Here is a 131,224-nt window from a genome sequence, read left to right as displayed (position 1 = left end):
TCCAGCCCATCACCTTGTTCTTTACAGCAGAAATGCAGTAACCACTCCTACATTCAGCTACTCCAGTACTGACAGCAAAATCCAAACATTTTAAAACTTATTTTATCTGCTATAACTGTATTTCTTTGAACTCAAAGGTATATTTGGAAGAGGTAGTCCAGGAGAAAAGGGTTTCAAGTACCAAAATCTGTATGTCCCGTACCAAGCTGACAGACCTATCAGCACACCGAGGAGCTTTTGACTGAAGTCATGGAAATAGACGGCAGTGCAGAGAAACATGAACACCCAGATCATGGTGAGGAAACACAAGGAAACAAAGAGGCCGTTGATCACAACACGCAGCTTAGAGTTCTGGTCTATGGACAAGCCTTCCAGCACAGCCACCTCCTCCATAATCATCAGAGCGCAGTACGAGAGCAGAAAACAGTGCCCTGAGATGTCAAAACCGTTCCAGATGCCGTGGTTCTGGTGGCACTCCTGCTTGGTGGCATACAGCTGGCGAGGCTCGCTGAGTTTACCCGAGGTAGAGCACGTGCCAGTGAGGTTCTCAATGTACATGAAGAGTCCAGTGCAGACATACCAGATGGCAGTGCCCACTGCAAGTGCACTGAGACGCCGCAGCACCATCAAAATGCTCTTCGTGGCACCGTAGAGGAACTTGCTCTTGGCAAACTGGTAGGTGGTGACTGCCATGAAGGGCAGCAGAAGCCAGAATGTCCATGCCCAAGCCACCTTGACAAAGTATCTGCCAGAGAAAAGCCAAAAGAGAAACATCCACGTGTGAAACTTCGCAGGAGCTGAGGTAAGTGGTGGTGTTTGAAGAAGTAGGTTTTCAAGGTCAGTGCTTAGCGCTGCCTAAATCACACTTGTGCCCTCCCTTCAGAGTAAAGCAAAGCTAAAATCTTACCCCTCTCCCCACTGTTTCTCTCAGGCCCAACACCCGAATACTCCCTCAACCAAGTACTTCCACCGTTTCCCAGGCAGTGTTCCCTCAGACCCAGAGCCCTTGTTCAGACCTGCAGCTCAGTTTTGCAATCGCTTTTACCCTACAAACCCGCTCAACTCTGCCCTACATACAACACAGCTGCAAAGAACGTATTTTTAGCTTGCCACCCTGAGCACAGTAACCCTTTCCCTGACTCTTCTCCTCCATCTCAATTATTTGTGCTTCACGACCTCAACCTCTTAATACTGAACAAGACAGCCAGGAGAAGGGCTGACTCCCCTAATCAGCCTGCAGAACTTTTCCTCCATTATCACCTTATCCATTATGTCCCTTATGTTGAAAAGAGCCTTCCTTTGGCAAAGACAAATCCTCCCACCTCTAAATTCACTCTCTGCCTTGAAAATCTTTGCTCTGATGCTTACAAAATCTTGAGAACCACCTGATGACGTGCTGATATCCTGTTTAGCAGGAGATGGCTAGGAGGAGTGTAACTGGTCCTCTTTTCAGATCTTAATGTGGAGCAGGTACAAGTGAATTTGCTAAGGAGGCTGTAGTCTGTGATCTTCTTTCTCCCCTTACTACCTTGCAAAGCAGCTCGCACCACCTATCCGCTGGTGGGAGAGGGGAACTGTGCAGCCCCCTTGTCACCCACATCCCAGTTTGAAAAAAAGACTCCTCAGCACCTAAGACAAACCCAAGTAGGAAGAGAGTTCAGTGTCTTAAGACCCTAACAAAAACTGTCACAGCTTTGCCCAGGATTTAGAGGAGAACCTCCTTTACTCTCCATTTTACAGTAGAAGGGGCATATGTGTGGCAACTACAGCTGCTACCATGGAATAGCAATTGAAAATTAAATCCTCATTTTATTGAGCCAGTAAAAAAAAAAAAAAAAAGCTGCTAACATCATTGCTGTTGGCAAAGCAGCAGGCAAGTCATTTGTGGGGAGAAAAACTGCTTCAGGAACAGTCACCACAGATAACCTTCCTCTATCTAAAAAGGGAGAATTGAACTGCAGTATGTTTTTACTGTAAGATCTATTTTATGCTCTAAGTGCTCCTGACAATCCTTTTCAACCACAATAAAAGCAGCTCCTCCCCCACATGTCACCAAATGACAAATTTGAATCAATAAAGTAGAAAACTCCCCAAGTCACAAGGGAAAACAGCAATCTTAGCTTTACTTTCTGGTCTGTAGCAGGTAAAGCACACATACACCAGCCCATGTCATCACCTTCCTCGTTGCCATTCAAAAATCATGCTCAAGTTCAGCTTTGAAGAACGATTAAAGAAGTTAAATCACTGCCTAAGTACCAGGAAAGGGCTGCGGTAACTCTGCTTTTAGAAAAGCTGCTAAAACACTTTATTTTCTTCAGCTTGCTTTTAGACGAGTTCAGTAACTATCAGTTTACTCAACCCTGAGGAATAACCTCGGAGGTAAAGAAGGGGGCGGGGGGAGAATCCCTTCTTTTCCTCTCCCCATAAAAACTAAGCAAGAAATTCCAGTTGTTCTGAAATCTTATGGTCCTGCAGGCTATTGCAGGCGCTAGGACCAGGAGATCTAACAGAAACCACCACGCGCCCGCGCGGCCGCCGTATCGCGTCACACGCACGGCCCCGCCCTCCCACGCACGGCCACGCCCTCCCACGCACGGCCCGCGCGCCCCCTGGCGGCGCCCGCCAGCCCGGGAATTGCGGCGCACACGGGGGGGCTGCGCATGCGTACTGACGGGAGGGAGGGCGCCCCCTGCAGGGCGGTGTGGGGTAAGGGCGGGCGCCCAATGCAGTATGGGATCCATAGGGGAGCCCCGTTAGGGTTATGGGGGTCATAGGGGAACTCCCTTACGGAATGGGATCCACACGGGAGCCCCGTTATGGTGTGGGACCTGAAGGGCTGGCCCCTTATGGTATGGGATCCATGCAGGAGCCGCATTACGGTATGGGATCCATGCGGGAGCTCCGTTACAGTATGGGATCCATAGGGGAGCCCCATTACAGTATGGGATCCATGCAGGAGCTCTGTTACAGTATGAGAACCAAAGGGGAGCCCTGTTATGGTATGGGATCCATAGGGGAGCCCCATTACAGTATGGGATCCATAGGGGAGCCCTGTTACAGTATGGGGTCCATGCAGAAATCCCAGTATAATATGGGATCCATAGGGGAGCCCCGTTACAGTATGGGAGCCATGCAGGAACCCCAGTATAGTATGGGATCCATAGGGGAGTCCCATTACAGTATGGGATCCAAAGGGGAGCCCTGTTATGGTATGGGGTCCATAGGGGAGCCCATTGGCAGGATGGGATCCATAAGAGAGCCCCATTGCAGTATGGGATCCATGCAAGAGCTCCATTACAGTATGGGATCTAAAGGGGAGCCCTGTTATGGTATGGGATCCATAGGGGAGCCCATTGGCAGGATGGGATCCATAACAGAGCCCCATTGCGCTATGGGATCCATAGGGGAGCCCCTTTTGTGGTATGGGATCCACATGGGAGCCCCTTTACAGTAGGGGATCCATAGGGGAGATGCATTATGGTATGGGATCCATAGGACAACCCCATGTCCCACAGTGGGAAGGCCCCCCCCGTCTCGTGTCGGTGCCAGCAGGGTAAGACGTGTGCTCAGAAGGTTCCCTTTCCCTCTGTCACGACAGGAATGGCGGCTGCAGTTTGTGTCCCTCACCCGGCGGGCAGGCCGGGACAGAGCAGGGACCCCTGAGGAGCTCATGGGTTTTGGTGTTTACATCACGGAATCTGGGTTGGAGAAGACCTTTGAGATGATGGAGCCCAGCCGTTAACCCAGCACTGCCAGGTCACCATGATGCCACGTCCCTCAGCGCCACATCCACATGGCTGTTCAATCCCTCCAGGGATGGCGACCCCCCCACTGCCCCGGGCTGCCCGGTCCAGTGCTGGACAACCCTTTTGGTGAAGAAATATTCCCCAATGTCCATCCTAAACCTCCCCTGGTGCAACTTGAGGCCATTTCCTCTCCTCCTATAAATGAGCATCCATGACTGCTAGAGGAAGGTGCCAGCTCCCCTGAAAGTGTCTTATCATAGAAGTGAAGAGAAAATTTAAGAATTTCCTCACTCAGTAGAAATTTTTACTGTTTTTCCTGCTGCTCAAGAGAGAGGGAGAAAGTGTTTCTGGGGCTTTTAATGTTCCTGCTGCTTTTCACTGTCCGTGTTTGATCCCTGAGGTCCCTTCCAACCTGGTGTTCCATGATTCTGTGACTTATAGCTGAAAGCGGGGTCCAAGCACTGGCCGTCACTGAGGTATTTCAGACCTATTTCATCTGTTGAACTGCTGCCACTGTCATTTCGGCTTAGTTTTTAAAAAATAATAATAATAAAAAGAAGCCCCAGCGAGCAGAGAATGAACAAAGAGCCTTTATTCATCCTCCATAAGAGAAATGTGAGAGGAGGGGAGGGGGAAAAAAGCAGACCCTATCTGAGATGGGATGGGAAAGTGTTTCTTGCCAGAGTGCCCTTCAAAGCTGGTTTGTAGACAGGGCCAGGGAAGCTGGGACAGCGTCTGGGCTCAGAGAGAAGGACACATCAAAGTGGCCGCAGGAGATAGGGAGAGTGTCAGCGATGGAGGTTATCCTGGGCGAATGGCATCTGGTGATTTATTAGATGTTGGTTTCAATAAGACTGCCACGGCCACGTCTAGCACTCCCAGCCACGGCGTTGTCCCCCCCGAATTAGAAAAGACGGGCAGCTGTGTTCACTCAGACGGGTGGGGATGAGAGGGGCTGGGAGAAGGTTTCACAGAGCCCGGCATTGTCTCCCTAAATCCATCACCCCCCTTCTGCTCCCCCCCCAGGCCTTTGAAACCTGGCCTCCTCCGCTTCCCAGGTGTGGGGCTGGGAGCCCCAGACTGTTTGCAGTGGCCAGCGGCTGGGCTGGTGGCTAATGGAGCGTGAGGTGGTGTCTACCACACGGCGGGAGGATTTCATGAGCTTGGCACCTGCTCGGGATGAATGGAGTTGATGGCACGGGCTGGAAAATGTGTCTATCTTCAGCCCAGCTTGAAATGTCTGAGGATTATCTCTGTGAATTGTGGATTCTCGCAACGGCAGTGAGCACAGCTCAGCTGGGTCCAGGTGTCCTGCAGATTTAGAGTAAATCTCTGCTTTGGGGCCATGTATTTGCTGCCATGTGCACTGGCCAAGGCCAACAGACCTTCTGAGGAGCCGACTGCCATTCCTCTGTAAAGAATCACAGAAGCAGAATTTAGGTCTTTTAAAACTGCAGAAAAAGCTTTTGTTCATAAACGGGGAATAAGATTTCTTCTGGGGGGTTGCAGAAGGTTCTCAAAGAGCTCCCACAGACACCTGGTCAAGCTGCAACAGGTATAAAATTTGTCTGGTATAGCAGATGTGGTGGTCCTTCCCTTTCTTCGTATCTTTTTCCTTAACCTCACCAAGTCACTACCTGATTCCAGCTGAAGCTTGAAATGAGCTGTAGAAAATTCAGACCTTCTTGCAAGATGGCAGCATTTCGCTCAGGCTCCTGGTGCTGCACCGTGACCTGCTGTTGCTGAGATGCTGAGAAGATGATGTTGTATCCGAATATGCTGCAGTGGTGTCACAGTCTCACGTGTGTCATGAGACCCTATGCACAGGTCCTTCCTGCTGAACACGCTCAAAAACATTGCGTGTTAGAAGACGACAAGATCGCTACTGGAAAGTTGATCATGGTTTAAAACCATTTGCAGAATGAGTTAGTGGCATTTAATTCTTCAGCCCCTTGCTAAAGCCCCAGCAAGGGAACCTCCTGACACTGAAGAATAAGCTGGCAAAGCTTTGGAGGTTTGCTGTGGAGCAGGACCAAGAAGTTTGAACAGAATCCTCAACTCAAACAGTCAAACCGAGTCTCTTGACTGTGCTAAACAGGAATCTTTCTTTTTTGGTGAGATTTCTGGGTCCGCTGCTCTCTGTTGCAGCCGAGGGAGGATGTCTGGAGGAGAAGGAGAGAAAAGCTACCCACGTTTTTTAACAAAACATAAGTAATGGTTCTTTTCTGACCTGGGTTTGGGCTAGGGTGGGTTCTCACACGCTCCAGGAGGAGATGGTGGGTGCCCCCCAGCACACTGCCCGGCAGGACCGGCAGGGCCACCAGCCTGAGGCCACACACTTGTGGGGCCGAGTCACCCCACCATCAGTGGCCCATTTGAGATGTCCTCTCTTCCCAGCTTGTCCCCCTGCCTCACAGCCGTTCCCACACCCGCTGGCATCTGCTCACCCACCGTTCCCTGCCCAGGGGGGCCCTCGCCAGCCCCCGTTCCTTCCCTTTGGATGCCAGGTGCTGGTGGTGGCCGCGCTCTCTGTTTTCCTTAGCAAACGCTGCTCACATCTCCATGATTGATTGTGTTTGAGTTTGATCGTGGAGCGTCCTGGGATGTTTGCATGAGAGGTGCTACATAAGCATAATTTGTGCTGTATTTTCTTTGCCTGATAGAAGCTTAAGCTTGAAGTTTAAGACAGTTTTGGCCCTTTGCTGAGACACTGTCCATCAGCCCCAGTGCTTTCAGCTCTGCGGCCTTCTCTATTCACTGTCAGCTTAAAAGAAAATAAATAAAGAAATAATACTGTGCTTTGTTCCTTTGTGTCAGACATGCCTTTGGAACACAGCCTTCCCTTCAGACTGGGCTAGACCTTTCCTGCCTGTCTCTGATGGGGAGGGATGCTCTTCTGATGAGCCCTGGTCATGGGTCTGGGCAGAACCAAGGGTAAGTCTCGCTCCCATGGGTGGATGCTGCCTTATTTACAGCAGAGATGCTGAGTCGAGAGATGATGGTAACTCACTACCACCTGTGTGGCTGCCCAAACCAGCGGGAAACCCCAAGAACTTTAGAAAAAGATGCGGAAATTAACCCCAGAGGAATTTGTACAGACTGCACCATCGCAGAGCCCGGCCTGAAAAACCTCTGCAGGTCACACATTTCCCCTCCAGCTCCCCTCAAATGAATAGGAAGGGTATGATCTGAGCTGCAGGGAATTTTCGGCATATTTGGTGGTTATATCCAAGATCAAAATATTTTGGGATACTGGGCGAAGCGTAATAAAGAACCAATTCAGTTTTCAGCAGCACAAACTTTATTAATGCTACAAATTAATACCTACTGCTACAAAATATTTACATTTCTTGTTCCACAGGGCCAGGTTGCAGCAGAGCAGACTAATGACGGGTTTTAATTTACAGGACAGGATGGTCTTGTGATGAGCATAGGCTCTGAGGAGCTGGGTTTGATGTCTGGCTCTGACAAATTCCCCCTCCAGCCATAGGCAACTGCCTCCACCCCTGCATCCCCGTACCCTGAGCGGGATACAGGAGAGCTTCTGTTCTCCTCCTTCCTTAATTTCTTTCAGAGATAATTGCGAAGTTGCAGGGGGATACGATAATGGTCTGAAGAGCTTAAAAATAACCAGAATTCACAAAGATGTAAAATAGTTACTCTCCCTACAATACAAATTAAACAGCCCATTAGCAGATGAAGTGGGGATGAGATTACACACGAGAAAGTATAATTCATGTGATTAAGCGTACATGCGCTTGGGCATAAAATGGTCTTAATTAGTCATGTTTATCTATAATTGCCTGACTTCCTCGAGCAGCTGTGGTGGCTGCGTCTGCAGCTCCTTGCTGAAATATTCCCCTTTTTGTGCACAGCATATAATGCGCACCTTCTGTGTTTGCCAAAGAAAACCCTCACCCCCCAACACCTGCGTATTTGAATTAATTCTGTTCTTGCTGTGTTGCTTTTCAGGGGTAGCTGCTGGGTAGGTTTTCCGCTGCAGGCTGAGTGGGCAGTGGTCTGTGGGCAGCAGTCCGATTAACCTTTCTGCTAGCCATGTGCTAAAAGTGGTATTTGTTGTTTCTATTTATTCCCTTTCTACAATGATTATCAATCACAGATTAAACATCATGCAAATCTCACAACAACAATTTCCACTGAAAACTTTGCTGGGTGGCCCTTGAGCTACCGTACAAAAATATTGTGTATTTTTTAGAGGAAGAAACTGCTGTTTATTGGAACTGATTAAATACGGGAAGGAAATGGTCATGCGTATTCATTCACATTCAGAAATATGAACTTTTCAAACTGTACCGGTGCATTTTTAGCTTGTATGTTTGCAGGAAAGAAGCAGAGTCATATATTCAGGTGTAAAATTTGGAAGTGACTTTGTGCTGATTAGCTACAGGGACCACAGTTAATAGTTCTGGTTTCTTGACTGTGTAACAGGTACAACCAGCCACATAACATGAGCTGCGGCTATTTCAGTCAAATACAGAATTGCAAATATTAAATATAAAATGAAAAAACATACATACATACATAATATTTAATCTGTGCTTTACTGGCTTGCTTAATTATAAGTATTGACTGGAAATGTGATAGGAATTTGTCTTGACCATAATAAGCATTGAAGTGCCCTGTAGATGAAAAATAATAATTTCAGAAGATGTTCAAAGGGTATGTGGAATAGCCAGTGCACTCAAGACAGTCAGTGTCTTAATTTGGAAGCTTAAATTAATAGAATAATTATTTTTCTTTTGCGATTGATTTGGTCAGTTTTTTACCTATGTGTTTGCTGTGTTCAGTGAGCTGAACACCTCCCAATCTTTTGCTGTGGGGCTGCCCCACATCTCAGCCTCCCTCAGAAGAAACAAGGATGCCCGAGGCCATGGAGTTTATCGGTGGGGTCATTGACCACTGGTGGCATCTGAAAGACAAGATGGGCAGAGAGACATGGAGGTGAGGGGACGTGTCAGTGTGAAGAGCTCTGAGCAGTGCCCAGCTCAGCCACCCCTGGGGTCAGGGCAGTGAAGAAATGAGTTTGCCTCAAGGAGAAGCCCAGAGCTGCATTGGTGCCAGAGCTTTGGGCTCTGGTTCATCACCATTTTTCCCACCCAGGACTCTTCCCTTCAGCTTCTGCAGGAGTTTGGGAGCGCTTGCTTTGCTGTCTGTACCTGTGTGGTCCCACCAGGTGGAGGAGGAGATCTGACATTAGGATTAAATGCTCCCAAACGGCAAATTAAGCCTGAAGTGTTTGTTAGGGAGCTTCTAAGGCAGCTAACCAGAGTTCACTGTCAAGCACAAGAGGTTGGCAGGGTTATTACTGGCCCATTATGGTCTGGCCCAGTTTCCCAACACAAAGTGGGCCAGACTGGCTGCTCTCAGCTCTTGACGAGGAAGCACATGCCCATCTGCCAGGAATGGAGCATCTCCTAAAATATAGCAGCCTGGTTTGTTCCTTACCATGGTGGGAGGAAGGTATGGAGGGTGGTCAACAGTGCATGGGAGGGGTCACCAACAGCCTGAGGAGGAGGTGGGTGATGAAGGTTGTGCTCCTGCTGCCCGGACTCTACCTGTTCTGAGAATAAACAGCAAATTTTTATTTTTCCTTTCTCCTAGCTATAAGTTTGGTGAAAAATAAAATTAAAGCCAAATCCTAGTGCTTTAACTAAATCAGAGCATTTACCAGCTTCACTTAAAGAAACAGGATTCTTTTCACAAGTGTTTATTTGTACAGTTCAAACAAGCTATTTATTTAAATATGAGCCCACCACAGATGTGCAACTCAGCCCAATCTCTGTTGACACCATTCAGAGGTTAGGGGGAAAAAAAACCAACATAAGACGCATATTCTGCCACTTTGCTGGGAAAAGGCCTTTCTTTGGGCTGTTTATTTAATGTAGGTTTCAAACAATTGGCAAAACAGATCTTACCCTGGTGTGGGGTGATGAGCAGGACCCTGTGAGATGGTGGAAGATGCCATTGCTGTGTTGGGTGCCCTCCAAGGAGGATGGGGGATGTGGGACCTCTCCTTGCAGAGGACTGTTTTTGCACGCTGGGGGGAGTTCCCTCTCCCCGAGACATCGGTGTTCCTGGAGCTTTGAACTCCACATCAAAGCTGGGGCTGGAGTGAGGTTTCTGTAAACCCAGAGAAATAGGTAAATATTTATCAGAGTCAATTAACCTTCTTCATCACCTCAATGGCCATCTATATGAGACGGCTGGAGGGGTTTTGGCAGACACAGAGGGGAGCCTTGTTGATTTACTGACCCACTTTGTGAGGTGGGTAGACACAAAACACTGCGGCGAGGAGACCTGGAGGTTTTCCTCTTAGCATGGTCCATGAACTCACAGAGATGTCTCATCCTTTCCGTCACTGGAGCAGACAGAAGAGGAAGGTCCTGTTCTTGCCTGGGGGAAAAGGGAGAAGGCCAGTCCTGCTCCCAACACTGCTACTCTAGCTTTATAACCACTGCATTCATCCCAGTTACTCCAGATGGGCATCAGCTGTTCACAGGGCTGAGAGCTCATTGTATCTCTGACCTGCTCTTGCAGGTTCAATGGCTGACATGGTGAGCCACCCATGCCAGAAGACGTATCATATAACACCTCTATGAATTTATCAAGTTCTAGTTTCCAACATCACCCCAACCCACTTACAGGGGTCCAAGGTGTTGATTTTGAAAACGTGGCTTTGCTGGGCCACTCTGTCTCGGGTGTCTGTGCTGCAGCAGCCAGAGGAGGGGACAAGGAGGACACCCATCAGCTTGCCCCAGCCACCAAACCACCCAGCAACTCTCCCAGGTTTCCCCTCTCTTATCAGCACAGCATGAAAATACCAGCTTAAATAAGAAAAAGGGAAAGGAAAAACTAAAACCAGCTGAGCACCAGATGAGAAGGATGCAGAAGGAAGGGGCTAGGCTTGTTCCTCAGCCCCAACCTGACCCAGCACCTCCCTGCTTGGACATGGCCCCGGGGGCAATGCCACCCTCCCTTGCTCTCAGCCAGGAACCCACACCTGGATGTTGAGAAGCCCAAAACAAAGCTGTAACAGGGTCCATCTGGGAACTTTGTGCAGCCCCTGAGGGTGTCTCTCCCCTTGGCTCTGGGATGCACCCTGGGAAGATGCTGGGGGAGGCTCCGGGGGTGCCCCCATCCCATCTCCCGGGGTGAGTGCTCCTGCACGGCTCTCACCTCCCCTGGTTTCAACGCAGAGAAAGCTGAGTGTGGGGGGACCCGGCCACCCTGGGGGGGCTGGGCTCGACAGCAACACATGGGCAGCAGACGGGACGCCGGGGTGAAACCGCGCTCCGTGTCTGCCGGGGAAGCGGAGCGGGGAGAGGGACGTGCCAAAGGCAACAGCTGTCTGGGTGAGCTCAGTGTTTGCTGTCCTGCGAGACGCCGGCCGCGGGGCAGATGGGCTCCCTCCTTCCCTCCACCGAGCACCGACCCGCCAGGTGCCTCTGCGGGAGCTGGCACGGACACACCATTAGCAGGATGAAGGATGGATTGTGCCAGGCTTGCCCGTGTGGGATAGTTAAATCTCACCAGCGGCAGTGGGGAGGATGAGGCAGCATGAACATTATCAGCTGTGGTCCTTATCAGCCACCACAAGCCCAGGTGCCCATGGGGCACGTGTCCCAGGTGTGTGCCCAGCTCCACTGGTGTTTCCTCCCCATCGCTCCTGGCACATGGGCATCATCAGGCGAGCACGGATATGTCAGCACAAGCCACCGTCAGAGCTCTGTGTCCCTGAGTGATGGGCAGAGCTGCTGATGAGCAGCAGGAATCCCCCTTCCAGCTCCCTCTGTACATCAAAGGGCAGGCACTGGGGAGTGTGGGCTCAGCAAAGCTGCCAGAACTCAGAGCATCCTCAGAGCAGATAGTTACCTTCAGTTGAGGTGTCCCAGTTCCAGGGTTTTCAGGAACTCACATGTCAGCACATCCCCTGGTTAGAGGAGAAAAGACCCTGGGGAGTGCATCTCCGTGCTGAGAGAGATGTGGAGACAATCGCTCCCATTTTGGGTGTGTTGAGTTAAACTGCAGATCACGGATTTGAACCTTCCAAGGCTTTGATTGGAATCTGATTCCCTTCTATATCTTCCTAGATATGTGTGGGTTTTTTTCCCAGTATATTTTAAACACTCTCATTTATCCCTGGCAGATCAAAGCACATGCACCTCAGGGAGTCATGTCCTGCTGGGAGGGTCACCCCTGTGTCCACCCACCACAGGCAGGCTTCTTGTTGACATTAAGCTTGCACAGGGCAGGATCTGCAAGTAACCCTTGTTGTGGCCACTGACCCAGCCTGTCAGGAGGCAAGGAACTACATCTCAGCATAAAACAATACAAACTCTGCCTTCACGCCCAGAGCAGAGGGGTAACGATCCCCCAAGCACATGCACCAACGAGGACCGACGCTTGCACCAGGTCATGGGCAAGGTGTGTCATGGGCAGGGGGCTGATGGCAGAGGACAGTCCCTTTCACTTGAACAATGGAAGATTTGTTACGGGCTCTGCACTGCAAGCACAGCTTCTTCTCTTTTTCTGCGGGCACAGATTATCTATAATGATGGTGTGCTGTTTGCTGCTTCTTTTCCACTTCAAAACCCTGGAGGATGGGCCAGCATGGGAAGGAGGAATCAGTGTGCTCCTCACCACCTTCGGCTCTTCTGCATCCCCAAACCACAGCCGTGCCCATCTCCCAGCCCAACCCTCTCCCAGTTTCTGCAGCACAGCACGGCTCCACTGAGATGCCATGTCACCGACGTGACATGTCTCGCCAGGACCTCCAGCTGCACAGTTCCTCACAGGCTTTTACGTTCTTGGAACAACAAAATTTATCACTTGTGGCAGACAGGGTGTCTAAGTGAGTTTGAGGACTGCAGCTGCTTCTCACATCATCTGGCACAGGCTGAACCCAGGGAGCTCCTCTTTAAATCGCCCAACAAACACTTGTGGAGTCAGAGCTCTTGATTTCTGTTCCTTCGTACCTCACATACGTGCTTGGCTCAGCCTCAGGAGGTTGCTTTTTGGACAGTTGAGTGGATGCAGGCCCCCAGCATGCACACTTTGCTGTAATAAATGTGGAATCCAAGAGAGAGGAGGAGCAGATGATGCCTCGGTAAGTCTGGCACAAGGCAGCAGTGATGGTATGTCTATGGGCTCTGCAATCCCTGCCTGGGGTGTGACAGCAGGGGCTGCACAATCTGGATTTACAGGGCAACATGGTTGTCCTTGGATGAAGGCGAAGGAAATAAAGCAGAAAAGAGCATCCCAAGATTCTCATTTTCTGCATTTCCAGACTCTGTCCAGCTTTGAGCAAAATGCTCTTGCAAACATCTGAGCTTCCATGGTTGAACCTGAGAAATTTCATGTTTAGGCAGACAGAAGTCTGGCGGCTTAGATCCAGCCACCTGAATGTGGGAAAGATTGGAAGTCCCACAAGAAAAGGGAGATTTCTTGGCAAAGATTCACAATAAATCTTTACAGGAGGGTGGAGGGGTGAAAATACAAAGTATCCATCAAGATGCTCCCGTTCTGTGGGCAGAGGCCAGGAAGCCCAGAGATGGGAAGGTACAGTGAGAGTTTTAAAAGTGACCAAAAATGTCTGAGGCTCATTTCAGCTTCAGTGTCAGAAATAGGCAGATGTTGAACGTAATCCTGCGTAGTCTTGCCCTGCTCACCTGAAGGGACAGGACCAGCTCTGAGGTGCTGCTGGTCATCGGCAGCCCTCAAAGCCCTCTGGTAGATGTGATCAGCTTGTCTTTCCTCCTGCACCACCTTCCTGTGCTCCCCAGCATCTGCTTTTAAAGCTGGCCAGGCTTTGGGTGATTGCCACCCACCTGAGCCATGTCCTCCTCCTGCCGGACATCCTCCAGGCAGACCCTGGGGTGAAGCAACACCTTCAGGAGACCCTGTCACAACATCCCAAGGGATGATAAACCACTGTAAGCATCCCTCTCTTCCTTCAGAGCTGGGGAGGAAAAGCAGCAGCAACGTTATTTAATCTGAGCAAAACAAACAAACAAAGAACAGCAACACTTTTCTGTGAAAAAAAAAAAACATTTTGCAGCTGGAGAGAGTGAACCATGCACTGGTGGGGATGGTTGGGGGGTGTTTGCTGGTGCCACAGTGGGGGCCTGGGCACGTGAGCACCAGGGCCACCCCCGAGAAGAGGAGCACTGGGAACAAGACCTCCCTGTGCAGCCATGACAAACCCGCCTGTGAACCCGTGCCAAGGTGCTCAGTTTCTATCTTAATTTTGGTCTTGGAAAAAAAAGGGGAATGGACTGAACACACAGGGGCTGCAGTCAAGCTGCGGCACACACCCGTCCAAGCAAGAAAATTACACAGTGAGGCTGCCAGGGTGTCCTGACTTCACTTTGCCTGGTCTGGGCATTCGGGGCTGGGATCTGCTAGCCCCCGACCAGCAGCTGGTCCAGCCCTTTGCCAGGGCTGCAGCATTTCCCAGCCATTACACAGGTAGCACTTACTGTGTCAGATGCTGAGGAAAGAAACGATCTCAGCTCGCCCCAGATGATGTTTTTTGTGCAGGCTGGTTTTGCTCCATGGGATGGGGAAATCCTACCGGGACCCCTGGGGTGGGACTGATGGGTTTCCCCACCACTGAGCCTGAAAGCCAGCCGTGAGGAGAGCGGGTGACAAGCACAGCAAAAAAGCCACCAACCATCGTCATATTTGCAGGGCTGTTGACTCTGGCACGTGTCTGTGGGCAGAGCTGGGGTTGGTGGGGTGGTGGGCACAGCGCTGCCGTAGGGTGGGGGGTCCCAGTACCCAGCCTGGGCTGGTGAGGAGGTCACGGCTCCCAGGTTTGGGTCTATCTCATGAGTCTTGGCTCACTCATGGTGTGATGGGCCCCTCTTTCCATTGACCTGTTAGATTCTTCCCTCCTTGGCAGAGTGCAGCGAGATCACCACCGCCCCCCCCAGTGCTGGGCTAAAAACCAAATCGTTAGCAAACAGCAAATTAAGTATCTTCTGGATTGTGCTGAGGGGAGCTTCCGTGCTATTTGTTAAGTTGATTTCTAAACTTAGCCCAGTTACTGTAAAAAATACCTTTGCGAGAAACTACCGTCCGCAGCACTCAACTTCAGAGACATTTATTTCTAGAGCCGGCGGAAAAATTTCTCGCCTTTCAAAGGCTCCAATTATATCTTGGTGCTGGCTGGAACCAGTGGCCTTTGCAGTTTCCTCACAGGCAGTCGCGGGCTGCTGGGGGGGGACCACAGCTCCGACGGTGCCGTGGGGACGGGGAGAGGGGTAGGGGGGCTGGTACCCACCTATTGACCGAGGACATCACGTAGGATGCCGTTAACCTTGAGGGACACCTTAGTTAATACCCCAAAGCAAGTGGTTTTTACTTTGCACCACAAAAGCATCAGCGCTGCTGTGTTTTCAGCACAGTTGCTGCTGGTGCTAAAGACTCCCAGGGTCAGGCTCCTATCAGGACCTGGCCAGTTGCACCAGTAAAAGGAGCAAATCACAACTCATAGATCTGGAGCAATGCCCAGGTGGCCTTTGGCCAGTGGGTCGGGGTAGCCAGGCTGTGGGCAAGGCTGCTCTGTGCCTCCCCGTAAAGCCCAGCCTGGGTGGTGGGACCCACACGTGAAGCCTCCTGCCTGTGCTCCCGATTGCTGTCTCCCCACAGCATCACTAGGTATAAAATGGGAAAGGGTTTTTTTTTTCAGCTTTATTTTTAGTTTTTCTCATGTCCTAGCAAAAATGCAAGCAGAAACGGTGTGTTATGAGAGGATATCACACCTAATGCAGAGGCAGGTGCTGGGCATTGCATGAAGATCTCCAGGACTGTGGGCTTAGCCGCAGAGATTGCAACTGCCTGTCCCTGCTGATGGAGGAGCCTGTCCCTGGCACAGCAACGATCCCATGGATGGATTTTACAATCCATGCAATCCATGGATTGCAAACAGTCCTGCAAATCAGAGAGGTGTTCAATGTCTTTGTGATCAGAAAGAGCAGGAGGGAGTAGTGAAGCATCTCATGTTTATTAGCAGAGAGGCTCCAAACCCCAGAATTTGGGGAAGGCTTTAAAAAGCAGGTGCTGCCACTGTGTTAGCCTGCTGCTGGAGGCAGCCCATGACGCCTTGAATAGTTGAGATAAAGGCTGGAGAAGACTTGGCCCTCTCCAACCTGTCCTGCGGATGCCTCCACTGTGGTCCCTGCTGCTGTGGCTGCACATTCAAGGTGACATATGTGGTACCCCCGACGTGAAAATGTTCCCCATGGCCAGCTCAGGTTCTCCTCCCTCCTGCCATCCCTCCCCTCCCACCTGCAATCACAGCCCTGGCAGGGGTGAAATGTTCTGCAAGGGGCTGGTAGCATGCAGTCTGGGCTGCACTGCTGCTTCCAGCTGGCCATGAACCACAGAAATGCTGCCCAGGAGACAGGATTGCTGCCCAAGTGGGTTAGGAGGCAGTCTCCAACAGCAGGGTTCACATGGGCCTGGGGTCAGGAAAAAATCTGGTAGAAACGAATAACTGAAGCCTTCATAAATAATCCTGCAAGCTCTGGCAAATGCACCTGGGCTGTCTTGGTTCGGGTTTGCTCCTGAGGTTTGCTCCCCATGCTCAGTTTTGCCTCCTTCCTGGTGTGGCTGCACTGCACCGGCGGGAGGAGAGCAGGGTCTTGGGTGTGGAGATGACCTGGTGGACACAGCGAGGGAAGGTGAGGTGAACGTGCAGCGCACCTTGGCTTCCTGCTCCATCCCAGGTTTCAACAGAGGATAATAAGGACGGTTCATATGATGCAAATTCACAATTTTAACTACTTCTCATTAAAATTGTGAAATTTCCTTTGAGAAACTTGCTCTCTTCCTGCAATGTCTGAGATATCAGGGAGAAGGAGTTCGATACTTGCCAAACTTCTTTAATTTTGACGAAGAAAGGCTGAATTCTTTGGAAGACTCCATCCCAACACAGTGTCCCTGCACCAAGAGGGGTGCAGTTCTGCTGGCAGGTGAGAATTCACCCCCTGTTCCTGCAGCCTGGGAGGTCACCTCTTCAGCATGAGATTTGACTTTTCTGCACCCCTTCCTCCAAGGCTCAGCTTGGTTCAGAAAGGGATTCAACATTTACAAGGAGCTGGTCCTAATCAGCAAGAAGGATGACTTCGAAGTCCTCAGACCTCAGGAATGATCTCAGATGGGTTACAGCTCAGTGGGGTGTTTCACTCCAGGGAGATCAGATAAATGTGCTGGAGTCCAGCCTGGGTTTTCTCACATCACAACATACGGAGATCAAATCTTCTCTCAGTGGGGTGTTTCACTCCAGGGAGATCACAGATAAATGTGCAGGAGTTCAGCCTGGGTTTTCTCACATCACAACATATGGAGATCAAATCTTCAGACCTCTAAGTCAGAAGGAAGATCTGCTGTCATAATGCATGAGCAGGAACCAAACTCCGGATGTGATGGATCTCCACAGGGCTCTAGAAATGCAAATAGCCACCAAAACCCCCACTTTCCTTCCCTGCCAGGGTGAACACCAGGTAGCTGGAGCTGCTGGTGGTGTTTTGGGGCAGGACTGGGGGAAATGAACACCTTTCAGCAAAAGCTGGAAAACGAGCCTTTCTGCCAGTTTATAAAGAGGGGGGTATTTTACCAGAGCAACAGAGTTTGTACATTACCTGGGAAAACAGTTTTGTTCAAACAGGGTTTTTGTTTTGTTTTATTTTACCTCAGTCAAGAGAAGGCTCCTGCCCTGGGAAGCCACACCAACCTCCTCCAGCCGTAGGGACGCTGAGGGGCCACAGCAGACCCCGCGCCTCAGCAAAGGGCAAAGCCCTGCTCAGTCCTACGTGGGCTCGTGTCACCACCTGCCACCTTGGTACGTGGGTGATGGGGGATGCCCGAAGCCAACAGAGGGGAGAAACAAACATGACAGAGGAATCCTGCAAGTCCCGTTGTGGCTTATTCTGGGGCGAGCTGCTACGTGTGTCAATCTTAAAAGCATCGGTGGGCATCTCCGCCAAGACAGTGCTGTGAACCCAGAGATTTCTCTCTTTCTTTTCCCCCCAGTGCTCATTAAAATGAGAATTTGCTGCTGTGTCCAGCTGAATGCGTGTGCTTCTTGGCTCCCAGCAAGGTCCTCGCTGCAGATACCGTGTGCTTTGGCAGCCGGGCCAGTCTGGGCTGCAGGATATTACGCCTGGCAAGGACACAAACCCCTTCCAGTTCCTGGAATTTGGATTGTCTCGCGGAGTGCTGATTAAGCAGTGCTTTCAACCTGCACCCAAGACAAAACCCTCGCCTTGTCTCCGTGCAGAGGCTCGGGGCGGCTCGGCTGCTGCGTGGCAGTGGGAGCTGCGCTGGGTTTTCTCGCCCCGAGCCCCAGGGAAACAAAAAAAAAAACCCAAAAATGCTTAAATGCAAAGCTTTGCAGTTCATGGTACTGGAGGAGCATTTGCTGCTCAGCGCTCTGTCTTGTGTGATATAATAAATCATTAAAAATACCTTCCCCATAACACAGCCCCAGTGCCCTTCCTGCCTTGGTGGGCAGCTGCTCCTCCCAGTATGCCCGGACCACGTCCCCAGTCTGCCCAGTTGAGATCGCTGCTGTGTGTCCCCACCTGCCTTTCTAATCCACAGGGAATGAAGCCGCCTTCACCAGCCTCACTAATGAGAGATTTGGTGGCTGAGGTTGAGCGGAGGGAGACGGCCCCGGTGTGTGCCGTCCCGGTGTGGTACAAAGGTCCTTCCTGCCACCAGCCCCTGGAGCTGGCACTCACCTCCACACAGGGATGAACATCAAATCAGGGTGTCAACAAACTGGGGATGCAGCTTTGCCCAGCGTCTGGGGAGAAGTGACTGTTTTTTTGGGGTGGTCTGGTGCTGGGAAGGTGAAGCTGAGCTGGTTAGACATCCTACAACAGGCAACCTGGGAAGCTGGTGGGCTCTGGGAGCCACCCTGACACCCCAGTGTGCCCAGTGCTGGCATCTGGGGCAGAGCACAGCCCCCACAGCGTGCCCACCCCTGACAGCACACGGGATGATGCTGCTCTCCACACCAAGGGGCTGGAGGTGCCTTGGCAGTGCTTTCCCTGTCTCCTCGCTGGCACAATCATCATCCCACCCACTGGGTGGGGAGAGGATGGAAATATCCCTCTTGCACATGTCTCCAGCCGCTCCCCGGGGCTCGCAGCATCTTGAGTTGCTTTATGGGAGAGCAGATGCCAGGAAAAATAGACATGGGGGACTATTTCAGCAGAGGCTGAGAGCAGGGTGAAGCTGTATTGCTATAGCACATCAGCTCAGCACCTGGGCGTTATTCCCGCTCCACACTTGGGTCTGCTCCCCCCCGAGCTCCGGGGTGGCTTCTGTTGCACTGCAGGTCCTGGGGACTGTGGGTGAAGCCAGCTGGGCTCTATGATGTGCCATCAGTCCCAAGACAGGACAGGAACTGAGAAGGAGTGATGGGCTGCTGTTGTGGGATTGCCTTCTCCTCCCCAGGAGCCTCCTTGTCTCCCTGTCCGAGCTTCCTCCCAGGCATGCTCCGGTCTCAGCTCTGTGCCTCCATCTCCCTGCCTCCCAGCAGCTCAGGAGAGGGAGTTTTGTCTTGGTGCTGCCCAAGAAACCAAATCCTGGCTCCAAACCCACCTGTGCCCTGGCAAGGCGTGGGACGAGCACCCTGCTTATCTGGGGCATCGTGGTACAGGGTGATGATGAGACTGAGCTGTGCCAGAGCTCACACATGGCTGCTGGCTCTGGCTCCGAACACGGCAGGAGGAAGAGATGTGATGGGCATTGCAAGCAGCCCCTCCAGCCTGCCAGGCTTGCATTTTTGTGACCTGCAATAATTCAGCTGGCCCCGGGCGCTGTAACCGCTGGGATGTTATAGGGAAACACACTTAATGCTGCAGGATTGTCTACAGCTTTCAGGATTCTGCAGCCATTTCCCCTCCCTGGGGACAGAGCACAGCCCGCAGAGGAAGGGCTCTTTTCCCCTGATGAGATGCCCCTGGCTGGGTATCACCAGCCTGGACCAGTGGTGGGGACAGGGGCAGAGCCCCCCCTGGGGCTGCGGCAAACCCTAGTCCTTGGGGAACCCAACCAGCCAGTGGCTTCAATTCTAGGGGGGAATGCTGCTGGTGCAGGGACATTCAAAGTCCTGGAAAGGGACACTTCTGCCACCTGCTTAGGTCATGCTGGTCATGCCTTCCCAGGGCAAAACCCCCTTGCCAACCTGGATTCACTTCCCTACCCCCCGCTCCCAGCGAGACCCCCCCCACCGTGTGTGTGGGGGGGGTGTGTGTGTGAAGAGGGGAGAGACAGTTCTAGGAATCTCTCCCCGTAGGCAGCTGGAAAAAAAAAACCCAGCAGCAGCTGCCCAGCAGCCCCTCTGCCCGCTGGGGCTCTGCTGGCTTCCCCCCGTGCAGGGCTCAGCCGCTGCGTGCGCGCCCCTGCGCGCGGATGCGTCCACCAGCCTATAAATCTCCAAGCGGGGCTCCTTCCGAACTTCAGGACATTCCCCGGGGGGAAGAGTTAAGATGCAGCTTTTGCGTCAGATGCGGTGGTGGGCTGCCCGGAGGGACTAGGCTAAACCTGCCCCCCCAGCCCCCAACATCTGCCCCAGCAGGTTGTTCTCAAAGGTCAATCCCACCGGCGGCCACCGCCGGGCTCGGCTGCTCTTGGCTCAGTCCTCGAGGTACGTAGTCGGGGGAACATCCTCCCCGCTGCTCCGGGGAAGGGCTGGCAGGGATGTTAGGAGGTGCATCGGCTGACAGATGAGGAGATATTCCGGCATTTTTCTCTCTCTTTTTTGTTTTTTTTTTTTTTAATGATTCCGGTTTTCGCGGTGGTTTCCTTTTCATTCCCTGAGATAAAGAATCTTTAGGATTTCGCGTCGATGCTTTTAAAACTTGCGGTGCGTTTCTGTATGTGCATGAGATTTCCATTTGTGCTGGGGATTTACTCAACAAACCAAACGCCTGGGAAGTTGCAGGGCAGGCGGCGGCAGTGAATATCTCAGCATGCTCCTAATTAGCCCCTGCCTGGCAGGTACGTGCGATAAGTGAAAAAACGGGGGAGATTTTGTACTGATTTGGGTCTGTTTTTCTTTAAAGAAACAACAAGAAAATCAATTCCCCAGCCATTTCTCTGCCGGTCCTGGGGGATTTGCTGTGATAAATGAGGTTATCGAAGAGGTTAATTTTTAAAAATTAATTTGAAAAGGGAAAGAAAAAAAAAAAAGGAAAATTTATTTCCATCTTATTTTGGGAAGTGGTGTTTGCATGCAAACCGTAAACCTGAGCGGTGCCTGTGTTGTTTCTCTCCTAGATCCACGTTCTGACAGCGTGGTGATCTGCCCTGTCCTTGCTTAGCTCCGTGCAGGAGGGGGAAGCGGCCGGGCGGTTTCTCTCCTAGATCCACGTTCTGACAGCGGGGACTGGTGATCTGCCTTGTTCTTGCTTAACCCCGTGCAGGAGGGGGAAGCGGGCGGGCAATCCCGCCGGCTGGGCGAGCATGGCCGTGCTCCACTTGCCCCTGTACCTCACCGCCTTGGGCTTCTGGACCACACAGCAGTCCAGCTCCTTCCTGCTGCCCAACGCCACCGAGCTCCTGTCCCCCCCCGGGGGTAGACCTGAGGGCCTGCTGTGGGGCGCGGGGGTCCCCCGGAGCCGTCGGAAGCGATACCTCTCCCCCCGTGACATGAGTGTCATTTTGGACTACCACAACCAAGTGCGGTCACAGGTGTCCCCCCCCGCCGCCAACATGGAGTATATGGTGAGTCGGACTCCGGCAAGGTGTTTGGGGATCCACAGCTCTTGGCTGCTGCCGTGGGGTTGAGGGGATCGCCCGTGATGTGGGCACCCACCCTAGGGGGGACAGGGCACCCACACATGGGGATGTCAGGGTACTGCCCTGGGTTGGCAGATAGACACCTCTCCCACGGGACATTTTGCATCCCTGGTGCAGGGCAGACCCTTCAGCCTCTACACACAAGGCTTGGAGTCCCAATGGGGTGATGTTTCCACCTGGTGCCACCCCTGGTCCTGTGCTTGTTGAGAGCTTGCTGGCTGTGAGATGGCAGGATCCATCCAGCCGAGCTGCAGAGGTAGCATTAGGGGAAGAGAGGTGGTTACAAGCATGAAAAGCTCAGGTCCCAACCCAAAATGCAGGTGGGAGCATTTCCCTTAAGTTCAGCCAGGCGGGATGGCCCCATCCCAAGCTCCAGAGTCCTTTGGGAGCTGGTGCAGGAGTGTGCCCAGGGATGCCAGCCCCTGGGAAAAGAAACATCCAGGAGTGAGATGGAGAGGGACTGAGCAGCCTCACTGGGTCAGGCACCTCCTCCAGATGAGGGCCACCCTGGGCAGAGGTTTCCCCATGTTGTCACCACCCTGCTTGGAGCTCCCAAGCTCCAGCCCCAAAGGGAGGAGAGACGGGGAGCCACCAAGAGGAAGGATTTCAGCTGGCAGAGTGGTGCAGGAGGTGCCACATGCTGCTCTGCTCCCAGGGAGGGGACCAGAGCTCCGATGGAGTGGCTGGGTGATCCCTGGATGCTGGTTTGGGAGACACTGGCATCAGCCTGGCTTGTTGGGTACCACAGCAGGTCAGACATGCCCAGGAGCATCCTGTGCCGCTTCTTGCTTGGTCTGAATTCCTGCCTTCCAAAATAACTCTCTCAGGCATCTCCCCAAAGCAGTTCAGGATGGGTGAGGAACCTTTAAATAAAGCATGAAGGAGCCAGCTGTCCTCACTGCTCAGTCCGTGGCCAGGGCTGCGGTGAAAGGCTGGAGATGGCTGTGAGCTGCAGTGGTGGCACAGGGCTGCAGGGTTTCATCCCTGGATTCCACTCCACCTTCTGCCAAAAGAGCTCATTCCCAGAGGGAATCACCCACACAGGGCTGGCACTGCTTCAGGGCATCTGTTCTCTGCCTGGGCAGTGGGCACTCTCTGTGCCCTGGAGCTGGGGTGGGCAGCTGGGGTGGTTCATTGCTCCTGGACACGCTGCCCTGCTTCCTGCAGGCTTTTCCCAGCCTGATGTCGAGTCATAGTTTTTGGACACCCATGGGTGTTGAGAAATGCCCCCTGAGCCCAAGGCAGAGGGTTTCTCCTCTCCTCTGAGCACCCGAAATCCCTGCCTGCCCTTCTCCTTTCCTCCTGGCCAGGTGTGGGACGAGCGGCTGGCCAGGGCGGCGGAGGCGTGGGCTGCACGCTGCCTGTGGGACCACGGGCCCCCCCAGCTGATGAAATACGTGGGGCAGAACCTCTCCATCCACTCGGGCAGGTGAGTGCTCCTGGGGAGCCCCTGCACCCCACGATGCTGGAGGAGGAGCAGCAGCACCTCCTTGGTTGAGGACTAGAGAGGTTCTGAGCTGGGGTTGCAGAGGACTCAGATGCAATCAAGAGGCACATCAAGCCCCCCCAAGGGGGGAGAGGAGGGTCCAGCTCTTGCAGCAGGGTAAACGTGGGAAACTAGAGGTGCCTGCTGCTCATTTGGGGACCGTGGCATTAATTCCCTCTCTGCTGGGCACACAGACCAGGGGGATGTGGGTCCTGGATCTCCACCATGCAGCAGAGTGCTCAGGTGCCTCCAGAGAGGACCAGGTCTTCTGGCCTGGGGCAGAGTGGACTTTGTGCAAAGACATCGTTGACCCTGCTCCATCCCCTTTCTTTTCCCCATTCCCTCTATGTGGAGCCTTCCTCCCCCCTCCTCTTCCTCAGCCAGGAAGATGATCCACCTTACGCAGGGCACCTTTTGCAGGTACCACTCTGTCCTGGACATGGTGAAATCGTGGCACCAGGAGAAGCAGCACTACTCCTTCCCCCACCCCCGCGAGTGCAACCCCCGCTGCCCCTCCAAATGCAGCGGCTCTGTCTGCAGCCACTACACCCAGGTGAGCACCAAAGCCCCCCGCAGCCCCCCCAGGACCTGCCTGCAAACCCAGGGGCAGCTCAGAGTTTCTCAGGCTGCTGCAGCCCCCACCCCGTGCAGGGAGCACCCCTTCTCCAAGCAGCAGCTGGAATCTGGGATCAAATCCTGGCAGCTGCTGGCTCCAGATCAGGCAGGGGGGCTGGCAGCAGGCAGCGTGCCTGCCAGAGGGGTGCAGGCAACCACCAGCGATGCCCTCCCACCCTGGTCCCCTGTGTGAACTGGACTTCTTGCATGGAGGTCCCAGGGGCTTACACCCCACTCAAGTGTGCTGGGACCTTCTGGCCAGTTGGCTGGGAGGTTTTCATTTTTTCTAAGCTTTTTTCCCTGCTTTGGCTTTTTTTTTTTTTTCTCTTTATTACCCCACTGGCACCTCAAAGGTGGAGAGAAAAAAATCTGCCTTTGTGGTTTTGCTGAGCATCAATCCTCTCCTCTGTCACGGAGTGGCTTTATAGCACCCAGCCATGTCTGGTTCCCTGGGAATGCAGCCCCTTTGTCCCCTGGCACATTCACTGGCTGCCTGGCTGGCACAAGGTGGAAAATCTTCCTCTGCTCCCCTGCTCAGTGATAAAGCTGTGCCAGTCCCTAATTACCTCCTCTGCATAGCTCCAACCTTTACCTGAGCTACTGCATCCTTGTGTAGCTCATCCATGGGGATGCTCAGGGATGCTCCGGGTTGCCAATAGGCAAGATGATACATTCTTTTAAGGAAGAAATTCAGCCTGGAGAAGCTTTAGGAGGAGCTTCTGCTTCACCTCCCTGTGTCCAGGGTAAGCTACCGGTGAGGTTTAGGAGCTAATTTGGAGGAGCTTCTGCTTCACCTCCCTGTGTCCAGAGTAAGCTACCGGTGAGGTTTAAGGAACTAACGTGAGTAAAACGGAGAAGTGACCCAGACTCTGCTGCTCATTTAAGTGAGCTTGGCAAGGCAGCCCCTTGCAGGGCAGCACAGGCTGCGGGCAGAAGATGGACAGCGAGAAATCACCCTCTGGTGACAAAGCACTGCCCGTGATGGGCACAGCACCCAGCCCCAGAAACCCGGGGCAGGCGGGATGCCATCCCCCGGTGGGACGGAGCCCTGTGCTGGGGTCCCAGGGTGAGTGGCCGTGGGACCCCTGGGGGGGCAGTCACCAACTGTTCTCTGTCCTGCTGCAGATGGTGTGGGCATCCTCTAGCCGCCTGGGCTGTGCCCTCAGCACCTGTGCCAACGTCCAGGTGTGGGGCAGCACGTGGCGGCACGCCGTCCTCCTCGTCTGCAACTACGCCATCAAGTAAGTGATGAACTTGAAGTTCAAGTAAGTTGCAGGAAGCATGCCCCCTTCCCCGTGCCTTCCTCCTCCTCGCTCCGGTGCCAGCGGTGAGGCGATGGGGCTCGGAGGTGATGCCCTCCTCTCTTTTTAGGGGCAACTGGCTGGGAGAAGCGCCATACAAGGTGGGGCGGCCGTGCTCAGCCTGCCCCCCCACCTACGGCGGGGGCTGCTCCAACAACATGTGCTTCACTGGACTCAAATCCAACCAAGTCAGCTGGTTCTAGGGCTGCTGCCCTGCGAGGAAGCCCCCGGGAGTGGGAACGGGGTGAACCAGATTTATTTATAACACTGACACCCCCCGGCAGCCCGGCTGTCCCACCTGCTTCATCCCTAGTGCCATGTAGGAAACTGCTTTTTTAACACACCTCTCGCATTGTCCGGCTGCTTCCCACTTTGTGGGGGGGGGGATAGGGATGGTTCAGGTCCCTATTTAATGAAATAGGGATGGTTTGGGGGTGCATGGAGGGAGCAGGGCTGGCTGGCGTGGTCCCTGCTCTGTGGGCTTGGGGGGCTTTCCCCACTGCCCCCCACCCGTGCTAAGACACAGGCTGGTGTAAGTGAATACCAAGATGTTCCCCTCTTGGTGAGCGGCAGGAGGACCAGAGGGGAGCTCCGAGTGTGTCCCCTGCTCCATAGCAGTCCGTCTGGCCACAGGGCTCCTGGCTCTGAGCCCCCCAATAAAGCAGCCTGGAGACCCCCAAGCTCGTGTTGGTCCTCCCTTACTCACAGCCTGGCGCCTTGGGGTAACACCGAGCTGGTGTCTTTGCTCTGGATTTGGGGGTAAACAGCAGAAACCCTCAGTGACACCACGGGCCATGGCCACAGGAGATGCCTGGGTGCTTTGCTCCATCGTGTGGGAGAAGCCAGCACTGCTGGGACACCTGGTGATGATGATGCTGGAGAGCCACGAGCTCCCTGTCCCCCCAAGGCTGACCCACGCCACCCCACTGCCCTGCCTCACCCCCAGTGCTACTGAGGACCCTGTTATCTGCATCCCCTCCCTCTCCAGGACCTCTCAGCACTCAGCAAACTCAGGGGTCCCCCCATTCCCAGGCCTTGGGTCTGAGTCCCCAGCTGCTAATTCCTGCGCCGCATCCCACCGCATCCCACTGCATCCCGGCAGCCCCCTCCCCAATCACCCCTTCCCACTGTACGCTCCCTTGGGATGTGCCTTCCCACCCAGAGGAGCAGATATCCCTAATTTTGTCCCCTTGGGGCTGCAGGGTTTCAATAACTGGGGTGCTGGGGGGTTCCTGGGACTGGCAGGGACCTCTCAGTGCCTTCTCCAGCCCAGCTCTTTCCCAAGACATACAGGAGGTCCTGCGCTGCCAGACGATCACTTTTTCTGCTCCAGCTCTGAATCCCTCACAGATTTGGCATCATCTCAGCAACACATGGCCCTGCTTCCCTCCCCGTAGCCCCCCAGGAGCAGGGGCTGCTCCTGCCACGGAGCCACCAAGCGGCACAGGGGCTCTGCCTCAAGGTGGGGGACAGCATCTGCAAACCCTGGACCACGAGGTGCCCAGCACCTCACCTGGGTGCTGCCATCCGGGAGGGAGCAGAGATGTCCATGAGCAGCTGTGGTGCCTTGTGGCTCCCCCCAATGTGGGGAGCAGAAGGAGACAGGAAGGAGCTGCAAATACCCTGTCCCCCAGCCCCCTGCTCGGGGCACCACCCTGCATCCCACCGCAGCATCCCTGTGGCTCCCCATCCCCACGTCACCCTCCGATTTTGCACCCAGGGGACAAGCTCTGACCCATGGCCAGGGTGTTTCACCCCTTGTGCCTCAGCCGGGCTCTGCTCTGCCCGTGCCAGCCCCCATGGTTCATCCCACGGCCCCTTGCCCACCGGCAGAGTCGTCCCCTTGCCCACAGGTGGGCTCAGCCCAGGTTTTCTCATCGCGGGTGGGCGACGGCACAAAAACCAGCAGGACCTGGGGCGCTGCGGAGACGGATCCAGCCACCCCGTCCCCCCCATGGCCGGGGGTGAACCCCAGCCCGGTGGCTGCCCCGGCCTTGACACCGGGTGGAGACAGGAGCCCCAAAAGAGTCCAGTAAAAGCCATGTTTGAGTTTCTAGCTTGGCAGCAGTTACTATAGCTACAGCAACGGCACCTTGCAGATTGGTTTCCATAAGAGCTTGGTTACTATTTAACATCTCCACCCACATTAGCCCTGATTAAGCGAATCAATAAGATAACAGGAGAGGCAGGTTTCCTCGCCCTGCCTCTCGCGCTCCCTCCTGCCTTCACCTAGTTCCTTAGTGAAAGACATTTTTTATTTATTTATTTAGATTTCTTTTTATTCCTCCACTTCCGCTGGTTTTCGCCCCAAGTCCCCATAGCAGTAGCCGGCGAGACATGGTCAATGTAAGCACCCAGCTAAGCGCTAAGATGGAGGCTCCATATGGTGAGTACAGCGTTCCCATCGCCCGCGCTGCCGCCCCGCCGTCGCTCGCGGGGAGCGGGGCTGGGAGCGGGCAGAGCCCCCAGCCCCACATCCCCGGCCCCACCGTGCTGCCCGGCCCCCCGCCGGCTCAGGCCACCTGCAAAGGGCAGGAGATGGAGGCAGGAAAAGGGTCCCCGATTATTTATATGTGCTATAGATACATATAGATGGGTTTTCTCTCTTTCACTCTGCTTGGCTGGAAGAAGGAGGCACGTGGCCGAGGTCCGACCAGCTGGCGGAGGGGCTGCTGCAGGGTTGGCAGCAGAAGTGGAAGGAGTTTAGGAAGGAGGTGAGGTGGTGCTGTAGGACACGCAGCCCCGAGGCACAGGCTGGGGGTGGCCGGTGGCGTGCCCGGGCTGTGGGAGCGGGCACGGCTCTGCCAGCGCCGCCGCTCTCCCCAAGGGCCGGGCTGGTGTTAGTGCCAGGCAGGTTTCCCAGCAAGGAGTGGAGTGCCTGGATGAGCAGCATCCTCCAGCCTCTGTGGTGCAGGGCATCAGGTGGCACATCACTGCCCCGGGGCACCCCATCTGCAGGGATGTGCCCACCAGGCTTGTACCTGTGCCCCATGGGTGGCACAGAGCATACCAGCCTGGGGCAGCCCCGCACCACAGCTCTCCTTGGCTGTGCTGGATGCCAATGCCAACAAACGCACATGGGCATCAGGGGACAGGTCCCCTGGCCCAGGCTGCCATCAGCCCGATGTTACCCTTGGGATGGGTCCAACTGTGTCCCTGCTGCCCCTTGCCTGCACGGGCTGGTTCAGTCCTGTGTGATCTGGGAACCTCAGTTCCCTGGGCACGGCCAGGGTGTGGGGTGAGGCCCCAGCAGATGAGGTCTCACAGTTACAAGGTTCTCCAGCACACCCCCATGGCTCTCCACCACTCTCCATGGCTCTCCATCACTTCTCCTGGCTCTCCATCACGTTCCCAGGCTATCCATCACTTCTGGCTCTCCGTCACACCCTGCAGCTCTTCATCACTTCTCCTGGTTCTCCATCACTCCCTCTGGCTCTCCATCATGTCCCACAGCTCTCCATCATGTCCCACAGCTCTCCACCATGCTACCTTGCCTCTCCTTCCTGTATTTTTCACATCCTGCTCCTCTTATCCTTTACCACACCCCACCCACGAGCACACCCAGCCCCACCAGCCATCGCGTGTGCTGCAGCCAGGCCCCAGGGGGTTCCCAGGCCACCTCCTCCTGCTTTGCTCATGACCCCATTCGGGGTGGTGGCTTCTCTTCCTCCAGGCCTGCAGCCTCCCATGGGTACCACCTCCAGCCCTAACCCCTCCCTGTGCTGGGCATCCCCTCTGCAGCGAGGCCTCGTGCCTCATTGCCCCAGCCCCCAGCACTTCAGTACTCTCCAGATCACTCAATTTTTGGCTCTGGTGGCCCCATGGTGAGCTGTGGCCAGATGTGGGGCTCATCAGCATTTTGGTGGGTCCATGACCCATTGCAATGGAATCATACAGGAATTGCATAGGAGCTGCAATAGCATCACTGGGCTGTGCCGGAGCAGGGAGCTACAGGGAATCATTTACGAAATGCTGATTTTCACCCATTTTTACTGGGTTGCTTGTTTGTACGTCCCAGGCTCGCAGCAGCCAGGGCTCTGGAGGAGCTTCCATCACCTGGAGCTCTGAGCTGCAGGAGCCAGCAGTGGGACGGGGCCTCCTGTAAAGCCAGACTCAGAAAAATGCTGAGTTTTTGGTCTGTTCGGTGCAGGTTGTGGTTTTGTGTCCAGCTGGTGCTGCTCGGACAACGTGCAAGGAGCCGCGCGATGGAGGCTGCTCGTGAGCGGGTAGAACAAAGGCTTGAGCCCTCTGAGATGTACAGAGGGTCGGGTCCTGGGGCGAGGGCACCTCTGTGGCCCAGCAGAAGCGGGTGCTGAGCCCAGGCTGAAGCCCCACATGAGTCTCTGATGCTGGTGGGGAGATGTCTTCCAACCCACCCATCCCTCAGGGACTGAGTTGTGCCTCATCTGCAGGAGAAGGGGAGGCTCAAGCGGTGATCCCATCAGTCTGGGAGACACGGCAGGGCAGGGTGGTCAGGTGTCCCCAAATCCAGGGTGCCTGTGTCCTGCTTTGCCCCAGGGTGCAAAGCCAGCCTCATTTCTGCAGTGAGCAACAGGCTTTGCCTGACAGATGCAACACAAGGAGCTGAACACGCTCTTCAACCACTTAAATTAAGTTATTCTGCCCACTTGCAGCTGGCTCTAATGTGAGCAGCCTCTTGCCAGCCCAGGCACATCGGTGACCTTACACACAGCCAGGCAAGCATTGCCACTGTTCATTTTCTCCTGATTTTTTTTGGTAAATCCTGATTTTCTCCTGATTTTCCAGCTTGAGGGTCGGTGCCAGAGCCATGAGCCGAGCCGGGGCAGGGTCAGGCAGAGCCGGGCACCAGGGGGAGGCTGGGGAGGAACCGCTGCACATCCCACCTGCGGCCGCTCTCCCCATCTGCTCCCGTGGCCAAACAAAGGCTCTCTCTGGCCAACCTGCCGCGGGGCCGGGCTGCCGAGCGTGGGGCCGTGCGAGGGGGAGAGAGAAAAATCAGAAGAATAAAAAAGCGAGACGGGCCTCCCAGAGCAAAGCGAGAGGAAACTCGGCGTGTTGGCAGAAGGAGGGGAGTCCTCATAAATAAAACGGGTGAAAAAGTTATCCAAATAGAGGCGAGGAAGGGCTGGCGGGGATGGGGGACTGGGCAGCGCCTGCCTTCCCCAGGAGTCTGCAGCGCCGTGGGGATGGGATGGGGATGGGATGGGGATGGGCTGGACACCGCAGCTGGGATGTGCCATGGGGCAGATGGCAAAGTGGTGGCCAAACCCTTCCCAAAGTCACTGGGAAGTTTATTCCCTTGCCAAGCAATGGGGGTGCTCCACGTAGGGGTGTCGGTGCTGAGCCCCAGCTGTGCCCAGCAGTGCTGTCCTCGTGGCCAGCTGGCTCCCAGCCCCTGGCAGGACGGGTCACCCCAGCTGGCATCACACTGGCATTGCTGGCACTCAGCCGGTGGGTGCACATCGGGTTCCATACGTAGGGGTGTCGGTGCTGAGCCCCAGCTGTGCCCAGCAGTGCTGTCCTCGTGGCCAGCTGGCTCCCAGCCCCTGGCAGGACGGGTCACCCCAGCTGGCATCACACTGGCATTGCCGGCACTCAGCCAGTGGGTGCACATCAGGTTCCACCAGATGAGCCTTCAGCCTTGGGGGGTCATACAGTGATTTTCAGTTTCCCTTGACTGATGGAAAGATTTTCTCATTTTTCCACCTCCCTACCTGTGTCAGAGGCTTCAGCATTTCAGCATCCATTGGAATCCAGGGCTATATTCCAAGGGGAAAGCTGGGTGCCAGCACTCGGCCTCAGGACGGTGAGTGGGTCCAGCCCTCTCTTTGCAGTGGTGGCTGTGGCAGAGAGTGGGGTGTCCCCCAGCTGCAGCTACTGCAACCCTCCCCACCCACCCCCACTGGTGACCCTGGCATTCCCTCTAAACTGCACCTTGGGAGGACTTGTTTCCCTCCCATCAGACCTGTGCCTTGTGTAAAGGACCTGGGGGACACCCTGCTGGGTGGTGACAGAGGTGTCCTGTCCCCAACACCCTGCGTGGGTCCCTGGGCGAGAAGAGTGTGATGCCCCAGCTTCTGGAGTGCCATGGGGCTGGGGGCATCCTCACCAGCTCCCATTGAGGATGGGCTGTGAGCTGGAAAGGGTTCCTCTGGACATTGCTGGTGGCTGCAAACGGGTGTGTGAGAGGATAGGGGATGGAAAGGGGACAAGGGGACGGTCCCCTCCCGGGCAGCCAGGAGGGGATGAGCCCCCGGCTTCACCTTCATCCTCCTAATGAGACTTGGGCACAATGTGGGCAACCACCCTCAATCCCAGCGCAGGCAGCAGCACTCCTTTGGACTCTGGGAGCAGCTCTGGGAGCTGGGGATCCCTGGGGCTGGTGGTTACAGCAGGGACTGGCGCATGATCGGGGCCAGCCCCACAAAGCAGCTTTGGAAATTCGCTGAAAAATGCAAGACGTCAGAGCTGCTCAGGCTTTTTTGGTCAGATGTGGTGAATAGTTTCAGCTGAAGAACATAAAAGGCGGCAGGATTTCTAAATATTTTTATTTTTTTACTGCCAAGTGATGATTTTTCATCACTAAATGGATCTAATTTTTTATAGCTTCTGGGCAACCACCCTCAATCCCAGCGCAGGCAGCAGCACTCCTTTGGACTCTGGGAGCAGCTCTGGGAGCTGGGGATCCCTGGGGCTGGTGGTTACAGCAGGGACTGGCGCATGATCGGGGCCAGCCCCACAAAGCAGCTTTGGAAATTCGCTGAAAAATGCAAGACGTCAGAGCTGCTCAGGCTTTTTTGGTCAGATGTGGTGAATAGTTTCAGCTGAAGAACATAAAAGGCGGCAGGATTTCTAAATATTTTTATTTTTTTACTGCCAAGTGATGATTTTTCATCACTAAATGGATCTAATTTTTTATAGCTTTCCCCTTGGCATGATCCAACTGAGCTTTTCCCCCGTGATTTCTCATGTCAGCTGTTGTTTAATTCCCCTGTTTGCTCCTTGTGCTCTGTGTCCGTGGCCTGGGGGCTGTCAGGGATGGGTGGGTGTTAGGATCATCCTCACCCGTTGTTGGGGGTGGCCGGGTCAGAACTTACCAGGGGCAAGAAACAGCCAAGCAGGGTCTTGCTGCGTCAAGGACCAAGCACTGGTCCTGGGATGAAAAAGGGATGGGATTAAAAGATGGGATGAAAAGGGACAATCACTGCTTTAGCCACCGTGGCCTGGTCCTGAGCGCTGTTTGCTGGTGCCTGGCGGTGTTTTTCCTTGGGGAAGAACTGGGGATGCTGCCCCTGGAGCGGGGGATGCAGGGATGCTGCTCAGTGTTGTGGGGTGGCTCCATGACTCGGCCACGCCGGGGCAGCCGCCTCACCCCAGCCGCTTATCGGGCCGGCAGCACACCCTCATCTTCGGCCTCGCTTGAGAACCTGATGGTATTTTTATACGGGGGAGTGAGCAGGGAAGGCTGCTATCAGGGAGCAGCAAGCTCCAGCCCCGGCAGGCGAGCAGCAATGGGGCTGGGGAAGGTTTGAGGAGTATCCAAGAGCTATTTTGGGCACCGAGGGGCAGGTGTAGGTCTGCGAGTCAGACATGGTGGGTTGTTCTTCTGCTCACACTCCTTCAACAGCATTAAAAAAGTGATTTTAGAGGTGGCGGTGGTGCTGCAGACAGCAAGTTCTAGGCAGTTTTCATGTAAACACAGCAATATTTGGAGCGGGAGCAGGGCCAGCAGCGGAGGGCAGGGCAGAGCCAAGGGGTATGGCAGGCAGGGGGGACACCTGCAAGTGTCGCTGCAGGCAGGGCTGGGGTTAGAACGGGGCAAAGACTGCAAAAAAACAGTCCCTAACTGTTTGTGTTCAGGCCCCTTCTCTATTTGCTTTCCTCAAATATTCAAGCAAACAAAGTTCCAGGCAGAAATGTTTTCGAAAAAGGCAAATGTTGCAGAATTTTCATGGAAGGCAAATTTCAAGGTAGTGGCTGTATCGCGGAGCCAGGGCTGACAGCTCTGCTCGCCTGCGCTGGGCACAGACACCACATTCCCACCAGGGCCTCTGAGCTAAGCCAGGTCCCAGAAGAAATCACTCCCAGGAACGGCTCCTGTCTAAGCTTCAGCCTGGGCATCAACAGAAATTGCCCAGCAAATCCCTTCAGGAAACACATGGCTCAGAAAATAATGGTGTGCTCTGGATAATGCACTGAACATGCGAGAGGAGCAGCTCCGTGCAGAGTGAGCAGCTCATGGAAAAGCACCAGCAGATGGGATGGATCCTGGCTCTAAAACACCAGGGTCTGCCCGGCTGAACCACACTGTCTATCCCAAAATGCTCCAACCATTGGAGGGAGTCTGGCTGTGGCCCTGCGGTACCAGGAGCTCCAGTGCTGAAAGGCAGATGGGGACCATCACCATGGACTCAAGCCCTTCGAGCTCCCACCACCAAGGTGCTCCTGCGGACTCAGCTGGTGCTGGCATCTTCCACTAGGAAGAGGATTGGAGATGGGGAATCAGTGACACCATGTGCATCCTGCCATGCGTCACCACGATCTCCTTTGGGATGATGTTTTGGGAGCTCTGACACCTTCTCCCTCTCTGGACATTCAAGCTGGTTTGACACCCAGCTTTCCATCGCAGCCCTGCAGATCTCTCCCCTTGCTCATCCTGCCCCAGGCTGCCCAGGGCAGCACCCTACCCACGGCTTTGCCCATCCACCCTCAAACTCATCCATCAGGATGGGTGGCTCAGCTCCTGCCACCAAGCGTGGGGCACCCGAACCCACCTAACGTGGGACCAGTGGGCACCTTTCACCTGCATCTGCACCAGAAACCTGTCCTGGCCATGGGCGTGTGCGAGGTTTTATAGGCAATAACTCCTGGGAAAGTGGGAAACACAGGGAGAGCCGTACACTCAGCTTCCTGGCATGGCCCAACGCTCTGGTTAAGAGAGCCAATGTCAACAGATAGACCTGAAGGAAGGAGCAAAACCAAATACATGGGCACTTCTCAGAACAAGAGCTGTAAAACCTGCGCAAACCTTAACAAGTGCCACAACACTCTTTTATGCAGTCAGAATCAATAGTCGAGCCCACTCCATGTGTTTGCTGACACATAAACGACAGCCACCGCGCCGCGTTTATGGCCCAGCGCCGCTCACGGAGGCTGCAGAGCCCGGCTCCTCCCAACCTGCTCGGCCCCTTCTCTCCCCCTCTGCTCCCAGGGGAAGCTTGTCATTTTGTCCCCAGAGCCTTGATGCCCCGTGATAAAAGCTGCTGCTGCTCCTCATCTCCAGTGTCCCAGCCTGCCCACCATTTCCAGGCAGGTCCCAGCACGTCCATTGGGATGGCTAGGTCTGCCCCACCACCTCTGGTGAAAAGCACCAGCCCAGCCTGGGAAGAGGATTCACTGGTCCCCAAGGAAATCTGGAAAATTTCAGTCTGTGGACTGAAAAATTTGGAAAATTACAGTCTGCGGACTGTAAGGCCGGGCAGGGGGAGAGGTTAATGCATAGGGAAACACTGCTGGGACCGGCAGAAGGCATAAAAGAGCAACCACCCCATGGAAAAACCCCTTGCTGTGCTGTGGGTCCCATCCAGCAAGTCGTGAGGCCTCCTGTGTGCAGTCACCATGGCTCATGGGCAGGATCAGGTCCATGGCTCGTGAGCAGGATCAGGTCCTGCCCAGGCACCGGCGGGCGCAGCAGGGTCAAGATGCTGCAGCAGGGAGGAGCAGAGAAGGCACCGGTGGGATCCAGCCCATGCAGAGAGCCTGGTACCAGCAGGGCAAAGGTGGCAGCGGTAAATGAAGGGTGGGACAAAGAGGCAGGAGGGGAAAACATTGGGCTTCAAATCCACAGCCCTGGCCGCTCCCCTGCCTGGCGCCTGCTGCCTTCAAAGACTAAGTGGTGTAGGTGGTGGAGGGATGGAGGTGGTGGCTTTGTCACCACACAGGCACCCTGGTGGAAGCAGAGCCAGGTGCTGCCCATGGCTTGGCCATGGGTGTGTGCCTGGGGACTGCCACCATCTGGGAGAAACCTCTGTTGACCTGGGCGTGTTTCCCTGTTAGAGGCGTTAAAACCGATGAGGAAACAGAGGGGTGAAGGGAGGTGTCAAGGGGTTATGCCCAGTTCAGACCCAGTCCTGCCCTTGATGCTTCTCCTGGCCCTGCGTTGGGCACGCTGGGCATCTGCCCCCATTGCCAGCACAGCCCTTCCAGGGCACGGAGCTGAGGTACAGACCTGCTGGGTCATTTCCCATCCCTGATCCATCAGGAGCCTTCTGGATGCTGCTGGCAGCCATGGGCGCTTCCAAACTAATTTGAATGAACCCCAGCAGCATGGGCTGGGAGCGGAGGCTCATGGAGACAGGACAGTTTGGGAGCAGTTTTGCTCCGTTAGACTTGTGCCTTTGAGATGGCACTTGGGGTCTGATGTCTCTGGAGGGCAGGAACGAACTATCTCCTCCTTGGCACAGTGAAAGCAGAGGGGGGCTCAGTGGGAGGAAAGCCATCCGAGGAGGAAGGAAAATGCAGGAAAATGAGTGTTTCAGATGGGCTTGGCCCCGCAGTCAGTTCCTCCAGGCATGGAGGCTGAGCATGGCCACGCTCACTCCTCGGCCTGGCTGGGCCCATGGCCGTGCAGCTCAGGGCTGCTTTGCAAAGGCACCCCATTCTCCCTTTAGGTGTTCAATTCATTGCTCAGCACCTGTGAAAACCCCGGGAAGTGCCACTCTCATCCCTCACCTAATTTTCCTCCTCCTGGCTAAGCCACACATGCCAGCACACACTCCCTGCAGAGGAGAAAAATCTCAGTGCTCAGCACCCTCCGCGCTCCCCGCTGGACTGAGGCCAAATGAGTCAACACCAAAGTTGCAGCAGCTTCACCTCCAAAAAAAAAAAAAGCAGAGAGTACAGTGCTGTGGTGGCAGTTGGAAAATCCCTTTTCTTCCTGCTGGGCTTGTCTGCAAGGCACTACCTGAAATCTCAGGCTGCCTGGGACATGGAGGCTCCTGGATTCCCCATTGACAGCACCAACATGCACAATCGATTAAGAAATCTCCGTCCTGAGAGTTTTCCAGGTCTCAGATTCCTTGGGAGAGGATGGGCAGAGGAGGGCACAGGCATAGAGCAGGCAGGTGCCCAGGGAGCTGTGGGCAAGCTCCAGCAGTGATGGCCCTGGGGCGGATTGAAGCATTGGAGATGCTCTGGGGGCTCTGCAGGGCATGAAGCTCAGGGCTGCCCAAAGATGGGGAGCACTGTGTGTGCTGCTCTCGCCTGCTACCCTGCTTCGTCCTCGCTTCTCCCGGCCCTGCGTGTGGTGATGGCAGCTGGGAGGGGTTGTTTCTCAAGGATAGGGTGTTCCGGGTATTTATATAGAAACATTTTAAAGCGAAAGAGGCCAGTATCTCCCCGGAGAGGGAGTTGGACCCGCTCCTGCTGTTAAATACACCAAGGCACATTTTCTGGATCAGCCTCTAGAGCTGCATGTGCAGTCAGGCACCCCCTGCCCCACAGAAGTGCAGCGGCAGGCCAGAGGCCAGGGTGAGGGCACCTCAGAAAGGTGGCCCAGAAAGCAGCGGGCATCGCTGCGGGCACCGGCAGTGGGGCACAAACCCGGAGCCACCTTATAATTCCCCTCCGGGTAGTGGCCAGAACCCTTTAAAACCTGTAGCTCTGCTGCAAAAACTCCTGCTCCCCATCAAATCTCATTGTGACCAGCATTAAGGGATTAGCTGGTCCCTGCTGCTGCACCACAGCCAGCTCCCGGGCATGGCTCCTGCCCCGCAGCCCGCGGGGGTCTCGCCAGCTGGACGGCCCCGTCCGAGGGCGAGAGTGCCCTAGCTCTGCCCGCAGAGCTGAGCGCCCCTGGAAGATGAATGGCAGCAGATACGACCTGCTCCAGGAAACACCAGGTACCCCCCGTGTTCCCCCGGCGCCCGCAGTGGGAAGCAGCTGCGCAGACAGAGCTGCGGAGGTTCTGCAAATGAAGGGCATCGGCAGCCCCGCCACGGGGTCTCCAGGGGGGTCTCAGAGCGGCTGAAATACGCTCAGCCCCCACATACGTGTTGCTGCTCCTCATCTGAGGGGACCCCCACGTCGCTGGTTTCTGGTTTGCTTTGTGCAGAGGGAACACGCCAGGTTTGTGGGTGGTGATGGCTGATGTCCCCAGGCTCGGTTCTGGGGGTCTCTAGAGACACCCCAATGCGGGCGGCACGGTGGAGGGGGTGCTGTGACTCCCTGGGGGAAGAAGTGGTGGAGCTGGGCTGGTCCCCCCTAGACGCCCCAGTGACTGCCCACACCATTTGGGAAATGAATTGGTCGTTCTCAGCCCAGTTCCCAGAGTCTGGATGGACCCTGCCCTGGTCCTGCCCTGGTTGCTGCCAGCTCCTTAGCCAAAGAGGTCTGCAGCAGGACTTACCCAGACCTTGCAATGAAAGCTTAAAAGCAATTAAGAGAAAAAGCAGTTTTAATGCAAGCCTTAACGGTTGCACGAGCTTTTACTAGAAAGGTTTTTTGCATCCTCCAGTGCAGGTCCCCCACTGGCCATCTCTCTGCTCAGCCCCGTGACCCCAGAGGTGGAGGTGAGGCAGGGAGGAGGCTGGCTGGGCTCAGGGTGCTGTGGAGGGGTTTGCAGCACCCAGACATGTTTTGAGCACCTCCAGCCCCAGAGTGCTGCACCTCACCGAGCCCCATGCACAAAACACCACGTCAGCCTCCCCAAGACCCCAGGGCACAGCAAAAATCTTGGGGCTCCTCTTGCTTGAGCTACATCCCATCCAAGCAGGGCTTGTGCTGGTGGTGGGGGGGTTGTGCCTCCTGGGGCAGCCTGGACCCCAAGCCACCATCCCGTGGGACAAGCTCCCCACGTCAGCGCCGCGCTGGGAGCCACGTGCTGGGAGCTGCTCCCAGCAAATACCTGCACTCTTTATCAGCCAGAGATTGATTTAGAAAAGTTCATGGCTTCAGCGTCCCATGATACGTTCACTAGAAATGGCTCGTTTCCTCAAATGAGGTAGTTTATGGTCATAATATATTTTAATTTCTTTATGATACAAGAGGCCAATGGCACTGGGCCTTGCAGGAGTGTAAAGGGCTAAATAATCGTGTTATCCTGTCTTGGAGACAAAGGCTAAATAGCAGTTTGCCATGTTGTTTGTTAGCCAGGAGTCAGGCAGTTGGCACTGCAGTGTCCTGGCCATGGGTTTATGGGACTGTGGAGACACGTGATCCCCTCCCCTTGCTGTCCCCTTGCATGTAGAAAGCTCCCACGTTCCCATACCTTGCTTTCTGTTGTGGGTTTTGTTTCTGTGGCAGTAGACAGGACAGTTGGACAGCACGGGAGAGTGCTGTGGTGGCCACTGGCTCCAGGGGTGTGAAGCTGCTGGATGTGGAGCTCCTGAGTAGTGTTTTGCTCGAATTTACTCCTCTGGCACTTGCTGGGCTCTGGCGATTGAGGACACTGGGGACGAGACAGGCTATCCAGGCACTCGGCACACTCCTGCAGAGAAAAAGCATTTTGCTCTAACTTGTTTCCTTCTGAATCCAGAAACCAGAATATCTTAGATTTTAACATATCACCTTTTTTTTATTATTTTGTCCCATGCCCAGCCTACCTTTCCCAGTTCAGACCTAACCAGTGCTCCCACCCACGGCAGCCTTCCACCTTTCCTGTGCTGCCTCCCGTCACACACACATGGACCTTCCCTGAGATGCTCCCCCAAAATTCAGCACCCTGAACGTTGTCTTTTCCAGCCAGACCAGGGCAGCCTGGGCAGTGGAGCAGCCCACGTTTGTTGGATTCAGGATTCTTTGCCCTTGAGGAGCCCTTGCCTTGCCCTCCTGTGGGGACATGGGCTCAGACCATCCCCCTGCCGCCCTCACCGCGCTGCAGCTCTCCCTCCACACCCCCAGCAGCTTTACATCCTTTTGGCTTAATTTCTAGTGGTGCCTGATCCCGAGAGCACCAGAAGTGACTGGAGATCACTTCCAGGCACGGCTTGCTGATGCATCCACCTTTGCAAGAGAGAGAAAAGAAATTTTTTAAAAAGTAAAACTTGCTTTGTAACCTTTGTTGATTTTGGCTGTTCTCCTCCTCCCCCTATTGCTCCACCAGTTGGAACGATTCAGGGGCTGTTTCATGTGCGTATAACGAAGATATAAAGTCAATGAAACCTAAAAGCCCCGCAAACAGCTGGCAGGGGTGAAGTGAGAGACTTGTTTGCCTGCCAGGCTGCGAGCTTGGTAGGGATATTTTCCCTGGGAAGCAGTGAGATTACTTTGATTCCAAAGGGATCATGTCCACCTGCTAAACAAGCTCTCTCCAGGTCCAGACATGGGCTGCTGTGATCCTTCCCATACCAAACGTGTGAGCTGGTGAGGCATGGGAGGCAAAAAGTGCTCACTGCTGGCTGCAAACCCTCTCTCCAGCCCTGCTGCTTCCCCATGGCTGCTGCTCCCCAATTTAAATGGGACTGGGACTACTGAATTCGAGCTGAGCATCTGCCAGCGTAGACAGTGAAGCTGGAACAGCACGTGGCAAAGTCACAGTTTTACTGGATTTCCTCCCAAATAGGCAGGAGAGTGTTTTGCTGGAAAGTGTCCGGGTCTCCGTTGGGTTGGGGTTTGGATGGAGCGCAACGCTCCCAGCGTAGGGTTTGGATGGGGCAAGTGGGATCAGCGGTGGGAGCTGTGGCTTGGGCCAAGTTGCAGCCTGTGGTGTAATGGAAGAAGACGAACGTGACGGTTCCTCTTTCTCACTCGGTCTTGGGCTCATTGCGTGATTTTGCATGAAAACACAGCAGTGAGATTTCCAGGATCACAAGTGCCAATTTGTGGGTCCCAGAGGAGAGATGCTGTTTTCGAGGGCTGTGTTTGCAGCCCGAGGGATTGCCAATACACACCAGCACATGCAGAGGCATTTTCGAGCACAGCTGCCCTTCTGCAGCTGTTCTGCTCAAACTTACTGTCCTTGCAAAACAGAAGCTCCCAAGAGTACTAATAATTACTTCCCCAAGTGTTCAGAGCCTTTGTTAGGCAGGATAATAAAGCCCTTTCTGGTCCTGGGATGAAAGGCACGCACAGTGTTATCGCTAGAGCAGTATATGCTGAAATGGTCTGTCTGTCCCCCCGTTTGCAGTTCTTTCCCTACTGCTTTTGCACAGCAGCTATTTATTTTAGCTCCAATAATTGCCTCCAGCTCCAATATCCATCCCAGCTTTGGCTGAAATGCTCATGTTGCTTTTGGAGAGGAGTTCGAGCAGAGTCTGCTACCTCCTTTGAAGCGTCTCTTCCCCACGTCTAAAAACTGCCTTGATTCTCCACACGATGATTTTATGGCCTGGGGGCTTGGATAGTTCTGGTTGGTTTGGCCACTTTTTGATAACTTTGGAATTGGTGAGAAACAGCCCGAGGCTGTGGTGAAGCTGTGGTGAAGCTACCTCTGCCACCCTTATCTGTGCTGGGGAGCCCAGGGTGCCACCACATGTCACACACTCACCAGTGACAGCATGTCCAGGGGCTGCTCAGGAATCTCCCATCCTGAGCATCACCCCCAGCTCCAAACAGCATCTGTCCCAACCACAGCAACAGGCACATCAGCGCTGGGAAAAATAAATCACCAAGAGTGATTTGTTGTTGAACAGGATGATAAAATGCCTGTGTCTTCCACCGGGCACAGGTCTGGCACGTGGCTGTGGTCACCTCCTGCCTCTCAGGGCTGGATCTTTTGGATCCACCTCCCTGGATGGAGGTGGTGGATCTTTCTGGTTCACCTCCACAAGGTGTTTTGCTGGGGCAGGGATGTGCTGTGTGTGTGGCTGGCAAGGGCCAAACACACCCGAAACAACTTCTGCTGAATCATCAGTTTTCCTGGAGACCTCTTGCTTCTGCTGGGGACATTCTGGGGACAGACACAGGAGCAGACCCCATTGGTGTGTCTGTCATATGACTGCCCAGAGCGGAGGCAAAGATCCACCGCTTGAGCTGGGGGCTTGTTTCAGCTGCACTGACCTGCAGCCCCCCAGCCCCTGCCAAATTCCTTGGAGCTGCTTATTAACACGCTGACAACTCTGCTCCAGAGTCCCGGCACGCCGAGGCAGAAGGCAGAGGGGTTTGACAGCGTGGCCTAAATATCCCTGTTTACAAAAAGTCTGACAAAACACAAGCCCTTGGCTTTATCTTTCCCATTTGGAAATAGCCACAGAGCAAATATACTCAAGGCACGAAGGGAGGGGGATTTATATTGACTTTAGAAAAAGCTGTTCTTCAAAAACAGGAAAAAACCCTCACCCACGAGCTGTGCAGACTGGCTCCTAGACCCAAAAGTCTTACACAGAGGCTTAAAGCCTGCCTGCTAATCTGTAGCAGTTCTGTGTGAGCAAGTCATGCAGTAAACTGCTCCCTGTTAATTTTTTAATGCAAAATAAACAGGTCAAGAAATGATTAGCATGAGAATAGTGGAGCTTAATCGGGAGAATCAGAAAAGATGAGAGGGAAGAGGCAAATTGGAGTTATCAGTTAACCATATGGAGTGGCTCTGCCTCCACGAGCTCATGTTCCCTCTTGTTTTCCATCCCCTCTGTAGCTGCCTTTTTTTCCCTTCCCTAATTTAAATGATGAGCTAAAATTGCTGGTATAAGCACAATGGAAGCCCTTGTTTCTCCTTCTCATTTTCTATCTGCAATGTCTGCCCAAATGAACTGGAGGTGATAAGGCTCCTACCTGGTTATTCCCAATGGTCCTTCCCATTCTGCGTGGAGAAAGGGAGCTGCTGGTTAAGGTTAAGGCTGAAACATGCAAAATCCACTCCGTGCGCATTCGAGCACTCTGCTCCAGTGGAAAAGTTTTGGTGTGATCCCGGCAGATCCAGGGACTGAGTGGAGGCATCCGTGGGCAAGGGGAAGAGCAGCCCTCGGGACTGCTTGGAGTGGAGTTTGGTCAGTGGTCGGAGATCTATATTCTCAGATAGGCAGGACTTTGTCCACAAACTGGAATTTGAAATTTCAAAGGGGAAAAAAAAAAAAAGGCAGAAGGGACCTTTGCATGTGTGGAGATGACTACGCTGGTGACGTTCCCCTGGGACTTTTGTTCTTTGTCTTGTAACTGGGCTTCATCCTTCTCCAACACCTCCCTTGGCCAAACAGTGGTGGCTGAGCAGGGGGCACAACCTTGTTGAGGGCACTCCTGCTCTGGAGAGGTTTCAGACCTGAGCCCATCTCTGCTTTGTTTGCATGGCAAGGAAAGGCCACTCCAGCCCCACAGTGGCCTTGCAGCTCCGAGTGACACGGGAGGAGAGATCTGCAAGGGGCAGCGGTGGCATCGCTGGTGTAGGACGAGGTTGGTCCTTGCTGGCTCAGGGCACTGGCATTTCTGCCAGGGATTTCTTGAAAGTGCAGAGCTGTGAGAGAGAAAAGCAAACGGCATGAGGGCCCCAGGCTCCTGTTGCAGCCTGACCACTGTCCACCCTCAGAAAGTCTGCAGGCCACCCCAGACTGTGGCATCTGGTCGACAGACTGGAGGGCAGGGCTGCTGTCTCACAGGAACCACAGGAACCCCAGGAGCATAACCCACATGGGCACTGAGAAGATGGGGCCAGACTCCTCACAAGGTACATGGCAGGAGGAGATCAACAGGCATAAGTATAGAGATGAAGGAAGTTCAGACAGTGTCTAAGGAGAAACTTATTCACCACGAGGGCAGTCAAGCAGTAGCTACCTAGAGAGGTTGTGTGGTCTCTATCCTCGGAGATGTTCAAGACCCCACTGGATAAAGCCCTGAGCAACCCATGCTGCTCTCACAGCTGGCCCTGCTTTGAGCAGGAGGTTGGTGTAGAGACCCCAAGGTCCCTTCCAACCTCAGTTATCCCTTGATCCTACAAAACCCTGTTTGACCCACTTGAGACAAAGAGCTAGCAAGCACAGTACCTGATGTCATCCCTACCAGAAACGCTCTACTAAATACTCTATTAAATCCTCCCGTACTGAGAAGCATGGATCTTATTTTCAGGGAATCCCCTTTCACTTTGAATGAATTTGCCAGTCAGAAATCTACAGATAAGGCAGAATTAGTGTTATGATATGCCAGTGTGGGAAGGGATTTACTGCTAAACAGATAGAAATTAAATAATCACTCGTAGAACACTTCACGCCCTGGAGCTGTCATGGTCTTCTTTGCAGCCATCTCCTGGCATAGGAAACGGTGGGTGGAGGGCACAGGAAACGGTGACAGGAGGGGAGAGGAGAGGGCCTGAAAGCTTAGCTTCTCCTGAGCACCTGGTCTGGCAACAGCCTTTGCCTGCCAGTGGGGGTTTGCCAGCTACGAGCTGTCTCTCTCTGGAATAAAAATGACAAAACATCTTCTGTAGGACCAAAGTGTTTGAATCAGCCCTCCTGAGCACCTGGTCTGGCAACAGCCTTCGCCTGCCAGTGGGGGTTTGCCAGCTATGAGCTGTCTCTTTTTGGAATAAAAATGACAAAACATCTGCTGTAGGACCAAAGTGTTTGAATCAGCCCCAGAACCAGCTGCTGACTGGAACATCTCCAACCTAAAGCAGCTGCAGGGGTCCTGTTAGCTAGTACAGGCCGTGACTACATGGGCAATCTGTCCCAAAGCCCACCACGCAGGGATGTCAGGGGTAGACAAGGACTCTCCAGGCAGAACATCCCCAGGGAGACATCCATCTCCTGCAGCAAACAGTGCTCAGGGAGCAGCCGACGTGTTTCCATCATGAGTCCATCTCCGGGGCCAAGGAAGTGGGGTGTCCTTGGCTGGTTTGGTCCTCGACCTTCACGCCAAGACAAGGGATTTGGGAGGGGGCACCAGCAACCAACAGAGGACACCGGTAGTGAGAAAACGACAGTCAACACGACCCCAGGGCAGAAAGCACCATGTCCCATTGACAGTCCCGGCCTCGTGAGCCACCTAATGCTCTCCAAACTTCCCTGCTGCTTATCTGCTGCTCTCCTGCACACGCTGCCTCTCCAATTTCTATTCCTGGCCCTCTTAATCCTTCCTGCCCAGGGAGCAAACGGCCTTTTGCAGCCTTCCTTGCTCAGCAGGCTATTTAAGCAAAAGATTTGTTTTGCTGAGCAGAGCAAAAGGGGCCACGCTTTTATGATATTTTACTAGACGCTGTGGCAAATCCTGCACATGTTTGACCTAGTGTCTGCAGCGTTTATCTAATCAAAGGGATCACTGTGGCCCGGCCAGGATTGGGATGGAGGTCCCTGGGATGAGGCCACGGAGGGGGCTATGCCCTACCTTAGCATCCCCATCCCAGTGTGCACATCGTAAAAACAGTTTTTGGCTCAGGACTGCTCCTGCTGAAGGGAAGAGCCACAGGCACGTGACTGTGGAGAGCTCTGGCCTCTCTCTTGGGAGCACAGACCGGATGATTGTTTTTCCTGCACCAAAGGATTTTTTATCACCAGTCCCCAGCGAGAAAGCAGGGGCTGTCCCCTGTGCTCAGCTTTGCTCCTGCAGACCTGTAGCCTCAGGGTAGAAGAGCTGTTTGGAAGTGCTGCGTGGGTCATCATTTCAGGGGGCAATGGCTGCTTGAACAATCCCTTGAGCTCCTAAAGTGCAAGCAGAAAATCGTCACTAGTGTCACTGCCCAGAGGGACGTGCTGTTGTGGAGCCAGAGACGTTGGTATCACGTTGTGACAGTGATGCCACCATGGCCAGGGTGGCTTGGGGTGCTAGCAGGGCTGGGGCTGTGTTGGGGAGCCTGGGAAGCACAAATGCAAGCCAGTTGGGAGCACAAATCAGCAGCTTGTGGACTCAGTCAGTCGCTGCTGGTTGCGAAATCCTGGGGATGTTTTCAATGCAGAGCGAGCTGATACCAAAGCATTAATTGCTGGATGTCTTGCGCCATCCAGCCCATGCCGTTCAGTGATTGATTAAATTCCCACTTGTTGATCTTGCAATTACATTGAACCATCCCGGTCCTGTGTAAAGCGGAGGAGGGATGTTCCCGGGGTCAGCTGGGGAGGAGAGCACCCAGGTTAGCAAGGAGAGCACCCAGGTTAGCAAGGAGAGCACGGGCAGCTCTGCCGCTCACTCCAGTCCCCCTTGCCCAGTACCAGTGGTGAGATGACAGAGCCACCCTTGGTGGCAGAGCTGGCACCTACAGAAGGAAAAATCTCACTGCAGAGTAAAGCTGCCTAATGAAAATTTTGAGACTTGTCAGTCAAAACCCAAGGTCAGGGGGTGTCTGGCACAGGGTGGCTCCAGCGGTGGGACAGGAATTGCCCCAGCAATGCCCAAAACACCCATGCCACCCCCTGACCCCACTTGCCATTTGGGCACAGCCGCAGTGGGATCAGTTTATAGGGCATCTAGCCCCTGTAAAACTCAGTTTATAGGGAAGTAAAAGGAGTTGTACATCGTTACTTTACATAGCAACGTGTAAATTGCCAGGCAGGCAATGACCTTCTCTGGCAGGGAGGGAAAAAAAAGGAAAGGTGTGGGAGGGATGGAGGGAGCAAGAGAAGAGAAAATCAGGGGGGAGAAGGCAACCAACGGTGGAGAGGGGAAGGCAATGACAGAAGAGCAACCTTGTTTTCCTGGTGGGGTTTTTTCTGAGTTTCCCACCCGAGGTACAATTTAGACCAACACCAGCAGCCCAGCATCAAGGTCAATAGCCCAGGAAGGTGTTCCCTGGGTGGCAAGAGCCTGCTCCCGCAGTCGTGCCTGTGCCTGGGTGCTGGGATTGGCAAAGTGTCTCGAGATTCAATAATAAACAGTCAACAAGAATCACTGCTGCTCCACCAAAAAAAAAAAAAAAAGCAGCGTTAGGCAGTAGGTGAGATGATTAAAGATTAACACACTGCCTCCTGCCTCCACCCCTCTGGGGAGTATAGGCCTTGAGGCTCAGCAAATCCTTTCAGAGAAATATTTGAAATAAAAGACAACAGATAGGGGACGCAGTGAAGGCAGAGGGAGACAGAAGGGCCAATAGCTTCGGACAAGGGAATCGGTACAATCTGGCCCGTGTTTGCTGATGATAATGCGCCTTTCCAAAGCCCTAATAGACATGGAGATGGCAGATTATAGCGCAGCGCTAGACCCGGCGTATACCACTCTGGAGTTTGAGAACATGCAGGTGCTGGCTATGGGCAACGGTAAGTCCCCTCCGTCTTCTCCCCTCCGTTCTGGTGGGATGAGCTGGGGGCTGCAGGAGGAGAATTCCCTGGGGCGGCCACCAAAATGCTCCTGGGAGGGCTGTGGCACAGCAGGGGTGTCAGCCATGGGCTCTCAGCAGCTCACTGTGGGGGGGGAACTGCTTTTTCTGGGGAGAAATAGAGGTGGCAGAACAATGCTGTGCTTGGCACAGGCGGGATGGTGCCTTGCAGCCCAGACAGCTCAGTGACGGGCAGATGCCAGGAGCTGGGTGTAATGAAGGGTCCCCATCAGACATTCAGCCCAAGGACTGAGGCTGGGGCTGAGCACAGGGTGGGGTCTCACCTCCCCTAGACCCCAGCCAAGAGAAAAGATTAGCCAAAAGTTTCCGAGAGAAACACTGCTGACAGCTCACGGGACAGACAGACCCGTGGCTCCAGAGTGGAGAACCCATCCCACCCCAGCAGCAGCTGGAGCTAGTTTTACCCAAAGCAGAAAACCATTTGGGCCTGGCAAGGATGGAAATCACTAGGAAAAGCGATTCAGGTGCTGCCCCAGCAGCCTGGTCCTTCCCCGTGCAGTGCTGGGGTGCAGGGTGGCATCTCCTGCCCTGGGAGCGCTGCGGGGCTGGGAGGCTCAGCTGCTGGAAAGAAGGGACCTGGTGGGGAAAAATGGGATCACACAATCCACCAGGATCTGCAGTGCTGACCCACCCACATGGGGACCAAGGAGCCCTAGTGATTAAATGCCCAGAGATAACAGGAGATTCCTCTCCAAGTCCCCCCTAAAGTCTCTCTAAATACGAGGTTAATGACTAAACGAAGCACGCTGCAGAAATGACCCCCTCAAGCCCTTTCCTCCTGCGTCACCGAGGCTGCCGGGGCAGCCCTGTCCCGGGGGGGCTGTGTTGGCAGCGTGGGCTCTCCCCTCACAGCCTGTGCGGGTCACCCCCAGTATACAGCTCTGCTCCGTCACGGATGTGATACCATGGTGCCCAAGTGGCTCTGCTGTGCAATAGCCCCCAGCCGCACTGGGTCTCAGCCCCTTCTCAGTTCCTCAGGCTGGGCTTACCCTCCCGGGGGTCTTGGGGCCAAGAGCTCTGGGCATCTTGCTCCCACCCCTCATGCAGAAGCTCCTGCTCAGGGGGCTGTGACTCCCTCCTCCTGCGACCAAGGGCTCCATGGGTGGGAGGGACACAATAATTTTATATGACAAGATCAGGCGCAATATGAAATACACCCGTGGGGGGGATGAATCAGCTGGGTCAGGCAGCACCAGCACCTCTCTCCTCCTCCTCCTCCTCCTCTGCCTGGCTCCAGACTGGGGACAGGTCTCACCTCCGGGGCTGCTTTGGCACTCCAGCAACTGCCTGCACCTCTGCCTGCAAAATCTCTGCCTGGAAAACCTCTGCCTGGAAAACCTTCTCCTCCTCCTCTGGCCGAGCACGGCAGGAGAGCTCAGCCCTGTCCTGCACAGCTCCAGCCCAGAGGTGGCTGCTCAGCAGGGACCAAGTTTGCCACTGTCACAGACCAAACGCATCCCATCTTCAGACAGGCTTGGGGACCTCTCAAGGGGCTCCCGTCCTCTTAACACAAATCTCTACTGCAAGAATTCAAATTTTAAGTAGGATTTCTTCTTTCTTTTATTTATCTTAACCCCAAATCAATCCCACTAATTGCCCTTCACTGCAGCAGCCAGAAGCCCACATTTCTGGCATTACAAAATAAACTTAATTGGAAAATTATCCATTAGGCAATAATTTCATTGTCAGTTGGTTGTTAGACTAAGATGTTGTAATTTCTTTGATAACGGTGCCAGTTTTTCCTGCTTTATGTTGATCTGATTCCAGCATGATATACTGCTAAAAAGGGATTTATCTGGGCTGTCACAGATACACAAGTAATGAGATTATAGGCAGATCAGCTCTTCCTCTCTGGAGGAAACTGGAAATTGAACTTTCCTTCTGGAATGACCTCCATCTAGCCGAGCCCTCGGGATGTGTTCAGAGGAAGGTTTTTGGAGGCAAGCTGGTCACAGGGATGAGAGGCAGCCAGAGCAGGCCTGGGGGAGGCTCCGGGCTTTGGGAATAGAAAGAGGAGCTTTGCACACACAGAAATGTGGCTGTGTCACAGGGTGTGCCAGGCAGGGACACAGAGGCAGCAAACTGACTCGGGAAAGAAATACAGGAGGGACACAAGGCATTAGGAAGACAGAAAGCAGGCAGGGAAATGAAAGCTGCTGCCAGAGCTGTAGAAGGGGCTGGCTCAAGATCCCTCATGCCAGTTTGCTGCTGGGGATCACAGGATCCACTCCAGGTTACACACGCCAAGGGGTGGCATGAGGAGGCTGTGCAGCACCTGCTGCAACATCCCTTTCTCTGCAAAATAAATGCTAATGTTGTAGCCTGCCCCAGGCAGGCCTGCCCCAGCCTCCCCCAAGACCCATGCTCCAGCTGCTCAAAGGAGCCCTGTTGGGATGAGCCCTTTTATAGCACCCAGCCCCCTTTCTGCTGGGTGCCAAGTGGGAGCAGCTGTGACCCTTCTGGGGCGAGAGTTAACTGCATCCCTGCCAAACCCAGCGACCAGGGACCAAGAGACCCAAGTATTAAACTCTCAGCAGGTTTCTATGGCTTTGTCTATCCTGGGTAGCATTTGCAGCCAGGATTTCCACTGAGGCAGGGGAATGTGCCCCTGCTGATACAGGAAAATGTGCATGGGAGGGGACAATTAGATCAACTGAATTAAGGGCTGATCCCTTCAGCCTTGAGGTTTGTTTGGTTTGCTGGAGGGGTTTTAGTGTAGGGCTTGTAGGGTTTGGAGCCTGTCAGATGTCCTTTCCTACAGAGGCTGCTGCAATTCCCCATTCTCCCAAAAAAGCCCTGCAATTGCCAGCCCTGCTCGGTTTGTAAGGGCTGTTAGACACATCAATCTCAGCTGTGGTGCTACCAGACTCTGGAAGACACCCAGCGTACAGCCTCCTCCATGCTATAGCCTCACCCTTTTTTTCTAGGTTAGTTTGATCCCCCTTTGATTCCCTCCCTTGTAGTGTTTGCCCACATGGGTTTTCCAGAAGTCGTTTAAGTTTGTTGTGTACTTAAAGTCTTGTTCTTCTGAAGAACAGCCGTGCAGGCTGGAGCTCCATGCCTGGCAGAGAAGCTCTTCAGCAAAGGGAGCTGGTCACCTCACTTCTCGAATAGTGTCTGCTCAAGGCTGTCTTGGGCTCTTTTGGGGCTATAACACAAACACCTCCCTAATAAATCAGCTGCTCACCCTGAGCTGTAATACCTCAGCTTTAACTCTGCACCAGTTTTTTCTCTGGCCACACTACTGCAGCCCAAAGCGTCTGCAAATCCCCAAGGAATTTTGGCTCTGCTCTGTCACTTCTGCAAATGGGTTTCCGCTTTGTCTGAAGGCGTCACTGGAGTCAGGCCTTTGGGAAGAGCTGTCCCACCCTGGCACACTGGGAGTTTTTGCACACTCAAAATGCAATGACTTAAGACACTCAGAGCACTCACCAGTCCTTAAACATCTCTCTGACCAGTCTCTGCCGCACAGCCTGGCTGCAGCTGCCTGGTTCCTCCAAAAATCAAGTCTCTCACTGGAAACGGAGTTAGGCAATGTTGGCTGTTTGTCTCACTGTCTTCTTCTTCCTGTGTCCTTCCTGAAGCAGACACGTCTCCATCAGAAGCAGCCAACCTCAACACTTCCAACAGCATCGGGGTGAGCGCGCTGTGTGCCATCTGCGGGGACCGCGCCACGGGGAAGCATTACGGGGCTTCCAGCTGCGATGGCTGCAAAGGCTTCTTCAGGAGGAGCGTCCGGAAGAACCACATGTACTCCTGCAGGTAAGGACAAAGGGGACAGAGTCGCATGGCTGAGACAAAACAGTCCCTAGGAGCTGAATGGCAAAGCCCCCGGAGCACAGCAGCATGGTCCTTCATCCTCTTCATCCTCTCTGCATCCTCCATCACCTTCCCTAAACTCACCCCTCAGCTGAGAAGGGCCAGAGACAGCTCTCACTCTGGGATTGCCCTCCAGTGATCAGCTGGGAAAGACCCTGGGAGGTCTGACCCTGTTCTTTAGGGGCCAAGCACATGTTCTTTGCATGTTCTTTGCAACTGTGGATGCAACCAGCAAGCGAGGTGGTGCCGGGGGGGGGAAAACCTTATCAGAGGAGCTGAGCACCTCACTGCTCTGTGCTCTGAGTGCAGCAAACCCCTGCTCACTCCCTGGGGGCACTTCAGTGACCTCCTATCCCTTTTCCATCACGAGATGGAAGTGTGTCTGTCATCTACCTAAAGTGCTGTTTACAGCATTTGCCTGTTACATGACGAAAGAACATCTAAGGACACAAGGTGGGCAGCATAGTGTGCACGTCTCTGGGGATGAGACATGCACGTTGCTCCTACAACTCATACACTGCACCTTTGTCACTGGTGGTAGCTCACAGCTCTCCCATGCCACCAGTGACTGTGACCTGCCTGCTCACTGCTCTGAGCAACTGAGACACAGAGAGTAGCGGGGGAAATCCAGGAATCCTCAGCTCAAACTGTCTAAATCGCTTGGGCTTTTTGAGTGAGTTACTCCTGATGGCCTGACAGCCACTTAGAGAGCATGAACAGCAACACGACGCTAAAATCTGAGGGACAGAAAGCTCTTGATTTGTGAAGGGCTTTCATGTGCACATGAAGCACGTTATCGCTTGCACCCCAGGGTTATTGGAGCTGGCTGCCCAGGGAGCCCCCTCTCCACAGCTCCAGTGGGAAAAGCCAAGGTGCCCGGTTCTTTGGAGACTAGAGCTTTTATATAAGTGCTACAGAAATGCTTTAAAAGCTGCTTTCAGGCATCCATTCGGGCAAATCTTAGCTTGGGGCTCTAAAAAGCGTGGTAGAAACAAGCCTTTTCAAAAGCTACAGAACTCGGCATGGCTGGGAGCCCTTTCTCAGCTCTGTATGCCTTTGTCTTTGCTTTGCAAGCTTCATCAATCCACAGTAAATTAGAGGAAATTTGCAAGTGAAATTCATGCTGCAAATGACCACCAGGCTCATGCTGCGTGCAAGCGCCACACACATGGGAGATCAGTGTTTGGTCCACCATGTGTGTTGGATTTGGTGATCCAAGTGTGGAGGGAAGGAGCTCGTTGCTCCCCAAGTCCTCTCCCAAGCACAGGTGGCTGCAGAGCTGTTTGCACACCAGCAATGCCATCCAGAGGACAGAGCCAACCTGCCTGGACGCCAGACACAGCCCTGGAGGGATGCAGGGACTTACACCTTACTAGCCCAAGAACAACCTTCTACACATTTCTTTTAAATTCAGAATAAATGCATTTTTCCTCCCTTCTAACTGGGATCTAACTTACAACAGAGGCTCCCAAGTTGGCTCTGACCCTCCTGCCTCACTCTTTTAACTTCACTGAGGCTCGTTAGTCCATCATGAGCATCCTATGCCCAGTGATTAGTGAGTAAGACCAGCAGCTTGACTGTGTGCAACTGTTAGCTCTATCCCATCCTCATTGAACATCCAGAGGTAGAGCAGAGGGCTGAGATGTTCAGTGCAAAGAAGAACCCCCAGGTTAAAGCAAGAGTGGAAATGGCACAGACCAGGGCTCCCTTCTCAGGGTGAGACTCTGGGAACCTGCTCTGGTCGTGTCTTGGAGTTTGGGGCACTGTCTTATCCTGCCTTCAGGCTCAGACTTGCTGCTCCTCACAACCTCTCTTTCTTCCCAGGTTCAACAGGCAGTGTGTGGTAGACAAAGACAAAAGAAACCAGTGCCGGTACTGCAGGCTGAAGAAGTGCTTCCGAGCAGGAATGAAGAAGGAAGGTGGGTGATGGTGTGGCTTCCCTGCGCTCTCCCCAGCAACCACCCCGTTTGAGGAAACCCTCTCAGCCCAAGGCCAGTCCCCGCTGTGGACACACTGGCCCAGCCACCTCAGCCCTGTCTTCCCTCCACAATGCTCCCCTTTGCACAGACCCAGACATTACAGTGGGATTTAGGGAGGGTTTTGGCATCCAGTCACGAGCCCTGCGTGTGCCCAACCTGTCCCACTCCCACCTGTGCAAAGTCTTTGAAAGCAGCCATCATCCCAAGGGTTGAGGATAAGGCAGGGGGGCCCTGTGTGCTCCCAAATTCAGTTTCAGTGTCCCTTCTCAGGGCACCTCTCAAAATGCCAGCAAAGACAAGCCCACGAGTGCCACAGGGCCTCAGAACTGCCCGTGCTTATACATAGAAATCACACCTCGACCTCTTCAGCTCACCCTCACTCGCACTGACACACACACACCAGTTACGCTCCCACGTAGCTGGGACATCTGAGCCCTTCAGGAATGCTTCTCAGTATCAGTGAGAAGCAGAAACCTCAAAGACCTGGAAATTTTGAAACGCTTTGGGAAAACTGCTTTAAGTGCTGTTGCCCCAGAGTCACTGCAAAATCCACAGCTGGAGAGGTGAGTCCAGCAAAGGTCCAACTGTCATTTTGCCCCTCTTTCCTAAAGTGCATGTAGGTTCTTGCTGATCCTCTGCAGAAAGTTTAGTTTTATCTGATACATCAGCCACAGCAGAAAGCTGGAGCATTTTGGCTATTTAACTCCCTACGAAATGAGTAAAGATATCCGCCCCCTTGCATGGCCCAGGCTCACCCCACCAACTTCCCTGCCTCTCTGACTCTGCAGCCATTCCAGGACCCCAGGACTCAGACACAACGGGACAGGATTCACCCCTTGTTTATCCCCACATGGTTCTCGGGAGTGTTCACAGTGGCAAGGAAACCTGAGGCTGCTGATGGTGCTGCTGGTGGCCCTGCTGGTGGTCCTGCTGGTGGTCCTGCTGGTGACCTTGCCTGTGGTCCTGTTGGTGGAGGACCAAACTGCAAGGAGAAGCCCAGAGGAGCTGCCTGGCACCCCACAGAGCTCACCCCATTGATGTCTGCAAAGGGACAACCGGGATGCATTTGGCCCTGCTGTTCCCTGTAGAGGAATTAAACCAGTGCTCCCCCCAGTTAACACTCCCTTGAGGAGAAACTTAGAGAAAAGGGGTCCTTGAAGACAACAGGGAAGTACCAGCAGTACTTGGGTGGCTTCCCCAGGAACACTGTGGGAACACCTCTGAGCAGGAGCATTTCTTCCCTGTTAAAGGGGATGGGGTATTGCAAGGAACTTGGCTTGACTTTTCCTGAAGAACATAGGAATCCTCCTCTCCCTGCAGCGCCCGCTCATCCCATGCCCAGAGCTTTGCTGCTGTCTGTTAATATTCAATAGAAGTTACATTAGGTGCATGACCAGCTAATACTGAGCAAACATTTGGAAAACATCATGGCGTGACTGAACTCGGGGGCCTGATACTGATAACAAGCAGCATAACCTTGAGAGCTCCTATTTACAGCCGCTGACTGCAGGGCTTTTCTCCTGGCCCAGCCTCATTATTGCTTTTTATCAGGCAGATTTATACATTGAGAACGTATTAATCCAGAGAGCCACCAGCCTAAGGCAGGGACTGTTCTGTTTCCCTTGCCATCGATCAATACCGTATTTGAGCAGATGGCTTTGACTGGCGGGGCTGTGGTGAGTTATGGCCAGCCCACGGCCTTGTGGCAGGTAGAGAGGCAAATCCTCCCCCTGCTTCTCCACTGCTTCTGCTCTGGCTGCTGACACCTCTAGACTCAAAGCTCAGATCCTCAAGACCAGACCAAGCAGGGAGGCACGTTGGGGTCAAACCTGTCCTGGGAATCTCTTTACATTAAGGTACGAGAGGGCTCTGTTGCTCTGGATAGATAAGGAGGAGCTGTTCTGCACTTCCTTCCTTATTGTAGCTTAGACGGAAGTTTTCCAACCGCACCTACGCAGTTCAGAGCTTCCTGGAGCTCACAGAAGTCATGCAGACAGACAAAGAAGCCATGGAGATACTCGACTCCTCCGTCTCACACATAAGCTTTGCGCTGCATGTGTGAACATGGCCACCACTTCAGGTCCCATATCTTGAAATCAAAAAACTTAGAGCCAGATCCTTTGAAAGGAAACTTTCCCATTGAACTCTACAGGCTTTGAACCAGGAGCCTGGGCTGTGAAACGACCCCGTCCCAGGGAAGCCTAATAAAGTCAATGTGAAAAGAGAACCATCAGATGTAGTCGGCTCTCGCAGGCATCCCGTCACAAGCCAGACACCACTGCACCTCTGCCCTGCCAGGCAGGGAGGCTGGGAAACTGCAGCTAAGGAAGGGGAAAGCCAAAACTCTGTGCTGGTTTTCGGTGTGCGTTGCCATGACTGACCTGCAGCTCAGCCAAAACACTCTCTTGCAGCCGTACAAAACGAACGGGACCGAATCAGCACCCGGAGATCCAGTTACGAAGACAGCAGCTTGCCCTCCATCAACGTCTTACTGCAGGCAGAAGTCTTGGCACAACAGGTATCTCTTCTTTCTTCTTTGGCAAATACAAAAGCATCAGGCACTATCTGGCCAGTAGAGCCAGCTGAGTATTTACCAGCTGAGTCTTCAAATTACCACCTCTTTTCTAAGTAACTTATCTGCCAACTCAACACTGGTTTTTCAAAAGCATTTGTTACCTGAAACCATCCTTTTAATGCTCCTTGGTCCAGAACTCAGTTGTAATAATATGCAATAATCTGTTCTGCTTTGATGGGACACATTAAGGCTGGAGAGCCTGCTGGAAGAAAATAGGGTAGAATGCTTGAAATCTGAGGAGCTGTGGCCACCTAAGCCAGCTGAGGGGCTGATCTCGCACGAGCAGCCTCCCTTCCCTGTTAGGAGCTTTGGATCCTGGCTTCCTGCACAGTTTCATGAGGAATCAGTTTCATGCTTGTTTTATGCAGATATTCTTTCCAGTGTGTGTTTGAAATTCCCCATTCTCACAAGCATACTGCCAAGACTTATTTCCTAGAGTGTTCACTTGAAAAGATGGCTCCGTTTTAAGAGCAGCACTCCCAGTCAGGGGGAAAATGAGGGATTTGCATTGACAGTCCATGTTCTTCCTTGCTTCAGGGGTCACATTACCCTGAAGACTGTCCAGGGAGATGCTCCAGGACAGGATGTGTCATGCCCTGGGCTCTACATTAGGACTCAGGCTTCAAGGTCCACTTCCCTGAGAAGGGGATATGCCAGAAGGGCTACAGGGCAATCCTGTACACAAGATGTGTGTCCAATCTCATTGCACATCTCACCTTGTCCTACGCAGGCCCTAATGTATTTATATACCCTATAAAAATAATATTGGTGCTGCTCCCAGAAGTGCACCCAGATAATGGGGTCTCAAGTCACCAGAGCTACAAGGGAAGGACATTTCCAGGAGTCTGAGTCCTGCAGTGCCATCACATGTAAGTCTGGAGCAGGGGCTGCGGATAAAAAACTACAACCACCAACAAATCCAGGGGAGCTCCTGCTCTCCCACCGAGCACAGAGAGACTCATTAAACAAGGCAGGCTCCAGCACAGTAATTGGTAACTTTTATGTGCCTAGCTAATTAGAATAAGATACTGCTGAGGAGCTGCTTTCTCCAAGATCTTGGGTCACTCACTCAGAGGTCTTTATTTATTTGCTAAGCCTTCCGGGCTCTCTGATTAGGGTAATACATGGTGAGATTTTTACAATCTTATTTATTCAATAATAGCTGGAGAGCTGGAAAGCTTCCAGGTAATGCAACCTGAAAAAAAAAAAAAATTAATGCAGGTGGCATTTGAACTCCATTTCCTTGGGGAGGCTGGCAGGGTCCAAGCTGAGAATGCTGGCAGGAAGAGGACAGGAAGAGCTGATGTTGTACAAGAGCAGAGAGGGCAGGTGGAGGGCAGCGACGGGGTTGAGTTAATTGCTTACAGAAGCATGAGGATAAAGTAGTGACTAAGGGCAAATTTTTAGATGAGCTGGGTGAGCAGCTATGCATGAGAACCGGGCAGGAGGTTGGGTGCCTGCTTTGGGGGAGATGTTCTTTCCAGCTCTGTGCGATGGTACTTGCAGAGTTGTCAGGCTTGTCCTTTGCAAATGAAGTGGCCCCGTTGGCCTTTGCAATCACAAAATTTGACCTGTGCTGTGGGCATGTTTGGACACACACGGTTTTGCCAAAAGGGCCTGAAAGCTGGAGGGAGGTGGGAGATTGTTGTCTATAAAGTCTGTCTTTAGCATTCCAGCATGGGTAATGACAAATATTAATGACCTGGTGGTCACAGAAAGCAATGTCAGACCTGGAAAGCTCCCTTCTTGTGCTCAGGCTGACTCAGAAGGAGAAGCAGAGCCTGTGTGCCTCCTGTCAAAAGCAGGGGAGGTAGATCTGGCCAAGCACTGGTTCTAGAGCAGGGTGGAAGGGGAAGCACTTCTCTGCCCTTTGGTGGGACCAAGTAGCTTGTGCAGCAACACTGGGTGGATGTGTCCTTGCTGTAAGGACACCAGTAAGTGCTACTGGTGAGGCTCACTGCTACACAAGCCCCTCTGTTCCCTCCTGGATCTTGACTGAGCGCATTTGTTCAGTGGGAGGAAGACCCTGGCTTTAGAAACATTTCTGTGCTTTCCAGTCTATTCAAGGCACAACCATTTACCAAGATGTTCCACAGCCTCAGCTCTGAAGCACTTCATGTTTGCAGATCCCCAAGTTGATCTCAATTTAAACAAATTGTGCTACATATTCTGGGGGCTGGATGTGCAACAGAAAAACGTAATTGTTGATGCTGGAATCTGCATCAGCACAACCCATGAGCTGGGGATTTTCCTGTCTATTGTTTCCTCTGTGGCACTGAAACCTGAAGGACCTCTTCTCTCCTTCCAGATATCATCCCCGGTTCCCGTGATCAATGGAGACATCCGAGGGAAGAAGATTGCCAACATCTCTGACGTGTGTGAATCCATGAAGCAGCAGCTGCTGGTGCTGGTAGAATGGGCCAAGTACATCCCTGCCTTCTGCGAGCTGCCCCTGGATGACCAGGTGAGTCCCTCCCTCCACCCCACCTCGCTCTGCCCCGTCAAAGGCCGTGGGGAGCTGAAGGAGAGCCAGGCAGCTGAGACCTTCAAAGAAAATGTGCATTGTTCACTCTGTTATCCTGACTGCTGCAGCTGATTGGGAACGGCATCCATACAATGCCAGCTCAGGCCATTTGCATGGGCAGCTAATCAGTCAATGAGCACAGTCATGATAACACTGAGCTCGAATTAGGAACATAATCAGGTGCGCATTTTGCATGGCTCTATCAGTCAATTATTTATTAATTATCATTTGCGCAGCGCTTTGAAAACCTGAAGTGCTATACAAATACTTAAGGTAATCAGACTTAGGAGGACAGATTTCTAGCCTAAGATCTGCTCAAGACCTAAAACCAAATCTGCCTGTCTATCTTTCCTTCTGCCTCTTGCTCGGACATATGTCTGTATCTGTTCTCCTGGTGCGGAATTAGGGAAACTAAACGCTAGTTTACTCTCATGGCAATAAGAAAATCTCCCTTCAGAGTTGAAAAACAGAAATATATTTGCATTTAACACCAGTTACTAAAATTATGTTTACTCATTCCATAACCAAGATAAGCATGGTGGGCTTGATATCACCTGTAAAACTATACTGCAGGATCTCAGGCAGCCTCAAAGAGGTGCAAGGAGGTATCTCCTGTGTAAGTCTAAATTTCAGAGGTCTGCAGCAGATGTTGATGTGCGCCCAGCTTTGAACAACACGTGTGTATGCATGGTGAGGAGGCTGCAAAGGGAAGGGATAGCACTTCTGGCAGGGTACAGCGCTTCTGGCAGCAGCTAGCACAGGTCCTGTCACAGGTAGGAAGGTATTTCCAATCTGCCCAGTGTACAGTCAAGAAACCAGCATGTGTTCCCTTCAGCTAGGATCAGTCTCCAGCACTACTGATCTAGAGGTAATTTTTATATCATGAAGAAAAAGGATATCCAGCAAGTGAGAGTATCTAGATGATCAAAACCCCCTAAATCCTAAATCTGAGCTCTTCAGTAATCCCCCACCAGCACAGAGCCCTGGGGAATTCAATACTGTTAACACACGAGCATATTTCCCTCTTTTTTCTTGTGTGCAAGTGCTAAATTGTTTAAAATGTTAAGAAATCTGTTAAACTCCTAAGGCAAATACAACTCCAAAATGATGAAAACCAAAACGCATTCCAATGGCAAATGACTTTCACACCCAGCAGAGCTTGGGGCAGCTCGGCATAACCCACTGCATCCTTGTGCCATTTGGAACAGAGGCAGCACACCTGGTTAATAACTGCAAACTACAGAGCTCATTTGGCACTTGTGGAGCTGCAAAATTTCTCAAAGAAGAAAACAAAACTTAAAGGTGACACTGTCTGAACCCTGCCTTCCCACAGGGGAGAGGCTGTTCCCAGCATGTTTCTCAGTCTCGACTGAAACTGGTCTTCTGTTACGACCAGCCATTCCCCATCACAGGCAGTTCCCAGTCAGTCCCAAAGGGCTTGAGAGGAGAGATTGTGCTGCATTAAAACTAATCAATTCAGGCCATCCACACTTTCCGAAGGACAGTTTGAAAACAAAGGCAGCAGACACTCAGGGGAGCACAGGAGGAAGGAGAGAAATACCAGGGAGCAGGAATGAACAAAACTACACACAAGCCAGCTGCCCAAGCGGCACGAGGGCCAGTCAAGACATGTCCAGTGGGAACATTTGATGTTGGGAAACACTGTTAAATTGCCATTAAAATGTTGCCTGAGAATGAATCATCTCTGCCAACATTTTTATAAGAAAGGTCATACCTAACCCCTCTTTCTTCCTCTGCACCAAAATGTCAAAGTACTGGGTTTGGTGGGGCAAAGCCATTTAATTTCCAAGTTAAAGTTCTACTTTGTTGTGTTACAACATTTATATTTATCCTAGTTCACAATGCAATGATGTTTCTGAGGTTGATCACTGCAAGAACAAATATCAGATGAGATGGTTTTGCCTTGTTCAAGTAATTTACTTTAACCCTGCTCAAACAAGCAAATGGTGGTTCCAATGGTGGTTGAGCTTTCTTGAATTTGCATTATGCAGCAAGTTTCTGCAAGAGGGGTTTGCTCCCCCTTGGGACTCACAGTTTTTCCATCCTTCTCAAAGTTTCCTCAGTTTTGTGCAGCTCTGGGAATTACAAGCAGCTCAGCTAACACATCCACCCATGTTTGGACAGCGATAGAAAGAGGCTAGATTTTGGCATATAGATAAAGGTTCCCCAGCATCATGTGTGTGTAGCCTTTTTGCAAGGACCTCCGTTCTGTTTATTTTGCATAACTCTTTTTCACCCTCTGCAAAAAAAACGTTCCTTTCTCAAACATCAGCACCTTTTCTAACCAGAGTTCTCTTCTACAAGTGACATGTTGTCCAGGCATTTCTCATAGGGTAGAACTTCTCTTGGCTTTGCCAGATGCTGAGGGATAACACACTGGAAAAGGGGACCATTCCCATCAGGACACACGTTTTAGAATCTCTCCATTAATGTTTAATGATTGTTTTCTCCAGCAGAGGCTCCTGGCTGGACATTAAGAAGCCTCTGTGTCAGGCTGTCCAATCGTTAACTTCTGTTTCTGCCTAAATCTCTGAAATTTTTAACTGAAGGAGGGCAAAAGATACAGAACATTCTCAGGAACCACTGGAGGGTGTAAAATGAAACACTTCAATCATTAACGTCAGGGCTGAAAAACATCCCTTTGTCTTCCCTGGCCCAAATGCCCGCTTCTGCAGAGGGAAGGAATGGCCAGAGGGTGACCCCACCAGCCAGGCAGACCTGGGTCCCCATGAGTGTGATTTCAGTGGGAGGTGGGCACAGCCCACAGGGACAGCAACTGTCCGCAGCACTGGATCGTACTCCTCCCCATTTCCCAGGCTGGAGCACGGTCCCCAGTTCTGCACTTGGTAGGAGTTGTTTTGTCTGCAAACAGCCCACTGTGAACACATCCCACTACTGGTGTGAGGTCCTTGGGACAGTCTAGCATAGTCTTGCTCAGGACATGTGCCATGAAGATGAGATGTTTCAGGTGCTGTCAATTATCTACTGGTTCTGCTGGATTTATAGCTGTTTATGCACAGGAGATCATTTTTTGACCTCTTTCTCTGACTGTGACTGGAGAGAGTCCCTCACTCCCCATCCTTGAGTGCAGCACAGGAATTCTGGGCTTTTTCCCTCTTGCCTGTGTGAAATCACAGCCTCGGCTCTGTCTCTGCATCACCCAAATAACTTTTCCCTGCCCTTGCAGGTAGCGCTGCTGCGAGCACACGCAGGGGAACATCTGTTGCTGGGAGCTGCCAAGAGGTCCATGGTGTTCAAGGATGTCTTGCTGCTAGGTAAAGAGTGCACTTCTTCTCCTGGCCCATCTGCTGCTGCAAAGCTTCCCTGACGCAGTGAAGGAGAGGGTGGTTCAGTGTTTGAGGGCATCCTTTTTGAGGGTGGCTTGATCTCTTCTGTATTTTAGCAAGCTTAGCACAAATTTTGGGTGCAGCTAGGCCTGGCTGACATCTATGTCAAGGCAAAGTTGGGGGACTGTGAACATTCATCTTGCTCCCCCCAGGTTTGTATAAGCAGGCTGTGGTGTGATTGAGAAAGACTCTCACTCCTCATTCAGCGTTTCCTCGCTTGAGTGACTCCTGAGTAAGGAGAGGCTGCTCTGGCAACACAGATCAGCATTTCTGGTGGGTTGAGCCAGGGAAGGGGCAGAAGAAACTTCTGAAGTCCTCCACCCTCAAAATTATCTTAGCATTGGTTACCTGGGTTTTGAACTCCTTGCCACCCTTGATAAGTCTTGGTCAATGACAAGGTGATGGTTTCTGTGCTGTTTGTCAAAAGGAAATGACCACATCATCCCACGGAACTGCCCTGAACTGGTGGAGGTGAACCGTGTGGCCATCCGCATCCTCGACGAGCTGGTCTTCCCCTTCCAGGAGCTGCAGATAGATGACAATGAGTATGCCTGCTTGAAAGCCATCATCTTCTTCGACCCAGGTATGCGCCAGCTTGATGAGGGTTACCATCAGAGTGGACTAGTCTGTGTTATGCTAATACTGGCCCTGAGTTGTGGAAATGCTGGCTGGTCTCCTCCCTGGGCCAAACTGTTCTTAGAGGGAGGGGAGAAGTCAGCCTTAGAAAAAACTTCCATTATAGCAGATGGTACACAACGAGAGACAGCCCACCCCAGCCTGCGCCCAGACTCTGTGCTGTTACTGAAGGGTAGTTCCTAGAGAGGCAGCCTGGATATTTTGCTCTGTGGGTTGTTTCAGATGCCAAAGGACTGAGCGACCCCTCCAAGATCAAGCGGATGCGGTACCAGGTGCAGGTCAGCCTGGAGGACTACATCAACGACCGGCAGTACGACTCGCGGGGCCGCTTTGGGGAGCTGCTGCTGCTGCTACCCGTGCTGCAGAGCATCACCTGGCAGATGATAGAGCAGATCCAGTTTGTCAAGCTCTTCGGCATGGCCAAGATAGACAACCTGCTGCAGGAGATGCTGTTGGGAGGTGAGTACTTGAGGGTCCTACAAGAGGCCTCTCAGTGCTCCCTGATCACTGGCCCCTTGAGAACCTCCATAGCCATTGTTTCCTACTTGAAAAAGGCAGAGACAGCCTGTGTGCAGGTCAGCCCTTGATTCACACAAAATCATCTCCCCCTGTCATTGGCAGCAGTAACAAAAGGTCCTCCATTTCTCACCTAAGGAGATGCATTAGCTGCGCATCTATTTATTGAGAGCTGTGCCCTCTGCATGCAGACAAGTCTTGATGGACAACCCCCAAACTCCTTCCAGCCAGCCATTTCACTAATCCTGCTCTGTGCCAGAAGGGAGTCATCAAAACAAAAGGGTCTGAAAGGGCAGGTTGAAAGAGTGTCCCAAATTTTCTACTGGGAGCATCCAATGGGACAAAACAAAGTCAAAAGTTGCCACTGTGCTATTCTTTACGTGAAGGTGTGACTCAGAAGGAGAGGACTATAATCCTGTATAAGAGAGCTAGTGAGCCCAAGGCATCCATGGGGGAAGAAGGGAAGGGTGTGCTCCAGTCACATACACACAAGCAGATCATGCATAAAGCCTTTGACGTTGTGGTGCAGTGGGTCTGCCCATCTGAACTGTCTCCTCCTGTCACCATGGCAACTAATGTCATATGCACGTTTTTAGGCTCATCAAGTGAAACGCCGCATGCTCATCACCCCCTGCACCCTCATCTGATCCAGGAGAACCTGGGAACAAACGTCATTGTGGCCAACACAATGCCTCCTCAGATGCACAATGGGCAGATGTGTGAGTATTGCCAGACGGATGGAAAGCTCCCAGAAGAGACCAGGAGCTTTCCAGAATCCCTGTGGAGGTAGTTTCTATCTTGCAAGCAAATTTCCATGTAAGACAGAGTCTCTGATAATGAGTATGTGAGAAATTCCTATGCAGAAAGGAGGGAACGACAAACAGAAGGTCAGATTAGATTAGGTTAGACTGACTCAACAAGATGTCCCCTAGCAGACTGTAACTTTTATCTGGCCCTAAAATTTAAGGATGAATGATCCCATCCAGTGCCTGCTGATATCAATGGAAAGGCTCCCCTTCCCTTGAATGGTTCAGACACGCCTCACTTTGCGCAGGAGCTTTCCAGAATCCCTGTGGAGGTAGTTTCTATCTTGCAAGCAAATTTCCATGTAAGACAGAGTCTCTGATAATGAGTATGTGAGAAATTCCTATGCAGAAAGGAGGGAACGACAAACAGAAGGTCAGATTAGATTAGGTTAGACTGACTCAACAAGATGTCCCCTAGCAGACTGTAACTTTTATCTGGCCCTTAAATTTAAGGTTGAATGATCCCATCCAGTGCCTGCTGATATCAATGGAAAGGCTCCCCTTCCCTTGAATGGTTCAGACAAAAACACAGGTTCTCCACAAAAACACAGGAGAGTCTGGTCCACCACACTGGGTCACCACATGGGACCACCACTTGGGAATCTGGGCTGAAATGACTTTAGCTGACCAGAAAAGTGGCCAGTACAGGTTAAAATGCCAATAGCTCCCCTCATTCAATGTTCAGTATCGTGGCTTTTCCAGGGCATCTAACCCCACCTGTGTGGCTGGGCTGCCTTGCAGCAAACATTAGGAGCTATGGTTTTGCTGCAGAGCTTTTGCTTTGCTTATACCTGAACCTGGCAGGACTGAGGGCAGTTCCCAGTGCTGTCAACTCTTCTAATTTTATTTTTCTCCCTGTAGCTACTCCAGAAACTCCACAGCCATCTCCACCTGCAGGCTCAGGACCAGAGCAATATAAGCTGCTGCCTGGAGCCATTGCAACCGTGGCAAAACAGCCCACCTCCATCCCGCAACCCGCCATCACGAAACAGGAGGTCATCTAGCAACCTGCTGACCAGCTGGCCTCGTTTAGAAGACCGTGTGGGAGAAAAGCCTGAAGTGACTCTGCCACTGTGAAAAGAGAAGCCATCCAGAGGTCACCGGGCACAAACACACGGACTTGCTTATTGGACTAGTCCACCACCGCCAAAAGCTGTCTTCCTGCAGCTACGGACAGCATGTGCCATGGGCAGCCCCCAGCCCCAGAACTAAGGTTGAAGCCTTACTGAAACCCTCAGTCCTTGCAAGAAGGGCCAGATTTCTGCCACTCTCCGTGGGGAGGTTGCGGTGACCGGCTGGGGACGGTGCAGCTGGCTGTTCCCCCATTGCCACCTCTCAGCGTTGGTTCAGCACACACCAGACACTGAGAACAAGAGATTCTCTGTGCTTTGTGAATGGGGGGCTTCCCTCCCGCAGCCATGCCAGCTCCCCAGACAGTCCCCAGTCCAGTCAAACTTGATGGAGATGGAAGCTCCCCCAGGAGCATCACAGCACATGGGTTTTGCTCAGGCAGCACTGGCAGAACCGCTCCTCAGCCATGGCTAGTCCCAGGTCTTTGCATGGTGTCACCCTCCAGCAAACTTACCCCCCCAGCCAGGTCTAACAAATCTGTTCAGCTGATACTGGGGCAAAGTCTGGCCCACTGGGATTCTCCACTATGTGGATCCTTCTGCCTTTTGAGGGGTTTTGTTATTTCAGTGCTATGACCACCCTCCCACCACAAGGCTCAGAGAGGCAACCACTGCCAAATCCTTCCCTTACACCACTTACTGCCTCCTCGCTACCTGGACTGGGAAGTTGGGGGACCATGGGATTCAGGAGATTTCAGCTAATGGGATGGGGTCACCCCCATACAGGCTGGCAGTGGGCAGCACTGCCCAAAATATCACTGGCCCCACTACTACCTCTCAGCAGTCAGAAGACCATTGGATGCCTATTTGGAAGGAAAAGGGGGGGAAGGACATATGAAGGGGAGAGGCCTGTGAGGGTGAGAAGGGCCCAAGCCTCAGAGACTGGACCAAGGTCTTGGTCTGCCCAAGCGCTGGGAGCATCATGACCCAGGATCTCAGTTCAGACCCAGCTTTAATTTTAGATATGCCATATAATCTACTTGTCCAGTCCAGTGCCACTCCCTCATCTTAGAGTGGCTGATAACAGATTTATAGGTCTTCATAACAAGATAAGAATTTGTTATGGCTCTTTTAGACCTCAGAGGGTTTGAGGGCAGCAACTTCAAAACCACAATGCTTCGAGTCCTGCAGAGAAGATCGTCAGTGGTCAAGGAAAGACCCTGTCTTGCCCAAGCCCCTTGGGTCTGCCCCAGCCATGGGTCTGCACCCGCCTGCCCTGCTCCCTCCTTGCCACAGTCCCTGTTTCTCTGTGCCTGCCTGTGCCAAAGCCCTGCAGATGTGACCTTTGGTTTACAGCTGAAACCAGGAAAGGAGCCCTCCTGTGCCCAGCGCTCCCAGCAGGGCTGGAGCTCACATGGCTTCAGGCCTGAGTCATTTCTGGCAGCGCAAGGCAATAGCTGCTCTAAATAACCACAGACTATGTGGGGTGCTTGGCTTCATCTACCAGATGAAGCTGGTGGAACCAAGGCTGCCAAGAGGTCCCTGGTGGGGACGAATCTGGGCCAGCCCCAGCCAGAGGAGCTGGAGGTCTGTCCCTTGATTTCCAATGCAAAAATGAAACAACTCGCCTTGCGCTGATGGTGTCAGAAGTATCGTATCGTCTCCCAACACTGGTGGCATCGTACCGAGTAATTTATTGCAATGATGAATCCAATCATTTTCTGTAAATTATTTTGTAAATCACATTGATTGTTTATAATTGGGAGATTAAATGCAAAAAAAACCCAAACAACCCCGTAATAACAGGCTGTCTTTTCCAACTGCAGCAACCTTTTTTCCTGTACGTAGAGATACTCTGTGGGGAATCCTTTTTGGTCCATTTACACCAAGCATTCCTCGATACTGTACATTAATTTTTGCTGGTTACTGCCTTCCAATGGAAACAGAGGAATATTTCTTCACTAGAGTTTGTATTAAAAAAAAAAAAAAAAAAAAAGAAAAAAGATAAATAAATGCAGAAATATTTTCTAACTTTTCCCAGACAGATGGATTTCTTTCTTCTGGGAGGATTTATTTTAAATCAAGGGGCTCACCTTCATGTTGGGCTGAGCACAAAGCATATGTGTTTTGAGAAAAAAGCCCAAACAAGTATTGATGCTGTCGCCAGCTGTCACTATTTCCTGGCAAGCCTCATGTTAGCTGATGTCTGTCCTGGAGCCACGTGTGCAGGAATCGTAAGATTGAATGACAATCCCAATTTTCATTAAAAGAAAAACAAACACGAAGATAAATATTTGCTTTCATGATTCCAGAGAGACTAAAGACTTGAAGCGACCACACTGTGAAAGCCAAGTGAAGGAAGCCAAAATATGTTATTAGCATTTCGAATGTGTTCATTTTTAAGTCCCTCTTGTATTTCAAAGGTAATTTCTAAGCACTTTAGGGTGATGACTCTGCTTTGGTTCACACACAGCCAAGCTACTGCTGGCAGCAGGTGCAGCCAAAGGCAAACTGAGCCTACAGGGCACAATAAGGCGATAAAGTGAAAGTCAATTTGTCACTGGTTGTAAAGGTGAAGAAATACACTGACAATTAGAGAAGGCTCTTAATGACCTGTTTTTCTGCTCACGGGACCCTGCTCTCAGGTGTAGCATGCCAGGAAGATAACGGGAAGAAGGGAGAGAAGTCTAGATGGCTGTAAAGATTAGGTACCCAGGGAGGAACAACATTCAGCATTTTCATCTGCAGCAGGTGCCCCTCATGTGTCTCATCTCCCACCCTTGAGGTGAAATGGGGTGGGCAGTCCCATCCCAGGTATGAGGGCTCAAGAAGCAGCCTGATTTTCCATCCCACTTGCACATCCAGTGGCTTTCCAGTGACCGTCAATGCAGGTGTGAGATGCAGGAAGGAGATTCAGAGCTGCATTTGAGGACCTTGTGGAGACAGCACTTAGAGACTGCCTCCACTCTGGGGCCAAGGACCCAGGAGAATAGGACAGACCTCAAATAGTATACCCTCAACACATGTGCACCCACAATGATCTAGAGCCCTGATGCCTGAACAAGGCCAGCAAAGGCAGTCGCAGGACACGTGTTTTCTCAGCACACACACAGCGACATAGTATGATGCCTGAACAAGGCCAGCAAAGGCAGTCGCAGGACACGTGTTATCTCAGCACACACACAGCGACATGGTTAGTCCAGTCACGAGGAGGAAAAGGAGTTAGTTCCTTTGTTTAATGCAGAATAAAAACAAGGATTCCTCTGCCACAGGAACCTTGTGACTCATGGTTGGTTTTGCCTGGGTATATGCCCTAAAAACTCCATATATGTAATATCAAATCTTTGAAGCAATAAATCCCATGAACTGCTCTATCAAGGTTGCCCTTTACCTGGTTAATCTTAAATCAGTGCAGTCCCTCCAGGAGGTTTCTTATTGCTGGATTCAGCTCACTCGGGAAAAAAACCACAAACTGCTCCAGAGACAACCTTGTCCTTAAGTGGCATCCTCGATCCCAACGCTCAACTGTTCTGTCACTCCAGCCTGGAGTGTGAGACACTGGTCTTGCCTCTCGTGGGCTGTGGTTTATCCTGCTGGGCTCCCTGGAGCCCACAGGCAATGTCCCACGTCACAGGAGATGGCTGCTGTAAGGACAGCTTGTATCAGCCTTTAACACACAACTTTCTGATGTTGTTTTTGGACACAAGAGCTTTTTACTGTTCTCTCCTGTGCTTGCAACCCAGACTAAGGATGATTTCCTGGAGAGCAGTATCTCCAGCTGTGAAATCTTTTCACGATGTCCAAGCAAAGATATGTGAAAGTGGTATTTTTAGGTCCTCTGGCCACTATTAAATGCATTCTTTTCACATTCCTTATATAACCTTCATTTGAAATAGGCAACAGGCTTTAGAGCCTTTTCCACAGCTTTCATATCTCAGCAGGGTTAAAAAAAAAAAAAAAAAAAAGTATGGCAAACGAGTTTTATGACCTGCATATCATCTCTGACAAAAGCAACTATTGCTGCTATTAAACTTGCAAGTGCACACGCAGGCACAGATAGCCATGAACAACAAGTAGCAGCAGGGACGGCTCAGCAACGTGGCACTGCTGAGCCAGGCAATTCTGTGTGCCAGGCTGGCCAGTTCCATCGAGGCTGAGTGCAAATACCACCAATCAGTTTGGGAATTCAGGCCATACACTGCACAATCCCCTTCCACTCGGAGAGGCTGGAGGAGGAAGGGTAAGGTGTGGGTTATGTTTAAAATCCCTCTCCCCATTCCTAATTGAGGTGTGACCCTGATAATCATAAACACACCTAGCTCCTGAAAAATTGCCAGCCAGGCCAATAAAAATGGCAATATACTGTCAGCTTCGTTAGGTGTGGAGTGAGCTCGGCACAAACAAGACTGCAGTCACGTCCCTCAGTTCGGTGTCCTGTGTAAGACAGAAGAGGCTGCTGGGGTCAACAGAGTGCTCCCAGTTCAAGCACAGGAGGAGAAGAGCTCTGAGTCTAACCTGGGTCTTGGGAAGCAAGATGGTTTGGGGACTGCTTTTCCAAGGGTTACTCTGGCTTTTGATCTGATCGTGGCTGCTCCATCAGCTTTCAGAGGCCTGAGGTCATCCCTAACTTGGGAGATCAGTTGCAGATGAAGATACGTGTTACACAAACCACCGTGCAAAGCTTCATTTCAGCCCCTCACATCTGGCAATTCTGCCTGGCTGGGACCTGCAGTCCCTTGTGACCCCATAGACACACAAAGACCAGGGAGCCCCTCTCAGCCTGGGGGACCCCAAACCAGATGACTCTGGTTGGGTGGAGCTGTTGTGATTCCCTACTTCCTCCTAGAAACTGCCACAGGTGCAATAAGCAGTGCAAGAGCTGCCTGAGCAAGGTGTTTGAATAGACACCCACAGCAGAAAGCACTGCACACCCAACAGGAATTCCTCACTGCAGCTGCCAGCCTAGGTGTTAGTGCTGGCTGGAACATGACCTGTTCCCCTGCACTGACCAGGAAAATCATTACAATAAAGTAACTCGGTAATACACTTCTCTGTTCCTCTCCAGGACTCTCCAAAACTTCACTGTGCCTTAAAAACACCGATTAATTAATCCTTGCCATGGGTTAGTATTACCATTAACTACCGACATGGAGTGCACTTGTTCATGCGTATCCTAGGATCCACTCAGAGGTCTCCAAAACTTCACTGTGCCTTAAAAACACTGATTAATCCTTTCCATGGGTTAGTATTACCATTAACTACTGACATGGAGTGCACTTGGTCACGTGTATCTAGGATCCACTCAGAGCTGATCTGCAGAGGATACAAAGCCTTAAAGGTCCACCTAAAGAGATGTGGAGCTCCCCAGCTCCTTACCTCTGCATAGTTTTCAGCCCTCTCTAAAAATTACCTTGAAGTGTGGGATTAAAGTGGCATATTCTCACCTGGAAGAGCACAGTGGGGAGCTGCTGTGCTGCATGCCCACGGAGAAGGCAGCGGAGACAGCTCCAGCATTGGGGGCTCTTACATTTCCATCCAAAACCTGCTATGTCCTGCGTGCACCAGCATTGGGGGCTCTTACATTTCCATCCAGAACCTGCTATTTCCTGTGTGCAGCTCTTCTCCTCACAGCCCACCACGCAGCTGCATTCCTTCACCCCAAGGCTGTGCAAGTGCCTGAGATATTGCTTAGGAGCTGCTCCCACACCCAACCATGCTTCATTCCTATCCACTGACATACAGGCCTGTGAGAGGTACCAGCACTTCATCAACCCGTCTTTTGAACACCTCCAGGGATGGTGCCTCAACCACCTCCCTGGGTAACAGCCCACCACGCAGCTGCATTCCTTCACCCCAAGGCTGTGCAAGATATTGCTTAGGAGTTGCTCCCACACCCAACCATGCTTCACTCCTACCTGCTGACATACAGGCCTGTGAGAGGTACTGGGTTAAAAGCCCCAAGAGCAAAAGCACCCCGTCCAACCTAGGGATGAGCAGTGTTTCCCTCATCCTGCCCCTGGAACCTACACCATTTACCAACTGGGTTCCTGCAGGAGCAAACCCAAGTGCTCCTACTGCTCCTACACACTCGGCAGTGCCACAGCCATTGCCGTGAAGGGGCTGGCAAGGAGGACATGTCCCTGAGCAGCACCTTCACAGCCCCCCATGAAGGCTAATCCCACCAGGGACCCATCCTACCATGGAGACAGCTGCTTTCCTTCCAGTGTGCAAGGACACCGTGAAACACACTGAAAGACTGAGAAAACACTGTCTCACTTCAGAGTAAATGAAACTACAAAAATCCCGTCATATTTAAAACATTCAGAGGTCCTGCCAAGCACATTCCTCGCTGAGCTTTCGCAAAAACAGCACTGGTCTTGAAGCTAGTCAAGCCAAGGAGCACGGGGAAGTCTTCTTGGCTAGGTACGGCTGCGGGTCTGTGTCACACCGCACACTTGGCTTCCTGGTGGTCTAACTGCATGTTAGCATGACTTCATGAGCCTGGGTGGGGGGTGCCTGAATGCACACAGCTGCTTCAGCAGCAGATGCTACAGATTTGCGTGTATTTGCCTATTAGTGCCTCTTTCCACAGCTTTGCATGCGGGTCTGGCCTGCCCTACGTGTGTGGGGAGAGCACGAGCAGAGCAGGGGCAATCCTCTGCAGCATGGTACCTTCTTAGAATCATAGAATCGTCTAGGTTGGAAGAGACCCTTGGGATCATCGAGTCCAACCATCTACCCTACTCTACAAAGTCCTCCCCTACACCATGTCCCTTAGCACTGCATCTAAATGGCCCTTAAACACAGCCAGGGATGGTGACTCCACCACCTCCCTGGGCAGCCTGTTCCAATGCCCTATCACTCTTTCGGTGAAAAATTCTTTCCTAATGTTCAATCTAAACCTACCCTGTTGGAGCTTGAAGCCATTCCCTCTCGTTCTGTCACTAATTACCTGTGAGAAGAGACCAGCACCAACCTCTCTACAGTTCTTCTCACAACCGAGCCTGTCATCTGTGAGATCCGCTCCTCACACCATGACATGCAGGGTGAGAGCAGGCATGGAAGCCTATCCCGCAGGATGTACACTTCCAGGCTTTGAGACTATGAATATCTATGGTAATTTAGGGCATATTTTCTTTGTCACTTCACCCTTTGAGTGCAGAGAAATAGCTGTTGGATTGTCTTGCAGCCAAGTGCCAGGCACCATGTCTGGAGCAGGTTTACACCAGGCTGGTGTGGCCCTGCCTGGGGAGATTAGGAGGGGTTCCATTCCCTGCAGCCCTTTCCACGCCGCTGGACGGGTGCAATGGAAGAAACTCAGGCTTGAGATACAACAGGGCCCCACGCGTGGGCAGACCTCGCCAGCGCTATGGGACCAGTGACTCTCTGCTCTGATGCTGAGCTGCCCAAAAGGGTTGTGTAATTTGTGGGGCCCAGAGGTTCCACCTGCACCCCAAGGACCGGAGCCCCTCTTGGCCTGAACTGTACATAGATTATCTTTATTACAGGACTGTTATGTTTGCACAGTTTAGTGATTTAATATCAGTTTAAAGCTTTCTCTGTGAGCAATGCTGTTTGAAGTCATGCTCTCTTTTCGGTCTCAGCTTGCCAAGACTGTAAAACGTTTATTGCTAATGGTGGAAAAGCTTAAAGAAGCCAAGATAACTTTCCCAGGCTGGGTATTAAGACTGGTCGGAAAAGTAAATGAGTGAAGACTATTACATGGACTTCATTAAATATCAACCAACACCAACAGCCATTCATTTATAACACAACGGCAGGGCGCGGGAGCTCCCAGGAGAAGAGCTGAGAAAGGTATGTTATCACATGTGATAGGAGAGATGAACATGAGAAGGGCTGGATTCCCCATGGGGCTCCCAAGTGGTGTGGCTCCCAAGGTCAAGGCAACACAAGTCCTGAGTGAAGCTCCTGCAAAATACTGCAGCTTTGGACTGATGAAGTGTCAGAGTTGATGCAGTTTATCTCCTTTTGGCTGGGGAGGGTTGCACACATGTGGTGCAGTATGTTCTTCTCCCTCTTACAGCTGTGAGTAAGGACAAAACTCTCCAGGTAGGGGAGGACTGTCAGCAACTGAATGTTTGTTTTCAGTTTTTAGCTTTTACTTCCTTATAGAGGGGTTCTGCCTTTACTGGTTTCTAGTCACGCCAAGACCAGTTAGAGTAAATTACAGAAACTGTTGCTACCTTTCCTGTGATTTCAGTGTGCCAGTACTTCAAAAGTCCCCCAACAACTTGGCTTGGTGCTTGAACCCCTCACTTCCATTCACCACCTACCACTCTCTTTGAGTTAACATTCCCCACATAAGCAAAATAGAGATAAGGGACTTACTTCATTTGGGGACCATTCCCAAATTACATTTCACTTCCAGTCTTTCGTCACTATGCAGTATTCTCACTACTACCTTCCTCCCATCCTCTTACCTGCCTAAGGCTCTTGCCCTTATTTAAATAGCCTTTTTCACATCTCAATGTGATTGCTGATCCTCACTTGCATCCTGCCCTTATTGTACTCCAAAGCAGAGCTTCCTTCACACATCACTCCTTGCAAACATCCCTGCTTACTCCTAACACCCTGTTGCAGCAGCTCCTAACCAGTCAGCTCTGGAACTGCCACCTCCCTGCTAAATTTTCCTCCCTTGTTTAAGGGGTGCAAATTCCAACCAGATTTTGCAACCTGTAGCATAAATTTGTATTTGCAGTTCCAGTGTTTCCCAGCTGTTCACTGTTTTTAAGCCTTTTCTCAGACCAGCCCTGCCTCCCTGCTAACTTCAGCAATAAGCTGGATCAGGTGTACCTGGGAACCTCCTTCATCCCTTCAGCTGTGAGACCACAGACCCTTCTCCCCAGCACACACCTTCTCCCTCTCTCCAGAGGGATGGCTCCTGCCCAGAGACAGCTCCCTCCAAACTGTGTTTGTGGCTGCCAGCTTCAGGCTCCTACCTCTGCCCTGGGACTCCAGATCTCACCCCGCTGCTTCTCTCATGCTTGTACCACAGGTCTCTGTGCCCAGAAGCTGTATGAATGGAAACAGGAGCAATGTAAGGTCTCTACTCCTCCTGAGGTCCCTTCCAGCCTCGTTTACCCCATGATCTACTGGAAAGGGAATGGAGCAACATCATCAACAGCTCTAGTTCACACAGATCAGAACCGGTCCCAGTTTAGCTTGCCAGGCTGCACCCAGCTCTGAGCTGGGGGACCCAAAGCAGGGCTGGATTGGAATACCAGCATAGGTTTGAATCAATGTACTGCCCCTCTCCGGAATGTCTCTCTGCAGGTAAACACCTGTGGCACACTCAATGTGCTGCTACACTGGGGTATCTCTTGCCAGGTATGGCATCACTTAAATAGTTCCATTTTGGGAGGATGAAATTGGAAGAGAAATAAATCAGAGCTGAGTCTCAGATGACGCAGAAAAGCCTTGCTCACCACTGCGGCGGGCTCCTGGGGTTCCCGCTCTTCGTCTAAGTATCTTTGACTCCCTCTCCTGGCTGAAAACACGGGTTACAGCTGAGAGGAAAGGGCAGAGCCTTCGGAGCTCACAGGGGTCCTCAGCCTGGGGAGAGTCCCCAGCAGGACGCTGAGCTCGTTTTGCAATCTCACTCTGTGTTCATAGATCAGGGGGGTTAAACCTGTCCTTCCCCCCATGCCCCAGAACTCCCTGTTAAATTCTTTTTAATGCAGCAAGCTTTGGAGTGACCATCTTTTTAATTTTTATTACAAATGCCATGCAGAGAGGTCAGGCATTGCTATCTGAACTCCTGTAGGATGCGGGCTTCTATCCTCTCAAAACCCAAACCAATAGAAAAAAAAAAAAAGGTGAAAAAACGTATTAGCGCTTAGTACCTCTGTTGGCATTTCAATTCTGGCTGCAGCCAGCACATCTCTGGAGCCCCAGTAACATCCCAACACAGGAGGTAGCTGCACTTGCCTGGACCCTAGCTCTGACCAGGTAATTCCGTGCTCTCCTGTATTCTCTGCTGCCTCCATTGATTTCCAGTAGACTGTAGATTTAATCACGTTCCTTCTGAGTACCACACACATTTCTAGGTCAAATAGAGCTTGCAGATAACTACGCTTACAGAAAATACGGCTGAAGGACACTTCCAGAGATTGTCTATTGCATTGCATTCTGCCCTTGCTCTGGCTTTCCGCTGGCTGGGGAGGCTCCGGGGCCTGCAGATGGTCCTGCGGCCTCATTGCCCGGAGCCCCAGTAACATCCCAACACAGGAGGTAGCTGCACTTGCCTGGACCCTAGCTCTGACCAGGTAATTCCGTGCTCTCCTGTATTCTCTGCTGCCTCCATTGATTTCCAGTAGACTGTAGATTTAATCACGTTCCTTCTGAGTACCACACACATTTCTAGGTCAAATAGAGCTTGCAGATAACTACGCTTACAGAAAATACGGCTGAAGGACACTTCCAGAGATTGTCTATTGCATTGCATTCTGCCCTTGCTCTGGCTTTCCGCTGGCTGGGGAGGCTCCGGGGCCTGCAGATGGTCCTGCGGCCTCATTGCCCGCCACCTTCCTCCTCTCTTGGCAGCCCTGGAGGTCGCTGCTGCCTCAGATACCGGCTTGGGCCCCGATGGGGGAAGGCAGGCCAGGCCCTGGCAGGGAGAGGCCCCGAGGACATGGCAGGTCACCACCCGAGCACTCCTGCTCTGGAAGGTCAGCTCCGGGGGGTTCAATATACGGAACTGAGCCTTTGTGGCTCACGGCTGGAGGGAACGAAACGTCGTTGCGGAAAGAGCCGGGGTTCAATTCAAGGGCCGCAGTGCCCCCCGCGAAGGGGTACCCTGCTTCCCTCACACCCTATCGCCACAAACAGGGGAAAACCCGCATTTTCGGCCCACGGCCGAACACACCGGCACCCTCTCGGTCGATTTCGCCCGGCGAGGGGAGGGTGACCGGGGGAAGGGACCGGGCGGCTTTGTGGCTCACGGCTGGAGGGAACGAAACGTTGAGGAGAGGGATGCTTGTGGCTCACGGCTGGAGGGAACGAAACGTCGTTGCGGAAAGAGACGGGGTTCAATTCAAGGGCCGCAGTGCCCCCCGCGAAGGGGTACCCTGCTTCCCTCACACCCTATCGCCACAAACAGGGGAAAACCCGCATTTTCGGCCCACGGCCGAACACACCGGCACCCTCTCGGTCGATTTCGCCCGGCGAGGGGAGGGTGACCGGGGGAAGGGACCGGGCGGCTGCCCCCGGGCCGGCCCCGCAGCGCCCCGCACCGCGCGTGCGCCCTGGCTACGTCATTTCCGAGCGGCCGCAGTAGTTCCGGGGCGCCGCTGCTTGGAGACGGCACTGCTGCGCGGGAGCGCTCCGGTACGGCGGCGGGGCCGGGCCTGGGGTGTTGGTGGCGGGGGGCTGCGTGGTGCTCTGGGGGTCGTGGGGTGGAAGGTGCCGGAGCCGAGGGGTGGTGTGAGGTTAATGCCGGAGCTGAGAGACTGGAGGGAGAGGTTAATGCTGGAGCTGAGGGGGTGGGTGGGGGGTTAATGTCGGAGCTGAGGGGCTGGGGAGTGTCTAAGGGGGGAATGTCGGAGCTGAGGGGGGGGGTGGGAGGTTAATGTCGGACCTGAGGGGCTAGGGGGAGTCTAAGGGGGTAATGCTGGTGCTGAGGGAGTGCTGTGTGGGGTTGATGTCAGAGCTGAGGGGCTGTGGTGGAGGGTCTAAGGGGTTAACGTTGGAGCTGAGGGGCTGGGAGAGGTGTGTGTGTGTATGGGGGGGTTAATGCCAGAGCTGAGGGGCTGTGGGGGGTGGGGGTGCGTGGGGATTAATGCTGCTGGGGTAGTGGTGCAGGGGGCTAATGCTGGGACTGTGGGTTGTGTGTGGGGCTAATGCTGGAAATGCCAGAGCTGAGGGGCTGTGGGGGGTGGTGGTGCGTGGGGATTAATGCTGCTGGGGTAGTGGTGCAGGGGGCTAATGCTGGGACTGTGGGTTGTGTGTGGGGCTAGTGCTGGAACTGAGGGGCTTCCTCGCCCCTATGCCCTGTTCAGTGCCTGGCCAGGCGCATGAGCTCCTCTGATCCCCATGGGCAGATGCTCAGGCCATCAGGGCAGAGGCTGAGGATTTGGGGCCCTCTGCCCTGGGGAAGGTGAGGAGGGAGCGCTGCTCCCTGGTGCCAGATCCTCTGCAGGAGCCTGTCTGTGCATGTCCTGCACAGCCCAGGCTGTAGCAAGATGAAACACGTCCCTGGGATTTTCCCTGAGGAGCCTGGGGAAGGTGTGGTAGAAGTAAGCAATTGAGCTGCAAGAGAAAAGCTAGTTGTGTGGGACAGGTGTTATTCTGACAGGCGATTCCTGTCTGACACCCAGGAGGGGTATAGTGTGTCCTGTGGGTTGTGTGTGGGGCTAATGCTGGAACTGAGGGGTTCTGAGGGACCTCTTTGCCCCTGTGTCCTGTTCAGTGCCTGGAGCACTGGCAGGGTTCGTGGGCTTCTCTGATCCCCATGGGCTCAGGCCATCAGGGCAGAGAATGAGAATTTGGGGCCCGCTGCCCTGGGGAAGGTGAGGAGGGAGTGCTGCTCCCTGGTGCCAGATCCTCTGCAGGAGCCTGTCTGTGCATGTCCTGCACAGCCCAGGCTGTAGCAAGATGAAACACGTCCCTGGGATTTTCCCTGAGGAGCCTGGGGAAGGTGTGGTAGAAGTAAGCAATTGAGCTGCAAGAGAAAAGCTAGTTGTGTGGGACAGGTGTTATTCTGACAGGCGATTCCTGTCTGACACCCAGGAGGGGTATAGTGTGTCGTGAGTGACTGAATAGGTATAGCTCAGGAAAAAAAAGGCATGTTTTTCCCTTCCAGTCCCAGGTCAAGCTACAGGAAGTATACCAGACTCATAATTTTATAATTTTGCACTCAACTCTATCCACTTGTTACTGGATTTAGAAATTCCAGCTCCTAGATGAGAGATAAGTATACCAGACTCATAATTTTATAATTTTTCACTCAACTCTATCCACTTGCTACTGGATTTAGAAATTCAGCTCCTAGATGAGAGAGATTGGCAGCACACTGAAAACCATATTAAGCCTACCTTAATAGCCATATGCAGTGCTGGCATAAGAGTCTGTAATTTTCCCACCTGCTCTGTGAACTGCCACCATTTCTTATATTCCTGAGTGCTGCTCTTCCTGAATTGCTCAAAATGTTCACTTGGGCAGACATACTGATTGATACACGTATTTGCCAGAGAAGTTAATGAAAACTCCTGGCTGTCGGAGCTCAGCTAGGAGAGTTTCTCAGAAGAGGGTGGTAATTTGACCAAATGTGAGAATCCTGCCTAACGGGGATATGTTTACATTGCTTTGTTTTCCGGTTTGACAGAGGAAATAAATGTTAAGGCAAATTAAATTCTGTATTTTGTAATGAGGCTTTGTAATTTTGTATTTTAATTTTTTTTTTTTTTTTAATTTGGTTAGGCTTCATCTAAGGTTGTTTTCTTCCTGCTATGCAGAATAAAAAGATTAGAGAAACTGGCACTTTCTAGTCCTGGGAAGAGAATTAAAATGTCTGAACTGTACTTCTGGCTGCAGTGCTGGTTCTTGCAAGGGCTGTCTTGTCACCAGGGAAATGGAGGGATACAGGACATAATAAACATGTAAATAATAAATAAGATTGTTACTGCATGGGATTGTTTGTCACGTGTAGTGCTTGGTTTTTGACAGATTCCTGCTGCATGATGTCAGGAGACAGTGACTGCACCAGGACAAGTCCGTCAGCGGGGTCTCCATCAGACAACGAGTTCTTGCCAGATCGGCCAAAGTATGTTTGCTCGCTGTCTCCTGATCTCATTACCAAAGCCAGGGAAGAGCTCCAAGAGAAACCTGAATGGAGGCTCCGTGATGTGCAAGCACTCCGAGACATGGTGTGCAAAGACTATCCCTCCCTGGGGACCTGCCTGGACGATGCTTTTTTGCTAAGATTCCTCAGAGCCAGGAAATTTGATTATGATCGAGCTCTTCAGCTTCTGGTGAACTACCACACCTGTAGGAGGAGCTGGCCTGAGGTCTTCAACAATTTGAAGCCGTCCGCAATAAAGCCTGTCCTGGAGTCTGGTTTTGTCACTGTGCTGCCTCACCTGGACCCAGAGGGACGCCATGTCGTCTGCATCCGTCCAGGTATTGAAACACATGAATGTCTTTGTTCTTCATCTTCGAGGTGTGTGTGGGCCAAAAATGTGTTTCCTGCTCTCCTGTGAACACTGGTTACTTTCGCAGAGTATGTGGGTTCCCTTTGAAAGTGGAAAAGTTAACTTGTGAAGGAACAGGTTTGTCGTTAGCCAACGTTACACCAGTTCCTTTTCCTGTGTCAGCAATAACTGCAGTTATGTCAAAACAAAAATGCAGTGAGGTGGGTTGATTAAATGTTAGGTGATTGAAGAAAAATTAATGTGTAGTAACTCAAATTGAAACAGGGCTGCTGGCCTACAGTTAGAAGCTTGTAATTTGCTTTGACAATAAGTGGAGAGAGGAGCCTGTGGCTTTGACTCCCGTGTAAACAATCGGAGCCTTCCCTGTGCTTTTGGTGCTGCCAGGCTTGCTGTAAATTTCTCTTCATTCATTCTCCTCCTTTCCATTTACCTGCTTTCTTTCTGAGCTGAAACTGCTTCTAATGAGCTGTGCTGGGTGGAGAACGGGGTTCTTAAAACCACTGCCTTTGCTCCTTGAAGTGAACATGAGTTGCCATTTATCTCTTGCTTAAGAAAGGCTGCTCTCAACTAGAACTGTGGCTATTAAAGACTAACTTTTAAAGAGTCCAGGAAAATAGAAAATCAGTTTTTGGAATGTGTATTGTTAGCTTATATTTACTCTCCGACTTACCATCCATGTCTTGTAACCTCAGACAGATGGACACCCAGTAATTATCCGATTACTGAGAACATTCGTGCCATATACTTAACGTTAGAAAAACTCATTCAGTCCGAAGAGACCCAGGTGAATGGAATTGTAATCCTGGCAGACTACAAAGGAGTCAGCTTATCTAAGGCGTCTCATTTTGGTCCTTTTGTAGCCAAAAAAGTGATTGGAATTCTTCAGGTAAGACCTGAACTGGTGGGAAAATAAGCTTGTGCATTGTAAATGACTGCTTCTGTGTCTAGAGTTCTTGACTGTTTCACTGGAAAGTTAAGCATCTTGGCTTTTACTAGCAGAGTTAAAACACGTCTCTGCCCAAACAGTTTCTCAGACCCTTGCCAACTTACCTCACTTGCCTTTTTTTTGACTTTTGCATCCCTAAAACTAAATTTGCATTACAAGTGCAAACTTTGAGTTGGAACAGAAAAAAAAGTGGTTCTGCTTGGTAGTGGTAAGAAAGAGAGCGCGAGCGAGCAGTGAATTACAGTTACAGATAAGACACCCCTTTGCCTGAATGCTGAGGAATGGCTCATGACTTAAATGCTTCCCATCAGCCAAGATGGAGCAGGTCTGACCACTGGGCGAGTGCAAGTGCAGGTACCGCTCCAAAAATTCTGCAGAGAGGAATTTTGAATCCTCCTCACTTGAGGAGGATTTCCATCCGCTCCCTGAAAGGAGAGAGGCTTCTTCAGCATAGGGGGCAGCAAAAGAGACAGTGATGAGGATCTGACTAGATGTTTGGAAGGAAAATGTTGGAGAGCAACAAGGGCGTGAGCACAAGTGGAGTTGTACAAAATGGGAAGGTGGAAGGAGTGAGGAGTAACCTGGCCAAAGCAGCAGGAAGGTCTGATGATTTTAGTTGATGTTTTGTGGGCTATCTGGGGGAGTGAGAGGAGGAAAATTTCTCTTGGATGGGTTCATTCTCTTTTATTCTGGCCTGAGCTGGTTGTATCTTGGGGAGAGGACAGGGGGAATCAGGGGAGTTTACAGAGGTGAGACTTGTGAGTTTATGAATGCCTATATAAAAACTCACTCCTTTAAATGCACACAGATCAAAATTTAACTGTCTGAACCCATACTTAATTTGCACAAATAAAATGATGGGTTTCCTGCTGTTATTTAGTGAAAACTACTCACAAAACAAAAGCTAAACTTGATGAAGGATCTAAAGGTATGGGTGGGGTATAACTGTTGCATCAGCCTTGCTGAGCTGCATCTCTTGCAGAGATGAGCTTCATAAGGAGAAAAATACTCCTGCAGTTACCTGCTTTTCACTCTAAGCATTAACTGCTTCCTTTCTGTGTGTAGAGCTGGTTATAAGGGAAAGAAAGTTAACTGTGGCACATGAGGCCTTAATTGCTGATCAGGAATTTTTGCCTTGGAAAAATGTTTCTGCAACTAAATTTCTCCAGCAGAAATCACATAATAACTTGTTTTAAACTGTGTTGTACAGGAGACACTGTGTTCTGTTGGCAGCAGAGCCTGTTTGTCCTTTGCAGTTAGCATGACAGAATAGTTGGAAAGGCAGGAAAATAATGACAGTAGATTTCTTCCTTATATAAAACCACATTTTAGAGTATCTTGGGCACCAAATCTTGTAGTTGGACATTGTTAGAACCAGCCTGCTCTGAGTGTGGTACACTACTCAGAAGCCAGGGCTATAACTTTGTAACTGCCTCCTTATCAGGGTTGGGAATACTCAAAGGACAGTGATTACCTAAGGGCCTTTGTCAAGGGAGATGAAGAACAACATGAGAAATGAAGATTTACTGACAGAAATAGATTTATCAATGTCTCTTGGCTTTAGGATCTCATTCATGAGAAATGAAGATTTACTGACAGAAATACATTTCTCGATGTCTCTTGGCTTTATTTTTATGCCCACGGATCTCATCTTAAGACTATATTTCATATTGCAAGGTGTGTTTCTGTTGCTGTATTGGTTTATGTTGGTACCTCAGATGGAAGTTTGGGAGCCAGTGGGTTGTGCTGGCAGTCAGTCTCAGGACATTTTAAAAAGAGGAAGATGGCAAATGTTTTTTTAAACTGTATTATAAAAATCTTCTTTACCCTTCAGGATGGATTCCCCATTCGAATAAAAGCTGTTAACATAATAAATGAACCTCGTATATTCAAAGGCATTTTTGCAATCATCAAGCCTTTTCTGAAGGAAAAGATAGCAAATCGGGTAAGGATTTGTGTCGTTTCAACATTAATGCTAATGTTTGTAAGTTCTTTGCATGCCCACTGCAAGTAAAAACTGCTGAGAAACCTCACAGCTAGAAAAATGTTGGTGCCTTTTACTTGATCTAACTGGTCTTTTCTGCTTTACTTTTTAAAAGATGCTTGTTGGGAAAATGCTTCATGAGAGAGAAGCTTTGAGGAGTGTAATATTGGCAGAACGTTAATATGGATCTTTAGTACACATACTATGTGTTTGGGACGCTAATTCCATCCCTGGGGTTGGATTATCTTGGCAAGTAGCACTTTGTTTATGAGATGGTGTCACATGAAATCTGTTTTGCCCCTTCCTTGCACTTCTCCCTTATGCCAAGCATCCTGCATGGCACTAGTGTTCTCGCCATAGGACTGGGTGTAGCTGCAAAAGATGATGTTTTTTCCACAAGGATAAATCCTTCCAATCCCATGAATGAACAGTTGAATTTGGAACTTCAGCACAGGCTGGCAAATGCGAAGGCTCTCTTCCTAGGATTTAAGCTGCACTAGACTTGGATCTTCTCAAGGCTTCTCTCACCAGTGTGTCTAGCTGCACTTGCCCAGTGTTGTATGCCGCCATTTGCACATAAAGTCATTACTCCTAAAATTTGGTCTTTAGCTCGAAATAAGCATGTTACCTGACTGTTTCAGTAATTTGCTGTGAAGTGTTTGCTATGCACTGTTAAAGTTACCTTTTGCTTGCTTCTTCAGTTTTTTCTTCATGGCTGTGATCTGAATTCCCTTCATCAAAACATTCCTCCAGTGATCCTTCCTGAAGAGTACGGTGGTACTGCAGGGAAGCTGGACATCTCCGCGTGGAACGAGCTGCTGCTGGCCTCCGAGGAGGACCTCCTGCATGATTTCTCCCAGCTGGTTCTCCCGTGTGACAGCTCTCCCCATGACATGCTAGTGAGTGGGGACGCTGACGAAAAGCAATGCGATGATTCTCTGCGAGGCATGAAACCTCAGCTCTATTACTGTTATTAAAAAAAACCAGTGAAGGGAAGTTTTCCAGCATGGTCAAGATCTGTTCTGATAGGTGGTGGTGTGAACTCTGCCTTACTCCTAAACCTGCAGCTGGGAACAGACCGCTGAGGCACTTTACACCCTAGAACCAAAGGAAGCTGAAGAGGGCACAATGGGGGCAGGGCAGAGTTTGGGGAGGGTAAAGGCAAAGAGCACAAGTTATGGAGAATACTTGAGGCTTATCAGCCTCTGTGAATGATGCAAACTGGCCTATTCTTTCTAATGACAAAATAACATATTGCAGGATGTTAACCTTGATAGTTTCTTACCCTTTCCCCATACAGACGAAAAGTGACAACAATGATTTACTAGCCTTGTGACCATCCATTCCCTTCCCCTTCTGCAAACCCCGGTAATCCAAGACAAGAAAATTGCTTTTGAACGTTGCAAAATGTAGTTATGTCAGTGAAGATTGCTTAGAAACATAAAAGTCTAACTTGGCCTGTCCTCTGTTGCTTGGTTCAGATTGTGAGTTGGCATTTCTGAACTATCTCAAGGAATATTTGTCTCTAATTAATATAGAGCAAAACTTTCTTATCCATTAATATCAGTATCGAGATAATTTCTGAAACTTCCTCACAGTAGGAAGAACTGTAACTGCTGGATTAACCACTGTAACATCTATGCCAAGGCTTATTATAAACAGATGCAATCTTCATTTTGAGAAAACAGGAAGTTTTTCAGATGAAGTAAAAGCTTTTGATTAGAGAACAGCTTCAGATAATGAGGTTCAGGACCAAATAAGGAAAAGCTATGTCAGCCACCTTCCTGCATTGTCAGTTGTTCTTTTCTTCAGCTGGGTGTGATGAGGAATTGGGTAACAAACTCATACATAGAATTTGTAAGGAGGCCTTGTAGCAGTTGGCGTATGATGTATAGAAGGCAATACTTCTTGTGAGACAGCAAGGTGCTGCTTTAGCTTGTTACTTTAGGCAGAATTTGGGTTTAACTCTGCGAAACCAAATGCAGACAGGCTACTTGAAAGCACATTCTTGAATTTCCTGGCATTGTAGCACTTTGTTCACCATGCTTGTTGGCTTTTTTTGTGAAATGTTACAACTTTGTTTTCAACTTTGTTGACCTCTTCTGTCTTTGGTTGTCATGTTCCTGTATGAAGTTAGACTTTAATAATCTCTGTAATATTTACCTGTAGCTTGTATTGCCTGTGCTTCTAGGTCTTTGTCTAGAGACAGAATTCAGACTCCGATGTCAAATCAGGGTAAGATACCTTTGTCTAAATAAGCTGCTCCCGCTCCCCAACTTCAACCTTTTTAGTGGTCTTGAACTAGAACTTAACTTTCAGCACAGTCTTTGCACATGTTCTTCTGCACTATAATAGTGTGGAGATGGGAAACCTCACTTGGACCAGGAAAGCACACCCTGTTATTTCAAAGTGAAATATTCCGCTATTTGGAGAAAAAGAACATCCCTTCTAATTGGAGACTTATCTCTAGAGCACTTTCTCTGGATGAAATCTTTATTTAGTGCTAAGTGGGATTATAGGTACCAGTTATGTTTCTATAAATATAAAACTAAAGCATCTTGAGGATTTCAGACATTCATTTTTCAAAGTGCCAAACTCTGTTTTGACTGTCTGTCTTCCTCTCAATCCCCCTACAGCACGATTGCGTTGCCAAAAAGAGACTCCTGCCACCGTAATGACTTCCTGATCTGGCAGCAGCCCTTGTTCTGGAACTAGGGAGTAGCAAATGCCACACCTGTCATCGGAGCCTTATAAAAGGAGATTGGGTTTTGAAAAGGGGTAAACCATGAAGCTGTTTTTTTGGGTGGCAGTCCAGAATTTGTGGGAGCAGGGAACTCATCACTTGAACTGCTTTGGATTAAAGGTGGGAAGAGATGAATTTTCCTCACTGAAAGCATCTGATTTTTCCTACCTTTATAAGGAAATTCGTTTTCCTCTTTGGCAGCTATTACCTTTAGCACTGGGGGGAAAAACCCCTACCGTTTTCATTTCCTTAAAATAAAGTAAAAGTACTGCTAGCCATTTTCTCCTCATTTCTGACCAGAACATGCTGCGTGTTTTGCAGAGATTAATTCAGTTTTTTGTGCCACCTAGCAAGACAGTAGCACACAGCACCAGGACTTAGAAAGGTAAGTGGTTGCCTGTGCCCTTTAATTGCTGGAACAGAGACAGTGGTGTTTATATTGTTTTAGTGCCTCTTAATTCCAGACACAATGTAAAAAAAAAAATAATAGGATGGACCATTTTTCTGAGGTGAAGGAACAACTGGTATTTGATGCTCTTTCCTCAGTTGTGCTGCAGGGTTTGAAGTTAGCCTACATGAACAGCTACTTTGCTCTCCTTATGTAACTACTAGAGAAGGAAGCTGCATATTCAAAATGCAATTTAGGATACTTCAAAAAGAAAAAAATATCTTGTGATGTTCAGGAAAAGGCTGAGGAACCTCTACAGTAACCAAACCCTTTTTCAGGCTTTTATATTCTCTTGCATGCCTTACATTGTAGGCAAAGTAGATTCATCCCTCCTTCCCCTTCTCTCCTCTGCTTGCAGAGAAACTAAGAATGATTGAAACTAAGTATAATTTAAACATAATAGATAAGGCTGTGTTATCAATGCTGAAAATAGCCTGTGTTATGCCTCCAGAAACTTGTTTTTCTTAAAGCTGGCTGCTGGGCAGTTGATGTCAGGATACTTGAACTAAGCCAGGCTTACCTTCATCAAGCATCTAACTGCTACTTCTAATTTGCTCTTTCTTGGCTTTAGAACTCAAGACAGAGCTGCAACTTTTTCGAGCTGTATCTCTACCCTTTTTCAGGTCCGTAACCAGTTCTTGACTTACCTTAGAGAAAGAACAGCTCTGTCTTCTATGTGCCTGACTACTGAGCTGAGAGTGCTCTTTGAGCTTTAGCACTTACTAGCAAAGAAATTGGTTTGTTTCCAAGATTTATCTTGTCAGCATTTGGAAAATAAACACTCATTTTAAGTATAGAGTCTCCTTATCTGCAGGTTGAGATAGGAAAAGCTTACAGGTTGTTTGTTTTTTCCCACTTGAAATAATAACTTTATTTCCAGAGGTTTTTTTTACATGCTTTGCCTAGTGCATAAGCTCTCCTGCCAAATCCAACATGAAATAAGGAAAGACAGTTGAACTGCATTGGGCAGCCATGGCTTTTGGCATCAAGTGGGACAAAAGGTAGCTGCATACTGTACATAAAAGTACTTGAATTTATACTTTTGCAAATGGGTGTTACAAACCCTGAGGTATTTTCAGGAATTGGGTCAAGTATTGTTTTTGTTAAATCTCATTTTGGCATGAGTTAATCATAGTGTTAGTCAAGCTAATAATTTTGCCTTCTGTTTTATGTGGGCCTAGAGGTGTTGGGTGGTTAAGTGTACATCTTATTTTGACAAAATTTATTTTTATATTGCATTTTATAAAATGAAGTGGTCAAAATGTGTACTTTTATGATGCATGACTGGTTGATTAAACACATTGTAACAGCTGCTAATTTGTTATTTTAAATATGTTTGCCTTGTTATGTCTTGGAGTATTTTATTGTAAAAGTCAATAGTGGCATATACTTAGTTCCACATGTTATGTTAGAAAAAGTGTTGCTTTCTACTGCAGAACCAATTTTTACTTGAACAACTCTACCTGAGCAACTTCAAGAAAAAGGTTTTACATCCAGTCATATCCAACTGGACACTGCAGCAGCTGACCAGCATTTTAATCATTGTAGGTAGCATTTTGCATTGGAGAATAACACTTCTCAAGAGAGCTGGGACAGTTTCAGTAGTTAGTCCACTTTATTCAAATGAGTTACAGTGCAATAATAATCATAATTTTTATAAGCAATCAATTAGAAGCTTTATTTGTCCACCGTAATTATGAAGTTGTTGAAGCTAGTCATACACTTACCACTCAATATTTGGCAAACACACTAAAAAAAGAAGCTGCCTCTTAGAAAGGGCAAGTTTGTTCGTAAAAAGCATTAGAGTTAACCACATTTTTGACCTCCAAGTTGTGTTTCTTTGGTAAGAAATAAGGGGGAGTTTGCCACAACATAGGAAGGTAAGTATAAATTTAAATAAACTTTTACAGTGGAATGTAGAAGTCACGCAGCATGGCTTAGACTTCCAGGAACTGAAGCCTTAGCATACTAGTGCATTATGCTGAATATAATTGTGCTTTAAAATATATTACTTCATATTTAGCTAAATGTTACTTCTATTCAATAGAAAGGTTGTGGCTATTGGACAGAACAGGTGTCTTGTGCTTTGACAGCACGGCTGTAGTGAATTTAAAAAATGTAGTAATAACCATAACTGAAGGTTAAAATAAAAAGATAACTGATGATACTTTTGATCCTGCACCAAGCATTATGCAATACACAACTTTCTAGCCACCTGCATGTTAATATCAACATAAGATAGTAACATAAACTAACTACAGCAATACACGAACATTTTGGCTTTCAGCAAAAAGCTCCCCACTTTTGTAAGCTCAGACAGGTGCAGCAATTTAACTGAAGTCCCTATTAGTAAGGACAAGGGGAGCCACTAGGGTCCAAAAATAGAGGAGGAGACAAAGCCAGCTGGAGGTTATCTTCATCCACACAGCTGGCCAGGTGCTTGTCATTGTCTTAAAATCTGCATCAGGGCTAAAAAAGTAAAGAAGTCAATTAATAGATACAGAAGACACCTTCCACTGTTCCTTGCTACATCTCATATGAATCTGTCTCAATCATTTGGGACACTGCAGTGAAAAGCCTTTGCAGGAAGATGGTAAGAAAACGTAGCCAGCATTAGACTCCTGAGGGCTGCTGTTCTGTGACTGCATTTGCTAATTTATACAATACAGCAGTCCTAGGGACAACAGTCATAAGCTTCAGCAGCAGAGGAAATGTTTTAAGTGCTCCCAACAGATCTAGGAAGTCATATTTCCATTCAAGTGGCATGTCTGGCTGTCCCTGCACATTCTTCTCAGGGAGAAGAGCCAGTAATATTAGCCTGGCCTCTGACAAACTTCACAGGACACCACCTTAAACCAATTTCATACGTATCCTTCCTGCTGCTTGCCTTTCCAAAGGATAGCCCTTTCTGCCCTTGCAGCTGGGAAGCAGTCCACTAGGACTACAGTTGCTGGCTTTACCTTTCTACATCATAATTAGCCACACAAAATTGAGAAGGCACAACTATAATGCAACTGGCACACGGAGAGCCCCCTAACCAGCTTGGCAGGAGTCTCCTGTCCACCTGGAAACACGGGATGGAACACACAGCCCGTCACTTTGTCTCACTCTTACCTGTACCAGTTTGTGAGTGTCATCATGATGTAAAGAGAGGCGAGACAGAGCATGAAGTGAAAGAAGGTGTAGTTGTACTGAACCCCTTCCTTCTCGTTATCCATGACACGGCGCACTTCTCCTTCCTCCGCAGCCCCGCTGCCCGCTCCCACCGGCTCCTCCAGGAAGGCACTGTCGCTCCCCGACAGCGTCAGCTTGTTCACCTGGCTGTTACTTGAAGAGCGAATGCTGAAGTGTAACCAAAAGATAGACATGGTTAAAAACTCCTTTTTCAGTTAGCTATGTTTGCTAACAAAGCAAGCAACAGCCCACAATGAATGTCTGGGACTAGCAAATATGAATTTTTAAAATCCATCTGGAAACATGAGGAAGCTCCTCAGAGAGATCTGTTTTCATCTGAGCTTTTGTTAACCTAATTAAACAGTGTTCCTAGTCCAGGTCTTGTGACACATTTTGTTCTGTAATCTGATTTGGGCTAATAAAGCCTCTCCTCAGCCACAAAACAGAACACAGTTTTATTAGCAGTATTTAGGCTTGGGCTGAGACAGCACCTGGATATGAATAAATGCAGGGATATTTTTCACTAGACCCAGATTAAAAAAAAAAAGATAAAAAAAGACAGACAAATCCCAGTTGTATATCATTGGATAGCAGTGCGGATCCTACCTGGAATACAAGAGGCAAAGGACAAAGATAATCAACCCAACAACACTCTGGGCATCCCACCACTGTAGGGACTTGGGCGGAGCTGGAGTAGCAGGTACCACAGTGGCATTTGCTGGAGCAACTGTGGGTGCAGTAATCTGGATAATGATGTTCAGCAAACTTGGGTTACAGCTTCGTTCTGAAAGAGATTTCAAGGCAGATTAAAGAGAGATGAGCTTTTACAGCATTTAGTTGAGAGAAGTTGACAGTAAGCTTGCAGTTTTTCATTCCCTCTAACTGGTGATGTCTTTGATTCCCAGAGCCAGCAATGGCATGGAATAGTCTTCCTTCCTGTGAGGCAAGAGTGTAATAAATACAAAAAAGTGGGAATGCCATGACTCTGTTTCCTACCCTCCCCACACAAATACACCAGGTTAGTTCTGGAAAGAGGCAATTTGATGGTTTCAGTAACATCAGCTTACTGCCTCGCTCTTATCTAGACAGATAAAATTCTCACACATCGATCTGTAATAACTGAGCCCCATCATCAGCTTCTGCTTTCACACCAAGCTACCTTACTTGAGACAGCCAGTTGCTTACCAGGCTCATTGGACATGGCTGACCAAGTGAGATACATGGTGTAGAGCGTGATCACAGAGGACTGGAGGAGGCCAGAGTAAGTGTGATGTTCCTGTTCAAAGACAAAACAGCAAAGCCAAGGTCAAAACTTGCCAAGGGCAAGTTTTACCTGTAGTTTATGGATAGTTTCACCCTGATGCCACACATTCAACAGTTACCAGCATGCAAAACTTTATTTTTTAGAAATGCATTGGGCTTTGTTCTATGTTTAAAAGACCGGAAGGAAATCCTTACAGTAATACAATTTATGCAGTGAACAACTGAAAAATAGAAGTAATAAGCAAACCAAATCCAGTTTTTCTGCACCCAGGACTCAGTTCTGGGTTCTTACTGAATTAATCCCAACTTCCTAAACAGTTACATAGAAACAAATGTAGCATGTGATTTATTTGAGCAATACCAGTTCAGAATCAAGTAACATGTAAGCTTCCTCTTATATAAAACACGCTTAACTGTAATTTCAAAGCCACATTATTAAGCCAATAAATTCCCAGCTTATTTTGCTTTTCCCTAATGGGTTTCTCTGTTCTGCCAGAACCTTCACCACTAAAACCACACCAGCAGTCCCCCACATGGAAACAAAGTCCAAAACTATGTTAGCCAAAAAAAGCCTATCTTAAGGAAATACGTCACTACGTAGTGCAGTGGTTTCAAAGCAAGATTATTTTTTTTTCAAATGTTCCAGGCTAGCATAGCTACAAAACCCAAATTTTAAAGTTCGTATCTCTGACTGAACTGGTACTACATCTTTCTTCCTTCCCTGCTTTGTATGTCAGAAGAAAGTGGTAGAGAAAAATAATACCTGAACTTTTGGAAGGACTGAAACAATGGAGACAGCGATGCACAAGATGATATTAATGCCTATGAAGAACTTGTTCTCAGTGCAGTCATCAGGCTTCGTGTAGAAAATACAGAAAAGCACAACAAAAACCAGTGACAAGGCGTAGAACAAGCTTGTACAGGACAGCAGAGCTGGAGGGGAAAAAAATTAACTGTTAGAATATGCGTGTAGTTTAACAGTACATCTAAGTTGATTTAATGACCAGCTACCACTGTAATGAGACAGTCCCTCCTCCTCACTTGGGAGTCTAGTTCAGAAAACCAGACTAGCAGAATGCATTTTTATTAGGCAAGGCTAAATTTCTGCTTTGGCTCACTAAGCAGCGTAGCTCAGAGGAAAGCCAATGCTGCCATCAGGGGAATAAGACCTGCCTTTCAGCAGCAGTTTAATTGGTTTAACTGATGTCAAGCCACGATGTCAAAATGAGAATGCTTTGTGCACACTTCTCATGGGCTATTTATAAGCCCTGCATTCGCCCTTCTACGCCTGAGGACAGCCATTTTCATTTCCATTCTGCTGTGTTCTTTATAAGAAGCTACAAAATGCTGTTGCAGCATTCACGAGCAAAGGACCACAACAATTAGCACTTTGTAATTTAGTGGTCAGCTCGGGACCATGCGCTGAGGCATGTTTTGTGTTGTGCTGAAGCCACTGTCATTGACATAACCTACTTCCTGAAGACCTCAGGAGAGGAGGCAGCAAAGCCAAGTCAGAGCTGAAGAGATGCAGGCAACTGTCTCTGCACTCGCACCGCAAATTAGGCAAGTGGTGTTTACTATGACTGTTGGATCTGCTAATCACGAGCCTAAAACATTGTGCATTTCATTTAATGAGGGGAAAAAAAGCAACACAGCAGCTATTAATTCCAGATGTTTACAGTAGTGACTCAAGGCGACTGTGGAGTGTAATTCTAGGTATGTTTGCAAACTAATAAGTGATATTCTGCAGAGTACTGGCCAGCAAAAACAAATCCTTTCTTTACTGGGTAAGATTCGTACCTGCATACCAACATTTAGAATTTCCCTCCTCCATTCTCTTAACCCAGCTCTCATTCCAGGAGTGAGCAAAGTCCACAAGAAGCACCAACTGGATAAGAATGAAGATAACAGCTCCACAAACACCAATACCAAACCAAACTAGAAAAGGGAGCAAGAAAAACAGGGTTAGCTTTCATCGTTTCCATGCTGCCCTAGTTTAATAAAAATAAAAAGCTCCTAATTATACTGCAGACAAATAATGAAAAAATCTGAAACTCCATTTAGAAATGCAGATGCTGTTAATCACTTTGGCCTCCATCCTGCAGAATTGTGCAAGATGTCCCAGCTACTGAAGGGTGCAGCTTATGCTAGTCAAGCTGAGCATGGGAATGTTGAGTCCAACTCGTTTCCAGAATGAAGGATCTAACACAAGACACCTTTGTGTACATAAGTACACAAAGTACCATCACGCCACATTTCTTTGAGGATCAACCACCCTTTCAAGTTCCTGTGATGTGGCCAGACAGTAAAGTTTTCTTGAACAGATTTTTCAGAGACTCTAGGGAAGCATTTAACCATTTGGCAGTGTTCTGAGCTGCCTCTAATCCAAAGAGTGTCAGAAGACTCAGCCCAGTCCCCGCTGTGTCACGGAGTATCCAATTGTTAATACATGACACTTCTGCACTTGAAAAGAGATTGCTTATTGCCCTAACTTCAGTTGGTCACCAAAATACTGGATGAACCAAGATACTCTAATGAAGTAGGACAGAATCTGTGTCTTCTAGAAGATAACTTTCACTGTCACATCTATAGCCTGGTAAGTCTGTGAAAAGGTTTATCACACAATTCCATGATGATGTATTCACTGTACCTCTTGTGAAGGGCCCTTCAGGAATGTAAAATGCTCCAACCATGATACCCACAATGGCAGCTATTTTGAAGAACCAGAACCTTTAAAAGGAAGATAAAAGAAAATATTGGTCTTACTTTGCACACAATGCTCATATTTTACCTGATCTGCAAGCAGCTTGCTGTACAAAGATGAGGATCTAACAAAAATTTAAAGAAAAAAATAACTGTGTTCAGTGGGATTATGGATAACGATGTTCACCAAATCAGGGGGAGAGGGTGAAGCAATACATTGGAGACACGGACTGACAGAAACCTCAGAGTTCATCAAAGGCAAATACAGAGCATTGCACCTGTGACAGAAAAACCCCATGCAACAGGACAGAGTTGGGGAGGACTAGCTAGAAAGCTTTGCTGAAAGAAGCTCTTGCTCCAAGAAATGGAACGTGAGTTAGCAGCTCATCCTTCCAGGGAAGAAGGCTAACTCTGCACTGTTCAGCTCAGAGAAGGGAAAAGGGAGATCCAATTGCTGCTTTCAACTGCCTAAAAGAAAGGTGACAAAACAAAACCAGACTCTTCCTGCAGGTGCACAGTGAAAGGACAAGCTGCAAAAACAGAAACTCTTTCTCTTTCTCTTTTTGCAAGCTGCAAAAAGAGAAACTACCACTAGATATTGCAAAAAATTGCACAGGTTTCCCAGAGAGGTCAAAGCATCCCCATCCTTTGAGACATTTAAATTTCAACTAGAAAAGACTGTGAATAACCCACTCCACGTTGGTCCTGCTCTGACCAGGGGGTTGGATCAGATGATCTCCAAATGTCCCTTTCAAATTAAATGGCTCTATGATAATTCAGTCATCTAGCCCAGAATCAATCCAGTTGAATCAGTGAATCAGAAACCAGTTTCTGCTGGATTACCGAGTCAGACTGGCCTAGTGAATGTCCCAACGAGTGCTAGAATCAGTGCAAGGATGGTGATATAAATGAGCTGAAATACATCATCACTGTGGAAACACAGAGCACAGAGCCCTTTTGGTTACCCAGCCTCAGAACATTATCACTACATCGAACACATCACATAAATAGAAAGCTTTTTAGGAGACTAAAGTGTTCCTCGATATTTAGTTGAAAAGAAACCTGTGGCTGTCAATGTATGCATAGACAATTCACCACTGAGTTCAGCAAAGAAACGTGAGAGAAGAAACAAGCTGGAAGACCAGACAGCTGGCTCACACATACCCATTGTGTACCGAGGCTCTTGGATCGTTACTTGTTTTCACTTGTATCATGAGCAGAGAGAGGATAAAGAAGAACACTGCCATGGCAAAGCTGATGCGATACACAGCTCTATATCCCACAAACACATCACAGCTGACAAAGCCATTCATGTGCGGTATCCGAGTATGAAGCCCTTCATCACAAAATCCAGGTATCTGAGCAAAGACACGTTTAGTTGTGAGTTTACATCTGCATTTGCAAATCCATTCTTTAAGCACTCTTAACAGTTAAGGTTCTCAGTCAGCTCTCTTCTGGGAGTTCTGATAACAAAATACCTTATTGCTCAGCAAGTCTGCACAGACCTCATTATCGTCCATCCCCATGACATCACTAAACGCAGCCAGGATGATTAAGATACCAAAGCAGCAGGCCTCTGATAATGACTGGCCCCTCCAGGTCTGGTGGGGCTTCAGAGACCAGGCATGTACTTAAAAATGTATGTCCACTGAATTTGCTACTTCAGCTAGAAGTTGTTTGGTACATGCAGTATCTTAACTCAGGGGACAAAGCAGATTTGGGTATTTCTGTCTCTCATGTAATCCATTCCCCACTAAAGAGAACCAACAGTCACTGGCACAAATGAGTTTTGCAAATAGGTAGAAAGAGGCTTTTCCTTCCCTACCTTTTTCAGCTGCTGTTCCATCCCCGGTGCCAGCATAATGCAGGCAAGAACAGTGCTGAGGAAGAGGAGGAAGGCATAGATAAGCCGTGTCACTGTTGAGTTCTTGCTGTTGGGACAGCACCGGCACAGTAAGCAGGAGGCACCGCTGCACAGACAGGGAATCTGAAGGACAGACAGACGGAACAGTGAGGGCATTCCCCTCGCGGCTGGAAACCCCCAACCCCATCACAGACACCCCCGCTCCCTGCCGGAGCACAGAGATGAGCAGTGTAACCGCCATTTCTGGCTGATATCGGGTTTGGAAACACCCGTGAACAACCTGCCGTTATCAGCCCGGGGGCCCGGCCCGGCCGCGCTCACCCACACCGCCAGGGAAGGGTAGGGCCCCGCCTCCCGGCCAGGCAGGGAAGAAGCAGGGTATCTACAGCCTGGCCCCCGCTCTGCCCCGAGGGGCTGGAGCCGCTCCCGGAGCCGGCGGGACCACGCTCCTGCCCAGAGACCGAGGGAGGGCGGTCACTGGGGTCACCGGCCCCGGGGGAGTCACCGGCCCCGGGGGAGTCACCGGCCCCGGAGCGCCGGCGGAGGCCCCGCTCGGGGCCGGGGCTGCTCCCCGGAGGGGTGAGACCCACCGCCCCCGCCGCCACTCACCCAGCTGGCCAGCGAGCAGACCCCCAGCGCCGCCCCCATGGCGCCGCCGCCGCCGCCCCCGAGCGCCCTCCAGCCGCTTCCTGCTTCCGCCCCCACCCCGCGGGGGTCAGGCGGCCGCCGTCCGGCACCGCCGCCGCTCATTGGCTGTCCCCGCCATGCCGGCGCGCGCTGAGGCGGCTGCCCGCCAATGGGAAGGCGGGATGGAGCCGCGCGCGGGCAGGAGGGGCGGCGGGGGCGGGCGAGGGGGAGCTGTTGTTTACGAACACTTCCTCCGCCTCCTCCGGCGCGACGCTGACGTATGGAAAAAGGACGCTGATTGGTTGAAAGCCTCAGCGGGTGGGCGGTTCCTCCGGCAGCGCAGCCAATGATTGATCCCGTCCTGTCCCGGGGGCCGCTGGGGGCGCTCGGCGGTTGCTATGGCAGCAGCGCGGGCGGGCCGCCGGCATGGCGGCGGGGCGGGGGGTTTGGAAACCCCCGTAAACACCCTGCCGTTATCAGCCCGGGGGCCCGGCCCGGCCGCGCTCACCCACACCGCCAGGGAAGGGTAGGGCCCCGCCTCCCGGCCAGGCAGGGAAGAAGCAGGGTATCTACAGCCTGGCCCCCGCTCTGCCCCGAGGGGCTGGAGCCGCTCCCGGAGCCGGCGGGACCACGCTCCTGCCCAGAGACCGAGGGAGGGCGGTCACTGGGGTCACCGGCCCCGGGGGAGTCACCGGCCCCGGGGGAGTCACCGGCCCCGGAGCGCCGGCGGAGGCCCCGCTCGGGGCCGGGGCTGCTCCCCGGAGGGGTGAGACCCACCGCCCCCGCCGCCACTCACCCAGCTGGCCAGCGAGCAGACCCCCAGCGCCGCCCCCATGGCGCCGCCGCCGCCGCCCCCGAGCGCCCTCCAGCCGCTTCCTGCTTCCGCCCCCACCCCGCGGGGGTCAGGCGGCCGCCGTCCGGCACCGCCGCCGCTCATTGGCTGTCCCCGCCATGCCGGCGCGCGCTGAGGCGGCTGCCCGCCAATGGGAAGGCGGGATGGAGCCGCGCGCGGGCAGGAGGGGCGGCGGGGGCGGGCGAGGGGGAGCTGTTGTTTACGAACACTTCCTCCGCCTCCTCCGGCGCGACGCTGACGTATGGAAAAAGGACGCTGATTGGTTGAAAGCCTCAGCGGGTGGGCGGTTCCTCCGGCAGCGCAGCCAATGATTGATCCCGTCCTGTCCCGGGGGCCGCTGGGGGCGCTCGGCGGTTGCTATGGCAGCAGCGCGGGCGGGCCGCCGGCATGGCGGCGGGGCGGGCGGGACCTGCCACCGGGCCGCCCCGGCCACAGGCGGGGTTCAGCGCCCAATACACCGTGTGTCCCTGCCCCTGAGAGCCAACAGCTCGCAGTGCGCCCCGGTGTGCCCCGTGCCCCGTCCGCACGGATAAAACCGCCCCCCCCCACACACACCCCGTGTCCCGGAGGGGACAAGGCCTGAGGGGGCGCGGTGACAGGCGTCACCCCCGAGCGAAGGTTGCGTTGGGGCTGTATGAGTTGCACCTGCGTCACCGCTGACCTCACCGGAGGGACTTGTGACAACCGGGACACCCGAGGAAGCGGGCGGGCGGCCTCCTGCCCCTTCACCGGGCTCCCTGGGCGGGCGACAGGGGTGTGAGCAGTGGCCGTGCTGCTCCTCTACTGGGGGACGCGGCTGTCACCTCCCTGCCTGCAGCCCAGGGGCCTGCTTGGCCTCGCAGTTGTTTGAGGAGGAATCTGTAGCTCATTCCCTCTCTTGTCCCGTGGTGGTGTGGACACCTCACATCACGTTTCTGCCCCTCTTTTCATACGTGCTTTGCTGGGCACTGAAGGATGTCTGGGGGTTTTGGCCTGTGTAGCATTGTAACAGGGCTCTGGGTGGAAACAGGAAAGCTCCCAAGCCTTTCAGAGGTGGAGTCTCTTCTCCCAAGTCACAGGCGACGGGACAAGAGGAAACGGCCTCAAGTTGTGCCAGGGGAGGTTCAGGTTGCATATTAGGAAAATCTTCTTCACTGAAAGGGCTATCAGGCATTGGAATGGGCTGCCCAGGGAGGTGGTTGAGGCCCCATCCCTGGAGGTGTTCAAAAGATGAATTGACATGGTGCTTGGGAATATGGTTTAGTGTTGGTGTGTGTGTTTTGTGTGGTGGTGTGTTTGTGTGGGCTTTTTTTTTTTTAATGTTTGGACTAGATGATCATAAAGGTCCCTTCCAACCTGGGCGATTCTGTGAGACACATCTCCGTCAGCTCACACTAGCCTCAGTCCATAGACTGAAGGTGCACGGTTGTAAAAGCCAGAGATGTAGCTTCCTTTAAATTAGAAGAAGAGGTGGAGGAACCACGTGAAAAGAGACATTGTTCTGCTGCCGCCCAGAGCGCAGGGGCCTCTCTGGTTTTGGATTACCAGCGTTCTGCCAGACTGGCAGCTCGGAGGAGTTAGAGAAAACCAGCCGAGTGCTGTGCTCCTTGTTGCTAAAGCCTGGGAGCAAATGAGATGCGTGAGAGGTTGTGAGGATGTAACAACAGTGAGAAGGTGACAAAAGTCAATAAAAAAGTTTAGTAAAGTGGTTTGGAGCTATTTAATTGGCATTAGTGTTGCACAATGTCAGAAGGCAGGGTCAGAACTGACCAGTTTGACTTATATATTTTGGCTGCAGCAACTCCAGCTATTGCATGTCACATCCCACTGCATCAGACCCTTCTTTCCTTCACATATTCCCTTTCTGAAAAACCTGCTTCCATCACAGAAAGGGACACCAAATCAGAACAACAGCTTTTTTGCCATCTAAAATTGCAAAGAAATAACAAAGAGCATCCAGTAAAACAGCCACTTGCTTTCCACAGCAGCTTTAATGCTCAGAATATATGAACATTATGTTAGCAGTATCACCTCTCTTGTAATCAGCCTCATTCATGGAGACACACAGGCTTCTTTCAGAAAAGGATCACACCATAAATCATGGAAACTGTGCTTCCTTCAGATAATATATGAGCCTTTATTATTAACATATTTTTATTAGCCTTTTAGGTACACCAGCTGGATCTGTAAGAAGGCTTTTGCCACATCCCTGCTGCTTCCCCCCTTTGTTCACATGAATGTATGCAGAATAAAAGCAGAATCCAAAATTCTGTGTTGCCTTCCCAGTAATCCTGGGTAAATAATTTCACAGGTATATTACTAATACAGTGATGAAACTCAGCTAAATCCCGAGTCTGAGAACGTTTTCTTCAGAGGAAATTTATGAGACTTAACAGTTTTGTTAAGTACTGTGGGATCCTCCGCTGGGTGATGCCTGGGAAAGACAAAGGATACAGATAAAAAGCTTTTTCCTTCCACTGTCCACGTAAGAAGAGATTTCCAAGTGCTCTTTTTACTTCCTGACATAAAGCCCCTCTGCTTCTGCATAACATCACCTCCAACCACCCGTGTTTAATGGGAGATAAGGATGATGTCAGCCTAGTGACTGTCAGCTCTGGGAACGAGACAGGATGTGGCAGGAGGTTATCCTGGTTTGTACAAAAATACCCTGCTCTGGTATGTTAATCGGTGCTGGCAGCGGGATGAAATGGTGCATCCCTTATGTATCTATACGTTACGTCGCATACACAGCTAGGTGTTAGTTGAAATGCCTGGAATAAACCCCTTGGAATTAGGTAATATTTTAAAGGAAGTGTTTCAGATGTAGTCATTTGAAAGTAGTTCTCTGCAGTTCTTTGTGCAACTGAGCTCATAAAAAAAAATGTCACTCAAGCTTCTGCGTTCGTGCTATTCCTGTTAATCTCAAGGGTCTCCCTTTCATGATAACAAAAATGCAGAACTTTTCCTCGTGTTCCCCAGAGTATTTGAGGGTCCCTGCTCTGCATGGACTGTATTTTTACAGGTAACAGATCCCACAGACAGTTTATAATCAAATAACCCTTAGACCACCCGGAATCTTTCAGTCAGGTGAAGGGAACTGCAAATTGGAATGGCTGGGTCAAGCCAAATGTAAAAATTAAAAAATCATAGGTAGTCTGTGTTTCTGCAGTAGTGCAGCCTTGACCCACACATGGGTCTAAACACCTTACTGTGCTCTGGCCTGCACAAACTTCCAAATTTTGCGGTACCAGTTCTAATATAACCCTTCTAATTATTGGACTTCTGTGAAGCGTTTGGCTTTGAACAGTGTTTGTAACTGGGCTTTGGTTGGATCTCCAGAGCATAAAGAATTACACAATTTTCTTTAGGGACAACAGCTGTTTAGTTCATGCTTTGGGTTCCACCATCCGGATTTTAAACGGTGCTTTGAGAACAGCTGTCAAAGTCCTCCAGCCGTGAGGAGGTTAGTCATTAGATAATGGGCAAAATACTGCTATGGCTGAAACCACCAGTGGGGTTAATTAAATCATAGAATCACTGAATGGTTAGAGTTGGAAGAGACCTTAAAGATCATCGGGTTCCAACCCCCCTGCCCTGGGCAGGGACACCTCCCACCAGACCAGGTTGCTCAAAGACCCATCCAGCCTGGCCTTGAACCCTTCCAGGGATGGGGCAGCCACAGCTTCCCTGGGCAACCTGTTCCAGCGCCTCACCACTCTCACAGGAAAGACCCTCCTCCTAATATCCAATCTAAATCTCCCCTCTTCCAATTTAAAACCATTACCCCTTGTCCTGTCACTACACTTCCTGACAAAGAGTCCCTCTCCGGCTCTCCTGTAGGCTCCCTTCAGATGTTGGTAGGCTGCTGTGAGGTCTCCCCGGAGCCTTCTCTTCTCCAGGCTGAAGGCTAAATGGTCAGAGTTAATAGTTTCTACAAAATCATGGTGTTTCAAGAGGAGGTTTGAAAGTCCTCCCAAACATAAACATCATTAAATTTACGGAGGTCCCAGCTGACTTTCTCGGTGGTGGTGTGATCTCCCGGGACTCACCCACCACCAACAGGCAAAGGCCACCGCGTGCTGTTGGCTGCCGTTCCCCGGGGAAGCGCAGTGCCCAGAGCCAGCGGCGGGGCTCTTCCCTGTGCACAGGGTGGCTTCAGGCTCACAAGCCCCTGCAATCTGAGATCAAGATAAATCGACCTGGTCCAAGCTCCCGAGTCGTCAAATATTTGAGCTGCTTTTCTCCGCAGCCCTTTGCTCACGATTTTATAATTCTCTTCCCTTGCCTGCGTGCTCTGTGACTGCATTAGCACCTGCCTCTGCACTTCTTAGACTCTATTTGCCTATCGTGTCATGGATACGTGAGTCATCTTATTTGTGATCTGCTGAGCTGAGTGAGAGTCATAGTAGAGTTGTGCGCTTCAAGGCCATTAGTAACGCTGCTAAAACTTGCATAATATATTCTTCTGTGTCTAAATCCCTGAGAGATTGAGTAACTGTTTTCTTTTTCACCCCAAGTGACTATGCAACTGGATGAGTCACTGCTGTTATGATAGAGGAATTGTAATCTTTCTGCCCGTCCAGTTTTCTTTGGCCAGAAATTTATTTTATAGAACACCTTGGTTCAATCTCCTCCAAGTCCTTATATGTCACCAGAGACCTTTTCACTGACTTTGGTTGGCTTTAGATCATGTGCTCTGGGCTGGAAACTGTGTTAATTCGGGTTATTGGTAAAACAGATGGAGAGAAATGTTCACCTTTACCCAATACTCTGGAATGATATTACTGAGCTCTTTCATCTCATTATTTATGGAAGCGCTGTTGAAAAGTATTTATATAACATTAAATAAAAGGTTATTTTAGAAAAAAGTACAAAAGCACACCAAAACACAAACAGTGATATTCTGGAGGGAATATTTTGTACAGAAGATCTGCAGTGACATCTGTGAATGAGCCATGGAAGGGACGAGCAACAGATGGCTGGTTAAAAGGAGGAGGGAGGGATGCTCAGGCAGGGCCCTCTGGGGAGCAGGATCTGCCCCAGAAGGGGTTGGTGCCATTGGAGCAGCCTTAACCCAGCACCAGGAGCTGGTTGGAGCTCTCCCAGGAGGAACCTCGCAGGCAGAGGCATTGCTGGAGCTTGGCACCTTCCTGCGTCCCCACAGGCGAGACAGAATTAGTGCAGAGCCAGGCACCAGCCCCTGCTCTGCCCGGGGATGCTCATCCGGGCTCAGGTTTGATGCCACAGCCCCTCAGGCTGTAAGGGGCACCAAGGTTCCTGCTTTTAAGTAGCCACTTCAAGAGCTGGTAGCCACAAAGCAAGCTGATCTTCCACTCCAGCACTTTCCAAGCACTCTTACAAATGTTGCTGAGTTTATTGTTTCAAATGTTTTCGTGGTTTTTCTTTGCCTGATATATTTTTTTTCATTAAGCCAGGACTTATTTCTCCTGTCTCTGTGACCCCGTCTCTCCCAGGAGAGCCCACACTGAAATCCAGCTGGCCAGCCGCCTTCTACCAGCGACCGCTGCAGCAGAGCAGCTTCTGGTGAAACAACAGCGGGAGGAAAAGTCGGGAATTTCTGGATTTAATCCTGCCTCCAGCAGTGATGAGTTGTGTGGCTTTAGGTGAGCCACAGGACTATGTGAGTCAGTATGTAAAGTGAGAAAACCAGCATATCCCAGAGTCATGGCAGGCTCTGTTCGTTCATCTTTCCACACAGCTTCAAATCAGAGGAGTGCCTGACCCAATTTTTTCTCGTACTACAAAGAGCAATACAAGATCATACTGGCCATAGTAGTTTCTTTCAGCTGGAGATTCCTTTTCCCCTCTTTTTCCTTTGTCCCCCATATTGGTGCTGCTGCTTTCCAGGATGCTCTGAAGCTAGTGGAATCAGTTTTTTTTCAGAAATCTTTTAAATCATGTAAATCCCCCTGGCACACCAGCAGACATTTTAGATATTGCATTTTTGCACTTGCTCCAGGAAGCATTTCACATCTTACAGTTGCTCATGTTGCTGTATTTTTTTAAAGAAGGGAAAACAGTCCCTTCCTCTTGTGTCTCCAGCAGAGACTGTTTCTCCTTGAGGAAGGAGTTCACATGATCATATAGATGCGTCAGATAAATCCCTTCCCACGTTTGATATTTGCTAAGTTGAACGATTGTTATTCCAAAGCCAATAGCTGGGATGGTTGTGTGATTTAATGTCTCCGGAGCAATTTTTTTTCTTCTGTTCACAAGCTTTAAAGAAATGAGGTCTAAAAATGAAATCCCTCAACTTAGAAAGACTCACTAACCAAACACTCTCAACTACGTTATCTTCACAAATATTTCTCCCTGTTTGTTTGTTTAAAGCTGGCCAAGAGTTCCAGAAATACTTTTAAGATAACAAAAATGGGCATCCAGATCGGAAAGGAACTCTGTATATAGAAACACTGAAATACTACTGGCGGGTGGCTGTGCTGTTAACTCTTTTCTGGTTGCTCTGAACCTCCGTGGCATTGGAGGGTGAGTCACTGCATTCTTCTTTACATAAATGTTTTTTCCCATCCTAGATGATTTTGAAAAAAAGTACCCTGAGGGAGTCTAATAACACAAAGCCATTTCCAGTCCCATCGTTGAGTTCAGTAGGGTTGTTGCCCAAGAGAGACTAAATCAAGTGGTTTCCTGAAGGCGTTGGGTACTGACAAGGCTCAGTGTTCACTGTGTCCACGTGCACGGGGGGCAGACACAGCCACAAGCTTCATTCTGGAAGGGAAGGAAGGGGAAGAACTGAGGGCTGAGTGTTGGTTTATCGGGGGATCTTACAAACCAGCTTCCTGCTGCAGAACACACTTGAGAACGCTGAGCTTTTACTACAAAATCACACAGGCAAATTTTTAAAACGTACGCTGAGGGTGTTGTGTTATTGAAAATTGAGAGTGTCCATAGGACCTCGCTAAGCTTGAGCTTCACAGGGCCTTCAGTGGCAGAAGCAGAGTGATTTCCCCCTAATGTAACTAATAGCTCCATTCTGAATTTGCTGTCTTTGTGAGGGAATGGCAGGACTTTTTTTTTCAGACTCTAAAGGATGGCTTACAATTTTTAGTTAAAAAGTATGTTAGTATAACTGTATTTGTTACTGTGGTTTTAGGGGCTTGTGCAGGACCCAATGCCATGACAGGCCAGCAGAGCAATTCTTATGGATACTTTCTTTTCAAAGCTGTTTTGTCCCAAACGTATTTAATATTGTTACAGTCCTCAAACCATTTCATGCAAGAGCCATCAAAGCGAAGCAGAAATGACATGGTGGGGCCCATGTGTGTGTCAGAAAATGTCACTGCACTAGCGGTGGTTTCTGGGCTGAGAAATAGTCCCTACAAGAACACAGAGCCTTTGGTGAGGTACAGCAGCATAAATGAGGTGTCTCTTTTCCTCTCCTGCTTGGATGGGTTTCATCTCACTGCCTTGGAGCTGCCTACGAGGTAAATATCTACCCCAGGGTAGTCACCGAGCTCTCTCTCTCTCCAGCCAGTGAAGATGGACAGATGGGATCAATTGGTCTCCGACATCTGATCTACCACGACTCCCTTAGTCCTGGCCTCTACTTTACTGCCACGGAAGCTTTGATGTCTTATTTTTAGATGGGTTTTTGTGGTTTTAGAACTTAAGTCTGATTGTCGCTGGATATTAATTTCAGTGAAGAAAATAACGTGCGAAACCTGACGCGTGCCAGTCAGCGAGGAGCCCGCTGGGCAGTGGCAAACTCTGCTCAATTATCAGTCTGTAGGGGTTGAAATTCAGCGAGTGTTTTACAGTGAGGGACCAGATAGTGTTAAGATGTTGCTTAACAGAAGAGCCATTATTTACCATTAATAAAACTGATACCATGACACATTCCTTATGGCGTAGATGTGCTATCATAGCTTGGCAACGGTAACAGGAGGAATTATTCTGCCTGGCTTGCACTCTTGTCTTCATTGTAAAAGGAAAAATAATGAGGCTGTAATTACCCAGCTTGGAACTAAACGAACCCAACTGAAAAAGCTGAATGATGAAAGATGACTCCTAACAGCTTCCCAAACTTAGCTTGTTTGGATACTGTCACCGACGGTGCCAGTGTCAGCTCCTGGATCTCCCTGGCCTGGATCCAGCCGGCACAGCTCAGTTGTTTGGGCTGTGGTGGTGTCCCAGTTTGGAGTAGCGTTGAACAAATAGTGGAAAATATACCATAAGCCTTGCCAAAATGACCTGTTTCCGTAAGGAAGTCAGCATGCAGCAAATGAGGATGAAATTCATAGCACACAAGCCCCTCCATATTAATTCTTGGGGTAAAGATCCCTGTCATGTGATGGTTTACTCCAGACTGCTTTGCTGGTGGGATCACACACTGCTCCCTCCAGCATCCAACATTTTAGTATGTGTGAGGTTTCTCTAATTTTGCATCTTAAATATATCTAATAAACCATTAGATTGAATGAGTCCTTTTTTCCCCCTTCGTGCAAGTAAAGAGGAGAAAAGAGGGGTCTGTTATTCCATTAATTCTAGTTCTCAGTGTCACACAGTTTCTTGTTAGCCAGCAATGCAAGAGCTAGCAGACTTACTTCCCAAATTGGCTTAGATACTGAGAAGCTGATGACCTTCTGTGTGGTGTGTTTGGTGGAGCTGTTGGAGAGCCGAGGATGAATTTCCCATAGCAATGAAGCTGCATAAATGAATGCTTCCAGGTGCCCAACTGGCTACTTTCTTGTTCAACTCACCCTTGAAGACTGCTGAGATTTAATTGTATTATTAATGATATGTTACAGTGCCTGGAAACTTGGATAAATAATAACTGAAAAGGCCTTTTAGTCAAAATAAAGAGGATTTTCCCTCCTGGTTGCTCAGGTCGAGCCCTCATTTCTGCAGGAGAGCAGGCAGGGCTGCTGTGGAGCATATGCCTCTTGTCCAAACAGTGAGATCTCCTGCTGGTTGCCATAGCAATGGGGAGAGCGGAGGCTGTTTGGGGTAGCAATTCCGCAACGCAAGCGCCCGTTTGGTACAGCATCCCCTTGCTTAGCAGCTCCCTCGGTTGGCCAGGTCCCAGCAGCTACCACCAGCTTGAGATGGGCAGCTTGCAAAGTGTCCATCTATAGACTGGGCCATTGTACAGATATTTAGCTTGTTGCAGAGGTTGCTCCCTTGGCCAACATATAGACATACGTTGAAATATAGAAACATCTCTGTTCATTTAGAAATACCAATGGCTTGCAGCATGCTCATCAGGTCACAACTATTGCAGCCACTTTTACCTGCAGAGAGGGGCTATTGGGCAGCACCTTTGCAATTTGGGCAAAGCATATTTTCGACCCCGACTAGAAGTTCTATCTCACTCAGTATTAGAGGGCAAGGAATCCAAAACCCGGACTTTTAGATCAAATATAACCAAAACTTTCTGACCCATGACAACCCGGATGGTGGGCTTCTATTAAAGGGTCTACAAGACCTTCTTATAAGACATCTAACTCAGGACTGCATGGAGCTAAGGTGTTAACATATGGCTCAAGGAAGCTGATATCTATTTAAATACCATCGCTAGGTTATTCTTGTGATGTATAGTCTGAATAAAGATATTTGATGCTTTACCAGGCCAAGTTTTACAAAGCTGAAAGCAATTACTTGAGCGATGTTATAAAAGGAAAACATTTAATCAACAAAAGTGAGTGGCAACTCACTATGAAAATCTGTATGAAAACATTAACCAAAAAACTATAATCCTGCATAAAAATGAAAATTTTACACCTGTCCAAAAAAACCTAGCCCAGCTTTGGGAGAAAGCAAGAATCTGAAACAGATACAGTCATATACAGGATTAAGTGGAATCCTCTAAAAACTGGAAATGCTCGAGTAACCATAAGGGAAGAGTCATGACATAAAGAGCAGTAAATAAAATACATCTCAAGAGCAGCGGGAGATTGGCCATTATTAGATGAGGAAGGTCTGCTGGCATGGACCCACAACAGCATCAGACTGTCCATCTGTGATGGATGTGGAGGAGCTGCCAGTAACAGTGCAGACAAGGTTAATGTTGTGGGCTGGGTGATAATCTGTCTCCATAGTGGCCATTTAGCCTTCTGTCCTTCCACTAGCCAACTGCCAAAAGGAGATGATAACACCTCTTTTCCTTTATTTTTGTCTGCCTTGGCTATTTAAAGGATTACGCTTTCTGAGGCTGAGACTATGCCTTTAATATCTACTACTACAGTAGGGATGGAGCGTGGGATCTCAGACTGTGACCCTGGGGTGACACCACCAGGATCACTTGAGGGTTGATGGCTCTGCCTCCAGGCAAATCTCATGCCCCGCAGCATCCCGCATCCCTCCCAGGAGCCAGCACCATACTCTGCCCACACAGTCAGTGAGGAACAACAGGGTTCTGTCAGCCCCTGCATCCACCCCGGAGTGGCAGAGCCCTTCTCTGGGCCACCCAATACACAAGGTGGCCCTGTCACCTTTCCTTACACCTCCCTGTGCTGGCCACTGCACATCTGGGCAACACCTGAAGCCTAGGACAGGGTCCCAGTGCGGTGCTGGGAGCAGAGGGCTGTATGTCAGTGCCTGAGTGAAATGCTCCCAGGTCACCAGGCAAACCCTGGCTTTATTTCGTGTACACTATCAGCACAAACAGAATATTTTGTTCCCTGACAGGAACATGGAGCCCTTCCCACGGGGCACCCTGAACTCCTGCTGCTCTCAGATCAAATCCCAGGGATGCTGCACCTCCCCAGCCTTAGTCCCCAGCCTCAGGAACAGTTAGAACAGACAAACAGCACCGGGTCTAAGGACGTGGGATGGCACAGGACACAGGAACAGCCTTCTAGAGCTTATCCTGGCTGCTGCAGTGGCCAGGTGCCTCACGAGGTGGCATCTAGTTACACATCCCCCCTTAATGAACTGACACGGAAAGCGGGGAATCATGCCAGGAGGTTAGGCTGAATTTTCTCCCGATCTTAGGTAGAGAATGAGTGTATTCGGTGAAGCTTGAGGATTGCAGACCTTTCACTCAGGAGGTTAGGCTGAATTTTCTCCCGATCTTAGGTAGAGAATGAGTGTATTCGGTGAAGCCTGAGGATTGCAGACCTTTCACTCACGACAGAGAATTAATAACCTGAGTTTGATCCCTCACCATTCCAAAGCAGGAGCACTCCGCGCAGAGTCCATGGGATAAAGTCACATGAAAGCCCGTTTAACTGAGAGCACAAGTCAGGATCAAAATATTTACACGGCTTCTGCACTTCTGCACCAGGAGTCCTTGTCTGGCTGCCAAACACCAGGGAAAAATCATAACCGTTGGCTGGGTGGCCCTGGCGTAGATTACAAAGCTGACAGAGATGGCTGTTTTCTTCTCATTTACTAGCGTACCCCTTTGCTCTCCAAAAAGGCAGAAGCACAAGTGCCAACTCAGCCTGCTACTTGTTTTTCTCCAACCACCCATCTAGAGAAACAGAGGGATAAAGGTACCTGTGTGCAGAGCTCCGGGGATCTCCTGCTTCCACGCCAACAAGACCTGAGCAGTCACCCACCATCAGCCTACACAACACCTCTCCTCTTGCACCTTCTCATCTTGACAGTCATTTTTAGCTCCTTCTGTTTACCTGACCCTCCTTAGCAAGAACAACAAACCTATTTTTATTAATATTCACATATTTCCCCCCTCATCTGAATACATCCCTGAGCTGGCAGAGATGTTGCTATTCACTCCACGTCCCAAACGAGAAAGCTTTTGCCAGTGGGATGATTTTCTGGCAAAGCATGTGCTGGATACGTGACCTTTGTGGGTTTCCACTGAAGAAGCTTCTGGATTCCTCTAGACAAACAAATCCCTTACCAAGCAGGATTTATGCTTGTTTTGTAGTCTTTGTGCTGCGACCCAGCTGCCCTGCTTTCTCCTGCCAGCAGCAGGTAAAGTTCTTCTTATGTAGCGTGTGTGAGGGAGTTTGTGATGGGCTTTGGGACCCTCTGGGTAGGACATGGCACAGGGCAGAGCTGTCACTGACTGACAACACTGGCTGGCCATGAGAGCTGAGTTTGAGACCTGCTTGTGTTTGTGGCAGCTGCAAAGAAGTGACCACCAAGTGATTTATTTTGCAAGAGCCTTTGGGCAGGGGAAATTTTGCAGGACTGAAGGAGTAGGGGGTGCACGTCCACGATGGGTTTCCAGCTGAGACTTTGAACAGCACTTCAGAGACTATTAAAAAAAAAAAAAGTTCATTTCTATTCCCAACTGAATACATTCCCTAGGGAAAAGGGGGAGGGGGAAAAAGTAAGTTTGGGCTGAGATTCCAACCTATCTAACTGGGAGAAACCTTCTGGAGGTGTTTGGCTCGACAGAGGAGATAAGGTCCCCGGGGAGTAGTGGCCGGGCAGGGGGAAGGGACAAGCTCGTGGAGTGAAATTGCCCAGAAGCAAAGCACAGCCACTCGCTCTGCAATGAAAAGCTTTATCATCTCTGCACAGATTACAGGAGCTAAAAATAGCCCCGGCTCAAAGTAAACAGTTTTTTGGAGCCTGCTCTGCCCCGCGCCGAGCCACCGTGCCAGCAGCCACCATGCACGTCCCCACTGTCCTAGCCCCAAGAGGGGCTCCCCACCACCAGGCTTCACTTGCCACCCTGCCCACTATAGAGGTGACCCCACAGGGGGGTTCACTAATGAGTTTAGCCTCAGCACAAGCTTTTTCTTTTCTTTTTTCCTGTGTTCCACTTGTTGATGAACCTTTCTGGATGAGCAACTTCTATAGAAACAAAATGGGTCTGAACGCCGAGTAATTCATTCCGACATCCCGACGCCCACTCTCTCTTCCCTAATCAACAGCAAACTCTGTCCTTCCTTTGACAGCACGAAGAGGGGCTTGTCACTGACGCTGCTTTTACCTGCCGCTTTCTCTTCTTCTCATCAATCTCTGAGTGCAAGCTGCTATTTGATGGCTTAAGACACCCGCCCTTTCCTTAGGGAGCCCAGCAGACCCTTGAAATATGTTCCGTGGTTTCTCTGATCAGAACTTTATTTAAAGTAGTTATTTTGGGGGAGGAAGTCCAGGAAAAAAAAAAAAAAATCAGGTTGTCACATTTTTTCCATGCGTATCTTGTGCCATTCTGCATTTCCTTGCAATCCTGATGACATCAAGGGACACGGAGAGCTCAATGCCTGGGAAAGGCAGCGGGAAGCGGCTCCTACGTGAGGAGGCTCCGTGCTACATCAGCTATTGCAGGGCTGTGTTGACACTGGCAGCACGGGCTTCTGAGGGAAGCAGGGCTCGGGCTGCAAAAACAGTCAGGTCAGAGGTGGGTCAGATCCTTCTGAAGTGACAGCTTCTCTCCTTGGGCTTCAGAGAGTCCTTTGTGCTGGTGGTTTTTCTTGCTGGAGCAGGCAGAGCGCAATCCAGCAGCGCAGCACTGCTCCAGGGGTGGCTTTCTTTACGTTAGCACCCCTGGGGACACGCTCATCTCATTCTGACACTTACCCTACGAGATCGCTCTGGCTTCGTCCCTCCTCCAGCTAAAGGTTGACAGCCCGTGGGACAGCTTCTTGAGCTGTGCTCGGGTGTCGCAGGACCAGCCCTTCCCTGGGGTGCTGCTCTCCTCATCCCACTCCATGTTGGAGAGATTTAAAAAATCCCTGCAGTTCTCTGCAGACCAACTGCATGGTCAGCAGCAGCCATCAGGAGAGCAGAGCCAAACCTCCTGGTGTCCTGAGCAGCAATGTCACTAACACCAGTCCCAGACCATGCAGGATAGAATCATAGAATTGCCTGAAAGGGACCTTTCAGATCATTGAATCCACGGACCTTTCAGATCATTGAGTCCACCCATCAGCCTAACACCGACAAAAACCATCATTCGTCCCTCCTCCAGCTAAAGGTTGACAGCCCGTGGGACAGCTTCTTGAGCTGTGCTCGGGTGTCGCAGGACCAGCCCTTCCCTGGGGTGCTGCTCTCCTCATCCCACTCCATGTTGGAGAGATTTAAAAAATCCCTGCAGTTCTCTGCAGACCAACTGCATGGTCAGCAGCAGCCATCAGGAGAGCAGAGCCAAACCTCCTGGTGTCCTGAGCAGCAATGTCACTAACACCAGTCCCAGACCATGCAGGATAGAATCATAGAATTGCCTGAAAGGGACCTTTCAGATCATTGAATCCACCCATCAGCCTAACACTGACAAAAACCATCAATAAACCGTATCGCTAGGTGCTACATCTACCCATCTTTTAAATACCTCTAGGGATGACGATACAACCACTCCCCTGGACAGCAGATGGATGCAAGAGGCAGCAAAACTCTCGCCAAAGGCAGGTGTATTAGTCAAGCAGAAGCCACAGAAGAGCACAGCCAGCCTTTTAAAGGCTGATGGTGGCTGCAGCTGGGTCGGTCGGCTCAAGGCTGCAATACCATCCATCACACAGAACTCGCTGTGCCAGACAGCCACAACATCTTCTCATTACAGTCAGGTAGGAACTACATTTATCCTCCCATACCTCCAGGTGAATGGCTTCTGGTGTACAGAGCAACGGGACAAGAGATGGGGAACCTGAGGCTTAGCTAGAAGGTAGGGTGGGTTTCCAGAGACAAACGTCAACTTTCATTTGAAAATAGGAAGAAGGAATACATTGAAAGCCATACATTTTTATCCTCATGTGTTAAGATTTCAGGCAAATGTTTTCGCATCTCATTTTTTTTTCCCTTGTGGGGAAAAAAAAAAAAAAGATACAAGATATATTCTATAGAAAATCCCAAGCTGCATTTTCTACTTAAAAAGAGTTTTGATGGAAAACGTTTGACCAGTCCTTGTAGGGGATAGTCTCGGATGAGGAGGTCACTGTAGGGACACGTGAGTGTGTGCAGAGTCTTTGATGGATGCTTTGGGGAGCTTGTTCACGCAGGGTCGGGAAGTTTGAGTAGGACAAATAGTTAAGACCCATCTTACCTAAGAAGGACAGATCATACACTGCGCTCCCAGCTCTTTGAAGTGCTTTGTTATTACCATGGCTATATATTGCCCGTATTGTCACGGTGCTGGCCACATGCTGCCAAGAAAACGTCTGGGTTGCTGGAGCAGCATTTGCATCCTTACCAGATTTGGCCTTCAGGCCCTGCAGCCCAAGGGTCAGCGTAAAGCCGTAGCCTTCTGGATCGCGTTCAAATACAAGCTGGAGGGAAGAGAAAGCTGCAGCCTCTGCCAGGCCAGCGTAGCAGCCTCCTGAGGCTGGTTGCTCAGCACAACCTGGCAGAGCTTTCCTCCCTCTGCTGCATCTCATGAGGATAGGCATGGCCTCGTAGTGAATCCCGTACTGTTACTTTTGGGTAGGTAGTAATGTGTGACTCAAAAGCACTGGAAAGAGACGACTTTCTGCCAAGTGATACATCCCAGGAAATCAAACTGTCTTCCCGGGGCTGGTTTTGAAATAAATCAGAATTGAACAGGGAGGCAGAGCTACCCGAGGTCAGTCTGGGGATGCGGCAAGCCTGGGTATGTTTTGCTCTGTTGAGGTCCGTTCCCCTTCCTCCGTGCCTCGGCATTGTCATCAGGGTGTTTCCTGCACTGCCTGCTGCTTTTATGGGTGTTCTTATCTCTTCCTGCGTGCGAGGGCAGGGGTGTGGGTACCTATCACGGCAAACGGCTCGTTTTGGGGCGCGCGCTGGCAGATTCTGGCTGGAGGTGGGGATGCGGGTGGAGGTGGAGCGGGTCTGGCTGCGCAGCTGGTGGTGGGGCGAGAGGAGAGGCTCTGGTGCTCCTCACCGGTGCCACGGCGAGAGGAGGGGCTCTGGTGCTCCTCACCAGTGCAGAGGCAGGTGCTGAGCCCGGGGCCCCTCTGCGGTGGGAGAGCTGCAGGGTGGTGGCAGAGGCGCCGTCTCTGCGTCCGTCTGGTGCTGGGTGAGATGGCAGGGTGGGAGAGCCAAGTCCTCCCAGCTCACACTGCTCACTTTGCACACAACCTGAAATAAAAGCTCCTTTAGCTCCAGCAGGGACCGGATCCGTTCCTCAGCAAACGCTGTTCGTGCTCTCCAGTTGGGTCCTGCCCCTTCTCCCCCTCACAAGGCTGAGGACCGGACTGTCCTTGCAGCAGGGATGGAGCAAGTCTTGCCCTCTCCCAGGAAAGCAATTAACACTAATGAGCCCTGTTCCAGTCTGGGTATTCAGGAAGGAGCAGGCAGCAATATCCACACCCTGGTGTGCTCACACACCTTCCCACCACGCTGGTAGGGCTTTGCAGGAGCATGGACCAGCAGGACAGCTCAAGACTTGGCACTGCAACCAGCTTGTTCACTTGGCTTCAGCCACCCAGTGGAGTCTCCACGGCTGACGTGACACAAGGAGCTGATACCACCCAGAAGGCACAGTCCTGGGCCCCTGGGGTGACAACGACAGCCAAAACTTCCTCTTCTCCTGGAGTGGCCCCGAGCTGGCTGCGAGCTGTGCTTTGCAGCAGGGTGGATACAAAGGTAGGTGCTCGATATGTGGCATTGCCTTGCCCCAAGCACCTTTTGCCCCTTAAATATGGCTGCTGTCACCTGATTTCACCCCCAAGTAAGGCTGGCACCTGTGGGCAGATGAGCCAAAGCACGCTTGGCTTTTACCCCGGGGGAGTCTGCGGAGCAAAAGGGGCTGCAAGAAGACACAAAGCTATTTTTTTCTTGGGAGCCACTTCCCCAGTGCCTACACCTGGTAAGATATCTCAGGCTGATGGGGCACGATGGTGCCTTTGGCTGAGCCCTGATGGTGAGGGTGAACAGCGGGATGCAGCTGGGACCGGGACCTGCATCCCAGGGATGCTCTGGAGAGCGGTGGGGCGGGAGGGCAGGGGGAAGAGCCCGGCAGCGAAACCCACAGCCCCAAGCATCGAAGGAAGGATGTTTGGGCACACGCGGTTGCAGGGAGATGGGGTTACGAGTCGCAGCCGAACAAAGATCCCTGTTGAAGAGGAAACGGATCCCTCCCGCCGACTGAAAGGTAGGAGCCGAGCGGTAGCGGCTTGACATCATCGGGATGAGCATTGGATTACAGCAGGCAGGGACTGACTCGGGAAGGGAGGAGAACACGCCCCTCGGCCCCAGAAGTGCAACTTCATTTAGCAGCTCCCAGTACGAGGAAACGGCAAGTCTGAAGCTGGCTGCCATCCCCCAGCCGGCTTGGCCGCTCGCCACAGCGGGCAGAGGCGCCAGGAGGGTGGAATCCAGCCCGGGATCCTGCCTGGGCGACGGGACGGCGGAACTTGGGATTCGGGAGGCAACGGGAGCCCGGGGTGGCCGTAAGTAGGGCTGTGCATGCTGCTGTGGGGCAGGCGAGGGGCTGGGGGGTGGCCGGGAGCCCTGGCACCACGGTGAGGGGCTGCTCACCAGCTTCAGTCCCCCCCGGGCACGAAAGCCAGGGCTGCGAAGGGGTGATTTGGTTTAAGATTGTTAACTTTTACCGAACCGGCTGCGAACGGCGAGATTTCTGCTGCCCACAAACCGTGGGCTGAAAAACTAAGCTGCATCCCGGTGTTGGGGTTTTTTTTTTTTCCCCTGTTGGGAGAAAGCGTTCGTAAGCTGATGGCAGGGAGGTGGTGGCTGTTTCACTTGGAAAATGATGCCTTTCAGTACTTGCTGGGAAGGGGTAGCAGGGAGAGCAGGCTCGGCAGCTGGAAATCACAAAGGACCGTGGATCGGTGACCCCCGTGGGGATTTCTGGCCTCATTTCTGAAATGCATCCATTTGTTCTGAGCGACTCACCGGAGGGAATTCCCTTAAAGCATCGGGGTGGCTCTGTGCTCGCAGGGCAATGGATTCCAGCCTGTGGGACAGGCACCCAGCGTGCCATCCATGCGGGGCCATGGCATGACTCTGTCCCCAGGGCTATTGGGAGCTGTGGGGCTGCCCGGGGCTCCCCTTCCAACCACGGGCAGTGGAAGAGGGCTGGGAGGCTCCCTGGCATCCAGCTTTCCAAGCAAAGACTTGGGATAAAAAAAGAACTGCTGTGTGGTGGTATTCTCAGGAGGCTTTGCAAATTCCTCCACCTCGGAGCTGTGTGCCTTTCTTTTCTCTCTCTCTAGATTCCCCTAAGCAGCTGGTAGGGAGCCGTGGTGGTGAGCTTTCACGTGCATGTCATGCCTTGGCCCCAAAGGGGTGTTTGGGAAATATTTCCCTTTGCTTGGAAGGGGTAAATGGGTCCACAGAACAAGGGCCAAGTGTAGCCGAGAACCCAGGAACAATGCCATGGGTGGCTGGGCTGGTGGCACAAAGTAGGAGGAGGACACACTTGGGTCAAATAAACAAGAGGCAGCCACAGCAGGGATGCTGCAGCAGTGCAAGAGCGAGAGGAGACTTGTGAGGTGGGGATGGCTTGGCTGGGTGGCAGAGACCATCTGATGCTGCAGCCCCTCAGGCTCTGGGCTGTTTGCTCATGGAAAGGTCACCGTGCCTCACTTGGGTAGCTATGGGGCACACCTAGGCTTCTGAGACTCTTGGCTGGAAAGGGCCACCATGCTAACGCATGGCCACCCAACTGAGAAATGGTCATGTTTCCACTCTCGTGAGGGTTGGTGTTTGGGAAAGAAGGATGCATGAAGAGATCCTCAATGGCTGGCTTCGTTCATAGTGCAGATGTGGGTTAGATGGCCCTTTACAACCATGGATGCACCAGGAGTGCTTAATGTACCTCGAGTACAGAACAGGGCATGGAGTCATTCAGACAGAGCTCCCCGTGGACGTACGAGTCCCCCATGCCATCATTTTCAGGGACAGTTTCCAGAGAGTGTGGGCTAAGTAGTGCCTTAGATAACTGGAGATCATGAAATATAGTCCATGGGCTCCCATAGCTTGGTCATGGAGAAATGAAAACCCAGGAATGTTCATAGCCATGTATCTTTCAACCATGTGGTATTTCTGTGGCCAATTCCGAGGAGGTGTACAGGCACACCATGAGCTAGAGCGTGGAGTTTTGCTGCTCTCCCTTATCCTCTTATTTCAAAGAAAGGAACATCTGCTTTTGAGCCCACACAGAGGAATAACAATAGGCACAACCTGGACCCCAAGTTCCTAACATTTCCTAATCTTCCACATTTTGGAGCCAGTTTCTGCAGCATACTGCTGTGTGTTAATCCCTCCAGCCTGTCTGGGCAACCAAACAGCAGAGTTACTCCTATTTTACAGGGGCTATACACAAAGCAGATTATTTTCCTGGGCTCATACAAGGTGTGTGGCAGAATCAGGGATGAATCTACAAGTCCATAACGAACAGCAGAAGCTTCAGCCCAGTTTTTCCTTTGCCTTTCTACACCACCCTGTTCTGGCCTCTCCCATTTTCACATTCAAAGCCTGGATCCAATTGTTTCTTCACACTACTAAGGGTTTCCTTAGCATCAAAGCTGCACGTCTGGACTGATCCAGAAAACAAATTTTCCACCACAATACCCATTTTCGAGGATGAGAAGGGAACCCCTCCATGCTTTTAGTTGTCTCTAGCCCATGACTAGGAAAAAGCCAAGTCATAAATGGAGCTGCTCCAGCACCGCCAGTGAGAAGGGGAGGTTCAGCTTTTGCGTGGACTTTGTCCCCAGCTCTTCACGATGGCAGTTGGAGAGGCCAAGACATTTACACCACCCATTTCTGGTTTACATGACGAGTTCCCAAATGCTTCCTTCCCAGCACAGCCCCAGAGAGGCTCGGTGCTCTTTGCTCCTTCATGTTGGCTTTCACGCAGGCAGGTTGCTGGTCACAAGCCACCGCCTCAGGAACTCCCTGGCGGGCACCAAAACGCCAACATTAGTTGGTATTTGCAATGATGTAATAAGCCAAACATATCCCCACCGGAGCGTCATCAACTTCACTGGAATTACTGTTTCCACAAAGTGTAATTAATCTGTGGTGCTCATTGCCATGAGATACCACTGGAACAAAGAGCTCAGAAGGCGTTTTAATAGATATTAGGTAGTTATCTCGGTAACAAAACAACCCTGGGTATGATTAAGAGGGTATTGCATTTTAAGGATTATAAGACCTCCTGGTTCAGGGTAATTAGGAACTGATGAAAAACATTCCACTACAATTACACGTTTTCTTGCACCTCTGAGCCAAGGATGCCAGCTGCTACTGGGGCACCGTGTGAGAGAGTCTCTTGGTCTGGGCTGGGAGGAGTGGGCTCCATTTCCACTCCACGATGTGCACAGCCTGTTGTTTACCCAGGAGTCAAAAGACACAAGAGTGACCTTCTCTCTGCTGCCATCACCTTGCTTGAAACCAGAGAGGATTTCCTCTCTGGATCAAAAGCAGCACCATCACAGCTGTTATGTAGAATAATGCTGAATTCTGCCAAAAAGCATTCTGGGGTGGTTTTTTTTTTTTTTGGAACATATATTCATTTTGAAGGAATGCTGAGAGCACAGAGTTTGTTTTGTGTGCTTGTTCCTGTTGGGTAACAGCTGATAAACATGGAGGGAATCTGAACCCCAGACACGTGCATCATGTTGATGCCCTTGTAATTCATTCCTGATGGGGTATGGATGTTCAGGTGTCCAATGAACATTCCCACAGGGCTCCCAAAATAATCCATGGTACCTTGATAACTTATAGGACTAGATTAGAAAGGGTAAAGTGTTCTTTAACAAGTTACTTTCACCCATACGTAGTCCTACTGCATGGACTAACCCATCTCACTGCCCTTAAATGCCCAAACTCCCTGTGTGGGATACTGCCTGGGCTTTCCACAGAGGGGCCTTCAGAGCTCTGCCCATTGCCCCAGGAGCAGCAGGACTGGATGGGCCAGCAGAGGATAAGCCTCTGGAGATGGAACAAGGGGCCCAGCTTCAGATTTGCAGACTCCAGATCCTCAAGCAAGAACTGTGGGGAGAAACACCTAGCCAGAGGCAGGCTGGTAGGGTTGGAAAGCCAATACTAGTTGCTATAGAGTTTCTATCTCCAAAACCAGCTGCCTTTTTTTTTTGAGAGAGAGAGAAAATGGGGTTCCCCCCCTGCCATCCCATCAGGAACAGGACTACTCAGTGGTAACTTTTACTTCAGAGCATCATTGCTCCAATTTGCTTTAAGCCTCTCTTGGCAGAGGGCCACGTATTTGGAGATATTTTGCAACACGCCTGAAGTGCTGGAGGTTTAACTGTTTGGGCTGCAGAACACACCAGCCAGAGCGAGTCAGGAAGGCAAAGGAAGAAAATAAAGACTTGTGGATTTCCAAAGCTGGCTTTCTTCCTTCCTGCTTTTGTTTGCCTGCTTGGTGCCCCAAAAGGGCAATGCGTATTCCCAGAGTTGTGGGAATTCTGTTTCTTTTCCGTTCTGGTGTTTCCAGTAAGCACTTCTCTGCAAATGGGGTAAACACTAACAAAAGTGTATTGTTAAGTCCCCATGTCTTTGTTTTGCTACTGTCACGATCATAATTAGTATTTTCCACTTCTGTAAGCCTGTCATCTGCAGGTCTGAAAGCGCTTTACAAATATTTGAAGCATCCAGCGAGGGGAGCGAGTATTAATAGCTCCGTTTAACAGATGGGCAAACGGACACACAGAAGCAGCAAGTGCCCTGTCCTTGAAGCAGGGCCAGAGCCAGCAAGTGTCAGCTCTGACAACCAGCGAGTTTTAAAAGTGGGTCAAAAAAATAAAGAGAAAGGCTGTAGGCTTGTCCTGACTTGGAAACTGAGAGCAGAGTGGTTAAAAGTGGGTCAAAAAAATAAAGAGAAAGACTGTAGGCTTGTCCTGACTTGGAAACAGAGTGGAGTGATACTCAACCCAGATGGGCCAAGCAGTAGCTTATCCAGCAATTCATCTGTCTATATGGTTAAATGGCTCATCTCTTCCTTTCTGTTCTGCTAAGATTTGTTCCTGGGACAAAGTGAAAATAATAAAAATCTCTTCCTTTCTGTTCTGCTAAGATTTGTCCCTGGGACAAAGTGAAAATAATAAAAAAACAGTCCGTGATGTTCCAAAAAGTCTGAAAGCTGAAACAGCTGCTAAAATAAGCAAGTGTCTTGTTGGCTGGGCTCTGCAGGTCAGGAGATTGCAATGCACCCACAGATGTTAAGGCCACAGAGGAAATGTCTCTGAGCGGGGCCTGGGGACAGCGGGAGAGGCACAGCTGCACACAGACAGCAGAGAAACCCCAGGGGCAGGAGATGGACCACGCAAGGCGACTGAAAGTACCGGATCAAACTTCCCCTTTTGCCTCAGAGAAGCTGATGGGGAAGTTTCGCTTCTTGAAAGGGCAGTGGAGCTGCAAACCAACATTCATTTATACTCTTGAGGCAGCCACCGGGTCTCCCCGTGGTGCAGGTCAGGAGACATGGGTTGCCTTGGTTCTCCCCAGAACACCCACGTGAAGTTCATGAAAGGAGAAGCAAAACCAAAGAGAACTTCTCTGAGAAGCCAGGCCCTCAGCTGGACTTCCCTTGCTCTTAGACACAAGAGGCCAGATCTCTACTAGCACAACCCTCCTGAGAAGCTGCTACACAACCACCACCATCCCACAGCCTTTGGTTGGTGTCTCCACGCTCGCCAAGCCAGGCTTCAGCCGATCCTGCTGGGCAGAGCCCTGCCAGACCCCATGTCCCCTTTGCTGCAGATGGTGGAAAAAGCAGCTGAGCTCTATGGCTCCCTACAAAAGCACAGATAATGTTTTCTTACGTTTATTTTCTTTTCCTTCCCCAGAAGCTGCTGCCCTGCTGTGTATGAAGCTTGTTTGAAGTCATGTCCAAAAGGAAAGTCAACTAAATCAGGTAGGGATTCATACTATGGATTGACGCAGTTTTTGTTCGCAGGGAGATATTACATAAACAGGAATGGGTTTTTTCCTTTGGATTTTAGAGACTCCTTTGAACTCCCCCTGTATTCTGAATTACTAAATGCTAGAAAGCAGCTAAGAGCAAAAAAAAGCTATCAACACCTCTGCTGCAAGGACTTTCCTGCTGTATTTTCCATATTTCACAGCCATGTGCTTGTACCAAGCCCCGTTCCAGCGCTGGCTCTGGGGGCAGCCTGAGTGCAACCCCTGCTGCACAGCATCTCCTCCGCCAGCAGCAGGGACCTCCTCTCCAAACCCTGCTCTCGGCTGCCCACACGTATTCTTTGCTCACACATAACCACGTAAGCGAGTTTTGCTTTGCACGTACCATCAGCCCAGCAAGACCCAGAGAACCCCCAAAGCTTAACCTTTCGTGGCTCTTGTGTAAATGGCACATCTGCCAGCTCAGACAGTCCTTGCTGTGGTTTCACTCCCATGGCTCCTGCACCCAAAGCATCTCCTCAGGTCATCTTGATGCTTTCTCTTGTTCCCGGGCTGAGCTTTCGCTTACACAGAGCTGCTGCATTGTTTGTGGGAGACACAGGATCTCAGGAGTCTTTGGGGCACACAGACTTTCATCCTAGAGGTCTCTGGGAGCCATTCATCCCTTGTACCCAGCACCTTTCCCCATGTATGCTAGAGGCAACATGTATCTTTCTACTCCTAGGCTGCATTTCAGTGGACTGTAAATTAGTTGGCAATTCATTTCATTAGAAGCTTTCTCTTTCCTGAGGCTGTAACTTGGGATGATCTCTGAGCATCCCCAGTGTAATGTTACAGGCATGTCTCCAGCATCACTTCAGCTCGTGTCTAGATGTCACATCCCTGGTGACTTATGCAGACAGATGTACCCTGCCTGCAGAAAGGATCAGAAGCTGCTATCACCTGACACAGATGTACAAAAATTCTCCATCCATCACAGAAATACTCAGAGAAGAGGGCGCGCAGGCCAGAAAAGCTTCCTTTATCTAGTAGGGGTCCCAGCAGGGCAGCACAGCCAAAGGGACTGCTGATTTTGGTGGGTAATAGACACCACGGAGCCACTCAAAAGGGTTTAGCTCAGCCACCCCTCAGTGCCAGCTGCTTTTAACTCCTATGCTTTCCTTTTCTATTGTATGTAAAGGACCAATAACACCACAAGCCACCCAGCCCTCCTCACAGCTCCCAAAGACACATCTTCCCCCTGCTCCCATGTTCCAGACAAGCACTGTCCCTCCCCATGTCCTGCTGGTGGTTCCCTTCCATGCAGTGGGGTGGATGGACAGGGCAGCCAGCTCCAGGGAGCAGAGCTAAGCCTGATTTTGCTAATTATCCTCATTCCACTCTGACACTCTTAAGAGATGCCCTGGTTATTTTTAGGCACCGCTGGGAGCTGCCAGGGCTCTCGCACCTCAGGAGGTTTCACAGCTTCTCGCTCAGCCCCTTACACCACGCCGAGTCAGGAGGACTCTTTGGATGCTGGATGTGAGTTCCACGGGGATTGTGCAAGCCTGAAGGAGGAAGAGCTGAGGCAGGTGGCTTTCAGCACCCCGTGCTAAGCAGAGCTTTCTCAACTAACAGCAGCCAACACTGCATAGCTACAGCCCGCACAACACCTCTTCCAAGCTAAGCTCTCCTTCCCAGCCACGCAAGCACTGCTGTCACACAGCAGCAGAGCTCAACTCCTCAGATCACAACAAAAAGCTGGATGAAATCGCTCTTTTCCCTGCTAGGCATTAAAAAAAAAGACCCATCCTCACTTACCTCTGTCCTTGCAGAAATGCCTTCCTCCATCCAGAAGCACAGCTATCCCATCAAGACCTGCTGTGGCTTCACCTTCCTTTTATACATGACAAGGGCAGCTGTGCTAGAAATTAGCCCCAGGTGCATCTCCTCTGCACTTATTTGACTACTTCTTGCCCTGGAAAGCCTGCAAGCTAGTGGGGAAGGTTGTGCTGGGGGTGATTATCCCAGGGCAAGGAATTGAAGTGGGGTCTGTATAGGTGATGCTCACTCAGAGGCCAGGGCAGGTCAAAAAGAGCTGTGGGACCACTGAGGACTTTCCAGCCTTTGAGGTGAAATCCAGCAGGGGCTTTTCTTCCCGAATGATTTGGGGGAAGATAGGGAACCCAAGGCTGAAGGGGATCCCCGTTGCAAAGGAATCCACCCCACGGTGCAGGTGTGATGGGGTGTCCACACATCACAAGTGGGGACAATACATGAGTCTTCCTGCCACATGTCTGCAGCAGCAGCTGTGGGGCTTTTGCAGCTGAAGAGCTTCAAGTGACTGGTCTGTGGTTTATCTGCTTTGCAAGTTCAGGCATTAGCAGATCTCCCAGTCACTGTTTTTGTTCATGTAAAAATATGTTGACATATAAAGGCAGATAAATAAGAAGTTGAGAGACATTAAAAAGAAAAGAGAAGGGACTTATACCCTCAGACTCCTTACAGCTTTGCAAGGGTCTCTGTAGGGGACAGAGGGGCCTGTGGGTGCTGGCTCACAGGGTGATGGGTGCTCCTGGCCGTGCTGGGTGAACACGAGGGCTCTGGCTCCCTGCTTTTTGCTGAGCACAATTCGGAGCCATGTCCACCTGCTGCGAGCCTGGCTTAGGGGGGGTAAAAAAAAAATATGGGGGGAAGAAAGGTGCCAGCCTGCCATGTCCAGGGCTGGTCGGGGCTGAGTGTGCCCCATCCTGCTCTGTAACCCCTTCCATCGGAGGGGTCCGTGCCTTTCGGAGGTGAGGAGGGGAACCAGAGTGCCCTGATTTATTAGCATCTCGAAGCTGTAGGATGTGAAAAACAAGCTCGACCTGGGAACAAAACAAAAATACAACCGCTGTCACGGCAACTGTCTCCAGATGCATGAAGAGACCAATTATTTCCATTAATCAACTTAGTGAGAAGCTGCAGAAGAGGCTTAAGCTGCAGCCGAGGCTGGGTGCTGAGGGGAGGGAGGAGCACAGAGCTCCGTCAAACCCCGGTTGCCAAGGCAAACCATGATTCCTCTCGAGGCAGAGGATTTTTGGAGCAGACACTCGTGCCCCATGGGGACTGGCAGAGGGGTGCTGCCTGCTCCAGGCTTGGGGGTTCAGGCTGGCATCATCATGTGGCCAGAGCTGGGCACTGGGCTGCCCTTCTGGCGGACAGAAGGACACATGGACAGGCAGCTCCCTCCCATCATCGCCCACGCATCCTGATGCTAACGAGGTGCTGGTGGGGCTGAGCAATCCCTTTCCGCCTCCCCCACTCCTCCCCAAGCCTTTCCCTCTCCCCTGGGGACCGCAGCAGCACGCAGAAGGACTCAGCCTACCCCGATGCCAAGGGTCAGCCGGGATTTTGAAATCCGGCTGGAGCATCTCTTACGTCAGCTGGGAGCCAGGCAGCGGCCGGGAGGATGTGGGGCAGCAGGAGGTGCCTGGGGACAGCACAGATGCTGCAGTGGGGGTTCCTGGGGATGTGTTGAAGGCCAGGAGGTGCATGTGTGGGGGCACTTTGGAGAGCTGGGTAGAGGGAGAAGATCAATGCAAGGTTTGCGAAGTCCTGGAGGAATTAGTCTCAGCCTAATTTTAAACTCGGGGCTAAGCAATTAGTTTTCAGTTCCACAAGCATTAGGTGATCTGTACTGTAAACCAAGGGCAAAGCAAAAGGAGGGATCTGTTTATGAGCACCGAGCCTCAGTGCCTTTGCTGTATCTGCTTTCCTCCTGTATGAATTACAATTTTCCACCAAGTCTTAGAGAAACCTAGAAACTCTGTTCCTGCCAAACCACTGCAGTGGCTGGAGAAGCGGTGACATCTGCGCTGGCTGACTTAATTGTATTTATCGTAAGAGCCAGAGGGTGCAGGATTATTACTAGGAATTCCACAGCAAAAGCCTTCTAAAAATACCAATGTGCCATGCCCAAGCTTGGCATCTCTTCACCGCCAAAGTGTGATGAGACTTTTCCACGCTACTCTCACCTGGAAAGAAGCTGCTCAGCGCATGAGATGGACACACGTGCTGTGGTAGGAGACCAGGCTGCTGCCTTGGTCCTGCCTGTTTTCTCACCCAGCTGAGAATCTCGGGGCTCAGCAGCTTGGAGCACTTCAGTTCTGGCCAATAAGACCAACCACTACTACATTTTGGAGGACGCAGACCCAGCAGGAAAGTAGGGGAGCTCTGTGCCTGCTTGTTGTATACATCTCCACTGCCAGACCGGGCTTCCAACAGGACATCTGCAGCTTCAGCTCAGCTTCTGGCCATAGATCTAGCTCTAATGCATGGGGGTCATGAGCCATAGTGAGGCCTTGAAGGCACGAGCAAAGGTCTAAAAATACTCTCTAACCCTGATAACACGGTTACAGAGCCCTCCTTCTTTGATGTACAACCCCTCACGCATGTTCCCAGACAAGAGCCAGTGGAAAATTTGCTGAAATTCCAGCTGGAAGTTGTCAGACAGTTGGTGGAAACCCCCTGACCTCAAGCTCTGGCTTCAGCCCTACGGGATTTTTTTTCCTCCTCGCTGGATGTGACCGTCCCGGCAGGAAACCTCACAGCAGACCCACGGGGAGCACAGAAATCCCGGTGCTCCCGTCTCTGTGCTCTACCAGGCCCCCCTCCGCAGCAAACCATCTTACACTGTAAATATTTTAAAAGCCCAGCAGGGCTGTTGAGTATGTTTTGCTGTTGTTATGGATCCGGCCCCAGCAGGAGAGGGCTAATAATAGCCACCATACCCTGGAAGGAAAGGGCAAAGGGCAACGCGGAGAGCTCGAAGGCAACCGTACCACCACATGCCTTGGTCTCTGCCGGTTGACAACGAAGGAGAGAGAAGTGGATGCGCTGCATGAGCAGAAGAAGGGGGCTCATCCCTGTTCCCCGGCAGAACTTTGAAATTTCACCCCAAAAGCACAGCAAGGTTTAGCTTGGCTTCCTGGCTTTGTTTGGGGGCTAAAAGAGAGCGTTAAATCCTCTGGTGTGAGACCAAGAAGGCAGAGGACATGTCCCTGGCCAGGCTGCAGGATTGAGGAGCCATCTCCAACCAGAACCTGCAGCTGTTGGTCCCAACGGCCACCGGCAACGGGCTGTCACGGGCCCACGGCCGGGCAGCAGCACCCCGGGATGTGAGTCTGCTGGGGCTCCTGCACCCGAGGACCTCAGCATCCCAGTCCCTGCCCTTGGGGGCTTCCTCCTGTGGCCACAGAGGTGGCCGAGGGGCTCCCCTCCTTGTGTGTCCCAGGGGACAGCAGGGGCAGGCTGAGCAACAGCTCCTGCTTGGCCCCGAGGGACAGGGAGGTCTCCAAAGGAAAGCAGGATCAGGCGATGATTCAGGCTTAGTTAAGCAGGGAAATCCTTCGAACCTCCTTCCTTGCAGGAGCCCAAGCGTGCTGTGGCGGCCACCCTAAGGGACAAGGATGTCTAAGCAGGGGGCTATGCTGCCTTACGCCCAAAAGTGCCACGGATGCCATCCAGAGACGAACGGGACTTTCTCTGACCAAGAGGCCCTTCGTGTTCGCTGCAAAGATGGGTTAAGTGGAGAGGAAAATACTGAGGAGAGCAAGAGGTAAGAGAGGGAGAGCAGAAAGGAGCAAAGCAGGCAGCGGAGGGGAAGCAGGCTGAATTCAGAGCTGACCCGCTGAGAGCCAGCATCAGTGCAGAGTCCAGAAATAGCCCTTCCTAGCCATAAAAAGCTTATGGTTTAACCTCAGCAAGGGACAGATGCAATATCGTGTGAAGGGTTTCCTTGAAACTGGAGTCCAGGGCTGGGTGTGACCGTCACATCCATCCGTCCATCCATCCGATCCCTCGGCGTTAGACCCCGGCCACTGGCTCGGGTGGCAGGGCTTGTGTTTGCCCTGCAGGTGCAGGGCCCTGTGTTGAGTTTAACCTGCCCGTGGTGTCTCCAGGTCATTTGTCTGCCACACTCACAGTATTTGCAGTCACTGGTTGCTCCTAGTCCCTGGGAGAAGCAGGAAAGGGGGCAAATGGGAATGAACTCCTCGCTTCTCAGTAGGACCAAGAGGGCCGTTGAGCTGACCCAAAAGAAATGACCTGGTTTCTTCTATTGAAAGGCAGAAGAAACATTTAACCCTTTAATTTAGAATCATAGAATCGTCTAGGTTGGAAGAGACCCTTGGGATCATCGAGTCCAACCATCTACCCTACTCTAGAAAGTCATCCCCTACACCATGCCCCTTAGCACTGCATCTTAGCATCCGCCTTCTAAATGGGTAAAACTCAGCCCCGGAGTGCGTGGGACTGCTTTAACTGCAGCCCCCAACCCTCCCGGAGCAGAGCCAGCTGCTCCGTCAGCTGCTGGGTGTCTTCCCTGGAAAATGCCAACGAGCCCAACTGCGGGCCGACAGCAAAACCGCTCTGGAAGATGAGTCCAGGCCAGCAAAGCCAGGACTGTCACAGCTCCAGGTTTTTTTAGTCCTCACAAGACACTATGGAAAAATAAGTCCAGGCCAAACAGTAGGTTTGGCAGAGCCAGGTTGTTTCAGGGGAGCACAGGAGCAGAGGGAGAGCTCTGGGGATGTGTCTGGCGTCTATGGCAGGTTGTGAGGGGCTTCCTCACTTGTGGCCAGATGCCCTGGGACAGGCAGCACCATGTCCCCATGGTGGAGGGGATGCAGCCTCCCTCCAAGCAGTAAAGAAAAGCTTTTGAGGAATGTGCAATGGGCAGCAGGTCCCAGCCCCTTGCCAACGGCCTTTGTCACTGTGCCACGCATCCCCTGCCCGGTCCCCATGGGCTGGCACGCTGCACCGAGGGCACGGGGAATGTTTCTGTTCCCGTCAGCAGCAAGGAGGGAAGGGAGGCAGGAAATGACCCTCTGGGGACAAGTTGAATCATCTCTTTGAAGCTCCCTGGAAACCCTTGCGCAGGGTATTTGTGTGCTGCGGGCTTATTCCTGCAACGCCTGGCAAGAGCTGGCACATCATTCCCTCCCGCCAGCCCATGCGAGTATGAAGAACCAAAGGTGGGGAGCCGGTGGGTGATGGACCCCCCCTTTGCACCCCTCCTCTCACCGCTAAATGACTGGCCACGGTGACGCAAGTTTCACGTTGAACTACGTGGGCAAGAGGCAGGGTGGTTCCTTTCTTGTCCCTGGCAGATGTTAAAAGATGTTTCCACTGACTAAAAACCCGCTGAAATGTTTTGCACCTGCCTGGAAATCTGGAAACGCTCTTTGAAAAAATCAGGTTTTTCTATTCAAAAATCGAGGCGACCGCTCCTGGCACCTCCTCGGTTCTACAGCTTCCTGGAGGGAGAGGCTGGAGCGGCTCTGCCAGCGGGGAGGGAGCTGCCTGCAAGGCTTCTGAGAGCCGCCCACCTTGAAAATCCTGAAGGAACTGCTCAAATTTGAAAGCTCTGCTCATGAATCTCCAGCTCGGTGCACGGAGGGCTGGAGGCAGGAGCTCCTCCAGCCACGGAAAATAAATAAATCACAGGCGCCATCTCCCGGCCACCGAGCCGGGCCCCAGACCTGCCCCGAGCAGGACACACTGGGTTCCTGCCCTTATTTTCAATCAAGATCCCATCCTTTTCCCATGGGATGCGGCATGTAGTCACTTGGCCCAGCGCTGCCGCAGCTGAGAACATCTACCGTTGGCAGGTCCATCAAGGGACTCCGGGAAAATGCTGTATCCCAGGGGCTGGCCGGCTCCTGCTCCCCAGTTTGTGAAGACCATCCTATGAACCAGGTGGTCCAGCTCCTAGTGCAAAGGCAGGAGGACTCCTGAGCACATCAGCTCTGAACTGGCCCCACTGATGTGGAGATGGACCCAGACTTGTGTGGATCGCTATTAGGGAAGCTTCCCATGTCCAAGTGACACCTCTCCAGCAGCTACAGAAGGTCAACAGCCTCTGGGCTCTCATGAGCTACGAGGAGGACTTGTCTGGGAATGGTGGATGCTCATCCTGTCCCAAGGACGAGGCACTTTGCTTGCTGAAATCAGCCTCCCAGGGTGGGCACCTCATCCCGGGAAGGGCAAACCTGGAAAGGAAGGAGGGAAGATGAGGAAAAACAACAGCCAGGCTCTCTTTCTGGGGCAAAGGATGGAGCTTCTCCCAGAGGTCATTTAAGAGAGTTTAGATGGATGCCAAGCCCTGGGAGGAGGCAGGCGTTTGCAAGGATTTGCTGGATTTGGAGAAGCAGGTTCTCCTGCGAGGTCTGGGTGGGCCAAGCGCCATGTCCCACCGGTGTTCCCTGAGCTGGCATTGGCACCAAGAGAGGAGTCCCTGGGGTTATCGGAACGGCCTGGGTTTATGCAGGTTTGAGGTTACTGCACCCCGCTGTCCCAGGGAAGGGGAAGAGTTTGACCTCTTTTATCCTGGCTATTGCATCTTCGCCAGCATCTTCTTTCTGCTGCCATAACATCAGGGATCACAGAGCGAGGAGTGCGATTCCTGCCCAGGCTGGTGGTCTGCCAGCACATTTCCCTGCCAGGAAGATCAATATTAAGCCGGATTTGTACAGGAGCTAAATACATTTCTTAGTGGGAAATTAACCCAAGAACACAAAAGCAAGCGAATGATAAGAAACTGGATTTTGTTCTCATTATACACCAGCGTTTCTAATCAGGACCTCCTTTTAGTCTTGACAACATCAGCAGGGCTAAAGACGTTTTTTCAGTAGGCAAAACTGGAGATAAGACAACTATTAAACTCAAACTTCCATGCAGAAAACCAAACTGAGTGCCAAACTGGTTAAACAGGAGCAGGAACCAAGAGCACCAGGTTTCCAGTGTGTTCGCCAGCTCTGTGCCCAGCAGCCCCGATGCCCGCAACACATTCCCTGAAGCTGCTGAGGTCCCTGGACTCTGCCATGCTGTGCCAACGCTGGTGACTTCAGCTAGAATGAAACCCAACGACCTCAGGACTCGCCAGGCTGAACTAAGAGCTGTCTGGCCGTGGAGCTCGCTGGTGATGAGTGACCACTCCGAGCCTTTCTCTGCGCTTGGCACCGGCACAAGCCTGGAGTGAAGGGATCCAAACAGCTCACAAGAAGGGCTGATTTTCACATCTTAAAGTGCTTATCTCAAAGCAGTGCAGCCCAACACTTTTTCAGTGACATGCAGCAGCCAGTGGAGGCCAGTACAGCTCCAATACCCAGTACCTACAGAACACTGCCCCGCTCCCCAGCGGGTGTCCACTGGGACCCTGACCATTTCCCATTACAAATTCAGGTTGGGTCAGCACCCCATCCCCCCACACAGAGAGCCACATTTGGCTCTGTTGAAAGCTCCCGTGGCATTTTGAGGAGGAAGGAGGGCTTTTTCTGTAATGCTTTCTCTGTAGGAAAAAAAAAAAAGCTGCTGGAAGCGACTTTGCAGCTCCTAAAGGAGAAGGCCAGAAACTCAATGGGAGAGGGAAATGCCTCCTCTGCCCGGCTTTGCAACGGGAAGGGAGAGCAAGGGCCAGTAAGGGAGCTGGGACGGGTCCCTCCTGCCTACCTGCCCTCACCCAGCACCGGTGGGTCACCCCACACGGTGGGTCACCCCACACGCTGCCCCACGTGACGGGGTTGGATATCTGAGATTTCAGTGGCTGCGGTTAGACGAACTGGAGCAGAGTTACAGGGACTATTTTTTCATGCTGTAATTTAACTCCGGGGAGTAACCCAACCTGGAGGGGGCCATGACTCCAGGCTTGCTGAGCATCCTTGACCTCACGGCTGTGTTTTCTCCCCAGCGTTTTGCAGCCGTATAGAGATGCAATGGAGGTAGAGTCCAGCACGTACACCGACTTTATTTCCTGCGATCGGGCTGGTCGGAGGAACGCTGTCCATGACATCCAGCGAGATGCAACCACCATCAGCATGCGCAAGCTGACCGAGGACCTAGGTGACCTTGCCGTCGAAGGAGCAGGTGAGCTGCTGCAGACACCAGTAAGCCCAGCTCCTGGCACCCAGGCTGGACCAGTGCTGTCTCTGGGAGCATCACACAGATGCTCAGGAGGAACGTCCCCTTCCCCGCTGCAGGCAGTGCCTTCATGCTTGGTGGGTAGCTCAGACAGTGGGAGACTCCCTGGGCTGAGGGGCTCTTGCAGTGAACGGGGTGGTCCTGGGGCTCCTGGCACACAAACCCTGCACACTCCAGCCAAAGCCCTTTGCTGGGCTGGTTTGTGGACGTACCGGTGCTTAAACCTGACCAAAAGCCTTCCCTGGGCACATTACACATCAGGTATACCTTAGGCTTTATAAAAATCAAGTGTGGGGCAGGTTGTGGTTTGCTTGGTTTTGTTGTTTTTTTTTTAAAATAAATTCCTGGCACCCAGGCTGGACCAGTGCTGTCTCTGGGAGCATCACACAGATGCTCAGGAGGAACGTCCCCTTCCTCGCTGCAGGCAGTGCCTTTGTGCTCGGTGGGCAGTTCAGACAGTGGGAGACTCCCTGGGCTGAGGGGCTCTTGCAGTGAACGGGGTGGTCCTGGGGCTCCTGGCACACAAACCCTGCACACTCCAGCCAAAGCCCTTTGCTGGGCTGGTTTGTGGACGTACCGGTGCTTAAACCTGACCAAAAGCCTTCCCTGGGCACATTACACATCAGGTATACCTTAGGCTTTATAAAAATCAAGTGTGGGGCAGGTTGTGGTTTGCTTGGTTTTGTTGTTTTTTTTTTAAAATAAATTCAGCCCTCAAATAGCTCCACAGTGTTTTAAATAACAACAGCAATAATTTTAATCACCACCAGCCATCTCCAAGTCTTCCCCTGTAGCCCAGGTCTGGCAGCAGCATCCCCCTGCTCAGTACACACCGACAAGAAGCAGGAATCCTCTGTTCAGAGCACAAGCAAACCAGCCACTCTGATTGCACTAATGAGCAACAAAACATACAGCACCCCTGCGGAGGGGTAAATTTGGGTTTTGCCCTTGCTCTTTCACTCCTCCAGCCTACAATCTGTAACTATAAAAAGACTTTAAAGCACATTACCCCAACCGTACTGCTTTCAGCATGTCCATACCAGCACGTGTCCATCCACTCATCCATAACAAGCACAAATTAGAGCTCTTCTAACAGAGAGCAACCCAGGTAGCTGCCAGGCTGTCTGGCAGACATTGCTGGAGCACTTGCAAGTTGCTGTTACAGATTAGACCAGGAGAGCACATCCCTGCCCCGAGGCTCCCTCCCAGCACCACCAGAAGTGTTGAGAAGTGTTTGTACTCCAGCAAGGTGAAGGGAGAGCCCAATACTCTTAAGCCAAGTATCTGGCCACAGGAGGGTAGTGATAGGTCTTCAGGTGGCAATCTGAATAACCATAGCAATTACCCATTGCTTGTGTGTCCTCAGCAAGGTGTAACCATGCTTTCTTCCCAATCCTCCCTCCTGCAGAAAGCCAAAGAGACGCCACTTCTTCTGAGAATGACCCTGGAGCAAGACCAAAGGGGCAAGAAAACAGCCCCTCCCCATGACAGCGTGCAGGGGGTGGGATGGGCAGGAGGAGGGCCTTGCTGTGAACATTAAACAAGAATTTGCTGTTGAACCTGCGGACAGAAGGCAACCTGGAACAGCAAGCGGTCTGTCAAATGCCTCTGCTGCACCCGTTTTTGTTCAGAGAGCCACAAGATGCTCTGCAAGGACTGGCACCTCCAAAAGACTTCTGCTCCCATCCCTAACGATTTAGAGCAACACTGCCGTGGTTGTAGTGATATGAGCCATTCTCGAGATGCCTTAGCTGCAATTTTCCCCTCGGGGAAAAAACGATTTCAGTAATAATAGACACATCAGACTTTCCTGTCTAAGGTACCTTCCTCCTTTGCAAATTTAGACTATTATTTATTCTGTTTCCATAGATTAGAAATTTAGATGGATGGTTTTTCTAAGCCTCACCCTTATCTGCATCTTAGACCTGACCTGGCCTCTGGACTGTCCATGTGACCCCTCGTCACGGTGGGCAGTGGGGAAGGGACCCGGCCAGTCCCACCGCCTTCATGTCCAGCACCACTCACCTGTGCTGCTGCCGCTTAGCATCAGGAAAGGACCAAAGCACAGCTCTGTGTGGACGAGCTCCACCTACAGACCCAGCAGCACCAGCCACAGGCATCTTTTTCTTCGGGTTTTACCGTTTTAAGATATTGTTAAGGGGAGGGGAGAAACATTTTGCTGGTTTGACTGTTGAAATTCAGGCTTAACTTTGCAAGCTGTTAGCTGAGATGATCTCTGGTAGGATCTCACACCGTTCTCTCTTTTAGGAGACATGTTTTGTGTTGAAGATGGTTTGATAAAACTATATAAGCTGTTGGAATAAATAACACAGCCTTCAAGTACTGAAGGTGGTTTTTTTTTTTTCTGCCTGGGTGTTTCTTCTTCCTCTGTTCTGCCTTGTAGCTGGTTGAGCTGCAGGGCCGTTAAATGCTTATCTCGTAATCACAGAATCTTCTAGGTTGGAAGGGACCTTAAAGATCATCTTGTCCAACCGTCAACCTAACTGACAAAAATAGACACCCACACAACAAACAAGGAGCATCATCACTAAACCAGACCTCCCAGCACTACATCAACCCGTCTTTTGAACACCTCCAGGGACGGTGCCTCAACCATCTCCCTGGGCAGCCCATTCCAATGTCTGATAACCCTTTCAGTGAAAAAATTTTTTCTAATATCCAGCCTGAACCTACCCTGGCGCAGCTTGAGGCCATTTCCTCTTGTCCTGTCTCCTGTGACTTGAGAAAAGAGACCGACCCCCACCTCTCTACACCCTCCTTTCAGGGAGTTGGAGAGAGCAATAAGGTCTCCCCTCAGCCTCCTCTTCTCCAGGCTGAATAACCCCAGTTCCCTCAGCCTCTCCTCATAAGACTTGTGCTCCAGACCCCTCACCATCTTTGTTGCCCTTCTCTGGACCCGCTCCAGCACCTCAATGTCTTTTTTATGGTAGGGGGCCCAAAACTGGACACAGTACTCAAGGTGAGGCCTCACCAGTGCCAAGTACAGGGGGACAATAGGGAGATAAGGGGATGTTACAAGCATCCCTTCCATTTGGGTCTGTGAAACCCCAGGGGTTTGCAGCACCCAGGTGCAAGCAGTTGGGCACAAGAAATGCTAAAAGTCTTCCCCAAATCTCCCAGGGTTGCTGCCAGGCAGTGCTTTTCCCATGGGTGTTCCATCCTCCCGTGGGAGCACGGCTCCCCTCCACCTTACTACCCCAGCCATCAAGCACCAGGCTGGGGTGGGACTGGGCAGAGTGGCCCAGAGACCAGCAGAAGAGGTGTCTTCCCTCTGCAGCACAGAGCTACGAGGACATGGCTGGTGTTTCCCCCAGCCCAGGCAGAGCCAATCCTGCCGGAGCTACTGGAGGCACCTACAGCCCATCTGGGATGGATGGCCAGCGCAGGGATGGGGCAGAGCTGGCCTGAGAAAGACTCTCCAGGTGATGACACAAGGACAAGCATCACCCTGACAGCCTAGGGAAGAACTGAATGTTACCAGTTTAAGATTTATCAGAGAAAACAAGGCTGTAAATTAGCAGAGAAGTGGCTGCCAGACAGAGGGAGAATTGTCTATGGACCCCTGAGGGGCCCGTGGGGCCAGCAGAGAGATGTCCATGGCTCCAGCCCCCACAGGAAATGAGGATTTGGCAGTCAGGTAGTGGCTACATCTGCTGCTTTGGCAGCTGCAAACCAGCCCAGCTCCTGGTGCTGCCTGGAGACTAGTGTCCCCGTGGCTAGACGGTGGCCAAGAGCCTGCTCCCCTTTCCCTGTGCTTGGGGGCAAAACAGCAGGTAGCTCCTGGGCTTGGCTGACCTCAAAGTCAGGTCCATAAGCCCCATTTCCATCTCTCCTCGCTGCCACTGAACAGTATTTTTGGCTCGTGCTGACACAGGGAAAGCTGAAAGGCAGCGCAGAGGGACAGTGCACCAGGCAAGACCTCCAGCAGTCAAACGTGAGCTAATCTTAGGTCTCCCTGGTCAGAAAATATCTGTTCCAGAATTATATTTAGGCAGATGATTAGGGAACTGTTGGCCAGCAACCCTCCGAGGACGGGTGAGAGGCATCAGGTTGCCCCCGCGGGTGACAGAGCCGGCTCAGCTGCTGTTGCCGATTGTGCTGAAGGAGTGAGGGCACTTGCTTAATCCAGCCACATCCTGACTCGTGAAGTTGTTGAGCACACAGATGCTCTGAACCCTTCATTTCAGTCCAACTCAGATGGGCCACACCAGGACCTCCCCTCTTCCAGCAAACGCTCCCCTGCCCGAGCTGACAGTGGAACCCAACAACCAGGAGCCCAGGCTGCACCACTTCTGCCTCTTAGCATCAACCCATCCCATCAAAAACCAGGAGATGGGGGGGGGGGGGG

General features: G+C 51.1%; 6 protein-coding genes across 20 annotated transcripts; 4 read left to right on the top strand and 2 right to left on the bottom strand.

Moving 5' to 3' along the window:
• Positions 1-6: 6 nt before the first annotated feature.
• On the bottom strand, positions 7-2,451 carry FITM2 (fat storage-inducing transmembrane protein 2). The gene has a single exon (XM_014943685.1). It carries the CDS (start codon positions 772-774, stop codon positions 103-105), a length of 672 nt encoding a protein of 223 aa, XP_014799171.1. The 5' UTR covers positions 775-2,451; the 3' UTR covers positions 7-102.
• An 18,797-nt stretch (positions 2,452-21,248) lies between these two features.
• Positions 21,249-25,189, top strand: R3HDML (R3H domain containing-like). Its single transcript, XM_014943700.1, has 5 exons — positions 21,249-21,509; positions 22,895-23,013; positions 23,491-23,623; positions 24,811-24,926; positions 25,057-25,189. The coding sequence occupies exons 1-5, from the start codon at positions 21,249-21,251 to the stop codon at positions 25,187-25,189; spliced, it is 762 nt and encodes a 253-aa protein (XP_014799186.1).
• Positions 25,190-27,223: 2,034 nt separating this feature from the next.
• Positions 27,224-66,477, top strand: HNF4A (hepatocyte nuclear factor 4, alpha). Of its 4 annotated transcripts, none has more exons than XM_014943644.1 (10): positions 27,224-27,372; positions 49,740-49,917; positions 51,799-51,893; positions 54,365-54,471; positions 56,837-56,992; positions 60,261-60,348; positions 60,848-61,003; positions 61,279-61,515; positions 62,169-62,291; positions 63,240-66,477. In XM_014943644.1, exons 1-10 carry the CDS (start codon positions 27,324-27,326, stop codon positions 63,380-63,382), a joined length of 1,332 nt encoding a protein of 443 aa, XP_014799130.1. In that variant the 5' UTR covers positions 27,224-27,323; the 3' UTR covers positions 63,383-66,477. The 4 variants fall into 4 exon arrangements, with proteins under 4 accessions (XP_014799130.1, XP_014799131.1, XP_014799129.1 ...); XM_014943645.1 differs by having other exon boundaries at positions 27,244-27,372; positions 49,743-49,917; XM_014943643.1 differs by lacking the exon at positions 27,224-27,372 and adding an exon at positions 45,878-46,075 and having other exon boundaries at positions 49,743-49,917.
• Positions 66,478-74,748: 8,271 nt separating this feature from the next.
• On the top strand, positions 74,749-85,084 carry TTPAL (tocopherol (alpha) transfer protein-like). 9 transcript variants are annotated; one of them, XM_014943767.1, is made up of 7 exons: positions 74,751-74,794; positions 77,132-77,584; positions 78,309-78,502; positions 80,397-80,507; positions 81,248-81,445; positions 82,738-82,781; positions 83,611-85,084. In XM_014943767.1, the coding sequence occupies exons 2-6, from the start codon at positions 77,143-77,145 to the stop codon at positions 82,747-82,749; spliced, it is 957 nt and encodes a 318-aa protein (XP_014799253.1). In that variant the 5' UTR covers positions 74,751-74,794; positions 77,132-77,142; the 3' UTR covers positions 82,750-82,781; positions 83,611-85,084. The 9 variants fall into 9 exon arrangements, 6 of the variants coding, with proteins under 6 accessions (XP_014799248.1, XP_014799253.1, XP_014799252.1 ...); XM_014943766.1 differs by having other exon boundaries at positions 83,183-85,084; XR_001412252.1 differs by having other exon boundaries at positions 81,248-82,781.
• A 246-nt stretch (positions 85,085-85,330) lies between these two features.
• SERINC3 (serine incorporator 3) lies at positions 85,331-94,240 on the bottom strand. Of its 2 annotated transcripts, XM_014943759.1 has the most exons (11): positions 94,213-94,232; positions 93,351-93,407; positions 92,703-92,864; positions 92,042-92,235; positions 90,825-90,904; positions 89,975-90,112; positions 88,938-89,107; positions 88,097-88,187; positions 87,518-87,695; positions 86,852-87,079; positions 85,331-86,206 (listed from the first exon to the last, which is right to left on the bottom strand). In XM_014943759.1, the coding sequence occupies exons 2-11, from the start codon at positions 93,387-93,389 to the stop codon at positions 86,068-86,070; spliced, it is 1,419 nt and encodes a 472-aa protein (XP_014799245.1). In that variant the 5' UTR covers positions 93,390-93,407; positions 94,213-94,232; the 3' UTR covers positions 85,331-86,067. The 2 variants fall into 2 exon arrangements, with proteins under 2 accessions (XP_014799245.1, XP_014799246.1); XM_014943760.1 differs by lacking the exon at positions 93,351-93,407 and having other exon boundaries at positions 94,165-94,240.
• A 17,015-nt stretch (positions 94,241-111,255) lies between these two features.
• PKIG (protein kinase (cAMP-dependent, catalytic) inhibitor gamma) lies at positions 111,256-129,218 on the top strand. Of its 3 annotated transcripts, XM_014943834.1 has the most exons (5): positions 111,287-111,458; positions 116,841-116,908; positions 118,333-118,483; positions 126,626-126,801; positions 128,264-129,218. In XM_014943834.1, exons 4-5 carry the CDS (start codon positions 126,651-126,653, stop codon positions 128,341-128,343), a joined length of 231 nt encoding a protein of 76 aa, XP_014799320.1. In that variant the 5' UTR covers positions 111,287-111,458; positions 116,841-116,908; positions 118,333-118,483; positions 126,626-126,650; the 3' UTR covers positions 128,344-129,218. The 3 variants fall into 3 exon arrangements, with proteins under 3 accessions (XP_014799318.1, XP_014799320.1, XP_014799319.1); XM_014943832.1 differs by lacking the exon at positions 118,333-118,483 and having other exon boundaries at positions 111,256-111,458; XM_014943833.1 differs by lacking the exons at positions 111,287-111,458; positions 116,841-116,908 and having other exon boundaries at positions 118,333-118,437.
• The last annotated feature ends 2,006 nt before the right edge of the window (positions 129,219-131,224 follow it).

Source organism: Calidris pugnax, unplaced genomic scaffold, assembly GCF_001431845.1.
Source record: "Calidris pugnax isolate Ruff unplaced genomic scaffold, ASM143184v1 scaffold118, whole genome shotgun sequence".
Lineage (NCBI taxonomy): Eukaryota > Metazoa > Chordata > Aves > Charadriiformes > Scolopacidae > Calidris > Calidris pugnax.
The sequence above is the reverse complement of the archived record's forward strand: the minus strand, read 5'-3'. Positions and strand labels throughout refer to the sequence as shown.

What these genes read in the sequence shown, in the direction of transcription:
- FITM2 (XM_014943685.1), bottom strand. Translation starts at nt 774, where the DNA reads ATGTTTCTCTTTTGGCTTTTCTCTGGCAGATACTTTGTCAAGGTGGCT.
- R3HDML (XM_014943700.1), top strand. Translation starts at nt 21,249, where the DNA reads ATGGCCGTGCTCCACTTGCCCCTGTACCTCACCGCCTTGGGCTTCTGG. An exon ending in CTCTCCATCCACTCGGGCAG is followed by an intron (nt 23,014 to 23,490) that starts GTGAGTGCTCCT and finishes CACCTTTTGCAG; the next exon opens with GTACCACTCTGTCCTGGACA. An exon ending in GTCTGCAACTACGCCATCAA is followed by an intron (nt 24,927 to 25,056) that starts GTAAGTGATGAA and finishes CTCTCTTTTTAG; the next exon opens with GGGCAACTGGCTGGGAGAAG.
- HNF4A (XM_014943642.1), top strand. Translation starts at nt 45,955, where the DNA reads ATGATAATGCGCCTTTCCAAAGCCCTAATAGACATGGAGATGGCAGAT. An exon ending in AACCACATGTACTCCTGCAG is followed by an intron (nt 49,918 to 51,798) that starts GTAAGGACAAAG and finishes CTTTCTTCCCAG; the next exon opens with GTTCAACAGGCAGTGTGTGG. An exon ending in GATGCACAATGGGCAGATGT is followed by an intron (nt 62,292 to 63,239) that starts GTGAGTATTGCC and finishes TTCTCCCTGTAG; the next exon opens with CTACTCCAGAAACTCCACAG.
- TTPAL (XM_014943762.1), top strand. Translation starts at nt 77,143, where the DNA reads ATGATGTCAGGAGACAGTGACTGCACCAGGACAAGTCCGTCAGCGGGG. An exon ending in TGTCGTCTGCATCCGTCCAG is followed by an intron (nt 77,585 to 78,308) that starts GTATTGAAACAC and finishes TTGTAACCTCAG; the next exon opens with ACAGATGGACACCCAGTAAT. An exon ending in AGGAAAAGATAGCAAATCGG is followed by an intron (nt 80,508 to 81,247) that starts GTAAGGATTTGT and finishes TTGCTTCTTCAG; the next exon opens with TTTTTTCTTCATGGCTGTGA.
- SERINC3 (XM_014943760.1), bottom strand. Translation starts at nt 94,203, where the DNA reads ATGGGGGCGGCGCTGGGGGTCTGCTCGCTGGCCAGCTGG. An exon ending in TGAAGGGCCCTTCACAAGAG is followed by an intron (nt 90,113 to 90,824) that starts GTACAGTGAATA and finishes TCCCTTTTCTAG; the next exon opens with TTTGGTTTGGTATTGGTGTT. An exon ending in CAGTCCTTCCAAAAGTTCAG is followed by an intron (nt 88,188 to 88,937) that starts GTATTATTTTTC and finishes GTCTTTGAACAG; the next exon opens with GAACATCACACTTACTCTGG.
- PKIG (XM_014943832.1), top strand. Translation starts at nt 126,651, where the DNA reads ATGGAGGTAGAGTCCAGCACGTACACCGACTTTATTTCCTGCGATCGG. An exon ending in CCTTGCCGTCGAAGGAGCAG is followed by an intron (nt 126,802 to 128,263) that starts GTGAGCTGCTGC and finishes TCCCTCCTGCAG; the next exon opens with AAAGCCAAAGAGACGCCACT.